Below are 121,896 nucleotides of genomic sequence, written 5' to 3'. Positions count from 1 at the left end.
ACCTACTCTGGGCAAGGTATAGAAGCCACTAAGGAGTCAGTCAAGCCCTCTGCCTCCAAGTATGCAGTGATCACTGTAGAGTCCTGTGCACAAGAGTGAGTTCTAGCCTCAGGTTGAGCATTGGGGGGGGGGGACTCAAATTGCCCCTTGATTTCTGTTAAATGAATGAATGAATGAACAAATGAGATTTTTTATTTTGAAGTTTGTTTTTCTTACTGCCTTCTGGCCCCTACAGCTGACATTTTCAAGAGGAATATGGGGCCAGAAATGGGCAGGGCCTGGAGTAGCAGTCAATGACCTCAGCTCTGCTGTCCTGTGCTGGAACCAGCTGTGGGAGGTCTCTGCTCCTCAGTTTCCTGACACCCAATGGGATGGGGGTTGGAGGAAGATTCATCTCCTCATAGACAAAGGTATGCTGTGACAGGCTGGACGAAAGGTTAAGCCAGCAAGCCTTATGAGCTTTTAACACCCACTGGGAGCAGTGTCCTATGGATCAGTCCTGGGATGAGGCCCTTTAGTGTGGGCCTGAGGGAATGTTGGCTCCCTCAGGGTTCCCTCTCCAGGTGTGTGGGAGTGGCAGTTGAATGGGGCAGTTGAAGAGGAGGCTCCCAGCAGGGGGACGAATGGAACCAAGCCTGAGGTCTGTAGCGGAAGAGGCTGGTAAGAGCCGTGGCTTCTGGCCACTCTCCCTCTTCATCTCCATCCCAGGAACTTGCTCACCCCCTGCCCAGGCAAAGCTCATCTCTGTTGCAATCAGTGCCCCCCAGTTAGTTCTGAGGGGTTTCTGTCACCCATCCTTAGGTCAGGCTGCAGGGGTGACATGTAGGACCTTATCTGGCCCTGTAAGAAGAAGCCTTGGCTTGGGGTTCCCAGAGCTGAAAGAGGCCTGGGACAATTCTAGTTTTGGAGCCTTGTGGTATGTGAAAGAAAACAAAGAGAAACAAGACAGGATTTGAACATCGTGATGCACAGAAGCCTACATTGAAGAGTTAGGTCTTTCAGCCATGTGCATGCGTTCATGCATGTTCTCACAATACTGCTCACAATTAACCAAGAGATTCTTTTGAAAAAGATCTTGAATTCACCTTGCATTACTATGTGGCTCTCATAGGTTTAAAATGAGAGTTCTTATCTTTTTTCAGTCATGGTAGACCATCTCTGTACTCAATGGATGACCTCATTTGGAGACACCGCCTCTAGCTATTATTTTAGGCTCTTTAGGGATGAGAGGTTTTGAGCAGACCTCCCTTGGCCTTTATGTTGCTTGTCTGTGGCCTTCCCTCATCCCCTCCCACTCCCCACAACTCTGACACTGGCTCCTCATCACTCAAGATTAATGTTTTAGGCTGGCTGACCATAGGGTACTGGGGACAGCCAATATGGCTGATCAGTAGAAGTGAAGGGCCAGACTTGAGGAAAGCTATCTACAGCTTCTCCTCTGAACTAGGCAGCTTAGGTCTTGAAGGAAGTTGGGAGAGGGCATATGACACATTGGATACTTTAATTAATAATGGATTTATTGGGCTGGGGTGTAGTTCAGTAGCATAGAAGAAGCCTTGGGTTCAATTGCTAACACCAGAAAATTAGAGGGAGAGAGAGGCATGGAGGAGGGAAAAAGGGAGAGAGAAAGGGAGAGGGAGGGAGAGGGAGAGAGAGAGGGGAGAGGAGGAGAGGGGGGAGAGGGTTTATGGAGAGATGAGGACCGTAGCCTCTTATCTGGAAGGGTTTTCTGGTGAAAAATGGAGCTGCCAAGGGTCAATGGAGTCCTGAGGAAGGACAGCCATTGTAGACGGGAAGCAACATCAGACGTCTGATTTGCATGTGCCCTTGCAAGTGTTCTGAGTTAGAGAGGCAAGATGGAGTGTACAGAGTGCCGGAGTGGGCAGAGAAGATGTTTCTTACAAAGCTTCCCTCTAGACATCTTTTCTCCTCCTGCTTTGAGTGGAGTCAAGAACACAGAAAAACAAATACAGCATGAGGCGAACAACAGATAAGGGTCAGGCAGCCCAGAAGCTCAGGGCCAGGGGCCGGCAGTGGTGTTGCAAGCTGCCGCTCAGGGGAGCAGGGGCGCCTATTCCTTGCAGTGTCTGATTACAGCTATGAGAGCTGTTGAGATTTTTCTGCCAAGCAAGGAATCCTTTAAAGAAAATGTGCTACTCTTAATACATGTTTTCTGTGAACTGGAAAAAAAAATTGAACCATTCAGACCATATAAAATGGACTTCTAAATTGTGTATGTTTGTGCTCTTTATTCTAAGTGGAGCCCTCTCTGCTTCTGCCTGCCCAGTATATTGGAGTTAGGTTAGCAACCTCCACCTGAAAACAGCAAGGGGCTCCAGGGATGGGTCACAGTCTCTTGCCAATCCTTAGGTGCTCAATCATGAATGATGGCTGCAGGGTCCCTGGCCTGGAAAGCTGCCTATCATCATGCCCTCCACCCCCATCAGCTGCTCCTGCTTCCCTGTGACTGCTGGCAAACAGATTCCTCACTCTAGGCAGCTTCCTGCTCCTGGCAAAGGATGGAGCGCCAGACGGAGAGATGTTACCCAAAGCACACTTCCTGATTTAAAGAGTCTCACTCCCCCCACCCTGGGCTGCCAATTTTAGTAAAATAGCGTTCCAGCTGCAGAGCTTCCACACTATCTTATGGCATCTTAGCTCGGCAGTCCCTGTGGAGGAGTGTTCAAGGAAATGGCCTCCCAGTATCGATTTCCTGTGTACGGTCTTCTGTGGTGGGCGTCAGGGAGATTGGTTTTTTGTGCTGGGCACCTTGGGATGTTTGACACCTCAGACAAGCTGCTGACAGGATCCTTCACCAGTTAAGAGGTGATCAAGAAACCAGAAGTCATATGTGAGGCAGGCTGAGTCTTGTCAGGGTAGAGGAGCCAGAAGTTGAGACTGGACAAGGAAGGAATAGAGGCTGGGTGTGAGCCACAGTGATTGCCTTCAAATGGCAGAGGCATGTGTGTGGTCTTTCTGGTCCCTGAGACTCAAGCAAGGTTCACAGGGAAATGGCAGTTGGTTTCACAGAAGGAAAACAACGCATTTCCTCTAGGGTTCTTTCCTCTTAAAATGTTTAACTTTTCATTTTTAGATGATTTCAAATTCACAGAAAGGTGATAAGAATAATGATAAGAAATTTCAGCTATACTCAGAAAAAATAACAAGCTGCTAGGATGCCTTTAATATTCTCTGCATGCATTATTTATTAGCACTGTCTGTGACCTCCGGACCCCTGTGCCCGTGCTCTATGCTAAAACTGCAGGTGTGCGTCTCCATGCTTGGCTTTTACTATTATTATTGACATATTTGAAAGTCTCAGATAATTTGCTATATTTCCTCTGAATACTTATTTCTCAAGAATATGCATTCTTATATAACCAGAATCATCAAAATGGTAAGTATCTTTAATCATTCCACAATCAAAATCAGGACATTCAACTTTAATCTAACGTGACTGACTGCACAACCCACAGCCCACATGCAAACTTCTTCGGTTGTCCCACTCATTTTCTTTAATTTTTTTTTTCCTTTTCAGCATGCCACACAGGACTGTGCATTGCTTTGAGCTGTCCTGTTTTGGTTTCCTCTAAGCAGGAATATTTCCTTGCTTCCTTTTTCTTCTATGATGCTAAGGTTCTCAGGAGCTCAGGCTAATTTTGTAGAGAGCTCCTGTGTGCCTGGGCTTCCCTTTAGATGAGATTATGCGTTTTCTACATAAATACAATGTGAGGGCTTTCTTGAGCGATGGCTGGAGCCTGTGGCCAAGCTGGCTGAAGCATGTTGTCTTGGCCAGGAGGAGATTCTCATGCAAGAGGCTCTTTGCTGTGCTAAGTCTCTTCTTGGTTCTTTCTAGATTCTGTAATACTCCTGAGCTCTTCCATCTTTTCTATCTGATTGCTCTCCTCCCTTTGAGCAGCTCACAGTGAGCAGGGAGTGGACACGGAAAAGGCCCTCAGCCAGGGAGAGGTAGCAGGTCAGGGACCCCAGTGTGACTATCACTCATGCGGTGGCAGTAATGAGGGTGTGGCTGCAGGAGCAAGGCTGTGAATAGCAGCTGAGTCAGGCCCAGGTCTCTGCTTCATTTGGTGGTTGTAGCTGGATCACATTTGGTTGAGGAGACCAAGGTGAGAGACTTGCAGAAAAGCCAGGAGAGGGCTACAGAGATGGGGCTTTGGGTAGAGAAGGCAGTGAAGGGCTTTCTGAGAAGCACCAGGGAAGCCTCATGGGAAAAACTTCCTGTGGCCTTTGCGCAGGGGCCCTGACAGACTGTTAGGTATTTCCTCTCTCTCTCTCTCTCTCTCTCTCTCTCTCTCTCTCTCTCTCTCTCTCTCTCTCTCTCTCTCTCTCTCTCTCTCTCTCTCTCTCAGCTTATCATGTGTGCTATTCACATAGGTTGATATGTGGGCCTAGTTCATTTGCCTTTAGTTTTAAGTGGTAATACACTGTGTTTGGAGTACACAGTTTGTGAAGCCATTTGCTTATCTGTGCATGTTGAAGATATGGCAAACGGCTGCTACAAACATTCTTGGAGGAGTCACTAAAGTATGTTTTCATGAGATTCCATTGTCTGTGGGCTGTTTGCTGGTGTGTGTGCTTTATATTGCATTTTGGTGTTGACACCAGTAAGCATGAGAGACAAAAGATAACAGAAGTGGGAGAGAATTTGAGAGGGGAGTGAAAAGGAGCTTGCAAATTTTAGGCTACTTTATGCACAATTGCTTAAGCAGGGAGACTGCATCGTCTGCCATGTGCATACCTGATTGCTGTCTATGTTGATAAGATGACCTTGAACTTGACCAGATGATGCCAAATTGATTTATAAATTATTGGCACAATTTACTTTCTTACCAGCAGGATTTAAGAATGGCTGTACTCTTTACCTATACCAAGACCTACAACTTTTAGGCTTTATAATATCGCCTATTGAAAGAATCAGAGGTTTTAACATCACTGCGGCTCAGAGACTGAGCATGTTTTCGTGTGTGTTTTAGAGAGAATTTGTTGTTGTTTTGAGGTAGGCTCTCATTATGGAGCACTGACTGACCTCAAACTCACTCCTGACTTGTCCTCTCAGTACTGAGACTGCAGCTGTGTCCCACCACGCCCCTCAGTGTGGGGACTGCAGCTTTGTGACACCACACCCGGCTTCATGTGTTCAGTGAGCTCGTCTGTCTGTTACCCAGCTACATCTTTTGTTTACCTTCCAAATTGAGTATTTATTCATTATTGGTCTATAGAAATCCTTTATAAATTCTATGTGCTAATTCTTTACAGTTAAAGGGTTGTATTTACATCAGCACATTGCTGCTTTTAACATTTCATCAATGATGCCTTCTGATTGACAAGTTCAAGATTTCCATGTGGCGGCCTCAGTCAAGACTTCAGTTAGGCTTTAGATTTGCTTTAAGAAACACTTCCCTCTCCAAAGCCCATTCATCTCTTTCCTTATATGTATGTCTTACCATTGGTGCTTTCCTTTCCCAGCCACTTTGCCTGTGTATTTATTTATCTCAGTGGTACTTTGGATTGACCCTAGGGCGTGGTAGGCAGGTGCCTAACACTGAGCTGTAGCTCCGGTTCTTTGCTGTTGTTACTTTTACTCTGAAGTAGGGTTGTGCTAACCTGACCAAGCAGGACTTAAATCTGTGATCTTTCTACTCCAAGCTTCAGAATAGCTGAGCTTACAGGCATCACCACCACGACCAGCTGTACCTTCATGTTTAAAATGTGTCTCTCATAGGCAGTATATCATGGGATCTTGCTTTTCTACTAACAGTCTCTGTATATCTAATATAATTATTAGTATGCTTTAGTTTAAATCTATTAACTTGCTTTTTTTGTCTTCCATTTAGCTCTTACGGTTGTAGTTTGTTTTTAAAATTTTCCATTCCTTATTGTCTGCTTTTTAGGTGTTTGTGGGGTAGTCTACTATTTAGTGTCGTTCCCCCCACCATGGCTTCTTAGCTTACATCTTACTTTGGTGTCTTTTTCTAGAATTTATGCTGTCCCGTGGTTTATAGCACAATGGTGCTATTGAGTGCTCATTTCTTCTTTCTTCAAAGGGAGCATTTCTGTTTTAGACTTCTCAGATACTTGCTACTATCAATTCCAATGGACACATGTGCACCAAATAGGTAGTATGTACAGGGATGGGGCTAGGTGTTTCACTACGGCTGTTAGCGAGAGAGACATGAAGCCCACAGTCTTTTTTGGTAAAAAGGAAAATTTCTCAGCAAAGCAGAGGTGTAATTTGAGCCTCAGAGTCTGGACAGGAATTGGACAAGTGAAGGAGGGGCCAGATTGCTCCAGGTGTGTGCATAAAGACCCAGCAACAGTAGGAGGGATTGGCACTTTGTTCAGGGGACATTAATACATTTAGCCTGGCTGGAGCAGACTGTGAGATCGTACATATGGAGGGGCAGGGCTCATATTAGCAAAAGGTTTAGCAAATTTGGAAATTTCTATTTTCTGATTGAATTAGGATTCTGGAGCTGTGTCTGTGGTATTCTGGTCATTAATATTCATTAACTGAAAGAAGAGATTTTTGAGCAGATCTACTGCACTTAAAACATGTGCCTCTCCCATCCGATTTCATGTTTCAGTTTCTGCTTGGATTTTTCCTGTTTTAATAAAGCAGTTTTTGTTTTCAGATTTTGTTGTGAGGGGAAAAAAGGTGTATCATTCCAGAGGCATGCCTCTTGTGATACAGGACACGTAAGCCATTTTTCCAGGGTTACCGCCAGAAGAAGAGGAGCAAGCTTCAGTTTCCCCAAGTCTGGACTGCCGCAAACAAGGCTCTGCCATTCTCAGAGTAAGGAAGTCCTTCCCTTTTCCTAGCCTCAGTTTCCTCTTCATGATAGTGAGGAATCTGTACAAGAGTCCATCTGAGGGGCCTCTTCCAGTGTGGGCCATTCCACAGTTTATCAGTCATTAACACCTTGATGAGAAGTGCTTTCCTGTCTTTCTAGCCATGAGAACTTCGAGGGAGAACTCACAGGAAATTGAGCCCTGTGTATATGTAACACTATGGATATGGCCTCTACTTAAGAGGGGCAGAAATCATTTCAACTCAGATTAGCAATAAAAGGACATTTATTTCTTGTACCTGGGAAGAGGGATGTCATGAGAACTCAGGACAAGTACATGGGTAGGCTCCAGAAAAGGACAGGACCTTAAAATAAGAAGAGCCTGCTGTGGGAACTTCACAAATGGTGCAGTTGATCTGTAGGCCAGGCAGACACAGAGTAATTTTTCTCCACTTCAGTTATGGGTTTTTACTGGTGGCATTGGCCACAGAATCAATGGAAACATGGCCTTGTCAAGATGTGGCTGGTCCTGAGGAGTGGCCTTGTTGAAGTTTTCTGCCCACTGGGTGTCTAGGTGAAGGGGACGTGGATGCATAAGCTCCTGGAAGGATCTGGACAAATAAAGGTGTGCATGTATGACAGAATTCACTCACACTGAAAAAGCAAAACCATTTTTCCTGAGACTGCCTCGCTGGGCTGAGACTGCCTTGCTGATGTCTTGACCCTCACTGAAGTCTCACAGGAGGATCTATGGCTTCCAGCCAACTCAAGATCGGTAGAGAAGAAGAATGGGATGAGCTTACTCAAAATGTAGGTGAAGGGGTGTTGGTGGTGTCTGGCCACAGTCCTTCCCAGATGCTGAGACTAATGGGTAAAACCACATCCAAGGGCTCAAAGCAAGTGAAGAGGTCTGGGCACAACAGTGGCTTTTTAACTCTACTCCCAATATCTGCATTTCTCAGTGAGCCTTCTCCATCTTCATCTGCAGAGTGAAACCATCCCAAAGCCAAGAGCCTAGGGCTCCCGGATACCATCAGGATGGTGGGTGAAGGCCCCTACCTCTTCTCAGACCTGGATCGGCGAGGCCAGCGGAGATCCTTTTTCGAGAGATATGATCCCAGCCTGAAAACCATGATCCCAGTGCGACCCTGTGCAAGGTGAGCCAGGAGGAAGACTAAGGTGGGCAGGGCCCCCAGGGATTCCAACCTCTACTTTCCATGTGCCCCTCCATATGTCTGTCCTTCTATTCATCCAGCCAGCCACACAGACACTCATTTATGGATCCCTAACTTCTTGACTCCTCCTCTGATCAGAGAGAGAAAGACAGCTCATGTTACAGGAGCTTTCCTTGTGCTGGGATGGCTCATAAAGTTTATACACTTTTCGTTCAGTTTTTTTCTCCTTCCTTCCTTCCTTCCTTCCTTCCTTCCTTCCTTCCTTCCTTCCTTCCTTCCTTCCTTTCTCCCTCCCTCCTTCTCTCCCTCCCTCCCTCCCTCCCTTCCTCCCTCCCTCCTTTCCTCCCTCTCTTCCTTCCTTTCTCCCTCCCTCCCTCCCTCCCTCCTTTCCTTCCTGTTTTTTTGGACACAGAGTCTTGCTTTGTAGGCTAGGGTAGCCTGGAACTCAAGTTCTTCCTGGCTCAGGCCCCCAAGTGCGAGGATTGCAGATGTGTATGTCATCACATCCAGCTTCTTTATTCTGAACTCTAGAGGGTCTGTCACCATGTTGATGGGAAGACAATTGGAAGAGGTCAAATCACTTACCTGCAGTTCAGCAGCAGCCTTCATTTTTTTCTTTTTAAAAATTTATTTATTAAAAAATTTAAAATTTGGGGCTGGAGAGATGGCTCAGAGGTTAAGAACACTGGCTGTTCTTCTAGAGGTCCTGAGTTCAATTCCCAGCAACCACATGGTGGCTTACAACCATCTACAATGAGATCTGGTGCCCTCTTCTGGCCTGCAGGCTGAACACTCACTGTATACATGATAAATAAATAAAATCTTAGAAAAAATTTAAAATTTTCCTTTTCATCATCACTATTATTATCATTATAATTATTATTATATCCTGACTGCATTTTCCCCTTCCTCTTTTCTTCCCAGTCCCTCACCCCTCACCTTCTCTCTGCCCCTTCCATCCACTCCTCCTCCATTTCTCTTCAGAAAAGGGCAGTCCTCCCATGAAAATCAACCAAACATGGCATATCAAGTTGCAGTGAGACTAGGCACCTCCCCCTGTAGTAAGGCTTGGAAAAGGCGACCCAGTAGGAGGAATAGGGTCTCAAAAGCCATCAGAAGAGTCAGGAAGAGCTCCTGCTCCCACTGTTATGAGTCCCACAAGAAGATCAGGCTACACAACTGTCACGTATATGCAGAGAGCCTAGGTCAGTTCCATGCAGGCTCCCTGGTTGTCAGTTCAGTCTCTGTGAGCCCCCCTGAGCCCAGGTTAAGTTGGTTCTGTGAGTTTTCTTGTGATATCCTTGCCCCCTCTCGCTCCTACAATTCTTCCTCCCCTTCTTCTACAGAATTCCCCAAGCTTCACCTAATGTTTGGCTGTGGGTCTGCATCTGCTTCCATCAGTTGCTGGATGAAGCCTCTCTGATGACAGCTGGGCTAGGCGCCAATCTATGAGTACAGCAGAATATCATTAGGAATCATTTCATTGACTTTTTTTTTTTTTTTTTTGCCAGTTGTGTTTGGCTTTATCCTAGGTCTCTGGGCTATCAAGCCTCTGAATACTGGCTCTCTAGGAAGTGTCAGGGATGGGCCTCCTCTTGTGTCATAGGTCTTAAGCTGGACCAGTCATTGGTTGCCCACTCCCATAATTTCTGCACCACCTTTATCACAGCACATCTTGTAGGCAGGACAAATTGTAGGTGTGGCTGGGTTGGTGTCTTGCCTGGTTACAGGAGATGGCCAGTTCAAGCTCCATATCCCCTATTGCTAGGAGTCTTAGCTAGGGTCACCCTCATAGATTCCTGGAAGTTTCCATTACACTAGGTTTCTAGCTAACCCTCAAGATGCCCCAAATTCCAATCATCCCCCCCTCCATCCCCCCACCACCTGATCCCATCTGTTCCCACTCACGATGTTTATTCTTTTTCCCCTTCCCGGGGAGATTCATGTGCCTCCTCCCACCTTAAGCCTTCCTTGTTACCTAGCCTCTCTGGGTCTGTGGGTTGTAGCATGGTTATCCTTTACTTTACAACTAATATCTACTTATGAGTGACTGCATACCATGTTTGTCTTTCTGGGTCTGGGTTACCTCACTCAGGATGATTTTTTTTTCTAATTCCATCCATTTGCCTGCATTTTTTATGACTTTTTAAACAACTGAGTAATACTCCATTGTATATACCACATTTTCTTTATCCATTCTTCATTTGAGGGACATCCAGGTTGCTGCCAGTTTCTTGCTAGAAATATTTATTTAGAAATAAAGCTGCTATGAACATAGTTGAGCAAGTGTTCTTGTAGTATGATTGAGTAGCCTTTGGGTATATGCCCAGGAGTGGTATAGCTGGTCTTGAGGTAGATTGATTACCATTTTTCTGAGAAACCACCATATTGGTTTCAAAAGTGGCTGTACAAGTTTGCATTCCCACTAGCAATGGAGGAGTGTTCCCTTTACTTCACATCCTCTCCAGCATGAGCTGTCACTTGTGGTTTTGATCTTAGCCATTCTGACACGTGTAAGATAAAATCTCAGAGTTGTTTTAATTTGCATTTCCCTGATGGCTAAGGATGTTGAACATTTCTTTAGGTGCTTCTTGGGCATTTAGGATTCCTCTTTTGAGAATCCTCTGTTCAGATCTGTACCCCACTTTAAAATTGGATTATGTGGGTTTTTTTATGTTTAATTTCTTGAGTTCTTTATATATTTTGTAAATTAGCCCTCTGTCAGATTTGGGGTTGGTGAAGATCTTTTCCCATTCTGTAGGCTGCCATTTTGTCCTATTGATGGTGCCTTTTGCCTTACAGAAGCTTTCCAGTTTCTTGAGGTCTCATTTGTTAATTGTCAGTTTTAGTGCCCAAGCTATTGGTGTTCTGTTCAGAAGTTTTCTGCTGTGTCAATGCTTTCAAGGCTGTTCCCCACTTTCCCTTTTATGAAGTTCAGTGTATCTGGGTTTATATTGAGGTCTTCGATTCATCTGGACTTGAGTTTTGTGTGGGGTGATAAATATGGAGCTATTTGCATTCTTCTACATGTTTACATTCAGTTAGACCATATAATTTTGGCTTCTCTGTGAAAATTCAGTGTCCATAAGTATGTGGATTTACATCTGGGTCTTTGATTCCATTCCATTGATCCTCCTGTCTGCTTTTATTCCAATACCATGTGGTTCTTATTACTATTGCTCTGTAATAGAGCTTGAAGTCAGGGGTGGTGCTACCTCCAGAAATTCTTTTATTGAATAGGATTGTTTTAGTTATCCTGTTTTTTTTGTTGTTGTTGCTTTGTTTTTCCATATGACATTGAGTATTATTCTTTCAAGTCTATAAAAAATTGTGTTGGAATTTTCATGGGGAATCTTGCATTGAATTTGTAGATTGCATTTGGTAAGATGGCCTTTCTTACTATGTTAATCCTACCGATCCATGAGCGTAGGAGATTGTTCCATCTTCTGATATATTCTGCAATTTCTTTCTTCAAAGACTTGAAGTTCTTGTCATGCAGGTTGTTCACTTGGTTGGTTAAAGTCACACCAAGATATTTTATACTATTTAAGGCTATTGTAAAGGGTGTTGATTCTCTGATTTTTTTCTCCACTTATTGTTTGTATATAGGAGGTTACTTCTTTTGTTTGTTTGTTTTTTTGAGTTAATCCTGTATCTAGGCACTCCACTGAAGGTGTTTATAAGCTGCAGGAGTTCCCTGGTAGAGCTTTTGGGGTCGCTTATGTATCCTATCATATCATCTGTGAATAATAATACTTTGACTTCTTCCTTTCCAGTTTGTATCCCCTTGATACAATTTGTATCTCCTTTAGTTGTCTTATTGCTCTAGCTAGCAACTTCAAGTACTATATTGAATAGCTATGGAGAGAGTGGACAGCCTTGTCTTATCCCTAATTTTAGTGAAATTGCTTTGAGTTTATCTTCATTTAATTTGATGTTGGCAATTGGCTTGCCATATTTTGCCTTTATTATGTTTAGGTATGTTCCTTGTATCCCTGCTCTCCCAAAGACTTTTATCATGAAGAGGTGTTGGATTTTGTCACAGGCCTTTTCAGCATCTAATGAGATGATCTTGTGGGGGTTTTTTCTTTCGGTTTGTTTATATGGAAGATTAGAATGACAGATTTTCATATGTTGAACCATCTCCGCATCTCTGGAATGAAGCCTACTTGATAATGGTGGATGATCTTTTTGATGTGTTTTTAGATTTGGTTTGCAAGTATTTTATTGAGTTTTTACATCAATGTTCATGAGTCAAATTGTTATGTAATTCTCTTTCTTTGTTGAGTGTTTGTGTGGTTTGGGTATTAGTGTGACTGTGGCCTCATAGAAAGGATTTGGTAATGTTCCTTCTGTTTCTACTTTGTGAAATAATTTGAGGAGTATTGATTAGCTCTTCTGTGAAAGTCTAGTAGAATTCTGTGCTAAAACCATCTGGCCCTGGGCTTTTTTTTTGTTTGGGAGACTTTTGAAATGTCTTCTATTTTCTTATGGGTTGTAGATCTACTTAAACTGTTTATTTGATCTTGATTTAACTTTGGTAAGTGGTATCTATCAGGAAATTTGTCCATTTCTTTTAGATTTTCCAATTTTGTAGAGTACAGGTCTATAAAGTATGACCTAATGATTCTTTGAATTTCCTCAGTGTCTGTTGCTATGTTTCCCTTTTCATTTCTGATTTTGTTGATTTGGATGTTCTCTCTTTGCCTTTTAGTTTGTTTGGATGAGGGTTTATCTTTCTTGTTGCTTTTCTAGGAGAACCAACCCTTTGTTTCATTGATTCTTTGTATTGTTCTTTTTGTTTCTATTTTGCTGATTTCAGCCCCCAGTTTGATTATTTCCCCGCTGTCTACTCCTCCTGGATCTGTTTGCTTCTTTTTGTCCTAGAGCTTTCAGGTGTGCTATTAAAGTTGCTAGTATGAGATGGCTCCAGTTTCTTTATGAAGGCACTAGTGCTATGAACTTTCCTCTTAGCACTGCTCTCATGTGTCTCATAATTTTGAGTATGTTGTGCACTCATTTTCATTGAATTCTAAGAAGTTTTCATTTTTTTTTCTTATTTCTGCTTTGACCCAGTGGTCATTCAGTAGAGAGTTGTTCAGTTTCCATGTGTTTGTAGGTTTTCTGTTGTTGTTGAAATCCAGATTTAATCCATAGTGGTCTCATAGTATACATGGGGGTATATTATTTCAATTTTCTTTTATCTATTGAGACTTGCTTTATGACTAAGTATGTTGTCAGCTTTGGAGAAGGTTATATGTGGTGCTGAGAAGAAGGTACATTATTTTGTGTTCTTTTGGGTGAAATGTTCCATAGATATCTGTTAGTTCCATTATTTCTCTGTTTAGCTTCTCTCTGGATGACCTGTCCATTGGTGAGAGTGGGGTGTTGAATTCTTCCACTATTAATGTGTGGGGTTTGATGTGTGATTTCAGCTTTAGTAATGTTTCTTTTACAAATGTGGGTGCCCCTGCATTTGGAGCATAGATGTTCAGAACTGAGACATGATCTTGGTAGATATTTTCTTTGATGAGTGTGACATTTCCTTCCCAATTTCTTTTGATTAAATTTGGTTGGAAGTCTATTTTGTTAGATATTAGAATGGCTGTACCAGCTTGCTTCTTGGGTTCATTTGCTTGGAAAATCTTTTTCTAACCCTTTACTCTGAGGTAATACCTATTTTTGATGTTGAGGTGTGTTTCTTGTACACAGAAGAAGGATGGATCCTGTTTTTGTATCCATTCTGTGTCTCTTTATTGGGGAATTGTGTTCATTGATATTGAAATATATTAGTGACCAATGATTGTTAATTCCTATTATTTTGTTGTTGTTGGTAGTATGTGTTTTTCCCTTTGGTTTTGTTTGTGTGTAACTATTTATTTCTTGTGCTTTCTTGAGTATAGTTAACATACTATAGTTGGAGTTTTCCTTCTAGTACCTTCTGTAGGGCTATATTTTTGGCTATCCTGTTTTAATTTGACTTTGTCATAGCATATCCTATTTTCTCCATCTATGGTGATTTAAAGTTTTGCATGGTGTAGTAGTTTAGGCTGGAATCTGTGGCCTCTTAGAGTCTGCAAGACATCTGTCCACACCCTTCTGACTTTTAAAGTCTCCATTGAGAAGTCGGGTGTAATTCTAATAGGTCTGCCATTAAATGTTACTTAGTCTTTTAACATCACAGCTTTTAATATTCTCTCCTTGTTCTGTTTGTTTAGTGTTTTGATTATTTTGTGTCAAGGGGATTTTCTTTTCTGAACCAATCTATTTGGTGTTCTGTAAGCTTCTTGTATCTTTATAGGCATATCCTTCTTTAGGTTAGGAAAATTTTCTTCTATGATTTTGTTGAAAATATTTTTCAGGACTTTGAGCTGGAATTCTTCTCCTTCTATTCCTATTATTCTTAGGTTTGGTCTTTTCATAATATCCCAGATTTCCTGGATATTTTGTGTCAGGGATTTCTTAGATTTAACATTTTTGTTGACCATTGTATATGTATTTCTTTTATCCTATCTTCTACACCTGAGATTCTCCCTTCCATCTCTTGTGTTCTGTTGGTGAGGCTTGCATCTGTAGTTCCTGTTCACTTACCTAAGTTTTACAACTCCTGAATTCCCTCAGTTTGTGTTCTCTTTATTGCTCCTGTTTCCACTTTCAGGTCTTGAACAGTTTTATTCACTTTCTTTACCTGTTAGTGTTTTCCTGTACTTCTTTAAGGGATTTGCTCATTTCCTATTTAGATTGATTTAAGGTCATTTTTTTGTGCTTCAGCTGTGTTGGAGTATCCAGAGCTTGCTGTAGTAGGATGGCTGGGCTCTGGTGGTGCCATATTGCTCTTGGTGTTATTGTGTTCTTACACTCACCTCTAGTCATTTGGGTTTGGGGTTATCATAGGTTTAGGTGCTAATTTCTGAGTTTATCTTTGTTGGATGGATGCTTTTCCCCCTTGCTCTCTGGTCTTCTGGTCCCAATGGCCTGTGGTTCTGGTGACCAGCCAGTCTTTGTGTTCAATAGTGTGTCTCCACTGGGGTCTTGATGGCCTGCGTGACCTCTGGGGTTTTGAGTGCTCACATTGCCTCTAGGGTTGTGGAGTTCTGGAAACTGATGTGGCCGCTGGAGTTCTGGATAGTGGTATGGCCTCTGCAGTTCCAAGTACCTGGGGTTCCTGGGTTTCTTAGTACTAGTGTGGCCTCTGGTAGGTAGGAGTCTTCTGCCATGGTTGTAGGCCAGGATATCTCAGCCTTTATTTTTTTAATTTTTAATTTTTATTTATTTAACATAATTTCTTTATTGATTCTTTGGGAATTTCACATCACGCACCTTAATTCCGCTCACCTCCTGGTCCTCCCATATTCTCCCCTCACCCCTGCAGCATTCCCTCCAAGAAAATTTAAAAAAAAATCAAACCAAACCAAAGCAAAGCAAACAAACAAATAAAAAACAAAACCAGCCTTTTAATTTTTCCTTCCTCTCTAATACCTCTTCATTCATCCTGGTGGCATTAGAAGTGGTGTGTCACACAGTCTACTCTTTTGTCCATTTAGTTTTACTAGCAAATGTTCATTGCAATGAGTCACTGGTCTAGTTTAAGGCCTCTGGTTTCTGGTACACCATCCTCACTAGATCCTCACCCGAACTCCTCTGGGATATCCTGTGGCTTCCTGTGGCTTGGAGATCTTGCCAGTATTGTTCCTCAGGACCAGTCCCTTCACAAGCTCTAGCAGGTCCTAGATGGGGTAGATGTTAGGGTGGGTCAACCCAAGGCCAAGGTCTGGCTGTGGGCCTGGGTGGTGGCCAAGCTGGTCATTCTGGGCCACTGGGGCCATCTTCCTCAAATGAGGGGGTGGAGTCAGCTCCCTTATGCCCATGCCATCAGGTGTCCATCTCCTGTGGTGAGGGATGACATCTCTCCTGAGAGCAGGAGTCAGCTGTCCCGTGAGGGTCAGGGCCAGCTCTCTTGCTGCAGTGTCCAGTGAGAGGCAGGGCAAGCTTTCCCTAGGCCAGCAAAAGGCAGGGCCAGCTCAGCATGGCCCTCTGATTTCATCATAGATGCTTTCTATGGCCCCCTGAGGTGACATGGACCGCAGACATCAATACACAGTTCATCTGCAGCAGGACCCCAGTGGACCCAGACATGGCCCTTGGCAGCAGCTTGGGCCCAGACAACATCCTGGCTCCAGATAGAAGCACTGGCCACTCAGATTGAGATGGCTCTGGCAGTGTAGCCTTGATTTTTAACAAACTACCTCACCATTCATCAGCTGAAAGCATTTTTTTTCAGCTTACAATTATACGGGTAACTCATAAAATAAAGCAACCTGGGCTGACATGGTTTGGGTAGTTCATCTGGTCTTGATCAGGTTTACTCAGGCATATGCTGGGCAAGGTGCCTGTGCTTCTGAGTGTTGACCAACAGGTAGTTGACTGGGACAGTAGAGACAACTGGGCCGTGTAGTCACTCAGCCTCCAGTGGACTTCCAAAAAAATGAGTGGATGTAGTTGGACCTTTTTGTCAGGACCACCAGCTCCCCAGTAATGACATGGAGACTTATTATTTATTATAAATGATAGGCCATAGCTTAGACTTGTTACTATCCAGCTCTTACAACTTAAATTAACCCATATCTTTTAATCTATGTATTGTTTGTGGCTCATGGCTTCACCTGTCCTCCAGCATGCTTGCTTCCTCTGCCTCTCCTGGAGATCCCACTTTTCTTCTCCCCAGCGTCATCTGTGTCTGACTGACTGTCCTGCCTATACCTCCTGCCTAGCTAATGGCCATTTAGCTTTTTATTAAACCAATAAGAAGGTGTCTTGGCAAGACACATCTTCACAGTGTACAAAAAGATTATTCCACAACAGTGGATGCAGATAGGACACCTTTAGACTTATGCTCAGGCCAGCACTCTACTTTTACTGCATTCTGCACACCAAAGTGAGCTGCAGGGCTTCTCAGATTCAGGGTGAGGGAAATAGACTTCACCTTTTACTGACATGACCACACTAAGTGTCAGAGAGTCAGAGAGTAGGTGATTTATAAACTCTAGGATAGTATCTCAGGCAGCCTGACTTCCAAGCACATATACTCAGTAGTTTGGTATATTATTTTATACATCATTAACCACAAAACTAGAAACTGCAGCCTTTTCTGAGTACAGAAGTCCAACTGGCATCTCTTGGGCTTATAGCATGTCTCAAATTTTATTTAGTTTTGACAATCTCTCTCTCCTTTCTCATACACATATACTCCATTTTGGTTATATTCATTCCACATATTTTTCAGTTTTTATGTTGTAAGTACCATATCCTGGCTACCAACATGACATTGCTGATTGTGAAGTTGGAGAGATGTACAGTGGCTCCCCACTCCTGGATATTCCCACCACAAAGATGGTAAAAGAATTCGAGGAACTCCTAAGAGGATATGGACAGTGGTGTAAATGCTCACTTCAACAGTGTGCTTGTTAAAATTGGAACAATCTGTATGGACCCCATGCAGGATGACATGCAAATTAATGCAACATTCTGTAGTATTTTACATATAATCTAATAAATGTATTAAAAATTATAACAAAAAATAGAGGAAATAGGTAGTGCTAAACTTTGGGTATGGTTACCTTTGATTTCAGGACAATATAGTTAAATGTCTGTTACTCAAATTTGAATATTGGCTGTGTTTAATGGCCGACCTGCATATTTCCTGAACATTCACCATCTGCTCTCCTGAGCTGGGGTAAGCTAGACCAAGAACTACCCAAAGGGCTAATGAATGCAAGCTCCAGGGTCCACACATGACTATGATTATCATGGTGGTTACAGATTCAAGCCAGGGTATTAGGGCAGTGAGCCCAGCACCCAGGAACACAAGAATACCATTTGCTCTAGGTTGGCACCCAATCCTGTGGATGATGCTGGCCTGCTGTCCTTTGCCACATTTTCCTGGCTCACACCTGTGATGATTCAAAGTTACAAGCACACGCTGACTGTGGAGAACCTGCCCCCACTATCACCATATGATTCATCTGACATCAACGCCAAGAGGTACCAGGGTCACCAAGGGGAGGGCATTGTGAGCGAGGGATCCCAAGAGTTCTTTTACTTGCTTCTGTGTCCCCTGTGGAAACTGACACCTTTGGGAGCTGCTGACCCTTCTCAGTAACTGTTCACTGAGATGTGGGTTGAAATGCCTGCACTTTCTGGCCTGGTCTCTAGGCAAAGCATGGCTGGGTAGAAAGGACACAGGGGACTTTAGTGTGAGGCCGGGAGCTAGAGGAGCAGCACTGTGGACAGTTCGTTGGGGGACTTGCTTGACTTTGTGCTGTTTAGGCCTCACCTTGGCTGCTGCATGAAGCTCTAGGCATCATTTCTGGCTTTATTTATTTTTTTAAAAAAAATATCATCATTGTATGTCTGCATTGCAAACTGCCTATATTAACATTGTAAAAATTAACATTGTAAAAATGTACCACTGGTCCAAACTAATTGATGTTAGTTGTAGCTTAGCAACATTTAAGCAGTAAAACTATTTCCCACCGTGTTTCCGTTCCCCTACCAGAGGCAGGCACCATTAACGTGTTGGTAAACCTGCTTAGATTTCTTTTCTACTCTCTGTAACCATAACCTGTGCAGCCACTGTTTGCAGAAATGCCTCGTCTGCTTTCCTCTCACAGGCCACCTTTTTCCCTCCGTGAGACAGGCTCTTACTGTGTAGTCTTGGCTGGCCCGGGACTCACTCCATAGACCAGGCTGGCCTAGAACTCAGAGAGGTTCACCTGCCTCTGCCTCCCAAGTGGTGGAATTAAAGGTGTGCGCCACCATACCCAGTCCAGGCTATGCTTTTTATGCTGAAGTTAAAACATAGAACATGGAGCTGGAGAGATGGCTCAGTGGTTAAGAACACCAAGGCCCAAAGTTCAATTCCCAGCACCCACAGCTGTATGGGATCCAATTCCCTCTTTGGGTGTGCAGCTGTATGTGCAAACAAAACACCCATATACATAAAATAAATAAATCTTAAAAGAATAGAACATATTGTGTGGCTGCCACCTTGTTCTTTTCAGTTGAAAATTTATAGACTTGTTCTCATCTGCACAAAGACTCCAACCTCATTCATGCTTCGCTTTTAACATGCTGAGTGTTTTGCCTGAATGTCTGTATGAGCATCATGCACATGCTTGCCACCAGAGGAGGTCAGAGGAGAGTGTCAGATCCCCGGATGTGGAGTTACAGATTGTTGTGAGCTGCCATGTGGGTGCTGAGACTCAAGCCTGCCTGAGTCCTCTGGGAGAGCCACAAGTGCTCTTAACTGCCCCCATCTCTCCAGTCGCAAACTCCATTTTTCCTGATACTTGCATTGAAATGGGTTCTGAGGACCTATAATGTCCTGACCAAGGTCCTCAAAACTGCTACCTTTCTTTGTCCTGGCCACATGGTCCAAAGCTTGACACATCCTGGAATATATACTAAAGGGGCTGAGCACAAGCTGTGGTCTTGAAGTTGCTTCCAGGAGAAGAATTGCCCTGCCCCTTATCCCTGCCCTGAGGAAACCCCAGCTACTGCTAACTTCTCTACAGTCTTGAGAAGATTTCCAGGGAACTTTGAGGGGCTATACCAGTGTCTGTGTGCTGCTAGATTTTCCTTCTAGCTTTCTAGCTAGTGTTTCCCATTAGGGATTTTTTTTTTCAATTGTTTCCTGCCCAACATCAACTGCCCTTTTTTTCTTAGCTGATTTCACTCAGGCCAAGAGATTAAGCACCAAATAAATGATGTGCCCCGCTTCACCCCAGGCCTCTCTTCTAGAATCTGAATTCCATAGGTCCGGCATCAGCAGCACTTGGATGCCTCACATATTTCAATATCTAAAGTGCAAGGTGTTTCGTTTGGGTTTGTATGAGTGAGTATAGGATTTTCTTTTCTTTTTTCTTCTGCCTGTGTATTGCATACGCAGCTTCACCCATGATAAACAAGAGCTGAAAGTTTCATTCTTGACCCTCAGCCCCACCTCTTGATACTCTTTCTCTCCCCCCCTCCATTCTCACGGTTGCTAACACTGGGAAACTGACTTCTACCTTTGGTCCCCATTCTCCTCCCCTCCCACATCTAATCCACCAAAGAGTCCTGTTGTCACCCCTAGCTACCTGTCCTTGAATCCCCCTTTAACTTGCCAGCACTGCACCTCTGGCCTGATGCCCCTCACGTCGAGTATCCACAATCAATCATACTGCTAGCAAATTATTTCACTGCACTGACCTAAAGACCTGCAGTTGTCTTCTTTGCACTTAGAGCATGGCACCACCTAAGCGCCTTCCTGAGGCCTGTGAAGTCTCACGAGAGTCTGCACAGCCTTGCTTTCTAGCATCCTTTGCTTCATGTGCCGTAGACCTGTTGTGCAGGACTCCTTTCAAATCTTTGAAATGGACAATGGTTTTTGCTTCCTTGAAACGAGGTCTTGCTACATAGCCTAGTCTGACTTAAAACTTCAAATTCTCCTACCTCAGCCTCCAAAGTACTTGGATTATAGGCACGTACCATCATACCTTGCTAAAAAGGAAAGACAGCCTTTCCCCCTGCGAGAAGGACTTTTAACTCTCTATTGCTCCTGTGTTCTTACGGTTATATTAGGGATGTTGTAGCTGGAACCTGGGGAAGGAAAGATTTGGGTGGTGCCTAGTGCAGACATTATCAGCAGCTCTGTCTGGGCATCACCTCCTTCCCCACCCCACCTCCACCAGTTACCTGCCCGGAGGAAGAAGAAAGTGAACGAACACTACTTGCCCAAAGGCACCAGTTACCGGGATGAGGCTGTGTCATGCCCCTTTGTAAGAGCTGGCTCACCAAAGCAATTCCAGATGATAGGTGACATGGGCTGCCTGTCCTTTTTCCTTCCCTTTCTTTCACTGCAGATTTCAAATCCTCTGGGATGAAGAAATTAAGAGGGTGGGGCCGGAGCAGGCCTCTCTGGGCCGCGTGGTATGGAAATTCCAGAGGACTCGTGTGCTGATGGATGTTGTAGCCAACATCCTGTGCATCATCATGGCAGCCTTGGGGCCGGTGAGTGGGGCTGGCTCTTCTGAATTGTCTCCTAGGTCCCCAGCTGGGCAAAGCATGTCCTTAGTCACTTTCTCTAAGAGCTGGTGGCTGTAGTGCATTGTCTTTATTTCTGCGCTCCTTGGGGGTGAGTTTTCATAAAGCCAGTCCTTGTCAAGTGCAGCCACCACCACTGAAAGTAATGGAAAATTCTGCCTGTAAAGTCAGTTTGCTGTCATTAGAGGCCTCTGGTGTGGAGCTCCACCCAGCAGCCTTCCCTTCTCTTCACCACACTATTTTACAGACAGTTCTCATTCACCAAATCCTTCAGCATATCACCAGCATTTCCTCCGGACATATCGGGGTTGGCATCTGCTTGTGTCTGGCCCTTTTTGCCACCGAGTTTACCAAAGTCCTCTTCTGGGCCCTTGCCTGGGCCATAAATTACCGCACAGCGATCCGATTGAAGGTGGCCCTCTCCACGCTAGTTTTCGAAAACCTGCTGTCCTTCAAGACGTTGACTCACATCTCTGCGGGTGAGGTAAGCAGGGCTGGAGAGATGGCGCACCTGAAAGACTGGTCCTGTTTCTGTGAGTGTGTGGGCTGTGCTTCCTGGGTGGAGCACCGGCCTCCTTTTCACCTGTTTGTATCCTGCCCATCACATCATCTCACCTCCCCTGCTAAGGGAGGAGGTGGCGACTCAAAACACAAGAGGAATCGAGACAGAGGAGGGCTAACATCTGAGCTGCAGAACTTGGAAAGCTGGCACTGAGGTCGAGGGTGATATTATTCAAGCCCTTTGATTATAGTGAGGACAAGAAAACATTATAGAGCACACTATAGACACTTGGTAAAACTGATGGACAAGCTAAGTATAGTGCATGCCTGTAATTTTAGTACCCAGGAGATGAAGAAGCACTGGGAAATTGAGGCTAGCCTGGGCTATGTAGTGAGAACTTCTTCCCTTCTGGAAAAAAAAATATTTCAATTGTGTAAGATCTCTGGCACCAAAGATAGAATACAGAAACATATGCATCGTCCTGCAGAGTTGACATTTTCTTAAGCCCTTAATCTTTAGTAATAAAATCCTTGCTTCTTATTCAAGAAAAACTCCCTAGTCAAGGAAACCCCACATGGTATTTGGTGAAAGGACTTGTTTCTCTTTCCCAGTCGCTCCTTTGTGTATTCAAATCATCTTATGTCAATTGTGAGTGATTCTGCATGGAAGAAACAAGGGCTGGGGACAGAGCTCAGTTAGCAGACTGCTTGCCTCCCATGTACAGAGCCCTGGGTTCCAGCCCCACCACCACATGAAGCAGGTGTGGTGGTTCATGCCTGCAGTTCCAGCACTTAGAAGGTAGAGGCAGGAGGGTCAGAAACTCAAGGTCATCCTTAGCTACACTGCAAATCTGAGGTTAGCCTGAAATACACAAGACTCTCTTTTCTTTTCTTTTTTTAAAAAAGCAAATAAAGGAATTGATCTCACTTTATCTTAAAGAAGTTTGGAAGAAGGCAATTCAGGGCTTGCGGGAGGGTGGCTTTGGGAGCCTTCCCTTCATCATATTCTTATCATGTGTCTCTCCTAATGACTCAGGATGGTTGTAAGAGATCCAACCACACCAACCTTTTCAGAAAGTCAGTAGGAGGGAGAGAAAAACACAAATAATGTATCATCCTGGAGTTGAGCTTAGTTTTCTTTAAAAAATTCTTCCCCGGGTCTCATTCTGTACTTTGGCTTACATATCACTTTCAACCCCCAGTCACATGGCCACATTCTGCACAAAGGAGACAGAAGGGTCTTCTCCCCCTTCTCTTCTTCCCCCCTCACCTTGTCCTTCATCTCTCTCTCTCTTTCCTTCTTTGATGATTTGGAGACAGGGTCTCACTGTGGAGCCCAAGCTGGCCCGGACTCCAGACCCTCCTGCTGCAGCCTCCCAGATGCTGAGATCACATGCATGGACCACCATGCCCACAGGGTAGTCTTTCTTTCGGCGTGTTGCTGCCTTGAGTAAAGCAGAGCCGTGTTAATAAAGACATAAATAGGACCTCAGCATGCTACTAAAACACAGCATATCTCTTTGCAGCTCCATTTTTTGGGGTCTTCAACTCTAAGAAACTAGCCCTCCAAAGTCATGCCAGAGTGAGACCACACTACTCATTTCATTGGTCCCTTGATGTGACCCAACTCCTGCCAATCAGAAAGCTTCCAGAAGGGTCCCAAGCCTGAACCTATGTGCTTTCTTTCTAGGTGCTCAATATACTATCAAGTGATAGTTATTCCTTGTTTGAGGCTGCCTTATTTTGTCCCTTGCCAGCCACCATCCCCATCCTAATGGTCGTTTGTGCGGTGTATGCCTTTTTCATTCTGGGGTCCACAGCTCTTGTCGGGATATGCGTGTACATTATATTCATCCCCATCCAGGTAAGTCAGGGATGTGCAGTGCAAAATGCTTGACATTTGTCCTTGGCGTGCCCACTTTTGTGGAGTTGAGTGAAGGGCTTCATTTCTGCAGCATGCACCCAAAGGCCGAGCCTCTATGAACACAGGTGTTCCTGGCCCTGTGCCATTCTCTAAGAACTTGAATTCAAGTGCCCTGGGGGAGGAGGGATGCTTGTGGAGTTTGCCAAAGTTCCTATTTTCGTGCCCTGCATCTTGGCACTTCATTCTGTCACCTGACAGATTCCCAGTGGTTTCCTCCAGGCCAAGCCAACTGCCAGAGTGCCAAGGAAGGACTGGACTGAGCCTCCCAGCCAAGTTCCCTTAGAACTTGGTTTGGCGCTATCGTCTCATCCCTGGATTTTTAGGCCAACTGCAATTCAGCAATTCTCCCTGAACACAGTTGCTTTACCTCGATTTCAGATGTTTATGGCCAAACTCAATTCAGCTTTCCGAAGATCAGCAATTTCAGTGACAGACAAGCGAGTTCAGACAATGAATGAGTTTCTGACCTGCATCAAGCTGATTAAAATGTACGCCTGGGAGAAATCTTTTATGAACACCATTCACGGTAAGATGAGCAGCTGCTTTGCAAAGCACTTACATGGGTAGAATGTACTCTTTTAAGGGGTTCCTAAGGTTCTGCAGGGCCAGGCATTGCAGCAGGGGGCAGGGCCTGGGCGCTGAGGGGACCCCCTAAGGTACTCTTGTAGGTCAGAGGATTTTTCAAGGCTTGTAGCAATTTTTAATAGACCCAGACATCTGTTATAATGAACCCAAGGGTGAGCAGCATATGGTTTCATGTTTTCTGGGGCACAGGAAGTCTAGTGCTGGCCAGTTACCCTTACAAAAATAATCACAAACAGATTGAGCAGTAATGTAGCTGTGTCAGGTTATTTCCTTGACTTAGAAGATGTTTATACACACACACACACACACACACACACACACATACACACATACCACACACACACACACCACACTCACACATATACACACATACCACACACACACACACCACACTCACACATACACACATACCACACACACACACCACACTCCACACACATACACCAACCACACACACACACACACACATATACATACACCACACACACATACCACACACACAAACCATACACACAACACACACACATTCACACACATACACACACACCACACACCAACCACCCACATATATACACATACCACACACATACACACACACACCACACACATACACCAACCACACACACACACATATACATACATACACCACACATACACACACACACACACACACACACACACACACACACACACACACACCCCTATCTCTCCTTGCTCCTAGTGGCTTTATTGTCCTTAAATGGCCCACTGACACAATGCCTCTTGAGCCGATATGAGGATGCATTTGTAGATTTCTTTCCCCAGGTGATATTAAGCCTATTTCAGTCAAATCTAAATGTAAATCTTTTTTTTTCCCTCCCAGCATTGCTGTTTTATTTAGGGCAGAGCTGGGGAAATCTATGCCCTTCTCCTCCCTTCCCCTGTCACCTCCTACTCCCAAGTCAGGCCCTAGAACCCTCTGGAAAGGATCGCAAAGGGTAATGATGATCTGCAGAGTTTGTGGCCTTTACCTCAAAGCAGCTTCCCTCCCCACACTCCAAAGATCTGGGGACCTCCAGCACTCTTCTAATGGAAGCGTAGCTCTTCTGGTCCTCAGATGGAAGGCCGAGGGAAGGTACCCAGGATTTTCCCTTCCGTGAAGACCATGGCGGTCTATGGAAGAGACAGTCTCCCTTAAGGGGACAGGGGGAGCCCCTCAGGAGAGTTTAGAAAAGAATGCTGAGTACAGGGGATAGAAGTTATCCTGAGTGACGTCCAGGGTGTCCTCACACAGGGTAGGGGTGTCCACGCCTGCTCCTCCTGCTGCCACACCTCCATCTGCATGTTCAGTAGCTTTGGTTTGAAGCAGATGTGTGGTGATGTATTGTGTCCCCAGTATATTGTGCACCCTAATAAAGTTTATCTGAGGATCGGGGGGGAAAGCTAGTCACTATAGTAATCATAGAAGTCAGGCAATGGTAGGACATGCCTTTAATTCTATCACTCAGAAGGATCTCTGTGAGTTCAAGGTCACACTGGGAACAGAGCCAGGCTTGGTGGTACATACCTTTAATCCCAGCACTAACCATAAGGGCATGGAGGTCTGAGCTGGGCAGGAAGAGGAAGTGCTGTAGCTGGCCAGAGAGCGGAAATGAGATGGCAGAACAGAAAGGCATATAGGCGTGGGCATACAGGAAGTAGGTCTCTCTGGCTGAGGATCTCCAAGTGGTGAGAACACGGCTGGCATCTTTCTGCTTTTCTCATCTCTCAGAATACCTGGCTCTGGGTTTTATTAATAAGACCGTTTAGTAATTCATCTTACACAGATGCCCCACAGGCTTGTTCATCGCAAGTGTCATTCCCTCTCTGACACAGACTCCAAAAATACCCAACTCCAGGCTGCCCTGGATCACTCGAGAAGGGCTGCCAGGCTGTAGCAGACAATTCCCAAAAAGCTTAGGTTCGATGGTCTCTGTGAGGATGTGGGAGGCCCTCTCCTTGCTGTCCTTCGGTGGCTGCAGAGCTTGCACCACTGAACGTCAACCTTAGCTGCGGGGACAGTTACAGAATTGCTGGTGTGGCTTCAGGGGGTGGTGACTCCAGGACCAGAGTCACGGCTACAGTCAGCAATCAGGACCTTCCTTCATACTTAGGCAAGAGCATAAAATTGGGGTGAAGCTGTGTCTGTGTTTCCGGGACTGGTTCTAAAACACCTGCTTCACTCTGTGGCTGGTGCAGGCCTAGACTTCCAGGTCTCAGGAGACGGACAGGAGGATTACAAGGCCTGTAGCAGCTTGGGCCATATAGTGAGACACTGGGTCCCTCAACTAAAAACAACAACAATGACAACAACAACAACAAAAAAAAAACCAAAGATAATGTCATGTAAACAAATAAATCTTGCCCCTAGAAGAGGTAGATCCCCTGGCTGGAACATCAGCAACTCAATAGGCCCTTCTTTGAGGATGCAGAAATATTTCCTTCACACTCTGAACTTAATTCAATTTCATTTCATTTCATTTAATTCTGATTCCATTGGACTTAATTCAATGTAACCCAATTCAGTGTAGCAGAAGTCAGTTAGGTTCGATGACTATAGATCAAATTCCTACTATTCGCAGACCCTGGGAGCCGCCCAAGTGGCTAGGGAAAGGGTTTCCACTGTAAAGGTTCAGGGAAGGCTGTAGTGTAAAGCTCAAAAATAGACGTGTGTTTGTTGGCTCCAGACACACCCAGAGCCCATCTGCTTCTCTCGATTCCACTACCACCCTGGTCCAAGCCAGTCTCCCCTCAGAGGTCATACAGAAGAAGAAGCAGCCCACCTCTCACTCCCAGCAGCCACCCATCTTGCTCCGGAGTAACATCTAAAAGTACCACTCACTGCCTCCTCCCTGCTAGAAGTTCCTCAGTGGTTTCTTATCTCACTTAGATGATTCAAATTTAGATTGTTCTAGTGAAATTCTGATGCGTTCATTTGGCTCAGTAGGTCTGGCGTCTGGTGACCTCGTTTTCCTGTAACCTCTGCTGACTTTGCTCTAGCCATGAAGACCTCTCTTTGTTCCAGAAGCATCATGCCATTCTCCTACATGCTTCAGGTTCCTTGTCTTGTTAGATGCTCCTTTTGTCTTTGTGTTGACCTTGGGTCTCCTCCGATCGCTGACTTCCAGAGGCCACCTGGACCAGCGCTCCAAGTGTGTTCCCATCCTACCAGTGTTCCTTTATCACTTAGCTCTGGTTGTTTCTTTATGATCACCCATTACAATTGGAAATTATCTTATTCAAGTTTTATTATCATTATTGCTTTTCTTTTGCAACAGTGTTTTAGGCTAGCTTGAAACTAGCTGTGAAGCCCATGCTGGCCTCCAAGCCAAGACCCTTTTGCCCTAGCTTCCTAAGTGGTGGAATTACAGGCATTTATTTCTGTTTTTCTTTATTGCCTATCTTCCTCACTGGGAGAGGGCTGCGACCCTTCTTACTCTGTGTCCCCAGCCCCAGGCACAGCGCCTGTCCTACAGTAGACACCAAATTCAACTCCTGAATGATTGACAATTCTGTAAGGTAAATTGAGGAGAGTACCCCAAAGGACCCGAGAGAAGCTAGGGGGTGAAGGCTAAAGGAGAAGTCCCCTGGTAGGAGCAAAGATGTGGACACTGGGTTCTTGAGGTGAAAGGCACGTGGACAGTAGAGCCCTGGATCCAATACTAACACAGAAAACAACTTCCTCCGCTGAGCAGGTCCTGTTGGACACCATACTAGCTTCTCCTTGTCCTCACAGCTGGAAGAACGTGGGACCTAGGGAGGCAAGAGGAATGTGTGGTGGCCACAGTGCCCGTGTGAAAGCGCTTTTGTACAAGAGGCTAGAATTCGGTCAGTTCCTAGCACATCCAAGAGAACGGTGCAGAGTCCTGGGCACCTTGCAGATTGAGGAGGAGGAGACATTCCCCTGAGGCTTTAGATCTGTCCCTGAGTTACCTGGCAGGGGCCCCACTTTGGATGTCTCTAGGCTACCATACATGCCCGTGGCTCTGCAATGTTTACAAATGTTCTTTTCCACTCCCTCCCTGCATCTAAACTCAGGGTGCTAGCATATAAAAATTCATCCATGGAGTCTGAGCAGCTGAAGGCCCAGCCACACGAGGCTCCCTGAGCCCGGATGGACCTTTCCATTCTGTTCTACTCCACACTCTTACTCTGGTCTCACCTGTGTGCACTCCTGTCATGTATAGTCCTTGTCTGACCCTTGTAGGCATCTGGCTTAGGACTCAATCTATGGAGAATCAGGGCTGGGAGGGACATTGGAAACCATCAACTTGCAAGAGTTCTGAGAGCCTAGCGCTACTGGGTTCATGTCCTGGGGTTTCAATATTTTACATTTCACTCTCATTTGGAGGAGAATCAGGCAGAAATAATTCATGTCTTTTCACTATTCTATTGCTATTAACAGACATCACAACCAAGGCAACGGACATCATGACTAAGGAGAGGTGATTTAGTTGGGAGCTTGCTTACAGTTTCAGAGGGTTAGACCATTATCATCATGGCAGGGAGCATGGTGGTAGGTAGGCAGGTATGGTGCTGGAGCAGTAGCTGAGAGTTTACATCTTGATCTGCAGGCAGCGGGGGGGGGGGGATGGACAAGGCTGGGCCTGGCATGGGTTTTTAAAACCTCAAAGCCCACCCCCAGTAACACAGTAAGGCCACATCTACTCCAACAAGGCCACGCCTCCTAATCCTTCTCAAACAGTTCCACTAACTGGAGACTAAGTATTCAAACATATGAGCTTATAGGAGCCATTCTCATTCAAATCTTTCTTTCTTTTTGCTTGTGTGTGTGTGTGTGTGTGTGTGTGTGTGTGTATGTGTGGTTTGCAGTATGTATACATGCTTCTACATGTATGGGTGCATGTATGTTGAGGCCTGAAGCTGATGTTTGGTGGGTATCTTCCTTGATCTCTCTTCACTATATCCATTGAGGCAGGGCCTCTCACTGAGCCTGGAACTTGCTATTCTGGCTAGTCTAGCTAACCAGCTTGCCCCAGAGAGTCCCTGCTGTGTCTTCTGAGTGCCAGGATTACAGTCAGTGGCTTTTCCTGCACAGATTTTATGTGGCTTGTGGGGATCCAAATTCTGGTCCTTATACTTGTGTGGCAAACATTTTTACCTGCTAAGTTTTTTCCCCAGTCTGGGAGCAATACATTTCTTAATGTTAGGATGTGGCATGCAAAATAAGATCACCCCTGATTGCCTTCTCTTTGCAGATATAAGAAAGAGAGAAAAACATTTACTGGAAAGGGCTGGATATGTCCAAAGTGGAAACTCAGCCCTGGCTCCCATTGTGTCTACAATAGCCATTGTATCAACTTTTACCTGCCACATCTTCCTGAACCGCAAGCTCACTGCTCCTGTGGTAAGAGCTATCTTTAGATCAGGTCACTTTTGCACCCTATCCTTGGCAAGCCCCAGGTGAGAAGCCCCTTTCCAACTTCACCATGTATGGCGTTAGAACTCTCAGTTGCCATATACCAAATGATGCCAGGATACTTCAATGGACTAATTAATCAAATGCAAACTTTGTTTTTGGTGCTAGGGTTTGAGCTCAGGGCCTTGTGCATTATAGATAAGCACTGTACTATTGAGTTATACATCAGACTCTGATCTAGTTTGTATATGAGTGCTTGGGCTGACAATGTGCTCAGGAGAACCTGCCTACTATTCTTATCTGTCCATGCAGAGCAGGGGTGGCTGATAAACAGTGGAACACAGCTTTGGGGGGAAAACAACCCAGGAAGCCTAGTGAGTACTCGGCTGTTTTTCCTCCTGTGTTATGTGCTACACACAGGGGCCATTAGCTTGTTCTCTGGTAAGGAGAAATCAAAGGACCCGGGGCTGAGTTTGGAGTTAGAGTTCCTCCGAGTTTGAGAACTGGGTCTATCCTGTTTAAATCTTGACTCTCCTACTCCCCAGTGATGACTTGTGACAGACCACTGACCATACCTGGCCTTGGTTTTGTTATCAGTAAGCAGTCTGGTAGTTGTTCCTGTCAGTGTAGCTGGGAGAAGGGTTGAGTCATCTGGCATAAAGCCTGGGGAATCATGGAATGGGGGGGGGGCTCTTAAATGCTCTACACTACCTGCTCTCATCAGGCCAGGTGGGCGTGGGCTGAAGCCTCTAGGGGAAGTGGGGTGAATGTAAAGCATGTGAGCTTTTGATAAGGGAATAGTGTAGTCAAAGATAAAGAAATGTTGAGCTAGAGGGAAAATGGCTCAGATTTAAATGAAGAAAAGCCCAGCTAAGATAGTAAACTAAGTATTTGCAGGACAAACAGCTGGAGGAAAGTCAGCAGAAGGAAGAGAGACGTGTGTGTGTGTGTGTGTGTGTGTGTGTGTGTGTGTGTGTGTGTGTGTGTGTGTGGTGTGGGGAGATCAAGTATAGCTAAGTTCATGGAGGAAACAGCACTCAATGCAGGGACTTCAGGGGGAGGTCATGATTGGAAGCAGATGATTTTGCTGGGCCATCCTCTCCTAATTCCTTTACTACACATGACATTTTTGTGTGTGAGAGGGGTGGTTTTATTTTCAGGCTCTTTGGACCGTAAGGCTTCAGACCTGGTCATGAACCCAAAGCCAGAATGAGTGGCAAGGGTGTCCTGCCTGAGTAGAACACTGCTCAATTATTGTGACCACTTTTACTGGTCCCAAACAAGTGTGTGTGTGTGTGTGTGTGTGTGTGTGTGTGTGTGTGTGTGAAGTTGGTAGTTTTTGATTTAGAGAGTTAGGACAAGATGTGATGGGGGTATCCATTGTTATCCTCTTAGCAATGTAGAATTAGCTCAAACATGGGACCACAGGGCTTGTTTGGCAGCAGACATCATTTGGGATTTGCTGGAGGAAGTTGTGTTATTAATTTCTTAAATAGGGTAAAAAGAGGCTGATAGTTGAAGTCAGACATATGAGAAGATGGTATTTGAGAGATGAAATCATGCACCCTGGGGAGCCAGCAGAAAGGAGAAAGCTTCACTAAGGTTTTCCAATATTCAGAGATACTGGATAGGGCTCAGAGGAAAAACCCTTATGGTCAGTGATGTTAGAGCTATGTGCTCTGGGGAAAGATGCTGTGGCCCCAGAGGGTCAGATGCCACTGACTGACCTAGAGCAGAAAGTTAGTTAGTCAAACTGCACAGGGCATTGAATGAGCAGTCTTGGTTTGCATAAAGACGTGGTGTGGACAGATATGTATGAAGTTATTCAGTTAGGGCATAGTCTCCCTTCTGGATTGACAGGCAAGAGAATACATTTCCCACCATTTCTGTGAAAATTCCCAAAGCAAAATAGATTACAAAGCCACTGCCCCTGCATTGCCAACCCATGGTTTCTGAGCCATGAAATGAAAAAGTCTTCCTCTGTGAATCCCAATTGTGCCACTGTTTCTTATGTCAGTAAGTATAACGCCCCCTGGATATAGCAGCGTGGAGCCAAAGTGACTTGCAGTCCTAAACCCTCAATCCTCTCTTTCCTTCTTCAGGCATTTAGTGTGATTGCCATGTTTAATGTAATGAAGTTTTCAATTGCAATCTTGCCTTTCTCGGTCAAAGCAGTGGCCGAAGCCAGTGTCTCTCTAAAGAGAATGAAGGTATAACTAACATTGGGTGAGTAGGGAAGAGATCTCATTTCTGGAGGGAGGGTGATGCTTGGAAATGGAGATGCTGCTCAGGTCTAGGGGAGGGCTGGATCAGGCCTGCAGGTGCATGGACATGAAGCTGGAATAGTTAGAGTGACTGGTGAAGGTTTCGAAGAAGGTGTGGTATGGAGGGAAAATGAGACAGAGTCTGTTCACAGAGGCAGTGTTCTTAACCTCCAAAACTCATTCAAGGCAAGATTCCAATTTGCTCCAGCAGTACAAATAGCCTTTGCACTGAGTCTGTCCCTGGTTTGTCCTGTGATGAGTGTGGTGACATGCATCACCTCAGGGTCAACATTTAGTCACTATTTATCCATCAAAGAATCTGAGGCATGTAAGAAATGAAGAGAGAAAAGAGAGAGACAGTCTTTATTCTTCGGAGCTCTTGTTCTGGTACAGGACCAGGTGCTTCAGGAAGCTATGTCCATGGTAAGATGTGAGATGCAAGAATGGCATTTGATGGGTTTGAGGTAAAAACAGAAAAGGGAGAAGGAAATTCTTGCCCACAGAATGGCAGTTCAGTTGTCTTTGAAATCTGGACTCATCTCAAGCACTCCGGGGTCCTGGACCAATTTTCTTGCTTCCAAATAGTCTAGAGCCCTGTAGAGACTCCAGTTACTGTCCTCTCAATGAGGAGAGGCACTCTTGTAAGACGGACTGGCAGACACTCTGTTGCCACTTACAGGTACAAGAATCAACAGTGCTTCATTCACTGTGTATCACTGTACTGGAAAGCCAGGAAAGGTATCCCATCCATCACCTTCATTAAAGTCTCCTCACTTGTCCTCTGAACTCACAGTGACTTATAGACAGTCTTCCTTTTCCAAAGCTGTCCTCCTAAAATCATGATTCCACTCAGTTCCCAGAGAGCTGTTAAATTACTTGCATGCCACCCAGCACTTGCCTGCATGGAATCAGTGAACTCCTGTCTCTTCCAGCACTGCACTTGAGCCCTTATCACTGGCACCTCAGTTTCTCCACCTTTGTTCCACATCCTGTTTCCACCTTGAGCTCTGTGATTCAGCAATCCCAGATGGCTTGTTTCATGTCCTGCCCACCTACCAGACCATGCTTTGCAGCTTCCTTGTCTGCCACGTGGCCTCGACTCACATTTCCTGCTCTCTCCTCTCCCTCTTCTTTGCCCGTGTGGCAGGTGCCCGCACAGACTCAGCTCAGATGCCAAACACATGGACTTCCAGGAAGGGGACTCATGTGTCCTTTCTCTGGCCATTGCAGTGTTGTGTCCTTGTCACACTTCATGGCACCGATCTGTTCATGTCCCCTTTACCTCACAAACAGTTTTTTTCAAGGTCAGGAACTATGCCTTATTTATGTGGTCATTTCTACTTTTTACCCCAGAGGCTGACATGTACCATTTGGTACCTTGCAAATGCTTTGTTGAGCTGAGTGGGGAAGAGGATAAAGAGACTAAACAAATGGACCTTGGTTTCACATGTATCAATGTCATACAGTGAAGCCCATCCCCCATGGACAGAGGCTCACTGTCTTGCAGATGAGGAAGAAATGTTGCTGGATTAGCATTCTCCAATGTGGGTGACCCACATAGGCCTCAGGGTTAAAAGACACCTGTCCCAGATAGTTTGAGTCAGTGGACTATTTCTGTTTCAGCACTCCCGGGGGAATAACTTCTGGTCAGTCCTGGATGTCCTAGGTAGAAATGCCAAGAATATAATTTGAAGTCATTAGAAGACATGTGGGAGGATTCTTGCAAATGGATGACATCTGCCCATTTACTGTTGTCTCTTTAATCTTAGAAAATTCTCATAGCTAAGAGTCCCCCATCCTACATCACCCAACCAGAAGACCCAGACACTATCTTGCTTTTAGCAAATGCCACCCTGACATGGGAACAAGAAATCAACAGAAGTGACCCACCAAAGGCACAAGACCAGAAAAGGCGTATTTCCAAACAACAGAGGTCAGAGCTATACAGTGAGCAAAGCCCATCAGCGCAGGGGGTTGCTGGCCCGGAGTGGCAAAGTGGCAGCCCCAAGTCAGTTCTTCACAACATCAGCTTTGTGGTGAGAAAGGTGGGTATGCCAGTCAGCTTTGTATCACGGTAATGAAGTATCTTAGGCAATGAATCTACGCAGGGCTAAGCTTTGGGAGTCTGGGGAGATGGGTCCTTGGTGAAGTGCTTGCCATGGAAACCTAAGGAGTTGAGTTGAGAGCCCCAGTACCCACATAAAAAGCAGGTACAGCCATGCATGCCTGTAATCCCAGCACTGGGGAGGCAGGGGCATGGGTATCCTTGGGGCTTGTGGGTCCCTACAGCCAAACCTGGGTCAGGGAGAGACTCCATATCAACAAATAAGGTGAAAGGTGATTGAGGAAAACTTCAAATCTGCTCTGGCTTACTTACTGGGGTTGGGGTAAGAGGGAGAGGGGAGGGGGGAGGGAGGGAGAAAGAGAGAGAGAGAGAGAGAGAGAGAGAGAGAGAGAGAGAGAAAGAAAGAGAAAGAGAAAGAGAGGAGAGAGAGTATTTTGAGTTAGTTTGGGAGATTACAGTTCAAGAGTTCAAGATCAGGCTGTGGGCCTCTTGTGAAGGCAGTCCATCATGGCTTAGGGTGGGTAGTGAAATAAATCACGTACATCATGTGCCAGGAGGCATAGAATAAAAATAAGGGGATTCCATGGTCCCCTTTGAGGGCATGACTGCAACAACCTGAACACTCCTTCTAGGGTGTCTGCTCCTAAAAGTCAACACCACCTGGTAACAGTGCTGTCATCTGAACCAGTGCCCCTCCCTGTGAAGGGCAATCAGCACCCAAGCTGCACAGCAGGTGTGAGTTCTGAAGGCATGGTCGCCACCCTGCCTCCTTGTGTTATGTAGCTATGGCTTTCTCAAGCCCCATAAAATTCAGTTTGAGCTGGGGAGGTGGTGGGATGTCTCGAATCAGGTCCTCTGTCTTCCCTGTCCAACGTTATAATAAGGAGCATGGATGTGGCACCATTCTCCTCCGACTTAGAGGAGATGGTTTTCACTGGGGCTGATTGCTTTCCCTGGAACCACTGTGTTTTTGTTTCATTTTGTTTTTGAGATTGAGTCTTACTATGAACTTAGGCTGGTCTCAAACTGGTCATCGTCCTGCCTCAACCTCCCTGTGCTGGATTATAGATGTGGCTCACCACATATGCTGTTCTAGGTACAATGTTGTTTTCTGAAGGTTCTGGAGCTAAAATCCAAAGCCTCTTGTGTGCTTTTCAAGTGCCCAACCCTTAGTCCTTGCCAGTTACAGTTCTGAATGGACAGTTCAATTCAGGAGGCTAGCCTCAAACTGACCAGCGTTAGTAGTGGCTTTAGAATTGTTTGTAATTTCACATTAGACTGTTGAGAGAGAGAACAATAACCCACCTATTCACCTGTCACACAGTTAATGTTTTTAGCTACGTCAAACACTACTCTATTCTGTGACTGAGGCACAAGGCAGCTGAATGACAAGGGCCGGGTCACATGGCCGGCAACGTGGAGGAGACTGCACACTTAGACCATCCAACTCAATCTGTATTCTTTTTTTGTTTGTTTTAAGACAGGATCTCACTATGAGGTATGGGCTATTCAGGAACTTATCTTCTTCCTGCCTCAGCCTCTAGTCTGTATTCTGTCCCCCCTCTCCCTCCCCCAGCCTGTTCTTTTACCCACTGCAAAATACTGCTTTTGTACAAAACACAGTGCAATGTTTTTGTTTGTTTGTTTGTTTGAACCAGCCTAGTGAGGGGGTAGGGCTGAATTCACCAAACCAGCCAGGCACCATAGTCCTTCCTTCCCTCAAGAGCGAGCACTGTAGAACCCTTAGATAAAGCTGTGGATTTGGGGAGCATCTGGCCTCCTCTTGCTCCTCGGATCTGCATCTTGTTGCACTGGGAACATGATGATGGCGCTCTGAAGGTGGTGCTGATTCTGCAGCAGCAGGCTCAGCGTTAATCTTGTGCCTGGTGATGTAATCTCCCATCTCATTGACTGATTTCCCCTATGCAATCGCTGCAGAAGGACAAGCTCGGTAGCTAAAGACTGGCCCCGCTTGCAGCTAACAGAACCATCTGCCACACACTCCCTGGAAATGGTATCTAATGTTTGGTGGGCTCAGTGCCGTGGAGCTCAAGTTTCAGTTGTGTTTTGCTCCAGTGAAACCACTGCTTTCTTGTAGCTGCTCCCTGCCTCTGGGGGCAGCACCCACATTTCTTCAGGCAGCTCAGAAAACTGGTATCATCTAAGGGAGCTGTTTTTCAGTCCTCTAATTGCTTTGCTCCACACTATCTTTGCTATACAGAAATGTCTGGATTTGTGCATCTGTAGTCATCTTTGGGCCTCCAGCTCACAAAAAACGACATGGAGACTTATTATTAATTATGAAAGCTTGACCTTAGCTTAAGCTTGTCCCACTAGCTCTTATATCTTAAGTTGACCCATTTATTTTAATCTACGTTCTGTCGTGTGGCTCGTTACCTCATATCTCCATACTGCCCATGCTGATTCCTCCATGTCTGGCTGGTGACTCCACCTTCGTCTTCCCAGAGTTCTCTGTCTGCCAGGAAGTCCCACCTATACCTATTGCCTAGTTATTGGCCATCCAGTCTTTTTATTACACCAACCACAGCAATACAGCTTCACAATATGCATCAAAGGCATGGGCAGCATTTTGTGAGATAGTTCCAGGCTCTAGCCACTTACAGCTACTTTACCTTGGGCAGATTGCCTCAGCTCCCGAAGAGCCTCTCTTTTTGCCTGTTCACTTCACAAGGTGGTTTGTGAGAACAGAGAAACTACATACAAAATGCTTAGCTCGTGGTAAGCTTCAACTGCTATTAGCAACCGCTGCTCTTTTCCCTTTAACAACCACAGCTAACTTAAGTGTTGCCCTTAGAAGTTCTAAATTCAGGCTGTCTGAGTTTCTCCAAATTTAGCTCCATGATTCTATTAGATGCTGCCCCCCAGGATGAGATCAGGGTATGCTATTCAGAGTCATAGCCTTAGCCTCGAGCCCACGCCTGGTGCAAGGTTCTTAATAACATTTGAGGAATGAGAAATAAATAACGAGACTCCCAGAAGATGCAGGCCTCCTGGGATTCATTCTGAAGAAAAGAATGGGCCTAGGAGGTTCTTACCTGGCCCCACGGAATGACCAGGACTCAGTGGAGGCTTATAGGGAGCCTCTCTGAAGCTGGTCCTTACCAAGTCTCTATAAGTAGCCTCATCATCTTGAAGTGCTACTGTGACTGAAGGGGTCAGCCTCACATACTTGCAGCTTTGACACTGCGGCTTCCCTGGGGCAGTGATTCCATCTGTCCTGATTGTGGTTTATTCCCAGTACCTAGTATGGTGTGTGACATTCCATAAAGATGAGTCAAAGAAGTTATTGATGAGAGGCAGCAAGCCTCCTGCTAGGTATGGCGAAGGTGATGAGCATATCTAATCTAGCCTGGGGTGGAAAAGGAGTCATATTTGGATCCATACTGAATGCATCTCTGTTCTAAAGGGTTGCAGCAGGTCTATTTACAAATGTTCTAGAATGTTCCCCATGCCACCTCTGTTTAAACACAGAAGCAGACAGGCTATCTGCCTCTCTCCCTCTGGGGTTACCCCAGAGGCCTATGTGACCCATGCCTCACCTCTTTCAGGCATCACTCAAGGTCACTTATGGCAAGTGCTGTCCTGGCCCATGTGCCTGGGACCTCTGAGTGTACTTGTCCACCTTCCACCCACAGAGTCCGAGACTGACAGGTAGTGAAGGGATGTTGGAGTATCGTACAAACTGTGTTCACTTTCTCAGCGTTTCCCACCAGCCCAGGGCTTCATTTGTCTTCTGGATGGGCTAACTTAACAGAACGTGGTTTATGGGTGTTGTTCTTTACCTGAATCACCCCGTTCTCTCTGGTGCTACCTGCACCTCCCAAACAAGGTGCTCTCACTCCAGTTCTCACACAGCATGTGTTTCTGGGCCAGCACAAGTGAATCATCAGCTATCTAGTTGATTGTCCCTGTACCTCCATCTCCACCCACTCCTTGCCCTGTCTATGATACGTGTTTGACGATCTCCACATTTCAGTTGTCCTTCTGTCCATCTCCAGCTAAAACACAATCTCTGTAGGGGTCAACACAAGATTCACCCGTTGTGTTCATCTTCTGGGTGGCTAGGGTTTCCCAGGGATCTCGAATGAGCCTCCGTGGTAACCCCGGAGTCAGGGTGACTGCCGGTGCTCAGAACAATGCTTGGTGCATCACAGGTACTCAGCGACAATTTGATGACCGAGTTGACACATGTACAGCTATAAAGTCATTCTGTGGAAATAGTGAAAAAACTTGGAGTTCTAAATTGAGTTGTTATAATAAAAGATTGCTTTTAAAAATGACTTCTGAAATCACTCAGCTCTCTATTTCAAAGACATCCCCTGTCCCCCTGAGCCATATCCCCCTTTACCTGTCATTAGACTCATTTCCTCGGTCTCTGGGCACAGGACAACCCTTGTATCCAGGGCCTGTGTCTCCTAAACTGGCACAAGGCTGTTTTACATCAATGTGTGAACAGGATTTCCAGATTTCCAGAAGCCCTCTGGGTACTCTGCTTGCTGCATGAGGGAGGGCTCTTAATTAAAACTCACATCTCTGCATCCTTCCAAGCTGTGCATAGACTTGGGGGCTGAGGCTGCAACTGCCACCTTGTAGAGGTGACAGTAGCCTCTTGTCCTGCCTGACCTGGTAAGCATAGAGCTCAAGCCCCCCTGACAATGTGGGGGAGTAACTGTCTTATCTCTTTTCTCTGACAGGGGAAGGTCTTAGGAATATGCGGGAATGTTGGAAGTGGGAAGAGTTCCCTTATCTCAGCTCTCCTAGGACAGGTAAGTGTGTGGGGAGAGCTGGAAAGACCACATGACAGGAGAGGGACTGAGGGACTTAAGCAGCCTGGAGACCAGTGGTCAGGTTTGGCTGCGCACGGTTGATGTGAATGTTGTTGATGATTCCCTTGGGTTGATGCATTTGGCAGCTCCATGCCTGGCTAGACAAGATTTTCCCACATCTTTGGGTTTACCTCCCGAGGACAGGAGTTAAACACTGATTGCTTCTTTGCCTTCAGCTCCGTGTTGGTCCAAATAAGTGATGGATCATTAAATCTGTGGCTTCTCCCATGGCTGTCCTGCTTTATAAAATCCGGAAAAGCAGCCTGGTGGAGAATGAAGGAACTGGAGGGACTCATGGCAACTTTTGATGAATTTTTGACTGTTTTCCCAAACCCCAAGTCCTGCCTGGGAGCCTCGAGGAAGGGCGAGTGAATGAATGCTCAGAGGCAGCAATGTGACCCCTGTTGCTCTGAACACTTTGGATAGGAAGAGGGACGTTCGTAGATCTTGACCTGCTTCTGCCCCTTCGAGCTGTGAGACCCTAAGTAGGTGGTAAGGCGACAAACTATAGTCACAGGTGGCCTTCGTGTTGCCGTGTTTTACAAGCTTCACCCTAAACGAATAAGACATGTTTTGAGGAGGTTGGGGAGTTAACTCTTCTTTCTGCCTACTGTTGTCCCTAAAAGGAAGACTGGTTGAGCTGAGGGTGCCTCCTACTGTTGAAAGAATTTGGGGGAACCTCTGAAGGGATAAAGAAACGAGGCTTAGTAGGGCCCCACCAGAATAGGGAGTGAGTCTTATAAGTGCCAATGTGAATGACTTCTTCGGCCTCCCTTGACTTTCTGTAGGGAGAGTGACTGTGACTACCCTTCCTGGAGATGAGGGAGGGCCAGGGTCTGGTAGGCTCTGGCCCATATGTGTGTGTGCTTCTGTGAGGACCCTAGAGTCAGTGGCATGCTGGAAGTCAGCCCCACTCTCCACCTATGAGCATAGCTCTTCCAACAATGTAGGAGATGACCCAGGCTATGCTCAAACTTCCTGCATTGGGAAGTCCATTCGTTCACAGCCAGTTCCTTTTTGCAGTGTGTTGATAGCTATTGGAAGGAAACTTGCCTCCTTTTAATATCTACTCCCTGATTTATCCCTCGGGATCATCTCAGAGAGAAAATAGAGCCCATCTCCTGTGCACCGGTGAGGGAATCAGGTGCTCTCCCATGACCAGGGGAGAGGCAGAGTTTGTCTTCCTGGTATGTTCACCATTTCCCTTTGGACAAAGACACTGACCTCTCTGGACCGCGTCATCTACAAAATGGCCAAGGAGAGCTGCGGCGAGGGTTAGCAAAGGGAGTGTACATGCCAGCCAGAGCTGAGTCCTCAAGACCAATCACAGTGTCAGCTGGCTCAGCACAGCGCCTGGAAGGCACCTACTATTTCTAGAACTGCTCTTGCTAATAATATCATCTCTTTTTCAAGGCTAACTCCAGGCCCCTTCAAGCAGTCCCAAGGTTTTCAAAATAGCACTGCATCATGTGACACTTTCCCTGCTCAGCCACACTGCCACCACCACCACCATCATCCCCAAGTGTCATGCTTTCCCTACAAATCCCCTCTATGGATAGGGTTGGCTATTTATCCCCACTACTGTCTACCATTCTCTATCAGAAGCACACTTAGTAGGGTCAGCTTAAATGCCTATACATACTCAGTGTCACAAACTGGGTCTTACATGTTTGTTAATTGGATTGCTCAATGTTATCAAGGTCCCAAAGTTCCACATGAAACTGGGTTTCCCACTCTTTTTGAAAAAAAAAATAGAAGAGGAAGAAGAAGAGTTCTGGCTCCATAAGGCCTGAATTCTTGCACGGTTACAACTGTGCAACTCTGTCAGAGCTACTTCTTTGAAGTGGGGCATACCAGAGCCTCCACCCCAGGAGCAGAGTCTATGCTCTGCTCCCTGGAACCTGGCTAGGGAGAGTTGGATCCACTCAGTACACCTGGAGAAAGGGCGGGGGGTGGGGGGCTTGTTACTCATCATTAAGGCATCTTGTTGTAGTTGGCCCAGGGTTGAGGTAAGTGCAGCCTGTATCCTCCAATTGGCAGAAGGACTCATTATTTCCTCTTCCCTAAATTTCCTGCCTAGCCTTGCAAGTGTCTCACCTAGAGACCCTTGAGTGCATGGTTGGACTTACCTGTCAACTCCTTTATATCCACGTGACTAATGCTCATACAATAAGAGGGTGGCATTTGGGAGTATGCCTCCTGAAGGTTCTCTGGTTACTGTTGCTCTAGATGCAGTTGCAGAAAGGGGTCGTGGCTGTCAATGGACCTTTGGCTTATGTTTCTCAGCAAGCGTGGATCTTTCATGGAAATGTGAGGGAGAACATACTGTTTGGAGAGAAGTACAATCACCAAAGGTATTATTAACTTGGGTTGTATCTGGCACTGTGGTAGTTGGCCCACCCTGCTTCAGATGCTGAGGCCACTAAGAATGGTTACAAACTGGGTATCTTTAGTGAGTTCTGATGAAACATTCATGGGATCCACCCAGGAGCTGGGTTTTCTTTTCTGACCCAGGAGTTCAGGAGAAGCATGCTCTTCTGCAGACCTGCGACCACATGGCACTTCAAGAAGAGTACTAGTTGTCTCTTCAGTCCCAGGGCAGAGTACCATATGCTCTGAGGTTCTCCATAGCAGGACATATGTTGTCTGACTGGAGAAAAATGAGTCTTGCAATTTTGATTTAGGCTAAGTAACTAAAACTTTGCTTGGGATCATGAGCAGAAGGCATGCAATTAGTCAGTCCTGACATGATTAATTCACATGGGCACTATCAAGGCATATTGTTGTTAGTGTTCTCAAATGGTCTAATGAAATAAAATCAAACTTCTGGTTATAAATCTTTGATATGTGTTGGGTCATTATCTTTAAGCTCTGGGGAGTAATGCCTTCTTAGGTTTACTTGCCTTAGATGAGTCCCATCACAACTTCTTTAGGGAGACACAGGTATTATATATCATTTCACGGATGGGAAACCTGAAGTCCAGAGAGGTGAGCCCACGAAGCTAGAGGTTGGACCTGTGCCCTAGGTTCCAGCATCACTTGCTTCCATCGAAGCTGCCTGACAGCGGGGTCACTCAAAAACATCCTCAAACACCACAGAACCGAAGTAGGAAGAGTTGGGCTTAGGAATCCAGTCATGGCCTGGCCTTCTCTTATTATCTGAGCTCACAAACTCCATACCCTACGGGCTGGCATTGGCCAGCAAGTGTGTTCCCAGCAGGAAGCCTGTAGCTTTCTCCTCTTCCCCTGGTTGTGATGTCCTCAACAGAAGGCTCACATATGACAGGAAGTTCCTATCAGTGGTGGGAGTCCACGGCATGAGCCAAACAGTTCTGCTCAGTGTCTCATGGCCGCACACCCTTCTGCCGATACCTACGTCATCCCTCCCTGGAATGCCTTTTCTTTCCACAGAAGCAGGCTGGAAGGACAGTTACTTAATTTATCCATAAGGAGGTGAAGACAGCAAATATTAACCAAATGCCTGCCGTGTGCAGAGCACCCTAAGGAACAGCTATCTCCTCAGGTGCTTGTATGAGTTACTTTAGCATTGTGTGACAGATGGCCTCACAGAAGCAACTGAATGGAGGAAAGACCTATTTTGGCTCATGGTTCCAGAAAGTTTCAGTCCACCAAGAAAAGGAAGGAACGCTCTGTTTGTGGCGGTGGGGATATATGGCAAAGGTGGTCATCAGTTAATAATGTAGTTACCCACCACCCTTAGAAGACGCTTGCAGCTTGCCAGTGGGACATAAGTTTCCGGCTCAGTGTGGGGTCCAGCAGCTGCTTGGACGGCTCACAAATGAGAATGTCACTAGGAATGCCAGGACTTCACAGAAGTGGCCAGATTCTGAGGCTATGGATCTCTGTGGTGCCTCGGGGACAGTTCTGTTCACCGTGGGTATGCCTGGAGTTGAGATTCAGAGAAAGTGGAAGCAGTGGACTGTCAGCTTCTCCCCTACCACAGGACCTCACACCCCACTAGACTGTGTGGTGCCAGAAGCCCCAAGAGCTGGCATTCTACTGGGGCCTGAGTGGGACTGTGCCCAGGAGGATGAGGTATTTGCCCAGCAGCTAGGCTGTGCAGACCTAGCTAACTCCTCCTAAGTCTGAACTCCAAGGCTCGAGAATGGATGTTACTGAGGAACACAACAGCCCCAGAAAGCCCTGGAAGCCCCAGAGCCAGGGTCCATTTCCACTTTTCCTCTTTCCCGGGAAGTGACATCTTTTGTGCCTGATTTTCTCCAACATGGTAGGCCTGATGGTCGACAGAGTAGCTTTATGGAGCAGGAGGAGTCCATCAGGGATGTCAGGGCTGGCGTCTGTAATGGAGTAGGCTCTGTGCTGCTCCACCACATACACCCCCTCTTCCATTCATCAACAGCTTCAGTCCACATCTTGTTTCCCTTCTCTGACTCAAGGAGCCATGATAGCCGTTGGCACCCCCAGGATTTCATAGACGGTGGTGGCATTTTCCCTGCACAACAGGAACCCTGTAAATGGAGGGATCAACCCTGAGTCAAGGAGAGACCCTAGGGGTTGAGGAGACACTGCCCTTGGGATAAGGCAACTTGCCTGAGAGCCTTGAGTATAGCAGCAGCAAGATCCTTGCCTTGTCCCCTCGACAACAGTGGTTCCTTCAGGAGCAGCCCAGGCCGCAGTGCTGGATGCCGGTCTTACCATTCTGATCTCTATACCCACAGGTATCAGCACACAGTTCATGTCTGTGGTCTCCAGAAGGACTTGAACAGCCTTCCTTATGGAGACCTGACTGAGGTGAGCAGAACTGAGTCCCATTTGCCCAGTTGACCCTGGATCTATATCTACATGTCCCAGAGGCAGAAAGTCCCAAGGAAATACTGGCAAAGTTCAGTTTCTGCCTATCAAGAATTCTTCTTTGGGGTCCCCCAAGGGGAGGTGGACCCGAACCTGCTTGCATTTGACTCATCACAGTTGCTTCCACAGCCCACTTCTAACCTTTCCATCATTTCAGGAAGGGCTCCTGAACAACTGCTTCCTAAACTCAAGGTCCAGCTCTTCCTCAAATCAGTGGTCCAGAGTGCTCCCCAATACATGGGAGTCTCAGGGCTCCTTCTTGCTCCCTGGCTCTGTGCAGCCCAGGAGTGCTGAGTCACCTTCACACCTTGCCCCTAGGCTGCGGGTCCAAAGTGATGGCTTGGCCTTAGGTTTGAGCCTGCTGACTCAGGCGACTAAGAGCCCTTGTGCCACCCTCCTCTCTCCCCCCAGGACATCATAGGACATCATGCCTCTAGGACAAGCTTTCCCACAGTGCCAGCTCAGAGAACCTGCTCTTCTAGTCTCTCAGTCTGCCTGTCAGGAGTGACTGGCCTTTCCGAATGCTCGTGTGGCTCTGGCTTCCCTTTCCAAGCTGTATTTCTGCACCCTTGGCAGCCAGCTAAGGTGTCCAGCCACCTCCTAGCCTTTCAGGATCTAGCCCAGCTCCACTGAGGAAGACTCTGGAGCCCCACAGGTGGCAGCAGTTCTCCACCAAGTGCGGCAATGCATGCTTCTTGGTTAGCACTTGGGGAATATGTCAACTGCTGTTCTTGTGTGTCTAGTGCCCCCTTCTGAAATGTGAGCTCCTGATTCACAGGCCACTTTTCTTTCTCAGCACCCAGCACTCAGCACCCAGCACCCAGTACCCAGCACCCAGCAGCTAGCTCAGTAGCTGGACATCTGAGTACAGTGGGATTCACTCTGGGCACAGGAGGATGGGATTACCAGAAAAAACATAGCCTAGGCTTTTCATCTTGCAAGAAATGCCTACTGAGCATCTAACCCATGCCTCAGATCAGGGGCTGGGCCTTAGAGATTTGATAGTGAGCAGGGCAGGACAGCACGTGTCTTGTCTTCATAGCACACACAGTAGCATACAAGGAAATGAACAGAGAGGTCCCTGGTCCATCTCCCAGGTACTTTCCCTCTTTCCCTATCCATTCTTCTAAAGTTCCCTGCTTAAAAAAAACTCCTGTGTGCTATCAGTCAATGTACAGTGGACTGTGCACCAGGAAGCAGGAGTCATGCAGTAGACACCTCGTTCTCAGAGTCAGAAAGAGCTGTGCCCAGTTGGCACTGTGATTCAGTGAGTGAGGGGGATGGGAGTTCTTCCAATCACCACTGTCTAGTGTGAGAGGTTGGAGATGCTTGTGTGCCGAGATAATCAGCCAGTATGTCTTCTCCCTGAGTCCCTGGGAATTTTTGGAAGCTCCTGGTATACAAGAAGTATAGGGTGGCAGGTGGACTTAATGATGGACTATGCCATTATCCCTGTCTACAGATTGGAGAGCGGGGTGTCAACCTCTCTGGGGGACAGAGGCAGAGGATCAGCCTTGCCCGTGCTGTGTACGCCAACCGTCAACTCTACCTGCTGGACGACCCGCTCTCAGCTGTGGATGCCCATGTGGGGAAGCATGTCTTTGAGGAGTGCATTAAGAAGGCACTCAAGGGAAAGACTGTTGTCCTGGTTACCCACCAGTTGCAGGTGACAGGGACATGGAGGGTTCATGAGGTCTTGGGATGAGTGCAGCGCTTGATGTTCACAGAGACTCCTAATCTGCCTGAACATGCCTTTCCCACCTGAAACTAGCCTTGCCTGGACAGGGCATGGAGAGGGCAGGAAATGGAGGAGATGTTGGTGAGTCCTGCAGCCACCTGGGTTTCCAGCCACCCCTGCCTGCTTTTCTCTGTGTACGAGCTCTGTTGGCCCAGTCTTTGGAGTCAGTGGACCTTTCCTCCACCACAGAGTAGATTCTCCAGGATCAGTTGGCTCTGAGAGCTGGGCCATTGGTGCCAAGGAAATGGGGAGCCAGGTGGAGGCAATGCAGGGCCCACCCTTTCTCCAGTGGGGCCTGAATGGGTCTGAGGTCAAAGGTTCTTTGTCAGGGCATCATAGAAGCTCAGCTTTCTTTCCTCACCCAGAAAGGTGTGGGCTCCTGTGATGAGGGTCCCAAGTGCCCCAGTAAAAGCTCTGGAAACCAGGACTAGGGGCCCAATGATGGGGACGGATGTCAGGGGAAAATGGAGAATTTGCCTGCATGGTCATAGGCCTTGTTGCCTCTGACCTACGTACAGGTTCTGAATATTTGATGGGAATAGAGGACTCCCATCAGATAAGCCAGGGTTCTTCTCTCATGCTGTCTCTCTCTCTACGCTCTCTACGGCAAGTCCCAGAGATCTGCTGTGTGTACAAATGTGCACGTGAGTGTGCATGCTCGTGTGTGAGTGCCCCAATGTTGGACGCATCCCGCAGGCATTGGGAGATGGCTCACAGTGGCCTAGGTGCAGAAGCCCTGTCCTCTTGTCCAGCAGGCCTGGTCTGGGAGCAGGAGGCAGGTCTTATTGCTTTTCAGTGAAGGGGAGGTTGAACTGGTAAAGGTGTGAGGGTTAAGAAGTAAGTAAGGTTGCCGTAGCTAGAGGACCCTGCAGTCAGTATGTTGGGACCTTCTGGCTGAGGCTAGGTGGACCATCCTGAAGAGGGAGGGGCTTTTCAAGGACCCAGAAAACCCAGCTGTCCTGGAGCCTCCCCAGAATAAGCTTTAAGTGCTGCAAGCTGCAAAAATACATGAAGCACTCAAATTTTGCACATGTGGGTGTCTGGTTTCTTCAGCAGGTGTGCTACCACTCTAGTAAACATTGAGTCAGGCTAGTTGGACAAGAACTCCTAGGTCCTCTGCAGGCCAGGGCCAAGGTAGAGGAGAAGGCTGCCTGGGTTCAGTCTAGAAATGATTTCTGGCCTAGCCAGAGTTGTAAGTGTGACTACCATAGTTCTGGCTTGTGAATATTGTCTCTGGCAACAGCCTGCCTTGGGAAGACTGTCTTCCTGAGGAGCCCTGGGTCCTGGAGGATGAGGTTTTTGTCTTGACAGGTGTGAGATGGAGCTGTCCCTCCACGAGCCCTCATGGAGGGTAAATAATAGCCACCTTTGACACTCACTCGCCAGTGGTATGGCCTTAGACAAGCTAGTATTTTGCCAGATTCTCCAGCAACATACCTTGCCAAGGTCATTTTAGTTCCCTTTTTTGCTTGTTGGAGAACAAAGAGGCCACCAGGTGGCACCATAATCTCTGCGCTCTTCATCCCATTCTTTGTGGGGGAGGGGAGGAAGCCTCAAACCGCAGCCCTGGGGCCTTCCAGAACATTTCTTAGCTGCTTTGACCTCAGATGCTTTGGAGTAGCTGGTCAAGACAGTCACTCATTTGTTTGCGTGAGGAAACAAAGCAAGGCCAGCCGTCAGCCGCTGGTAATACTCAGGGCTCAGCTTCCTAAGCGTTTGCTGAACGTGGCTACGCAAAGCTACCTGGTATCACTAGAGTGAGCTGAGGGCTTGCTGGCAGGAGGGACCTTTGCTGGGCTTTTCCAAGTCTGGGCTATGAACCACATACAGGCAGAGAAACCTGTAGATTGTCACAGGTCCTAAGTGCTTCCTTTTCTTATCTGGAAAATCAATGACTTAGCCAAGCTGCTTGTTTTCTTGAGCTGGGGGCTGCAGGAGGTCGAGATATTGATAAGATGTGAGATGAGGTTGTGAAACGTTAGAGGATGATGTATGAAGTGCAAGTTTGTCTCTCGGGAAAGATTCTGTCAGAAGGTGTCTGGCGCTAAGAGCCAGGGGCCTGCTTGGGCTGCCTGGGATAGGGGACACATAGAGCCTAGAACTATCCAAGCTGCTGGATCTGCTCTGGTTGAAGCATTTGGGTACTACCTAACCCATCAGGTGTCTAGCCATCAATGGCAGCCCCTGCTTCCAGGATTCAACTCAAGTGCAGCCGGGTGGGATTTGGCCTTGAATGGAGTGGAAGTTCAAAACGGGGACTCTGGCCCTGGCTTCTTTAGGTGGAACTGTTGCCAGTCTTACAGCAGCTTGCCTGCCTCTAGGAAGGGGCTTTCTGCCCTTTGATGGGTAGATCCAATTGGGAAGAGCTCTTTCTTCCTCCAAAATAAAAGAGAGTCCCTCTTAGCAGAATTCTTTAACCACAGGACTGACATGGACTTGAAGGGTCTCAAAATCAGAAAAGCAGAAGTGCTTTGGATAAAATGGGGTGTGTAATATTGTTCATATAGTTACTGTACTGTTAAAGCTGGTGGGGGTGTGGCCTGTGACCTGGTTTCTAGCCCCTGGGTTCTGTGAGGTGGAGCTCCTGGCAAGGCTGAGATCATATTTCTTATCTTTACCAAACCATGGCCTCTATAATGGTCAATCAGATTTCTTAGTAGGGTCACTTATTCAGAGACAAGAAGCAAAGGAAGGTTCAGTTGCTTCATTGTGGCAGCCGGAGTCCAGCTTTTGTACTCCAGAGACTGGGGACCAGCTCAGTGGTTCTCAACTGGGGGCCCCTGGGGCATTTGGCATTGCTTGCAGACATTTTTGCTTGTCACAGCTAGGGAAAGGCATTCTCCTGGTGGGTAGAGATCAGGAAGACTGTGAAATAACCTGCAGTGCACAGGAGAGCCCCCAAAGACAAGGAACTATGTGCCCTCTAATGCCAATCGTGCCAGGACTGAGAACCCCAGTAACTCATTGCACCTGGGAGAACTGCCTGGGTGTTTGGCATGCAGTCCTTCGGCTCTTACTGAGACAGTGTCATCGTTGTGGGTCCCTGTGCTGTCCCTGCAGTTCCTGGAGTCTTGTGATGAGGTCATTTTGTTGGAAGATGGAGAGATTTGTGAAAAGGGCACCCACAAGGAGTTGATGGAGGAGAGGGGGCGCTATGCAAAGCTGATTCACAACCTCCGGGGATTGCAATTCAAGGTAACTGTGTGCCTGCCTACCCTGCTGAGTGGGATTTAAGAGCCTTGCCTCATGACTTCCGGCCTGGGAGAAGTCTGTCACTGCATTTTCAGAAGTAATTTCATTTTCTCTCCAGGATCCGGAGCACATTTACAATGCAGCCATGGTGGAGACCCTGAAGGAGAGCCCAGCTCAGAGAGACGAGGACGCTGGTACAGTCAGATGCCAGTCCCCTCCCTCACTGCCCCTGGATCCTGAGTGGATACAGACCTTTTCATTTATTCATTATGCAATTTCTCATCCTAGTCTTGGCTTCAGGTGATGAGAAAGATGAAGGAAAAGAACCTGAAATGGAAGAATTTGTAGATACAAAAGGTATTTAGCATCCTTTCCCACAGTTGTGTACCCTGGAGTGCATGCTGGGCATCCGCTTTTGGGAGAGAAGAAGGGGAACACAATGGCTTTTGCTCTGAGAAGTTCCAGCTGTGGTAACTTGTAGTGTGAGCTTGTGTGCTGGGTAATCAGCATCATCGGCTTGATTAGATTGTGAAGCCTCTTGAAGATTAGTAAAGGCCATTCCTGGGTTCTTTCTGAGGACACTCCCAGAGACAGTTGCCTACAAGGAAAAACCTACCCTAAATGATGGCAGCATTTATTTTATATAAATATAAAATACAATATAAAATATAATGTAAATATAAAATACAATCTGTTCAATCCATGTCATGTTACTTGTATGTACATGTTTTCGGAGCTGGCCCTTTGGATATTGGTGTGCTCTTGCCTGGGAAGACAGGCACTCCTTGTTGCTATTCTTTGTATAGAGTTGAGCTTTCCCCTTCCATGACAGCAGGTCTGTTGGTGCCATCCTTGTTCAAGTCATGAAACTGGACACTCTCAAAACCTTAGTTTCTTAGTCTACAAAGCAGGGAAAGAGTAGAATCGACTTCGGAGAGTCTTGCAAAGTTTAAGTGAGAAACTGTCCATGAAGCGATTAGCAAAGTCCTTGGAAGGTAAATGATCTTCAGAACTCAGGCCTAGACTATTTCCGTGTGTCACTTCCGCCTCTTCCCCCCCCCAGAGGTCAAAGCAGCACATGGAAATGATCTAGAGGCCAGACAAAGCCCGAGAGCCCCCTCTTTCCACAGGGAGCCTTGAGCAAAGGTAGTGTGGAGGAAATCAAGGCTGGGTCAAGTTACACATCCATTCAACAAATAGGTTCTGGACATTGAATTGAGGACCAAGTCCTGAAATGGGCTGGAAGAGAGGAAGGCTGTGTTCACAGTTCTTGTATAGCTTGGTAGAGGTCACAGGCAAATGAGTAGCTGTGGCAAACTGGGGTAAAGGTAATGGGGAGCTGACATGGGAGTAGCAGGGAGGCTGTGGGAGGCTCCACAGAGGAGGCAGTCTTTGCGCTGGTCCTTCGGGAATGTGCAGAAGTTTTCTTCCTAGGGGTAGTGGGATGAGAAAATGGGGGAGGGTGGAATTTTGAGGGTGAGGTTATTAGAAAATTCTGGGGGAGAGGAAGTAGAAAAGAGACTGGCTAGGGCCAGCTGTTGAGGCTACCTCCTTTCCTTAGACTGTTAGTATCAATGCCTTGTCCCTAGGGCACAAACTCTGTCTCAGACTGTTTTGGGACAGGGTGGTGGAGTATGATGGGGCTTTGTCCATCGGGCACCTATGAAGTAGAAAAGAGACCATGTATAAAGTCCCCTCACCCCATCCGTCTGTCCTGTTACAGCAGTGCACACAGCCCAGTTGAGCTTGGGTGCTCTAATGGATACAGACTAATTGTACACTCATTGGCTGCTTGAGGTTCAGGTCTGGGAGCTGACACAACCCTGGACTCCCAGGCTAAGCATGTAGTGAACACTGTAGAGTCCTTGAAAGACTCCAAGTCATGTGTCTCATGGGGCTGTAAAGAGGATCAAACATTATAAAATAAGCAAAGGTATATTAGAAATGTGAAAGCATGTAGACAATAGGACAGGTGCCCTCAGCAGTGGAGGGGAGGGTTCAGAGGGGACATGCTGGCCTCACTGTATGCCCACTCTGGCCATGAGGCTCATGGCCTTGTGTTTGTCACCACAGCTCCTGTGCACCAGCTTGTCCAGATTGAATCTCCTCGAGAAGGAATCGTGACCTGGAAAACATATCACACGTATATTAAGGCTTCTGGAGGTTTGGCATAAAACATCAGGTTTCTTGATTTAATTTGCATTTTAAAAATCTGTTTTTAAACTGTTGGGTTCATGTTTTTATGATTCCTTCACCAATTACTCTTTTTATGCTTATTCTAGCGCTTGCTTATCAGTGCTTTTATTTCCCCCCCTAAAACCTGAAGTCTGATAATACAGCCCTTTAAATGGAGTCATTTTTTTATCTCCATTAAAGCTGCCAGGTTCTGTTTTATTGGAGCTGAGTGGGCAGCAGCCAGAAGCCGTCGATGGTTCTTACACACACACACACACACACACACACACACACACACACACTGATTGCTGAGCACAGCTGCAATCAGCTCATCATGCAAGAGACTGACTATCTGCATGAGCAAGTCTCTTCCAAAAAGATGAGGGATTTGGATATTTGTTTAGAGACAGAGTCCATGAGTAGCCCAGGCTGGCCTAAACTTATGATCTACCCAAACAAGCATTCCTTGGCCTGGAACAACAGACTTGTCCCACCGAACTGGACTCTTGACTTGCTCTTAATGAAGACTGACTTGCTTCTATTAAATGGAACATTGAATGGGCATGGTCATACATACCGGTAATCCCAACCCCAGGGGAAGCTGAGGCAGGAGGATCACAATTTTCAAGGTGGCCTCAGTGAAATTGTTTGAGGTTATCTTGGGCTGTATAACAAGAGCCCATCTTAAGCAGACAAGGTTTTTCTAACATGTTGACAGTTTGGTTCTATTTCTAACCAAATGGAACAGATATCCTTATTGGCATGTAGGGGCCCAACATCATGACATCTTGAATCAGCCTAGCACATGGACCCTCCAGATAGGGATTTTTTTTTCTCTGTAGACTTTGGCTTTCCCAAATTCCAAGGGTGAGGCTGAGGGCAGGCAAATCTGCCACTGGCCTCATGTCTGCTCCCGCTTGCTCCTCTGGCAGGGTACCTGGTCTCCTTCCTGGTGCTCTGTCTCTTCTTCCTGATGATGGGCAGCTCTGCCTTCAGCACCTGGTGGCTGGGACTCTGGCTAGACAGGGGCTCCCAGGTGAGTTTCCTTTGACAGTGCTGAGTCTGCAACCTGAACCAAAGGGCTAGTGACACCCGGTGTGTTCCCTTTTGGTGACACTGAGGCCAGTTCCTGGGCTATATAGTTCAAATTCTTGAGATCTTTATCTGTTTTCAAAAGAAGCAAGGCACCTGGAAGTTTCTATGTACAACTTCAGGTTTAAAAGGGTTTGCTGGAAACTGATGGTTCCTGTGTGTGGAGTCACACTTGTCCAGGAAGGGTAGGATCATTGTGGTTTCCTCTGAGGAGGGACAGGGAGGGGCCTGGGAAGATGAACAAAAATTGACATATCCCTGACCCTGAAGAGGAAGTGCGTCCTGTCATAGACACCACCGCTTAGTGTCAGAAGGTTCTCCAGAGCCCTGCTCTCCAAAGGTGCCTTAGCAGGAAGAGGACCTAAAATGGATGCAGCCTTTGTAAGTGTGCCAAGGCCACCAGGACCTTCCATTTTCCCCAAGGTTTCCATCTTGGCCAGGGCCCTTCCTGGACAGGACCAATACATACCTCTCCCTCCAGCTGGCTAGAGTCTTCCCCAGTTGTTGGCCATTGCTTTCAAAGCTTCTCTTGGAGCTCCAGGGAATGCTGTGAGGGTGCCTGCTCCTCTTCTAAGATTACACCTTATGGTACCACCTTGTTGATATGACATCAAAGTAAGGATGCTTGGGTGTGGGGGAGGGGAGAGGCTGATTGACACAGCTTCCTGAGGCTGTTCCCACAAGCATAGGCAGTGAGAAGCCTGTTGTGTGCAGATAAAGCAAGAACTATCTTCAAATATATGTATTCTTCCATGTCCCCACTCATGATGATTCTGTCCATTCCCCAGAGAACCTCAGATGTAGGGTCATGTGGAGCCATGCCCTAGCCTCAGGGATTCTTCAGTAGGCCACTGAACACGCAGCAACAGTGGCATGCCCCTGTGATTAGTCCTGATCCCCGATGCTATGGGTACAACCTACAGCACAGCAGAACCTCCTGTACAAGCTGAGCCTTTCATCAACCAGCCCCCCAGGGATGCTTTTGCCTCAGCAGATGCTCATCCATCAGCCACCTCTGGTTTACATTTCCCCCATTACTGTAATCAGCAGAATGGCATTTAGAAGAGACATGTTTGTTTGCTCCCAAAAGGCATCCTTGACTTTTAACACACAGCCCAGAGAAAAATGAAACTGTCAGTTTCTCAACAACAGATGATGGCCTCTCCAGAAATGCTGGTGAAGTTGTGTCCTCTCGCGGAGAGGGGTAGATCCATAGTTTGTCTGAAAGCCCCATTTTTCTTGCCAAGGACTCCGGAACAGAGCAGCAGCACCCTCACTGTTGACCCTTGGATACAGGCCAGGGGAGAGGATTGAGGAACTGGACCACCCTACATAGAGACCCTTGAATCTCATTAGTCGGTGGCTGCTGCCGGGCAGCTCGGCAGGTGGGAGGGTGGCCCCGACTCTCTGTCCCATCTGGGTTTGTTCAAGGCGAGCCAGGCCAGCTTCTTAGAATCCAGAGGCCCTGTTTGCTTCTGGATCTTCTTGGCCTGGCATCACTGAAGGTCTCCTTGGGTGCAGGTGGCTTCTGTGACAGCTGCCCTACACCTGCTTATCTGCTACATTTTTCCAACCATGAGGTACCCCTTTGTGGAAGAGGCAGGAAAAACTCAGATAACCCCTGAGGGACCTGACTTGATTTTACCCACATGACTCATTCTTGATTCAAATTTAAATTTTATTCTTCTAAAATTTGTTTGTTTCATATATATGCATAGGCACTTGTCCATGTGTGTGTGGAGGCTGACGGTTAACCTTGAGTACCTTCCCTTATCACTTTCTACCTTAATACTTGAGGTTGGGTTTCTCACTGAATCTAGAGCTCCCTGTTTTGTCCAGGGTGGCTAGCCAGTGAACCCCAGTGATTTGCTTGTATTCCCCCAAATCCTGGTACTGGGGTTACGGGCCTGTGCCACCATGCCTTGCTTTTACATGCCAGTTAGGGATCTGAACTCAGGTCCTCACACTTGTGTGGCAATACTTTACTCACTGAGCCGTCTCTCCCATCCCATCTGGCTCATTTTTAGTTTCTTCTCTTTAGAAAGATTATCTGAAATAGCCCCCTTCTTCCAATAGCATAAATTCTCGATACTTCTTTTCTGTTGTGCTGCAGGTCATCTGTGCACCCCAGAGCAATAGGACAGCCTGCAATGGTGACCAGACCCTGCAAGACACCGAACACCACATATACCAGTTGGTATACATAGCAAGCATGGTGTCTGTGCTGACATTTGGCATTATCAAAGGCATTACCTTCACCAAAACTACACTGAAGGCATCCTCCTCGCTCCACAACAGGGTGTTTAACAAGGTAGCGCCACCGTGGGCTGCAGGCCCACCTCATTGCTCTGTCCACAGGGTGAAGCAGGTCCTTCAGTGTGGTAAAGATTGTGCTGAACTCTGGGGACAGAACAGCTCTCCTGAAGTCGGCCGTCTAGTTTGCAATGTGTCTTCTACTTGCTTAAGTACCATATAGGAAGTCTAATTTCAGAGAGCAATAGGGGTACATCATGGAGTCTTGGGCCAGAAGGATGGTGGGGGAAGATGTACATTATGCTTCTAAGAGTTCCAGCTAGTGAGGGCCTGGAGATGGGCTCCCACTTTCCATTGCTGTAGCAGGCAGCAGCAGTTGGTTGTGTGGGTTCTTACCAGAACACACAGGTATGTTTGTGGAGTAGACAGACAAGTAGACTTGACATTTTATTCCTCTGGGGCTCAAAATCCTTCCCTCCTCAGTGAGTATCTGGATCCCTGTCCCAGGAGGCACCTGAGATTTGGAGAGGAAGCCCCAAACATAGGCAGACTCTCTCCTACATTCACTCCTGGTGTGGTCTAAGAATGGGGGCACCACCCTCACTTCCCAAAGATTGGCCGACCGATCCCCCAGCCCGTGCTTCAGAAAAATAGGTCTGGCCCCTGCTCTCACCTTCCTACCCTGCCGGAAGTCCAGGAGCATTCCCCGACTCAGGTCACTCTGCTTTTATCCTCAGATCGTCAGGAGTCCAATGAGCTTTTTTGACACAACCCCCACAGGCCGGCTGATGAACCGTTTTTCTAAAGATATGGACGAGCTGGACGTGAGGCTGCCATTTCATGCGGAGAACTTTCTACAGCAGCTCTTCATGGTGTTGTTTATTCTGGTGATTATGGCTGCTGTGTTTCCTGTTGTCCTTCTGGTTCTGGCTGGCCTGGCTATCATCTTTCTCATTCTTTTACGGTAGGACTATACACAGCCTCCAAGGGGGGATACTCTACCCCACCCTGACACATGCATGGAGTGGGGGCAGGGAGAGAATATGAACAGCTAGGTGCACCAGCTGGGAGGCAGGGGATGCTGAGCACCTACTTACTTTTCTGATGGGAGAATCCTAGATTTGGGGCACTTGTTAAACACCAGATGCTGTGGTGAGTTCCTTGCCTACATGTGGCTTTTAGGCCCAGAGCAGTGCTGGGAGGTGGGTGAGTTATTAGGAGGTTAAGTCCCTGGCCCCAGATCAGGAAACTAGTAAGCATGGTTGCCATCTGTCTGCTGATTCATTCTTAAAACCACTGGGCTCCGCGGGCACCCTCTGCAGTCACTTTGAATTTTGAGTAACAGCTTCCACTGCAGCTAAAGAGTGACGTGTACGGAGAGGTGTGAAAAGGACTGGGGGCAGCTCCTGAGCTTGTACACACTTGTCTGGAGGGGAACTGGAAGCAGCCAGCTTCCAGCTTCCGGGGGACACAGTTACAGTGTTCTGCCGTGGGGGTGGTGGGATCTCTCATCAGTCACTACGGGGAGTATGGAGAGGGAATAAAGCTGTGAGTCAGAAAGGTCTGCACCAGAACTCCAGCTTTGCCATGAAGCTGGTTGGAGAGCCTTGAAATGCTGCAAATCTGTTTCTTCTCATGCAAAGTTCTTAGTCATGAAAGTGCATCCCTTGTCTGTGTCAAAAGAGCGCGTGAGATGAGGTGATTAAATATAGATTAAATATATTAAATATAGAATAAAATGGTAACCAAACTCGAGAGATTTAGAGCTTGGGCAAGGACTGATGAGGACCAGATATGAATGGCAGTAGCGAGGACAAGAGAAGGGTGGGTTTGAGGGGTATTTACAAGGCAGTGTCATCAGGGCTTTACAAGTGGGAGGCTTTGGGGTGTCAGAGAGATTGGTACAACCAAGGACAGTCTGAGGTGGGGGACTGATGTGCTGAGGAAGGTGCTCTGGGAGAAGAAGCAGATGCTATCACAAATGCAATTCGCTTTTGGGTTCGGACTCGTGCATCAAGTCGGAGGCAGTGATAATGGCAGATGAATGAGGGATGTACTGTGGCAGGAGACTGGCATGGGCGCCCGATGGGAGCAGATGTGACCATGAGAATGAAGACTAGTGTTCTGGGATCCAGCAGAGCTGGGCTCTCACTGCAGTACCCTTGGTGTCACTGAGAAAAGTACACATTTCCCAATTCAAGAGTTTATTGCGATGATGAGTAAACAATGTTTTCTGAAAGTCCATCACAAAGGTAAAGCATGTCATGAATGTCCGAACTTGTAGTGGATCCCTTGAGCTTCTGTTCGTTTCTGTTACACTTTGGTTGGCCATTTGTTGCTGTCCATTCTATTGCTGCTGATTGACTAAAGAAAAGCTTACAAGAAATCTGCCCCGCATACCCTCTTCTTTGCTATAAGCACAGGAGAGACCAGAGGGGAGCCTGACCTAATTATCCATAAGTTTACAATGAATTCACCAAGCTCTGAGCTTCCCTTACTCTGCGAGTTAATTTTAGCTTTGAGTCGGGAGTAGGCTTGAGTCCCTTATAGCCGGCAAACTTGGGTGCTCAGGGACATAGTTCTCCCATCATCAGGGCTCTTGGGGCTTCCATTGTAAGGTACAAGACAGTACTCTGAACTCAGTTCCCAAGGAAGACTATCTTGATGTCTGTACAAAAATATCTTTGGAAGGCCACTCATTGGCAACCAGCTCAGATCCCTCTTTCCCTGATTGGTCATCACAAACAGGTTGACTTGTGTTCAGGGGTTGCACTGTGTGAAATCTTTGGGTCTTCAAAGACGAGAGCTGCATACTGTACCACGTGTCATTCTTGCTACAGGAAGCACTCGGATCTGAAGGCAAATGAAGTAATGGTGTAGCCCATGCCTCATACAACCACGCAGGGCATCCTGGAGAGGAGTGGCAGGCTCCTCTCTTCCATTTATGACACTAACTTTGACTTAGCTGTCACAGGGAAGGCACAGTTGGGTTTGCTGTGCTGAGGGAGAGTTCTCTGAGACTAGACTTCGTGACCCTCTTGGACCCTCTTGCTTTTACTACAGCATCTTCCATCGAGGAGTTCAGGAGCTCAAGCAGGTGGAGAACATCAGTCGGTCACCTTGGTTCTCTCACATCACCTCCTCCATACAGGGTCTGGGTGTCATCCATGCCTACAACAAAAAGAATGATTGCATCAGCAAGTGAGTTGATGGCCCCTGCTCCAGGGTCCCCCATCTCTTGCCCCAGCCCAAATGGGAGATCCCAGGCTTCTTTGGCACTGAGAGGGGAAATATTGGGGACAGGTAAAGGGCTAGCAGAATCAGGAGTTCTGCTTTCAGTATTTGAGGCCCCAAAAGAGATATGATTCTGTTGGGGGGGCGGGGAGGGGATAAAGGGGAGAAGAGAGAAGACATGCATGTGCCATGCTGAGGATGAACCCAGGGCCTTGTACAATGCTAGATAAGCACTTCACTATTGAGCTATACCTCAAGTTCTGCATATATACCACTTTGTATATTTTATTTCTTGCTCAAGTATATACAAATAGAGAAAAACAGAAAGTATACAAAAATCACTCCTAGGTCTCAAATCCCAGTCTTGTTCATATTTTCATGTACACACTATATGCATAATCATAAATTGAAAATCCCAAATCGGGCTGGAGAGATGGCTCAGTGGTTATGAGCATTGGCTGCTCTTCTAGAGAATCCGGATTCAATTCTTAGCACATGGCAGCTCACAACTGTTTATAACTCAAGTTCCAGTGGATCTGATTCCCTCACACAGACATGCAGATAAAACACCAATGCACATTTAAAAAAAAAAGAATTCATTTTTAGGGGGCTGGAGAGATGGCTCAGTGGTTAAGAGCACTGACTGCTTGTCGAGGGGAACCTGATTCAGTTCCCAGCACCCACATGGTGGCTCACAACCGCCTGTAATTCCAGTTCCAGAGGACCTGACACCCATGGCAAAATACCAATGTACATAAAATAAAAATAATTAAAAAAAAAGAAAATCCCAAATCTGAAAAGCGCTGAAGTCCCAAACCTTTTAAATACTGTTGCCATGCCAAAAGGGAAAATTTCACACTTGACCTCATGTGACAGGCTGTAGCCAAGACACAGGCACAGTAAAAATATGTGTGAAAGTTACCTGCAGATGCCTGTCCTGGTGACACAGATCTGTGGTCCCAGCTACTAAGGAGGCTGAGGCAGGAGTATCCAGCCTTTGGCTACAAAGTGAGTTCAGAGCCAGCCTGTACATCTTAGCGAGACCTTAGTGAGACTTAGTGTCTCAAAACGTTAAGAAAAAGACCTAGGGTGCAGCTTAGTGGTCAGTGCTGCCTAGCCTGTGCAAGCCCTGCTTGGAGGCCCCAGCACTGCAGGATAAAATAGAGCAAACAAGTGAATGACCTGCCACTTCTGTAGATAAACTCGTTATCTGTTTCCAAGCTTTCTCATTATGCATACGCAAGTATTCCAGGAGTTAAAAAAAAAAAAAAAAAAGAAAGAAAATCCCATTTGAGGCCGGAGAGATGGCTGAAGAGCACTGGCTGCTCTTCCGGAGGCCCCAGTTTTGATTCCGATTCCTAGCACACAGTAGCTCACAACTGTCAGGAACCACAGTTCTAGAGGACATAATGCTGTCTTCTGGCCTCCACAGGCACCACTTATGCACATCGTGCCAGACATACAATCAGGCAAAACACCTATACATACACAATAGCTAAGTAAATTAATTAATTAATTTGATTAAAAAATCCCAAATTGGAAACATTTCTGGTCGTAAGCATTTCAGACAAAGAGATACGCAACTTTTAATATTTCCTCCTATTCTTTTTCTTTTTCAACTCACAAAGTTTTCTTTTTAAAAGTTATTTTGAATATGATTTTCATAGTATTGAATGTTCTTTAACAATAAACACACATTTAAAAATAATATTTTATTAATTCTTTGAGAATTTCATACAATATATTTTTATCATAGTCAACCTCCCCATCCCCAACTCCTCCCATATCCGTGCTCCCCTCCCTACCCACCCAGCTTTGAGTGTCCTTTCTTTTTTTTTATTTTTTTAATCCCATCAAGTTCAGGTCATGTTATTCAGTCAGTTTTGGGACTGAGGCCTGTCTCTGAGTGTAGTCACCATGCCAGAGGTCACCTCATTTACCAAAACTGACTCTCTCTCCCAGTATCTACTAAATAGCTTCTCAGCTAGCGATGGGATTTCCCATCCTTCCTCTCCTCCGTGCTGGGGTTCTGTCTGGCACGGGCTTGTGCAGATCTTGTGCGTGCTGTCACAACCACTGTGAGTTCACACATGTTGTGTCCGGAAGACACTTTCTTTGATGCCGTCCCCCAGCTCTGGCTCACACAGTGTTTCCACACCCTCTTCCACGAAGGTCCCTGAGTCTTGTGAGGAAGCGTGTGGTGAGTATGCCCCACGCGGGGCTCGTGGGGCTGAGCACTCGGAAGTTGACCAGTCGAGGGTCTCTGTGCTAATCGCCACCCACTGCCACGAGAAGCTTCCCTAATGAGAGTTGAGAGAGGCACTGATCTGCGGGTATAGCAAGCTCCTCCTAGACACGATCTTGATATGTAGCCTAGGCCAGTCTGTATTTTGCTATCATGCATCCACCCCCAAAGAGGTTGGGGTTACTGGTGTAAGCCACTGTGCCGAAGTTCATAAAACTAATTTTTAAAGCCTATGTTTGTTTATTTATTTATTTGTGGATAGGCCAGTTTCCTTCTTTTCAAAACTTGAAGACTAGATTAGTTGAGTCATGTAGCTTCTAACATGCTGTAGAAAATATGTAAGACCCAACTTCTGAGTGAGATAGTGGACTAGAAGCCACCGCTGTGTGACCCCATAAAGAAGAAGGATCAGAACAAAATGAGTGTTCTTTTTTACAGCAGGAAAAAGAGAGGAAGAACTCCAGAAATCCATGACAGTAGTGACAGGGTACCCAAAAAGCACAAAGAAAAGGGTGGGTGGCCCACGAGATAGAAACTACCACTGTCAGCTCCTGGGGCCTTCCTAGTGGTGGCAGAGAAAACAAAAGACTCCCCTAAAAGTGTCACTGGGGTTCCAGCCCTCAAAATTTGGCTGCTGAATTAGGGAGGGAGGGCACAGGGAAGGCCAATAAGGGAAGAAAATGAATTATAATGCTGTATATCATCTTCACAGATGCCATGGTAAAAACATACTATTTCTTTGCTAACCTTAAAAAAAAGCAGTTGTTCCAAATGAAAATCTACAAATAAAATTGGAAGGGATATCCAAATCAATAGATAAGCAAATGTTGCCACAGAAAGAGAAGAGATAAGATAAAGGCTGGCACTGTGACTCCACAGGTCATCATTCATTCTTCTGCTGATGAGTCAGGAGATAAGGAAATATGTGAAAGGCCAGGGTGAGACATTCAGAAGTGTCCTAGTAAAGAGAATGAGCTCCCTGAGAGGGGACACAAACAGGCAGATGAGGTCAACGTGGGACTCGGAGAGGACAGTTAGAGGAAAAAACCCAAGAAACTGGCTGAGAAAATCAGCAATATGGGTGAAGAGAAATTCATCAAGCAAACAAAGTCAGAAACCAAACCATCAGTGACTCAAATAAAAACACCATGGAAAGGATTGCCAAGAGATGTGACGAGGCAGGAAGAGCGCAGCAGAGATGGAGGGCAAGGGTGGGGAAATTCTATACTTAAGATCCATAAGGGAAGCAAAAGTGCATGAGCATGACCAGAGCAGCCAAGAACTCTGGGATGCTATCAAAAGACCAAGAGGCAGGCGCTGACATAGAAGAACTAAGGGAATAATCCATTCAATGAAATCATAGTGGAAAACCCACACCCAACATCTAGAAAGAAATAGATATCTAAAGTCAAAATAGGTTCAAAGCTCCAAATCGATATGACCACAGAAGAACTTCTGCATGATTTTGTAGGATGTCAGAAATACAAAGCAAAGAAATAGCATTATAACTTCTAAGAGGAAATCGCAGCTCACCTATAAAAGCCTAAACATAAACACCAGATCTCTTGTCAGCAACCCTGACTGGGAAAGCATGGGATGATGTATTTCAAGCCCCAAAGGCAAACAGCCTCCAACCAACATTTCTATGTCCAGGAAAGCTGTCTTTTAAAATTGATGCTGAAGTCAGGATGTCGGGACAAGCACAAACCAAGGCAGTTCATGACAGATGACAGACAAGCCAACACTGCAGAAGATGCTCAAAAGAATACTGTCTGCAAAGGAAGAGGAAAGCCTGGCATAGCCACAAGAGCACAAGAAAAAAAGAATCAGGGAGGCAGTGGCTCAGGCCTCTAATCCTAGCACTCAGGAGTGTAGGTCAAGAAATAGCCCGTCACTGGTTCATAGGTATAAAAATATACCTAGTGATTACAACCTGTTAAGTAACAGACTATAATAAGAATACTCGAAAATTATTCACACACCTTTGATCCCAGCACTTGGGAGGCAGAGGCAGGCAGATCTCTGAGGCCAGCCTGGTCTACAGAGTGAGCTCCAGGCCAGCCAGAGATGTTACACGAAGAAACCCTGTCTCAACCCCCCTCCCCCCAAATCTTGAGCATGTAGATGAACAAATCCCAATACTAGTTTGTAGAGGAAAAAGAATGCAATAAACAATAATCCAATCAACCAGAAAACAGCCGAAGAAAAACTTACAGGAATTGGTAAACATCTCCTAATAGTATAATCTTCCATGTAAATGGCCTCAACTCATCAATTAAAATATTCAGACTAACTGACTGGGTTAAAAAACATTAGATTCAAATGGGCACAGTGGCACAGGCTGTTATCCTAGTATTTGGAAAGTAGAGGAAGGAGAATCAGAAGTTCAAGGTTGCCCATCTCAAAACAACAAGAAGAAACAAAATCAACCCACTCCCCATAGGAAAAATTAGATTTAGCTATCTGTTGTCACCAAGAAACACAGCTCCTGGGCAAGGACACCCAGAGGCTGAAGGTTAAGGGACGAAAACCAATCTATTAAGGGGACAGAAGCAGGAGAGAAGTTGGCATCGTCATCCTCATGCCTGATAAAGAAGGCTTCAGGAGACAGTGAGAAAAGACAAAACAGGAGCCACATACTAATAAAGTGACATGGTGATTATAAATACGAGCTATGATGGTTAATAGTGACTGTCCAAGGCAGTCCATATTGGCAATCTGATGGAGGCATTTTCCCAATTGAGGTTCCTCTTCCCAGATGACTCTAGCCTGTGTCAAAGTTGACAAAACAAAACAAAACAAAAAAACCAAAAACAAAAGCAGAAACAAAACAAACAAAAAACCCAACCAGGACAGGGGCCTGAGTGTGTGGTTCCTAGGGTTTTTGGACTATTTTATGGCTAGAATGTGGAAGAGTTTGATCTTAACACAATGTGTATTCCTCCTCAGGTCACAATTTAATGACAGCCCATAGCATGGGTGGCAGAGTTTCATCACAATCAGAGTTACAGTTACTTTGCTTTTCCTTCTCAAAGATCTTGGGAACAGAAAGGGAGACAGGGAAGGGGTAGGCCCCATGGAAACTTTTTACTGCCAAACCTCAGCGAGTAGACTCAATCTTAGTGCAAGTACAATGGCAGGATCTCAGTCACACAGACTTGCCTAACTGCAGCATCCTGGGGACTATAGTCCATCCGTGTCCAAAAGGAGAAGTGACAGAGGAGTTTGACAAATGTAGTTGTCTCTACTAATAAGACCCTTTTCACTATTCTTAAAAAGCTAATGTATGCTGGGCAAGGTGGCTCAGTCTGGTAATCACAGTACTTAGGAGGTTGAAGCAGGAGGATGGTAAGTTTGAGACTAGCCTGAGCTATATGGCAATACCCAGTCTCCAAAGAAAAGAGGAAGAGGGAGAGGAAGAGAAGGAGGCAGAGGAGGAAGAGGAGAGGAGGAGGAGGTGCAGGGGTGAAGGAGGAAGATGTACACTTCATTTTCATCCAGTCTAACCTCTTCTCCCGCTGTTGCCTCAGTTTCCCACCGAGGCTCTCAATGTAGCTGTGACTCCATAGCTCGTCTTTGGTCTAGTGAGCAGTTAGTCCTTGTTATTAGTTAGTTTGCTGGGTTTGTTTGTTTGTTTGTTTTGTTTTTTGAGACAGGGTTTCTCTTGAAAAGGCTTTCCTTTTCTTCCCACAATTCCCACCAATTACTCAAAAAAGCCCCTTTCCACTGGGTCGAGAGCCCTTTAGTGTGTCAAGGAATGCAATGTCTCTCCCAGCTCGCCTAAAACTTCAGTCTATGATAGAAATCTTTCCGCCTGGAGGCGTGGTGAAGCAGGCCATGCTCTGAAGTTCCCATGGGGGAGCTAGGGAAGGGGCCAGGAAGGGATGTCCCCAGGTGTCCCCACATCCCACCCAGGCTGTCCTTTCTGATGCTCCTTCCTGCTGACCCAGCTCCCTATGCAGACGCAGTACGGCAGGGTGAAGGCTCCAATCCAACTCAACCACATGCACCTGATGGCTTTTTGCACTCTGCCTGGAAGCACCCCACTGCATTCCTCAGCTGTGAGAGTCTCTTTGCCTCCTGTCACAGAGGCAGCTGGAAGGTCACTTTCGCTCTGTGCCTTCAGCCCTTAACTGCCTGGACTGTCAGGATGCACTCTGCTTGTGTCTGGGGACTGGGTGGGAATGAGTGCCTCCAGGGTGGGCCTTTCTTGGATCTCCTGGCTATGCCATCTTTCTGTCACTCTGCCCTGTGCAAAGCCCTGGGACCCAGTGGACATGCAACAGGGGCACAAGATATCAGTTTCCTGTCCTTGAAGAGAACTCTCCCCTCCCCCACTCCACCAGCCTTTTAAGCAGTGACTTGGTTGGTTGGTTTTGAGATGGAATCTTGCCATGTAGCCCAGGCTGGCCTTGGACTTCTGGCCTTTCTGCCTTAGCCTCCCAAGTGCTGGGATCACAGGAATGTGCCACTATGCCAGACTCAAAGGATGATCTTGATCTTGGTGAGGGGCGGTGGGGGGGGGGCAAACACCCTCCCTTCCTACTCTATCACTACCATTGGCTTACCCCTGTCTTTAAGATCAAAGGAGCTATTTATAGATTTCTCAAGGTCTGCGGATACTGTAAAGCTAGAGTATGAGATTTTCAACCGTTTTGTTCTTAACTGTGGGCTCTAGTTGCTAGCTCTGGGAGAGACAGAGAGGGCCCACTTAGCACTCTTGCTGACTGCCACATGAAACTTCCCAGAAACGTGTGCAAATCAAAGATGCCTGTGGTGGCAGTAGGAACATGGATATATGCTCATTTTTGGAACAGTCACTTTGTAAGAAGGCATTCAAACGTCCTGTCTTGGCTCCATTAGGAGCCCGAATCTCCCATCAGTGCGAACGGACCTGAGCTCCTATTTCCTCTGATTTTTCCACTTCAGGTTTAAGACACTGAACGATGAGAACTCCAGCCACCTCTTGTACTTCAACTGTGCTCTCAGGTGGTTTGCGCTCAGAATGGACGTCCTCATGAACATCGTCACCTTTGTTGTGGCCTTGTTGGTGACCCTGAGTTTTTCCTCAATCAGTGCTTCATCCAAAGGCTTGTCACTGTCCTACATCATCCAGGTAACAGCTGGTGCATGGTGGGACTTGGCCTATGGTGTATGAGAAGGGATACTTTTAGATGGATGGATCAGAAAACTCAAAAAGTGTTAAAAAATGGAGCTTTCCGTGTGCTTCATTGACATCTGGGGCGTTGTGTGGGCTTCAGGCACAGTTGGATCCTGGCTCCTGGTTTTGTACCCTTCTGTGATAGTTGTGCAGTGGGTGACAAATGGTCTCTGAGATCTACAGGAAGAGGAAACAGTGGGGAATATTTCTTCCCTTTACTACTCAACCAAGGCCCAGCCTTCACTCTTACTGGATTGATTTAGGCGTCCAAGAACTAGTTGGTGGTTTGGTGGGAGTGATTGATTTGGGCCGAGGTGTGGAGTCCCATTCCATCTTAACCTATACACCTGCTTCACAGTGGGACGAGGAGAGTCAAGCACAGCCTCTGGCTAATGATTGGGGACAGGCTCTTGGCTGCTTGGTGCTTTTCTCTTTTAATAATACAAGAGGAGAGCACACAGCATTCCCTGTCCCCCAGGCATCATAAATGACTTCCTTCACCGCTCTCAACAACTCTGTTTCTGTAAGTCTTGCTTTACAGATGAGAAAAATGAGATCCAGAGAGATTCACATCTGCCCTGCGTGGACCATGATTTAAGCTAAGGTTGCTTGGTGCCCGAATCTTGTCCCCGGGAATGTGCTTCCTAGGGTCCTGTCTGGAACCTTCTCCACTGAATCTATGCATTTCAGGACAGATTTTCTGAATTTAGACCTTTTAAAACATACTCTGTTCGATAGTGGGTTTGTTTATTTATTTATTTTATTTCTGAGGCAAGCTTGAGAGCTTCCTGCCTCAGGCTCCCAGTGCTGGGATCACAGGCATGCTCTACCACACTCTTCCCTGTCCCACAATGCTCTTGGTCCTTTCAGATGAAAGTCAAATCTCTTCTCAGCTCAGAAAATGTTCTCCCTCCCTTGTTTTAGATTTGTTTATTTTTATGTCATATGTATGGTTGTTTTTCCTGTTTGTGAACCTCATTCATTCCAGTACTTGCAAAGGCCAGAAGGGGGTGTTGGATGCCCAGGATTAGTTACAGATAGTTGTGAGTCAACATGTGGGTGCTGGGAATCGAACCCAAGTCCTCTGGAAGAGCAGCCAGTGCTCTTAACCTCTGAGCCACTTCCGGCCCCAGTGTTTTCCCTTTGCTTCCTCATTTGGACAGTTTTCTCCTGTTTTATTTTCTGGGAATTTTCCTCAGCTTTGTGAGACAGCCATGCTTTTGAATTTTCAGTGTGGCAACCATGTATCCACACATCAAATTTCCACATGCTCTCTTTCTTTCAGGCTTTAAAAGACTCATTTTTAAATGACTGGAGCATGCCTCCTCCCAAGGATATTAATACTAAGCCCCCCTTCCCCTCGTCTTTAATTTATGTCTGTTTTCTCCAGGGTCAGTTTTTCTTCTTGTTTACCCAGCTCCTGCCCTTTCCTGCCCTTGGTTTGTTTATCTATCGCTCTGTTAATCTGTACTTAAGGACAGGAGAATTGTTTGGCTTTTCAGGGTGTGGCCTTGTCACTCCCCTCCTGGGATATTCTCTAACTCTGCAGGTGCTGGGGTGGGATTTTTTTTTTTTTTTAAATACATTTGCTTCCCTTTCTCAAAGCAGCCAAGGCATGGACTGTAGGCACTACACACTAGAACTAACGTGTTTTGTTTTGTTTTTTCCCTAGAGTACCATTCTTAGAGCCCCATGTGTTCCCAGGTTGTCAACTCACTCTCTTTAGGAACGGTTGCCTGTGTGCGTGCACACATACGCACAGGCTCTTGTGCACGAACTTGGGAGAAACGTGTGTACTTGTGGTTGGGGGGAAGAGGAAGAAAGGCATAGGTGGGTCCACCAAGAGCAGCTGCCTCTTTGTGGCCCCCTTCTCACACCGGGAGCCTCTGGGGCTCAGCTCTAAACTTCAGAAGCACCTTTGCCTTCCATTTTAGGAGAGGCTCTCATCTGATGCCCCCTGTGTGACTTTCATGCATTGAGATCTCTCCCATCATCTGGATGTGGAAGGTGTTCTTTCTGAAAACATCTCTGGCATCATTTTAACAGCATATTGGGATGGAAGTTATAGACAGTGTATAAACTGATGACAAGCCCACTCCGTGGTGTGGTTAAGGGGAAGATTTTTTATTGTAAATATGAGAGACGTGAGCTAGAGTAAGTTTAGGGTATGGGCAGAGGTGAGAAGGGCTAGAATGCTAGGATAGTCTTTGAAATGTGCAACAGGTACAGGCCATAATGAGGGAGCCTGGATGGCAGTGTGCGCTTTGGCATGCTGATAGGTACCACAGGTAGTCATATGTCCCTTCTGCCAGAGGTAAGGGAAAGGACTAAACTTTTTGGTAGATGGAAACCAGCTTCACAAGTTCCTGAGGAATGCTGGCTTTAATCTAACTGCCAGAAATCCTCCTATAATCCAGGTTGAGCTTGTTTCTGCATATTTGGACTGCCTTTTGGAATTTGGGGACTTGAGTTTCTTTTCGACCTAACAGAGACATCTCCAGTGCTCTGAGGTGGGAAAATGAATCTTGCTTGGGTAACCCAGTTTTCCCCATTGGTAGTGGATGTCTTCATTGGTGTCTCTTAAAGCATCGAGCAGATGAAAGGTTTGCCTTAATTGGTCTAAGTAAAACAGCTTGCCCCAACTAAGGCCATGCTTTGGGGCATCAGCTTCTTAGGAGACAGTCACCAAACATTCCTGCAGGGCCGGAGAAGAATTTGCATGTACTGAGGTGTGCTAACGCCTGCTCTCTGGATGGCTGTGGGTCCTTCTGACGTTGGTCCTGTCTGAGAACACAGACTCAAAGTGACAGAGCTTCACCTGAGAATGGAAGAAAGTCCCTAGAGAGACGAGAAATCGGTGTGTAACACCACAGGGCAGAGCATGAGTGCCAAGTGACAGTGACGTCATACGGTGCAATGGCGCCCTTGTGCTTACTCGGGTCTGCATTGTGCCCATGTGGGCACTCTGGACCTGGGTGGGCTGCCAGACATTTAGGAGCTGATACTCTTGTGTTTAGCTGAATGTATCTGCGCCCTTCTTGGGAGCAATGTGCACTCGCATTCCGAGCAGCTGTCACAAGGCACGGGCTATGCTGGTTGCTGCAGTTTTGCCGTTGACCATCTGACGACACTCAGCCCACCAGGCCTTAGGTTCTAGCACACAGTCAAACAAGGTTTTGCCCCGAGGGAGGGGATGGGGGTAAAATCACTTAGGTTGAGGCCCAAGAGAAATGGGAAGCCCTGGTGAAAGGATGAACGGGGCTGGTTGGTCGGCGGAAGAGTCACGGGCCACGGCTACCAAAGTTAGAATGGGCTTTATTAGAAAGAAGAGGGGATAGGACAGAGAAGCCAGGCCTGGCGGGGGAGGGAAGCGGGGCCGAGCAGACAGCAGAGAGGAAACAGAAAAGAGAAGGGTGGGGGTCTGCGTCTGACTTTTTAAGGCCGTGATTGTGTGACCAACTTGTGGTATGCAGTCGCCCCCACCCCCGATGATGTAAGACGCTAGACCCGGAAGAGTGAGATCAGGAGCCTAACACCTGGGCCTGTGTGAAGCAGGGGAGGTGGCAAGGGCTGCTAAGAAGAGCTCTCTGAGGTCCTGGAGGGGCCTCCTCATCTATCTTATACCCGCCCCCCATCACCCACCGTTCCCCACCGGTTCTGACTGCACTGTCCCCCTTCTGTGAAAGTCTAGTCACTTACTAGATCTTTCTTAGGTTTCGTGCAAACACGGTGCCATTTCATACTCAAGTCTTGAGCATCTGTAGATTCGGATGTCAGCAGGGGGTGGTGGATTCCATTCCCTTAGACACAAAGGGACAACCATGAGGAGCCCAGTCTCCTTGGCCTGTCACGGTGCACCTGTATAGCCTCTCACAAGTCCCCATCTAGACAGGTCTCAGACGCTTCCGGTGCTAAACTCTCACGCTTCAGTGGCCTTCTGGTCCCTCATGTCTCCTACCCGCCCCCTTACTTTTTGAACTAACAGTTGTAGTCATTCAAGCAGCTACTGCAACAGATCCCCTAGAGCTTGGTGCCTTAAAACAAGAAGAATTTATTCTCTCCTCATGTTGGAGGTCTGGAGTCCACACAGTGTCCTCAGGGCCGCTTTTCTCTGTAGGCTCCAGGGAACTATTACATTTCTGTTGAGCTTCCAGAGGCTGGTGGCATTTCCTGGCTTGGAACAGCCCTCTTTTAACTTCTGCCTCTGTCCCCTTTCCCTTTCTCTTCCAGATCTCCCACTCCCCCCTTTTTTTAATTAGGATGCTTGTTATTGTCTTAGGACCCAACCAGGCATGCAGGGTGTTTAGTCATAGCTGCAAAGGTCCTTCTCCAAATGGGCTAACATTCTTGGATTCTAGAGATTTGGATACAGACATTAGCAGTGGGGGAGAAGGCCTACTCCAACCTGCCCCAGTTACGACACCATTCTTGGAGTTAGATTCTGGGGGGTCCTGGCCTAAAGTGGGTCCCCTTGGCAAACTACCTCCCTCAGCCTGGATCCTGATTTCTTAAATCTGGGGCAGGTGTGTGTAACAGTTCTCTGGTTTCTGCTGGTAGTTTTCAAAGGCTTTTCTGCCCCTGATGGGGGCGTTAAGAAGTGGGAGTGGGATGCAGCGCCCCACCAGGTGGCAGCAAGGAGCCAACCCCGAGCAATTTGGCGGATGAATCTCCTCTCCATGGCAGTTGGGACTGGCTCACAGGAGTGATCAAGGTGGTGGGATGATTCTCACCATCTGGAGTGAGAGAGAAAATGTAAATACCATTTGTTTTTAAATACAAAGGAAGTGTTTAAATGCAAAACATCCCAACAGGAAATGTGGCCTTCTGTGCCTGCCTGGGACTGCAAGCCTCCTTTGCATGTTGCCTGAGCCCAAGTAGGTAGTTTGAAGTGGCAGACTTTACAAAAGTAAAACCGTGGAGACCAAGGGAGGAAGGGGACCCTCAGTAGCTGTCTGCTTCTTTCCAACAGCTCAGTGGACTGCTGCAAGTGTGTGTGCGAACGGGAACAGAGACCCAAGCCAAGTTCACCTCCGCGGAGCTGCTGAGGGAGTACATTTCGGTAAGGAGTGAGTGAACAGTGGAAAACGGGCAGGCTCTGCCCATTGGTCATGGTTTGATTTTTCTTTAAGGATTTTATATAAATTTTAATTGTGTGAGTGAGTGTGTGTGTGTGTGTGTGTGTGAGAGAGAGAGAGAGAGAGAGAGAGAGAGAGAGAGAGAGAGAGAGAGAGAAAGTGCGAGAGCGAGCGTGAGCGAGCATGGTGGCCAGATGTGATTGTGAGCCACCCAGTTGGGTGCTGGGAATCAAACTCTGGTCCTCTGCAAGAACAATACATACTCTTAACCACTGAGCCATCTCTCCAGTCCCTGTTTTTCTCTTTTCCTCTTTTTTTTTCAGTATATTAATGGGATCCTTTTAATAACTGAAGTCTGACTCGTCACCCATCCTGTTAAAACCTGTATCCACAATCCAATCCAAAATTCAGGGCCTCACTTAGTGTCTGAAAATTAATATTTGATTCAAGTTATAAATAGCAAAAGAAGATCAGTTTACCTCTTCTTTGAAAGCTTTTCGGTGCAGTGTAGGAACACAACTGTTCTGAGAAAGGCTGTCTACGTAAACCCAGCAATCACTTTTGTGGACAGTGTTTGGCCCTTTTTACAAGCTTAATTCAACACTCTGAACATTTTAAAATTTGGCACATTCAATTTCCCATTTAAAATGCCTCCATGACCTGCTTTAACACACAGATCTTCCTGGGTGTGTGTGTCTAATTGAGCTTGTGAATGTAGTGGGCTTGGGAGTCTCGGGACAGTTCCATATGTAAGCAGAAAGCTTTTGACTTAAAATCACATTTAAATTATTCAAGTATACATTTTAAGTTAGACTCTCAAGCCCAAATTCTGTAAATACTCCAACTATTTGGAGCATAAAATAAGCAGATTCCTTAAACTAAAAACATTGCTAGTGCAGTATTGGTTCTTTTTAAATATTTTTATTTTTAATTCCAAATCTTATAGGGGTTTAAAATGCCCACTAAGAAGGCAAATGTTGTCTCAGCTAATTGAGGTCACTTATTGACTAGAGATGTGGGCTGGCCAGTCACCTTGATGGGCACCACGGACTCCTCATACCTGGGAGAGCCGTCATAATGTGAGACAAAGGGCTGGTCTCCTAACAGAGCTGGCTTTGTGTTCATTTGATAGTGAGGTTTGGGGTGCATATGAAGACAGTTCAATTTTTTTTTTTTCTGTGAACTCTAAAGACCTTTGAGCATGCCCTTCCTCATTCTCTGTCATCTTCCTATCCCTAGCACCCTGGTGGCTTTTGTAGACACTGAAATTAGATTGAATCTCAAGGTACACTCTGGATTTGTCCCACAGCTTCAAGGTCACATGGCTCAGTGTGAGCTGTCGCACGCTTATCCCCCTAAGTCATCCGCCCTTCCTTCACTAAGCTCCAGCCCTACACGGCCTTTCCTTTTCATTCCTGGAGTTACTGAAGGGTCTTCTGGCTGCCCAGCCTTTGCAGTACCTGTCCTCCGTGTCTGGAAGGTCCTGGACAGAAACTCTGGTAGTTGTCATCCTTTCTGTATTCTGGGTCTCATCTAGTGCCACATCCTCAGAGACGCCTTCTTCAGCCCTCACATCATTTTATTCTGCTTGCTTCCACCTGCCAAACAAGTCACTTTCTGCATTTTACTACAATACTCTTTTTTTATTACCTAATGTACCCCACTGAAATGTGACCTGCTTTTTTTGTGTGTGGAGTATCTCATGTAGCCCATGCTGTCCTGGAACTCTCAATCCCCCTGCATCAGCTTCCTGAATGTTATGACTGCAGGTGTGCAGCACCACACTGGGCTCGAGTACAGGGTTACGGGTCTCACTCACCACCACAGGCGCCAGCATTGGCAGCTGTGGAATGAGTGAGCTAGGCTGGTGGAAACTGCTGGCTAGTTGGTCAATGGCTGTTCTGCTTTTCAGACTTGTGTTCCTGAACACACTCACCCCTTCAAAGTGGGGACCCGTCCCAAAGACTGGCCAAGCCGTGGGGAGATAACTTTCAAGGACTATCGCATGAGATACAGAGACAACACCCCTCTCGTGCTCGATGGGCTGAACTTGAACATCCAAAGTGGGCAGACGGTTGGGATTGTGGGAAGAACAGGTTCTGGTGAGGACAAACTCTGCATTTATTTCTTTGGGGTTGTTTGTTTGAATTTGCACTGGACGTGCTGGTTAAGCCATATTGGAGAGGTGCACACAAGTGCTGGATTCATTGTTATTTTCCCCTCAAATCTCTTTACTGTAAATTAGAGTTTCAGGTTGATTGGGTGTGGAGAGTTGGAAGCAAATACATAGTAGTTTTTGAATTAATTAAATGAGAATAATTCTGGAGAAATGAGGCCCAGAAGATGAGTTATGTGCTTAAAGGCCCCTATAGGGACTGGCAGGTTAATGGTGTTAGGGCAGCTTGGTCCCCCAGAGTGAGTGATGTCTGCCTGCAAAGTCATCCACATGGATCCATTTCATCGCATTAAAAATTCCCTTAATTAAATGCTTGGACATGATGGAAGTGAAAACTGCTGTTGGATTGTTGTCCCTGCTCTTATTGTCCCCAGGAAAATCATCACTGGGCATGGCCCTGTTCCGTCTGGTGGAGCCAGCCTCTGGAACCATCTTCATTGATGAGGTGGATATCTGCACTGTGGGTTTGGAGGACCTCCGAACCAAGCTGACCATGATCCCCCAAGATCCTGTCCTGTTTGTAGGTACAGTAAGGTAGCTGTTTTCAATCATCGTGCATTACTGTTTGGAGATGGTGATATTGGGCCAACGAGTAGCTGAGAAATTGCCGGGCCATGGCTGTTCTTGGCAGTCTTAGCTCAGGGAACTGGCCTGTGCAGGCGCTCAAAAGTCTTGCTGGTGTCTGGATTTTACTAAAGATTTAGAAGGAGCTGAGGAACAGTGTCCTGAGTCTTGCTGGTATTTCAGAAATTATATTATTATAATATATTATCACATTGTTAATATCAACACATTATTTTAGTGATATTAATAGTTTTAATAACATTAGCAATGTTATTATTAGTGATTTTATTATATTTTGAGTGCGCAGATATCACAGTTGGCCCAAACAACCCTATTTTATGCCTGTGTTCTGACATTACATCAGGGTTAGCAATGACCACTCTCAAAAGTGGCCCCGAGTGCGCAGTGGACTAAGTCATTGCCTGGCTTGTGTGTGCAGCGGGCTTTGGCATGTGCATTAGTTCATTCCTGCTACAGAACAGAAACTGATCAAGTACAGGAAGACCAAGGTTGTGACTCCCACAGGGGGACCGAGCATCTCAGCTGGTCCAGGGTGAAATAGGGAGGCTCTATAAAGCTGATCAGACGACTGGTATGATATGCACCTCAAAACACTCGATTCGCATTCCTGGGTGGGAGCAGGAATCTGCAGCCATGCCTCTTGTCGTGGAGGCTGAAAGGGATGCTGGGCCAAGTTTCTTTTCCCTTTTCTTTGCCAAGAACTTGTATAAGATCCACATGCTTTGCTGTGTGTTGATGCAGTGGACCCTGGTGTGGTTGTGCTTGGTCTGCCTCTAGGTGGGGTTTCTCACTCCTGCCTGTCTCCAAGGTCTCTGCTCCGTCACTGAGAGTTGTGGTCCTTGGTCTTGTGGCCTGGGCTGAACAAGCTCCTCTCATCACACCTCTTCTTGTCCCTCAACATGCTATTGGGAAGAGATTGTGTCCTTACCCTTTACAGTTTCCAGAGGCCACCCATGGGCCTTCCTGACGTCACATCTCCTCCTCCTCCTCCTCATCTTCACAGTGCTCACCACTGTTTCGTCCTTGATAATCCAGCTTGCTTTCCTTTGCTTCATCACAGGTTCAACTTGGATCCCTTGGAGAGTCACACTGACGAGATGCTGTGGCATGTGTTGGAGAGAACATTCATGAGAGACACAGTAGGTCTCTGGGGCATGAGTCCGTTCCCAATACCACTGCCCCAGATACCTGGCCCTGGGGCCAGCACTTGGTCAAATGAATTCACAGGAGTGACGTACGTCAGTGAAGTTCAATCCTTACTTGCTCCTGATTATCAAAAACAACCACAGTACTATTTGTTAGCTCTCTGGTTCATTCAGACAACAGAATGAATGAACCGTACGTGTACCGTCATCTCTCTTGGTCCTCTGCATAGCCCTCAGAGGCTGGTACTCTTCTCCTTCATTTTGGAGATTAAATTAAATTAAAGCTCAAAGAAGTAATATGTCCATGCCAGTGAGCAGCAGGATGGAGACTTGAATCCAGGTCCATCTGGGTCCAGAGTGAGGGGAGGGCCGTATTACTTGGCCTGTGGACCCACTAGCTTTATCAGAACAGAATGATGAATGGTGTAGCTTGTTCTGGGGTCACAAGTGTGACTGGTTTGAGTTGTCTATGACATAAGACCTTGTCCTGTTAGGAGCTGCAGTCGCAGCTGAGGCAAGCATCTCCCAAAGCCACTTCAGTTTGTTGTGATGGATAGACAGACTTTGTCTCAGCTTTCTTGGAAACACTCCTGTCCAATCTCTGTTTCACCCAGGAAAATTGCAACCCCGAAACCCACTTCCGTTTGCTTAAATATTCACTAGAAGTAGATGCATGATTTGTCCTTCCTGGTGAGTCACACTGGCTTTACATTATTAACGTCTCCCACACGCTGGCCCTCCTGGTGCCAGCTTGCAGTATTGAAATGATGGCTGTTTCACACCTTCTTTCCCATTGTAAGATAACGCAAGCTGATGAATGCAAGAGGAGGAGCAATCAATAAGACGATACAGGACAATTTTATAGATCATCAGCATAAATGTGTCATTTTCTGTGTTTTATAGATAATGAAACTCCCAGAGAAATTACAGGCAGAAGTCACAGAAAACGGGGAAAACTTCTCAGTGGGAGAACGCCAGCTGCTTTGTATGGCCCGAGCACTTCTCCGTAATTCAAAAGTAAGGAAACAGCATGGAAAATGGATTGGTCAAATTTTGGATATTCCCTGCAGTGCCTCTCAATCCAGGAGGCAGAGGTACACGCTTGTCTTTCAGCAAAGACAGAGCAATGCAGTAATTTAAAAACCGATCACTTTCTCTTAAGACAAAGTTGTGAGGGGTAAAAATTGAAAAATAACAGCCATTTTCAGGAGTGGCACCTTCCTTATCTAGGCTTCCCTTTGGGAGGTCTTGCTTATGCATTCTCTCCACTCTCCTAGGAGGCTTGAGTTTGAAAAGTATGCTCTCAACTTTTTCCCTTTGTCCCAGAATAATTCTGAGACCTCAGACACAGTACCCAGGACACCCAAGCCTTCAGAATGCTCGTTTATAAGATTTGAAAAATTTATATATATCTTTCCTAATGACTTAACCAGTCTTACTGATTCTGAGAAAGAGAATGACAGTTGTCATTGTTATTGTTATTACTTTTAACAAACCCTACTTTCTGGGGACTGAAGAGATGGCTCAGTGGGTTAAGAATGTTTGCTGCTCTTCCAGAGGATCTGGGTTCGATTCTCAGGACTCACATCATGTGGTTCACAACAGCCTGTAACTCCAGTTCCAGGGGATCTGAAACCCTCTTCTGGACTCTGCCAGCACTTGCATGTATGTGTTTATGTACTCACACACAGACACATACACGTCCACATAACAATTAAGGAAGAAAAATAAAAAGAAATCTTACTAGTCGGGTATTAATCAATGTGAATCCACTTCATGTGTTCTTAAGAGGTGTTCACAGAAGGAAAGCGGACCATTTAGTGCCCTTGGTGGCAATATTCACTGTGAAGTAGCTATGCGGCTTCATGCTTTGTGTAAATAATAAGACATGAACTCTTTATATGGGAGGAAGTTAAGTAATTTGGCAAGGTCAAGTATAGTTAGGGGTTGAGGTTAAACTTTCAAATTGTAAAATCCAAACAGTGCTTTGACAGACAGAATGATGCTCTTCTCAACTCGAAATTGATGTCCTTGTCATGTACCCCAAACTTGTATGCTCCCCCATGTGGCAAAAGGGACTTTGTTGTTATGAGGATATTAAAGATCTTGAAATAGGAAGATTATCTTAGATCTGGTGGGTCTAATGTCTGGTGTATTTCCATGTGTCTCTGTAAGAAGTATAAGAAGCAGGCAGGAGCATCAGAGAGCAGATGTGGTGGCAGGAAAGGGCTGAGGAGTGCAGTTGGCCTGCAAACACTGGAAAAGGCAGAAGGAATGCAGCCTCCAGTCTTGATTGCAGGATTCCAGGTTCTGGAAATGTAAGATGTAAATTTGTGTTGCTCCGAGTCTCCAAGTTGATGGTAATTTATTCCAGCAGCTATAGTAAAGGAATACAAGTGCTGTCACCATGCCTACTCTGGCTCATACTGTGTACACACTGTATCCTACAGAAAGTCCTCATCATGTTCCTTCCTGTTGCAATGTATTATGTTTTTTTCCTTCCTATTGGATTGAATAAACTACTTTAAGAAAAGAGAAAATACTGTCTTGTCCCTCTAACAAATCCCTCTCAGGATGATGAGGGGGTGCGGTTGGACTTTATTTCTGGCCTTTTCTGTAGCTTTTCAAGATGGGTGCTTAGTTTATTGTGTTTGCTTTTTCCTCGTCTTTTAGGAAAGAACTGAGGCTATGCATTTTCCTCTTTGTACAGCTTTGGCTTTTACAATGCTTCTTCCTTAACAGATCATTCTCCTTGATGAAGCTACCGCCTCCATGGACTCCAAGACAGACACTCTTGTTCAAAGCACTGTAAAAGATGCCTTCAAAAGCTGCACAGTGTTGACCATCGCCCATCGCCTAAACACGGTTCTCAACTGTGACCTTGTCCTGGTCATGGAAAATGGGAAGGTGCAGGAAGTTCTGGTTGGCGTTACCTCCTCAAAGGCTTCCCCAGTCGGGGCTGTGGTGTGTACATTTTTTTTTTTTTCTGAAAATTTCAGTGCCTCTCTAATTTTCAGGTGATTGAGTTTGACAAGCCTGAAGTCCTTGCTGAGAAGCCTGACTCTGCATTTGCGATGTTACTAGCTGCAGAAGTTCAACTGTGAAGGTCCCATGGTTGATTTGAGAGGAGGCAATGGATGTGTGAGAGCAGAAGCCTGAAGGCAGAGTCATGCAGCCCTGGACACAGCCCCTCCCACCCATGGAGCACAGGGTGAGCGGGGGGCTGAGATGTGTCCCTTGCTCTCTCCAGCCCTTTTGGTCACCTCCTATGGCAGACTTGGGGTTGGTTCTGGATGGTGAAGAGTGCAGACAAAGCTGGTGGGTTGGAAGCTGCCTCTCACCTCTGAAAACCCCAGGGGTCCCTCATGTGTTCCCACCAATACTGCATAATGCCTGAGAATGGGAAAATTCTAACTTCCTGGCAAAAACCAGTCAAAGCAAACAATGGAACAATGCCCAAGACTGGAGTTTATGGAGGATTTCTCACTTCTGTTGCCAGAAAAGGAAAGAGAAAACTTTTCTTTCTGTTTAACTTCATTTCACTTTAATCTCAACTATGTGATAAGCTCACAGATCCACAGCACAAAGACTGATGATAGTGTTTGGCATGAGATTTTTCAAAGAAATCATATTGTATGTTGCAGTTGATCTGTTAAAATAACCAGAAAGCAAAACTCTGGCGTTTCTGAATATATGACATTTTTATATCTTCTTTATTGGTCATTAAAATGCAATAAGAAACTAAATGACCCTGAAATGTTGCCTTGCAGTTGTCTCACTGAAGATGTCTCTGTTTGAACTATTCCTTCCTGTAGACCTTTGCTTCCATCTCCTTTGGCTCAGTAATGAATCTACACAGTTGTTCACCAACCTCAAGTTTTTCTGTGAGGATTATAGAAAAGACATATCAAGTAGCCCCAGTGTGAGTACTGCTAATTAGAATGGCATTTGTCATTCTCTGGGATTGAAGGCCCTCTTTACATTTCTGGTGAGCGTGAAAGGTTCTTGTATTGTTTGAATGAGGTTCCCTGCACTTTCTTCCCAGTCCTAGGCCACACCTTAGATATAACATACAGCAATGTGGCCAAGAAAGCTCCTCCCGAGTCACACTCTACCCTGTTTCTTGCAAACATGGAGAAAGACAGTATCTGGCACTTAGGAACATTCAGAAAACACTTATGGTGGGCCTATTATGTCTGACTTCCAAGTTCACCAGCATGATAGAAGATTAATCTGGGAATTCCCATCACACAAGCTGTGATGGTTCTTACTGGCTGTCAACTTGGCAGGACCTAGAATTATCTAGGAGCTAGACATTGGGGGCATGTCTGTGAGGGGGTTTCTAGATTAGGTTAGCTGAGGTGGGAAGACCTACTCTAAGTGTGGGCGGCAGCATTTCATGGGCTGGGGGCCTGGACCGAATGAAAAGGGGAGCGGTGGCTGAGCACCAGCTTTCATCTCTGCTTCCCGATGGCAGATACTCTCTGACCAGCTGCCTCCCATTCCCGCTCTCACGCCTTCCCCAGCATGATGAGCTACATTCCCTTAAACTGTACGTCGAAATAAATCCTTGATTCTTCAAGTTGCTTGGTCAAGCATTTTGTTCACAGCAAATGAGAAAAGGAACTAATACAGAAAACTAGTACCAAGGGGTGGCACTGCTGTTGTAAGAGGCCTGACCATGTCGTTTGTAGGTTTTTGGAACTAGTGTGTGGGAGGAATGTGGAAGAGTCTGGAGTATGGGGCTAGAGAAACCCTAGAATGCTATAACCAGAGTTTAAAAGGACATCTGGTTGGAGTTTGGAAGACCAGAATGCCAAAAGAAATGAGGAAGGTAGAGGCCCCGCTTATGAAAGTTCAGAGGAGAACTGGACTAGAGGCTGTTCACTGTTTTTGGCAAATCATGTCACTGCATCCTACTTGTGCCCTGAGAACTCAAGTGAAGCTGCATCAGAAAGTAAAGGACTAATCTGTTTAGTGAAAGGAAGTTTTAAGAAAGGATAACATTGGTCTGAATTGAGAGAGCCTGAACTGAAAATGATGTTGAAGGAGTTCCCTACTCAAAAACAACAGTCCAGGGAAGTGTTTCTCTGGGATCAGCACACAGAGGCCTCTGAAACTGAGGCCCAAAGGGGCCAGACTGCATCTTAAGCTGGTAGCAAGACTTGGCAATGTTGTTCACATGGTACCAGTTTTCCATCAATGATGGAAGTCAGGGAAGAAACTCAAGGAGAAACATTGCTTATTCACTTGTTCTCTGTTGCTTTCTTATATAGCCTAGGCCATCTGCCTTGGGAAGGTGCACCCACAGTGAGCTGGACCCTTCCATATCAATCATCAATCAAAATAATCCCTCACAGACATGGCCTCTAGCCAGTCTGACCAAGGCAATTCCATAACTGAGGTTTCCCCTTTCCAGTTGTGTCCAGTTGACAATAAAAACTAACCAGTATAACCACTGTATATTTACTGAAGCTATGTAACTTGCTTTTTTATTTTATAGGAGCTCGAAGCTAAGAGATTGCCTTGAATCTCTGAAGAGTTGGGCTTTGAACATTTAAACAGTGTTGTAATTGTCAAAAATTATGGGGACCTTTGAAGTTGAAATGAATGCATCCTGCATAATGAAATGGTGGTGAGCCTAGAGGGCCCAGGGACCACAGGAGTATCAAATTGACAGGACAGATTTGTGATGGTTAGTATGGAAGGATCTAGAATCATCCAGGAGGCAAACCTCTGGGCACAACAGTGAAGGAGTTTCTAGATTGAGTTAATTAAGATGGGAAGACCCTAAATGTAGGTGGCACCGACCCATGGGTGGGACCCTAGACTCAACACAAAGGTGAGGTGAACTGAGCTCTACTTCAGGGTTTCTCTGCCTCCTGGCTTCTTTAACTCTGCTTTCTCCTCCCATGTGTTCTCCACCATAATGTACCATACCCTTCTTAAGTTACTTCTTGTTGGGTATTTTGGTCACAACAATAAGAAAAGTAACTAATAACACAGCCATCAGCCAGTGTGGCAAAGGCTGTGCTGGTGAGGTTTATCTCCAACCAGACAGTCTGCATCCTGTGACTGGACAGGCTCCAGGCTGGACTAGAGGAGGAGGCAGCACAGCTGGCCTCAGGTGGAGGTCCTAGTCGAGTGTGTCAAAGCCCCTTTTCAGGCATTTCCATTGAATCCTGCCATCAGCAGATGGGGTACCCTCAAAAGGATGTGGCTGAAAAAGACAGAAATGAGGTGATTCCTTTCATGGGCAGCTTTATGGCGATTGTGGACTTTGTGTGAAGGGACACTTATATCATCAAACTCTGGACAAGTTTTTGGTAGATGCCCTGTAACTCCTTTGACATGATAATCTGATTTGGCTATCCCTGGTGGTCGTGGGAATCTGACAGCTATGAGATGTGGGTGAAGGATGCCTCATTTTCTACTAACTTTGAGTCCGACTGACGATCTATTTGTGACTTCAAGGAAGGGTTCTCACAAGGACGAGGGTAGGTTGCTCACTCAGACTTTGTAAGAGATGACTCACCTTCCCTGGCTCCTTCCTGCCCGAGCTCTTCCTGTTGTGCTGGCAGGAGAGAATACTGATATTGATCCCGATGTTTGCTGAGCCTTTGCAGTGTGCCAGCCACCATGATGAGCAGTTTTTCATGAATCACTTCGCCTAATCCTTACCTCACTCTGAGGAATACAAGATGAGGTTTCCTGAGGATAGGGGTTTAGCTACAGGCACACAGGAAGGAAGGGGCAGAGATAGCATTTGAACCCTAGCCGATCCCTCTTCCCCATTCTCCTGGGCCGGCTCATCGGCAGTGACACTTGTCAGTATCACAGAGGGGAGAGAAACTTCTGGAAATGTGGTCGTTGGCATATAGAACATGGGATAAATAGTCTCAGTGAAATCCCTTGACTTCCCCAACTTACTGTCACCAAAATGTCATCCAGGGCTGGACTATGTTGAATGGCCTGTGACCTTCAAAGTAAGGTGTGGCTCACTGAATCCTTACCATGTCTTCGAGGAATATCTACCTTCCATGGTCTGAAGTTATGTTCCTTATATGTTGAAACCCAATCAGAAGTACAATAATATGAAGAGTCTTGGCTTGTAGGGAGATTAGATTATGAGGGCAGAGACCTCATGAGTGGGACTCGTGTCTGTCTGAGAAAGGGCTGACAGTTCGTTCACTACTTTAAGGATGGAGGACACATGAAAGTCAACATCCGTGAAGTAGACAGCCCCATCCGATACTATTTCTCAGTTCCAGAACTATGAGCAATCAGTTTCTGCTGTTGACAAACTACTTGGTCCATGGTGTTTTGTTATAACCGCATAAGCAGCACTAGTATTATACTACTGATGGGGGAACTGAGGAACTGAGACAGGGACCAAGATTACCCTACTATTGGAATTTGAATAACAAGCAGGCCGACCCCAAAACCTGTTTTATTAATTACCTTTCTATGGCTGCTTCAAAATACATGGCAGAAATAGTTTAAGGGAGGAAAGACTTATTTGGGGTCACACGGTGTTGGAGGGTCTATCGTTATGTAGCAGGCACAGTAGAGCATCTTAGTTCACCTCATAGCAGGCTAGGAAGCAGAAAGCAGGAAAGGAAGTGAATAGCTAGGGATACTATATCCCCAAAGACCCAACCTAGTGGCCCACTTTCTGTGTTTTTTTCCCTTGTTTTCTGTGTTCCTAGGGCCTTCCAAAATCATTTCACCATCTGAGAGGACCAAGTTTTAAGCCATGAGCCTATGGGGGACATTACTTAGCCACACTGAGTTATCTGCACCATTAAATTCCATTTAATATTACTGGCAACGTGAGACCTTCAGGTGACAACAGTGTTCAGGGCTGAAAAGCCTATGTATTGGTCAGACTCTGTTATGCTGCAGTAACAAATGACTCCTTACCCCGATGGCTTATTTCTTGTTCCGGTGACAGGCCTATCAAAGGTCAGAGATGGTTGTCCTTTATTCTCTTCACTGTGTGAGTCAGGCTGACAGAGCAGACTCTGCCTGGAATAGTGTCAGTCTTGTGGCAGGGAACAAGTGAGTGTGGTAATCAGAAACAATGTGTGTCACTTTAGCCCATATTTCATGGGCAACAAAAGTCATGTGGCCACTCCTCAGTTCAACAATGTATGGCATATACTCATCTGCAGGAAGGAGCACCATAGGTCACAGAAGCCCAGCTGTCTTTGTAGGAGATTGTACAACCTGCCCTCTTATGTGGAGTGGCGCAAAGTTCCAAACAGTATCACAACCTACCTCAGCCTGTGTTTGGATCTTGGTTCTGTTACTGTGTGACTGCCCTTCTCTGGGCTTCCATTCCCTGAGCTGAAGAACTGGGGCTTTAGATGGGTGGTTATGTCTTTTCAGTCTTGACTTTCAATTTAGGAGAAATGAGGACAATTTCCAGAGCATTAACCAAATTTAGACATTCAGAGGGCTCATCATCCCCCTGCCAATCTATTATTTTCTCAAATGTTAAATGTGTAAAGTTGAACAAAGGTGAGCCAAGTTCTTTGCCTTCTCCTGGCATCTGTTTGGATGCTCATTATGAAATAAGAAGTTCTGTGAAATTTTATTCTCATTTTTCTTGATGTTTCAGCTTTGCAATGCTATGATTCATCTGCCTACTGGGTGATCTTATGCCCAATGTTATGAATTAGAACCTCTTGAATATCCTCAACGATGCCAACAGAGAATGGAGGAAGCCACTTACATTGTCATCATAAATTAGTAACAAATTACTCATGATGTGATTTGTATTCAATTGTATCCTATGTTTGAGAATAGTTAGAATATAACAGGGATGCAGGCTGACGGCCACAGGCCAACTCTAGCCAGTCACATTTTATAGAAATAAAGATTTATTGGAAAGCATCCAAACTTGTTTGTAGGTAGACTCTCTGCAACAGTTTTCACATTCTAATGGCAGAGTATGGTGACTAGACCAAATGTATGACCTCACAGCCAACACATTTACCATTTTGGCTTTTTACAAAGCAAGTTCACTGACTCTTGGTTTGGGCATGTGAGAGGAAAATGTACAGGTTGTTGGGGAAGACCATGGAAGGTTTATCCTCCATTGCCCATTCTGCATGGGGTTTCTGAAGCTGTGGCAGCCATCTTGTGAATCTGGAGCAATAGAGACAGGCCCTTGCTTATGATATTGACGTGCTCATTACCAACCACGCAGTCATCTTGCATCCAGCCCTGTTGAGAGAAGAAACTCTCCACTGTTCAAACCATCCCAGGTTAGACTTTGTGTTACCTGCTGCTCCAAGTATCATAAGCAATGCAAGGGACTCAGGCTGTCCTTCCTGGGGCTACGCTGATGGTGACCGGAGGAAAATGGAACCACAGCCACTACTCTGCACTGAAGTCTGGCTTCCTCTAACTTAGATGTGGCATAAAGGGGCATCAATTTAACATCAATTCACAGCTCACCCCAGATCTTCATTCCACCATTCCCTGCTCTGCCCTCCCACCGCCCTCCCTACTGCCCCTGCTCTGCCCTCCCCACTGCTCCCAGCCAGAGAGACAGCTCAGATTTTCTGTTTCTGTCCAAGTGAACAGTTCTGAAGTTGACCCAGGATCATTGGTAAAACCACGAGCTGTTGTTTGCTAAGAGCTGGAATCACATTGGCCAGTGCGACATGATGTAAAATGAATTGAAAAATGCAAGAGGTCACTTGGGGTCAGATGGATGATCAAATAAATCACTTTTCTTTTGGCTCTGTGCAGAAGGTCACCTCTGGGTGAGGCTAAATGGAGCACTAAGATCTTCAAATAAACGCTGATCTCCACAGAGCGGCCCTGCATGATGTCACTGTGCGCCTGCTCATGGCGCCTGATGAAGAGCTGTGGTGGGAGCAGCAGGAAAGGGCCAAGCCAGGCCAGCTTCTGCTGTTTTAGCACAAGACACGGCCAGGCTGGTCTTGACCCTCCGCTCCATGTGCATCTAGATCTTTCGGCCTCCTTCATCTGGCTAGAAGCACGCCCAGAGAAAGCTAAGCTTAGGCCATAGCAGCATTTTTTTTTTTTAACAGCCTTGTGAAATACATAGAACTCTGAATTGATTGTTAGGTATGCAGCTCAGCAGCACCAAGTTCATTTTGTTGTGCAGCTATCTCCAGGGCTTTTCAATCTTCCCACACCGAAACCCTGCCCCCACTAAATGTCCCCTCAGGCTGTGCTTTGAAGGCTGGCTCCATATTTCATGTTGAAATTTAATCCCATGCTTTCACGGGTGTGGGGGCAGCTTCAGAGGTGATCCAGCCAGGACAGCTCTGCTCTTTGATAGACCAACAGGTTACTGCAAGGTCGCCACCATCAAGGAAACCTCTAAGAGGTGTGCCCCCTCGGTCCTTGACTTCTTGGCCCAATAATGAACTAAATACACGTTCTTTATAAAACCACTCATTTTTTGGTATTTAGTTGTAGCAATAGAAGACAGAGTTACCCACTTGGGTGTTTTGTAATTCTTGTCGCTATGAACTTGAAGTCTAGTTGCTCATGTAAGCAGAGTCATAAAATGTCTACCTGGCTTGTTTCAGTTAGCACAGAGTCTTTAAGATTCACTTGTCTGTGCATGTGTCAGAATTCCCTCTTTTGCTCAGGCTACCCTGGCCAGTGGTCAGCTGTGATTTAGACTTGGATTTCCCTGATGACTAGCAGAAATGCACCCCCCCATGGGTCTATTGGTTTTGCATTTCTTTTAAAGAGAAATTGCATGCAGCATTCTTGAGTGCGCATTCTCATGGTGTCAGTTCGAATAAGGACTTAGAGACTGTAATTATTAGCTGTGGGCAAAGCACCTGGGAGGCCTATCATTAAGTTTTTTAAACAGCTCGTGAGCACCAGGCATGGTGGTACAGGCATGTGATCCTAGCAGCCAGGAAGTTGAGGAAGGGAGACCACAAGATTGGAGCTATTCCACACTATAGAATGATATCTTACCTCAAAAAGGAAAAACAAAAATACCACCACCAAAAACAAACAACAAACAAGCCAACAAACAACACAAACCAACAGCCTCCTAGAGGTATGAATGATTCTTTCTCTTCGCTGGAAGAGATGGTATGCCAGCACCAGATTATCCAGATGTTAGGTGGAGGAAATTGGATTCTTACTCAAGAGATGGTTCTCAAACCTGGAAACTGGGGCTCAGAAAGTCTAAAACAGTCCCAAGTTCATCCAAAGACTGGCAGGGAGAAGGGGGATCCTAACTTCCAGTTTACTGATGTTTCCACGTACTTCTGTCTCTGACTGCTCTCCAGAAGGGGAAAAAAATTAACTATTCTTTCCAGGCAGCTGATCACATTAAATAAATGACTTTTAGGTGTTGCAGTGCATGTAGTACAATGCCTGAGGATGGTTAAAGCTAGATTAGATGGTGAGTTCATTCATTCAATATTTCAAGTGTTCATTATTCATTCACTCATGTAGAATTTTGCTTGATCATTTGCTTTTCTGATCCTGCCTCTTTCCTTCATCTTTAAAAGGAGGGATGAGGCTAGAGATGTAGCTCAGTGGCAGAGTGCTTGCCTAGTAGGCACAAGACCCTGTGTTTTAACCCTAACACTGCTAAACAAATACTCAGAGAGATAAGTGAAGGCTAGAAGACCTGGGTAGAATTCTGGAAAGGAGCAACATCCTTGTAGGGGATGAGGGCTGGAAAAACCTGTTCCTGGTTGAGAGAAGCATTGGAGAAGACCTGGGAGCCTGGTGGGGGAAGACAGCCAGTGGCTGAGAGAGATTGGGGACTTGTGGGGAAAACGCCAGGCAGTCCACTGTCTGCTTCTCCAAACACAGTTGGTAGCTGCCATGACTTAGATACAGCTCATGGCAGGAGGAGAGCTTTTGGGCATCGTTAGTACAGTAGCTTATAAGAGCCCATTAGCAATAAAGAGAGAGAATCTGGCCAAGGAAAAGCCCAGACAATCCCCCTGCAGCAGATTCAGGAAGGTCCAGGCAAGAGAAGCAGGACCAGTCACACATCTCGGGAAAGGATGTGCAGTGACACATCAAGAATTGTGTTTGCCAGTCCTTAATGGTGCATGCCACCCCTGTGGGGCAAGACACACTTTTCTCAGCTCTCGGTAGAAACATAGGACAGCAAATTCCCTCTGGGGCATGCCGCCGTTCAAACTGTTTGCTGCTTTGATTCTGCTGTGACTGAATCAAGGATCATCTGTACAGCAGGATCAATTCAGAAACAACAGGCCGCTCTATGCAGGAGCACATTTGGCTTGGCAACCAAATGGATTATTTGAAGTGGTCATAACGGCACTGCAATCCTCATTAAATTCCTCCGTTTTCTCCCATGGTGGGATTTGAGAGCCAAGTGTCCTCATTCTAAGCAAAGGGAACGTATCTCTGTCTGGGCAGCAGGGCATGGAACAGAAGGCATGGACTCTGTGGTTCCAGCAAATGCTGCTAGTGGCCCTCTGTCCCAGTCCTCCAGGGTTGAGCGCTTCAGTACACTCCTGTTCCTGCTGTGGGGACCTTTAATCCTTCCCAGTGGCCTGCTGGAGCTAGAGTGCCTGTAGCCAAGGGGAGGCAGCTGTCCTAAACACTTCTGTGTTCCTGCAGGCACCTTGGGCAGACTGGCTCAGCGCCCAACTTTGGGGATCATTGTGAAGTGTGCTTTCCACTTCAGACTGCTCTGTGGGTTCAGGCTAGTTAGCCCTGGAGCCTGTTCTCTTTCTAGACTTTTCATCTTTCTCATCCTTGTCCTGAAGTGCCCTGACCCTTCTACATTTTCCCTGGGAATACTTCCTTGATAAACTGTGAGCATTGAAATATCAAGTGTATTTCTGGGAACTCTGACTAGTCATGGGGTCAAAGAAAGAAATCTGAGCTCCAACTCATACCCACCATTTTCAAGTTTCTAGGACCTTGGAGACCACCACTTTCTATCCTCTGGCTTGAAGCTAGGTTGCTGACACTACCAACTTTCTCCAGAGTGGGCCTGGGATCTAAACCAGGCCAATGGGGATGTCACTTCTCTGTGGCATTATGCAAAGTTTGGGCTGGACATATGACCCAAACTGTGCTGTCTTTCAAAAAAAGACCTTAGCTGACACTAAGTGGAGGAGATGAATTATTCATTTTGGATAGTGGGTAAATCAGACTCCTTTAGAAGCTTTAAGATTCCAGATGCCAATTCAGAAGAAAGCACACTGGAGAAAAAGAGAATGAGTTACTGTGTACAGTGGGCCTCCTTCCTCTCTCAAAAGAGTCCCCTTCTTATTGGTAGATGTGTTAGTCAGCTTTCCATCAATACAACAAAATGCCCCCAAGGCAATCAATTAGCAAAGAGAAAATTACTTATAACCTTGGAGTTTTCAGTTCACGATTGGTTGGTTCTGTTGCTTTGGCCTGCAGACACAGCATCAACACATAATGACTGGGCATGTACGATGTAATGGTTTGGGAACAAACAAACAAAAGGTAAACAGAGAGGCATCACAGATCCTCTTTGAATCATCACAGACTCCTCAAGGGCACACCCTCAAAGACCGAAAGACCTTCTTTGGGCCCTACCTCTGAAGGTTGTCCCCTCTCAACACTCTCATTCTAAGAACTAGCCCTTTTACACACTGGCCTCTCGAAGACACAGAGATCCAGACCGTTGGTGCTACTGCTGGTCTGCTCTAGGATGCTAACTCATCATGACCCTCAGAGCTTCTTGGTCCCATGCCCACATACCAAATCCCCTTATTATACAGAGTATGTTATTTTGTACCCTCAATGGGGAGACAGACACTCAATGAATGCCAAGGCCAGCCCACTTGGCCAGGATGGGAGCTAAGTGCCGGTTCAGGTCTAGGCTCCCCCTGATTACCCCTCCTCATCCTCATATATAAATCAGTCCTGGAGGCACTGCTTGGGCTGTTGGAGTGTCCCCGGGGTCTTGCCATTATCAGATACTCATTTAAAAGTCTTATTCATATTCCCTCATGGATTCTCAGAGCAGTGCAGTGAGGGTGTGGAGTTCACTGATTGGTGAGGGTGCTATGTATGCCCACTTCTGGTTGGGTTCAAGATTCATGTCTTCCCTCTCTCATGGGATGAGTTCTGTTATGGTCTGAATATGAAATGTTCCCCACAGGCTCACACAGTGAACACTAGTTCCCTAATAGGTAGCACTATTTTGGGTGATGGTAGGAAGTTCAGGAGGTAGGGCTCAGCTGGATGAAACAGGAAACTCAGAGGATACCCTTGAAAATTGTACCTGGTCGCTAGTCTCATTCTCTCTGCTTCCTGGACACCATGAGGTGACTGACTCTGCTCCTCTGTACCCTTCACATCATGATGCTAACATGGTCCAGATACAACAGAGTTCACCATGATGGATTGAGGCCTCTGAAACAATGAGCTGAAATAAACCTGCCCTTATGTATGCTAGAAATTTTTGTCACTATAACACAAAAGTAACTCACACAATTACCCTTGTAAAAAAGCTGATTGGCCCTTCTGCCATGTGAGGGTATGCAGGCAGTACAATCTATGAGGAAGCATCCTTACCAGACACTAGGCCCGATTTGTCTTGATTTTAAATGTCCAGCCTCTGGGGCCATGATAAATTTGTAGTTTTTATGAATTGTTTATTTTATTGTAGGCCTGGACAGACAAGCATGGAGGCACAGGTAGGCTCAGTAACTTACCTAAGGAGCTCACATTTTTAAAAGACTACGAAATATTTTCAGTGCTACTTCTTTAGTTTCTTCCTATACCACAACAATTTCTGAAATTGGGATTATCATCCCCCATTTAGTGTTTAAAAATGTAAATCATGAAAAGTTAAAATAAATTGCCCATAGCCAAACTTCTCCAAGTCAGAATTCATTCATGAAGTGATAAAAGCTCAGAAGTGCAAGGAATTTTTCAAGTATTTGGCTCCCTCTACATCTTTTAACTAGTTGACGGACAGCTCCTAACAGAAGAGTGACGTTTGGATAAAAGGAAGTTGAGCAGCTTGGGGTCTGGAGTCTTAATCTTCTCAGTCCTCTTATTCTATCTACTATGTTTCTGACCAACGTCTGAGTGATCTCTTTCTTTTCCCTCTCTCTCTTTCCCTCTCCTCCCCACTCCACTCATTCCCAATTCCCTGCCTGAAAATGACTTTCTCCTGAATTCAAAGATACAGAGGATTCATGGTAGCTACGCTCACCTCTGATGAGTTAGACAGATGGCAGCTTGTAACAGTTAATTTTCATTGTTAACTTACCCGGATCCAGAATCACCTAGAAGAACCTCTGTGTGTGTCTCTAAGAGCATTTCCAGAGAGGATCAAGTCAGCAGGGAAGAACCACTCCAAATGTGGGCAGCACCATCCCCTGCGCTGAGGGCTTGTATGGAATAAGAAAAGGGAAAGAGAAAGCCAGCATGTCATCTCTCTCCCTGCTTCCTAGTCTACCATGATGTGAGCCGCTCTGCTTTGCCATGGCCTCCCCATTGCAATGGACCAAATCTTCTGAAACTGTGAGCCAAAATAAACCTTTCCCACCTTGAGCGGTTTCCTTGGGTATTTTGGTTATAATGACAGAAAGTGAACAACTCATGGCTCAAACTGAAATGTCAGAAGGATTTTTAAGTTTCCCTGACATTTTAAGGACTAGAAAGCCAAGGCGGGATGCAAGGGCATGGTCAAGAGATCAGCATCTCCAGGGAACAATAAGGCTCCTACAGAGGAGAGCAAAGCACTCTTGTCTTCCTCTGCCGTTATAGATTGGGAGACTCTGGGAGAGATTTGGGTGGAATATTCCATCTGTCAGACAGACAGACAGCTATAGTGTAAACCTCCCCCCCACCCCCATTGTGAGCAAGCAGAATCAGAGACTGTAGCCAGGGTGAGCTGGTAGGGAAAGGCCAGAGAGAGAAGCTATGTAAGTGAAGCTCAACTCACTGTAGAGAGAGAGGAAGGGAATCAGCAGAAGCTGTGCGAAGCCCCACATCTAAGGCAGGCACTGCTCTCTCTCTCCCTTCTGAAAAGTGAACACGTGGGTGGACAGGCATCTCCCGAGTCAGTCTGTAGCACACATAGAATTAATGAAGGCAATAGCATTGAAATTCATTGCATTAATAGGCCCAAGCAGAAAGCAAGCTAAATTGACTTTCAAAAATGAGTCCCAGCTAAGGGCAGAAAGAAGATGCATGGGATAATAGGTGGGTGGGAAGAGGTGTTAGGGAGAGGTGGGGAGACACTGAGAAATGATTACCCAGAGCTCTTCATTTGAAGCCCTGGGTGACAGCAATCTCAGAGATGAGCTAGCTGATTAAACAGAAACACAGAACGTGGCAGTAATTCAAAGAGTTGGCACCGGAGAGAATACCAGAGAGAACAAAAGAAAATGTGGACAGAAAGTGAATGCAATGCTACATAATCATGTTTTACAGCTCGTCTCTGAAGCCGAGTCCCTGGGGTCAGACATCCTCCGGAGAAACACTTGGGTAGGGAAACACTGCCCAGTCACTGTGGCACCTGTGTTGCTGATGGAGACAGTACTGTACTAGGGGAAGAGAGCCAGGGCCAGCCAGGCTGGCTCTGATACATTTCCATAGAGAAATGAATGGCTCACAAGTGCTTCCTGTACTCCAGGCCTCACAGGAAACTGTGAGTTAGTTCCAGCCAGAGCAATTGAGCCCAAGCCAGACAGCACAGTTTGGTGGCTCTCCTTCGTCACCATTTCATAGACAAGGAAGGGGACTGACATTCCTACATGTAGCAGAGTCCACAGGCCACCAGACACTCTATCGACTTCTCCCTCACCACCCCAGCCCCTCGCTGGAAGGAGAGGGGTTTTTGCAACTCCCTTGCAATTTTTGTTATATGGATTTTTTTTTTTAGAGATTTATTTATTTGTTATGTACACAGAAGAGGGTGCCAGATCTCATTACAGATGGTTGTGAGCCACCATGTGGGTGCTGGGAATTGAACTCAGGACCTCTGAAAGAGCAGTTGGTGCTCTTAACCTCTGAGCCATTTCTCCATCCCACCCTTGCAATTTTTGTAAGGCTTAAGTGAATGACATATCAACGTGGATGATTATGTGGAAGAACCATTCTGAATCCTTCTAGATGACTCTTCTGCTCTGGCCACAGATGACATCTTAAGTGGTGGAATCTCAACCTCCTGAGTTCATGAGTAGGCACATGAAGAGCTCTCTCTTCTCCTTTGTCTTCCTCCTACTGCTGACTGACAAGAGGAGTGAATAAGAAACACATTTCTGACAGGTGAACTCCCCCAGAATTATCTTCAGTGGGTTGAGGCTTGGTCTCAGTAGCGTAGCCCGACATATTCTAGTCAAATATTCTACCTAGCAAGTACCAACCACTGTCCAAGCTGACACCTGAAAAGCAATCAGGACATCAGTTAGCTGTCTCAAGATCTGAATATTGAAATCCAGTAGGTATTTATGGGGAAGCTACTAAATTCCAGGCTTTGCGGTTCACCAGGTCACCGAGATGAACAAGATCCAAGGCTTTCCTGGTCATCTGGGGTGACAGGTTTACAGAAACATAATGATGCTATGTGAGAAGTTTTTATAGAGAAGCCAGAGAGCTTCATGCCAGAAGCTTGAGGGTGATAGGGGTCAAGAAGATCCCCAGAGAAGTAGCATCCTTTGAGTCAGGCTTTGGGCTTTGGAGGCAATTTACTAAGTGAAGAAGGCTTGGGGGACATCCAAGACTGTAGGATTGCAGAGGGTCAGAACATCTGTCCACTCTGTGTGTCTCTCCTGTGCTAACACCTCCCACACACCCTTGAGGTCACCTTAGCGGGCACTCTTCCTGCCTCTCCACCTCTCCTCTAACCACCTCCCCCTCCCTTCATCTCCGCTCTGGTGGCACTTGAGTCCCAGTTCTAGTAGCCTTTTCTCATTATTCCCCGTCTTCCCACTGCATTGAGGCCTTTCCAGAACTGACATTGTCACTGTATTTCTGAGCCCAGCAGTGACACTGTCCTATAATAAGTACTAAAATATATATGAAAAGGTAATGAAAAAGGGTAGAAAACCAACTAAAAGCAACTGAAGATTTCATCCCAGACCTAAAGAATTCTGGGTTCTGCAGCTTCAGTTTCTAAAAATAATGAAGAGGCAAGGAAGGGCTACCCAGGCAGTGCCCAGGGACCTAGCCCATTTGGGAGAACTCAACTGAGCTAGGAGGGGGCTGATCTTTAAAGTACAAAGAGGGACAGCAGTTCACTGTGGTAAGGTCATGGAGGTGCCAAAGGCTATTGACTTTGTTCAATCATCAGTGGGTTGGCTGTTGACCAGAAAATAGCATCTCTCTTTCCTATCATTTCTAATTTATCTAAGAGTCTCCACGGCTTTCTGGAATTTCTGTTAACACATTTCAGCTTCTGGGTGGTAAGTTCTAAATGTCACAGTTTTTATTGATGCTTCCTCAGCCTGAGACCTAAAACCGATCCTGTGTCCAGAAACCAACAGATAATGGATGAGCCCTTGCTGCAGCGAGTAGGGGAGGACCACTGAAGAGTCAGAAGTCAGAAAATACTGGAGCTGAGTTGCCCATAAAGAGTAAGGAAAGACAACCTGAAGCAGGTTGCTGTGGAAGTCCCACGCCCATTTGTACTGGCTGTTGTGTGTGTGTGTGTGTGTGTGTGTGTGTGTGTGTGTGTGTGTGTGTGAAGCTGCTTACAGACCACGAGGCAGGATGTACCTCTGTGTAGCCTTTTAAGCTCTGATCCTCAAAACCCAACCCCAAGGTGAATTGGAAGCAAAGAGAATCCAGCCCAGCATCAAAAGTCACTTCAAGGTCATCATACCTGTACTTGACATATATTTTTCCAGACACAAGGAGCACCAACATAGACCTCAGCTACTCCAGTACATTTCTCTCTTCTTCCACATTCATTTTTCTTAGTTCCTGAAGTGCTGTTAAACAATGCTTTTCTACACTATGAATATGTATTACTTTCATTGGTTAATAAAAAGCTGGCAGGCCAGTAGCTGGGGAGGAAGTTAGGCGGGAAAGCCAAACTGAGGATGAAGGGGGAGAAGGAGGGTAGAGTCAGAAAAGATGTCAACCAGCCACCCAGCAAGCATAAATAGAAATATGGGTTAATTTAAGTGTAAGAGTTAGCTAGTAACAAGCCTGAGCTATCAACCAAGATTTATAAATAATATAAGCCTCAGTGTGGTAATTTGGAAGCAGCTGCTGGGTATTTGGGAACAGGCAGTTGGAAACAGGAAACATCTGATCACACTGAAGCATCTCTGGCTCACCACCCCCACGCCCAGCATTCTAAGCCCTGCCCCCTGACTTAATCCTCTCACCTCCTTTCTTCTCTAGATTTTGAGTTTAAAGGGCTGATCTGCACACAATGCCTCTTTGGAGGGGTGGAGGCCAGCCCAGCCCAGATGCTCAACTCTAGTGAGAAAATCAGAAACATCTGGGAGCATTCTTATTAGAAACATCATACCCCATTACATATTAAACGATGGGACACAAAGGTCCAGGGGAGGCCCAAGCATGTGTATGGTGTGTCCAGACTGAATTCTCTGAAATATCAGAATGGAATATCGGGTTTCCTGAGACAGAAACACTTTCCATTTCTTTCTAGAGGCAAAGACTCCCAGCCTATGTTGAAATTCAGAGAGTGCCATATGCTGCTGGTGACTAGAATCCAAAGGTAGATTTGACCCAGTGTTTTATGGATGACTTCCCCCCTTGCATCCTCAACCAACTTTATTAATTGCCTGTGATTTGACAGCAGAGCACATTTCAAATTTTCCCACTGCAAAATACATCCTATTTTGAAATATTGCAGGCATTACTGTGTCACTTGAATACTTCCCAGGCCTGGAATCAATCCTGCTCTAACCAAATGGTTGAGAAAAGGTCCCCTGCCACCTTCCATTCATCTCAGATGTTGATCTCCCACCATAATCACTCCATTTTAAAGCATCTTTTCCCACAGGCCTCACAGTGTTAGGAGGTTGGTACCACTTCCTCATGGCAGATTCGAAGCAGGAGGGTTAATTCTGTCACAGCAGCTCAAGTTGTGTGTGGAGTGTGAATTCACTAGGAATTAGTATAATTCCCACATCACAATTGAAGTATGAGGACTAGAATTCAAAGCAGAAATCGTAACAGCAAATAAACCTGTTAACTGTGCACGCCAGCTGTGTCTCAACAGACTGAAACTTTGAGAGGAAAGTCCCAACTCTGAATATTTTTAGAGAGCCCAATATTTGCCAGTCAATATCTTTTCACCTTTACATCTTGATCATCTATTCCATTCTTGGCTTCTTCCCTCTAGGAATGCTATGACAGCATCAAACCATGCTGCCTGGCTGAGCCTGGTGTACAAACTTGTAATGTGAGCTGGGGAGGTTGAAGCAGGAGGATAGGTTACCTAGTAAGACCTGGTCTCAAGAAACAATGGGTGGGAGGTGTAGCTCAGTGGTACCACCCTTTCCTAGCATGGCCCTGGGTTCAATCCATAGCTTTGCAAATTAAAAAGAACATCATTCTCAAAGAGTATTCTCTAGGACCTTGGTCCCTCAAGGTAGACTGTGAGAACAGTGTTCTCCAGTTAAATGCACTTGGGAAAGGACTCAGGCTTCCTTAGAGATTTACAGTCCAAACTCACTAAGTTTGACTAATTTGAGTCCCCTGGAACCATTGACTGGGACAGAAGTGCCTGTGTCCTGACAGGTGAGAGGATTATGATAGGAAATGAAAGCAGCCAGGTTGGGCTGCTTATAGAGCAGGGACTCAGTCCTGCTGGGGGAATATGTGCTGTACTACCACCCCACCAAAAGGGCAACTAGAGAGAGCATAGGGTTCCACATCAGTCGCTGTCCTTCTGGTGGAGGAGCTGCTCCCAGGGGATGATGGATATGTAGCTGCTGAGAGTCACACCAAGTTAGGGTGCAGAAGGACACTGACCATGGCCACCAACACCATGAGCTCAGCATTTTAAAAATCTGTTTGATCACAGGACACTTTTTCCTTTTCTAAAGAGTATTAATTCATGCACAGTGTGGTGGTTTGGCTTCCATAGGCTCATATATTAGATATCTGGTCCTTAGTTGGTAGGACTGTTTGGGAAGGATTAGGAGGTGTGGCCTTGTTGGAGGAGGTGTGTCAGTAGGGGTAGATTTTGAGGTTTCAAAAGACTAGTGCCATTCCCAGTGTGTCTCTGCCTCATTGTGTCTCAAGATGTGAGCTCTCAGCTACTACTCCAGTACCATGCCTATCTGCCTGCTGTCCTGCTGCCTGCCATGATAGTCATGAACTCTAACCCTATGAAACTGTAAGATGAACACTTTCTTTTCTACGTATTCTTGGTCATGGTGACTTACAACAATAATAGAAATGTATCACAGTGACAAATATTGAACAAACCTGTTTCAGATCAAAACTTAAAGCTGTTGAATATGTTATAAGAAGAACTGGGGATTTTTTTGACAGGAGAAATGAAAATGAAGCAAGTTCATGAGAGATGGGGTAAAGTCTGAAGTATTGTCAGGCAGGCAAGAAGCCTGAGCCTTGGACTTCAAAGCTAAGGGATTTATTTGGTTGGAAGAATTCTGTAATCATGAGTTGGAGGACAGTGAAGGACTCTATAATGGGTGGGCTGGGGAACAGTAGAGGAGTCTGTAATGGATGAGTTGGGGCAGAGTGGGGAAGTCTAAAATGGGTGGGCTGGGAGATGGTGGAGAAGTCTATACTGGGTAGTCTGGGAGACAGTGGAGAAGTCTGTAATGGGTGGGCTGGGAGTCGGTGGAGAAATATGTAGTGGGTGGACTGGAGGACCTTTCCGTGTGGTGTACAGGCATGTTTGCTGGATTAGGAATTCTCTGAGTGAGTAGGAAGGTGAATCTTGTATGGTTAGAAAGTCTTCAGGTTGGTTCTTCCTCCAAATGTGGATGGCAGGAAGAGGAAGCCACAGCACTCTAGTACCATTTCTAGTGATGGTTGTGTCTCTTGACTCCCCAGTGTAGCAGCTACCATGACTTCATTTCTACTGGAGAGAACAGCTTCTGGACTTTGGATAAAAGGTGGAAGACTGATGGGTACTCGAACTAAATGTTCCATGCATGCACATTCACAGAACTGGGTCCCCCATGGTGTGCATGTTCCCTGGATAAGGGAAACCCTAGTCTTTTCATTGAATGGGCCTGAGGGGATGGGGAGGGAATATAGATTACATATTTAAAAGGCAGTTTGATACTTTCAGCAAAATAATGGTGGTAAATTCCCCCATGGGGACTATGAACTTCCTAGTTCTGGGTGCTTGGTCATATTTACAGGTGTTTCCCCTTGTGGAGTAGGACTTAAATCCAACCAGAAACATTTGGTTACCCCTATAACATTCATGCCACTATAGCACTCATGGTATATCTTGTCAGGCTGGTCACTAGTGCAGCTCAAAGGGTTCACACTGACTTGTCTCCACAATTAGCTTGCATAGCACCTTCCAGTACTATGAAAGCTAGACAATAGGGAGGAAACTCCCTTGTTAGCATCAGTGTGATTTTTGCATGTCCTGTGACCAAAGTATGTGATGTCCTCAGCAGTTGGGTCTTATCATCAAGTCCTCGGGAGCAAATGGCAGTAGCCAGCATTGTATAATGTTTTGGAAGAAACATTATCCCCTGTGTAGAGCAATTCTAACTAAACTCTTATAAATGTCTATTTACTATTTTGTAAGTCAATTAAAAATATAAGTGAAAATAATAAATTAGAATTAGAAGGTAGGGATCCTGCTTGGCTGGATAATGGTATTCCTAGAAGCCATGGATTATTAAACAAAACATCTGTTGCCAGATGTGTGCTATCTTCTTATGAGCTGTTGGCCAGAGAGGCCCCAGAGGTCCATTAAACAACACAGTCTCTTGACATTCTTCTCAGCTGCTCACTGGTGAAAGGACTCCTGCCAGCTTGAGTATGGTGGGAATATGGCTCTGGCAGGCCTTGCCCTTCTCTCCATTTCCTCCACCTTGCTAAAAACTGTTAGGTTACATTCCTAAAGCTAGCCACCAAGGTCAATTCCCTTATTTGGCCACTTCATCCTCTGAGGCTGATTACCAAGGTCCAGCTTTCAAAGTATTGAAGTTCAGCCATCAGAAGCCCCCTTTGGCTTACCTAATTAACATGCCTAATTAAAATTAAAAGCACCTCATCCTAACACAGGGTTTTCCTTTTTACCTTTACGAACTGCCATTTTCCTATGTGCCACATCTGTCTCCTCCCTATTCAGAGGAAATCTTTTGTCCCACTCAGGGACAAATACCCCTGGCCCCTTTCTCTGGTTCCCTTCCCCTTCTCCCTTGTCCTCTATCTCCTGTACTTGTCTCTTATTCCCTGCCCTCTGTCCCTCTGGGGCAAATAAATCTCCTTTGTGCTGAGAACTTGGCTTGGGGATCCTGAGCCAACACTTTTCCTTTCAATCAGAACTAGATGATATGACTCTAATGTTGATACACCACACAGCTTTGTCAAGATGAAACTGAAAGCTTCTTTCAACCTGGCTAGCTTTCATAATGTCGGAAGGTGTATGCAAGCCACCGTGGAAGAAAAGGTATCATCAGTCTTACTCAACTGTGAATCTTATTAACCACAATACCAACCTGCTAGGCAAGATACATCCACTTCTGCAACAGTGGCATGACTGTTATGGGGCAACCAACCACTTTCTGATAGAATTTGAATCCTTCTTTACAGGAAGGAGTTCATGCCTGGTATTGTAAACTCAGTCAAAACTCTATGACTAGGGAGATCATTGGCCCTGGAAGAGAACTTACTACTGTTATTTAGCTAAATCTGCACAGTGTCAAATTACCCTCTAGACATTTATGTTTTTATCAGTAGTCAAACGCTACTTTCACTTTTAATCAGAAAACCTTCTGTTTGTAATGCCCAGTGATGAATGTAGAGACTCTCAGATGCTCGGGGTACTGAGAATAAGGGATGGTTGACAGCTCAGTCCAAAACAGGATATTTATACCAGCTCCTTTAAGGCATAGAGAATATTTAAGAAAAAATGAGTGAAAAGAATGTAAGAGCCAGAAGATAAGGAGAAGGGGGTAAAATGTTGTGTTCTGATCAGTGCAATCATGAACTCACAGCCTCTGTGTACATAGCACTGGCTTATACAAGACCAGACTTAACAACAGCCAATCAGGGATGTGGGAGGGGATGAGGACTTACTTCTTCACGAGGCTCGATTCCTGGTGAATTATTGTCATGAGGCTTAATTCCTGGTGAGTTATTGGCCACTGATAAAATTCTGGGAAGGGGGAATTCTTATCTTCATGTGTAGAACTACTGGGAAAGTCTTCACTTCAACTGTATAACTCACCAGGCCCCATTGGATAGTTCCATACCCACGGTTGTCCAGACAGTCCTGGTTAAGCCAAACAAAGCTACACAAATATGTGAAGGGATCTGTAACAAGGTGGAGATTTGACAGCTGTGGAAGAGAGATAAGGAGGTAAGAATAATCAGAATGTATTATATACAGGTATGAAATTGTCAAAGAACAAATTCAATTAATAAAAACATCTAAAATTTGCCTAAAGGTAACCTGGATGAGAGAGAAAAAAGTTAGTGAGTGTAATAAACAAAAAGTATTTTTTCCTCTACCACCATGTGAAAAATCCCAAAAGAAATCCTTAAACCTATTCAAGCCTTCAGAGTGTTAAGGAGACAACCACTTGTCAGTATCTTATCTCAGAGAGTTGGGCTTTTCTGAGCACAGTTTCTTAGACTGACCATGCTGTCTTGGGCTTTTCCGATAACAAGTTTTTCTTTGTTCAAAAAGTCAGAAAAATGGATTAGCCCCCTGGGAACACGCAGATTTGGTTTCCTTAATCTTCTAATGACTTTTTAAGAATGTGAAGAAAGCAAAACAAAACAAAATCCACACTAATAATATAAGGAACTAGAGCACTTGCCAGGGAAATACAACAAAAACAAATCTAATTGTGAAAAACCAGCAAGGCTTCGCCCCCTGCTCCATCTTGAAAGAATGACCACGGGTGCTGTGCTACAGCTCTGGAACTTTGGGTCTCAGTTTACCCTGTCGTTGGACATTGAACCCTTCCTTCTTCTGAATTCTTTTATTAATTTATTTTTCATAAGCAGATAGTCCTTTAATCAGAACAATGAAGGGCAGCTGCCCCTGAAGGAGTGGAAACTGTGGTCCATGCACAGGGAGGGTGCTTGGGGCCTTATAGGGCAGAAAAGGGAACATGGGGGTGGAAGATTCCATTTTCAGGGAGGGAGGTTGCTCAAGGGAACCCCTGTACAGCAGACGCTCCCTCCTGGACCCCAGATTAGGCACAAGCCACACCCAAACACCTGTTTTCACAGAGAGGTCTTTATTAAATGGGGAAGGAAAGTTAAAGTGACTGCTCTCTGACTCAGGCAGAAAACAGTGCAAATGACCTTGCCGGTGTAATCTTTAAGAGGAGAAGAAGGGAGAGGTCTGTGTTAGAATAGGCTAGGATGCGGTGGTAAAGGAGATGGGGATGAGGGAGAAGGGGAAGGGGACAAAGGAAAGGGGGCAGAGATATTTGTCCCACAGGGACAAAGGACTGCCTCTGGATAGAGGGGACATGGGCAAATGGTGGTTTATAAAGATAAAATGGAAAACCCTGTGTTAGGATGAGGTGTTTAATTTTTATTGAGCAAGTTAATTATATGAGCCGAAGGTAGATTTTGATTGCTATACTTCAATACTTTGATAGCTGGACCTTGATAGTCAGCCTCAGGAGGAGGAAGTGGCCCAATAAGGGCATAGACCTTGGTGGCTAGCTTTAGGAATGTACTCTAACAATTTCTAGCAAGGCAGAGGGAATGGGGAGAAGGGCAAGGTCTGACAGAGCCACATGCTCGAGTGGACTAGTGTCCCTACAGTGGGTATGTTGATTTTCTCATCTGAAGCTTCTGTATTTTAATAACTGCCACAAGCTGTTGTCAGGGAGACATCTTCCCTGTCCAGAGTTTCTCAGCTCACCTGAGGTTTTCAGGTCATTAACCCTTCATGCTAGACCCTGAAGACATATAAAGGGAGAGAGGTGGCCCGGGGAGATGTATGCTCAGATTGGCTCTGGAGGAAACATATGCCCCAGGGAGTCGGGGAAGGGCTAGCTTGTCAGATGCTTATCTTCTCAGATCCATCTATTGTATAGCTGTTCTCCTCCCAGTTGAAATGTTCCCTCCTGGGGGAAGGTAGGAGGGAGGGTCATAAGATTCAGGAAGTAGAAGAAACAGACAAGGCCCAGGGAATAAAGGAAACTGACAAGGCTCAGGAAGGTCCTGAAAGTTACAATATCCAGAAGGACCCTCTCTAAGCAGGGTTATAAGCAGTGACAATTGCCAGGGACAGGAGACTCTCCAACTGACTGATGTCCCTGCTAGGAACTCTGGAGGTTTCAGCTTTTGTGAGTTACACTCATGCTGGGGTGGTCTTTTGGGTGGTGCAACTGCCTCTGAGTCAGCCATGCTTCTGTCAGGAACTTCTCACTAATACTCCTGTAAGTAACCCCAATAAATTCACCGGTTTACTAAGTTAGACGTGGGTGGAGATGTTTCCTTGGTGTGTTGTTGGGGTCCTGTCTAGGGTGAAGATGTTTGTTCATACTTATCTAGGATACATATGACACAACTGCATTGCGTAGTTCACACAGTCTCACGGGAAGCCACACTTCCAATCCTGCCTTGTTCCTCGGGTGAGATGAGAAGAGGAGACAAACTGGTGGATTTCTTCCCATCTCTGCTTCCGTGGTGTCTCTGGAGATGTCCCCTTCGTGTCTTCAGCTTCTATGGAAAGTCCTTCCCTCCATTGTCTCAGGTCCTTCTCAGCAGCCCTTGCAATGTTTCAGCTCCCACTCAGGACTTGGCTACTTCTGCTTGGTATAGCAGCCTCTCCATCTTTCTTCCATCCCTTGGTGATGGGGGCTTCTTGATGCTGCTGATTTCTGTCTCGTCACCATCCTCTGCTGGGCTTCGTGACTCTCGCATTACTTATTTCATCAATTTCCCATATTAAACTGCTTCCCATCGAAAGACCTGGAGGAGTTTTTCTTTTCTGATTATATCCCACTTAACATGATAATGTGCCCTATAAAATGGGGACAAAAAATATCCCTTTCTTTCTCAATGGGCCAATGCAGTGAAAAACCAATTTCCCCAATCAGTGTCAATGTTATTTTAACAAAGAGCCACAGAGGACACTCAATGCCATAGTCCCCACAATTACCCTCTGTCTTGATCTAGAACATTGTAGAATTTTCACTAAAAACAAAGGTCAAAAATTTATCAACAGGGCAATGTTTGTATAGGATTTGAACTTGGGCACATGCCCCTAACTTTGACATTGCTCTGATTCTATGGCCTGTTCTCTTCTTGGTTCTCAAAGTTGGCCAGGCCCCTCAGCTCTGCTCTGTTTTCTTCTGGCTTTAAGTAGAAATTGGGCTAGGCAAGAAGAAAAAAACCTCAGATTTTGCATTTCAAATCTCATTTGGCTTCTAAGATAACTCCCAAGTCAGATCTGCTCTACACTGTTAGGCTGTAACTATGGGGATGCTTCCCTGGATAAAGATGTCCTTTCCAAGCCTCCAAACCTCTTCCTACTGGTGTGAGTATCCTGAGAGCAGTTGCAAGATGCCACACAAGGTGAGGATTAGCCCCACTCACAGAGGCGCATGATTCGTTGAGGGAGAAGGCCAGAACTCATTAGTAAATGTCTTTAAACAACTGGCGACAACCATTGACATAAACTCTCTCTCAAGAATGTTTTAGGACACAAACTAAAAATCTATGTCCCTATCCACTCCCTGGAGCCAAACCTCATTAAGAAAATAACTTAGTTGTATCCAAAAGTTCTCCAAAATGACAAATTAACTAAGCTTTTTATAAACGGTGGCCTTGGGGATGAGGAGGAACTGGGCTATTCCCAGTGAGTCAGCTCCGTTGATGCAGGAAGCCTGATGTCTTGCAAAGAGTCCTATATGGAGTGGCTGGAAAGGCATAGGTCCTCATTAGGAAAGAAAAGAAAAGAATGCAGAGAAAGAACTGTGTTGACCTGATTTCTTACTGGCTAACTCTTTCGTGGATGTGAGAGAAGCCGTACTAGGAATAAATGTTTGCTTCAGGTTTTGTGTGCATGCATATTTGTGTTCATGTGTGTGTATGCAGGTACATATGAATGTGCAGGGGTGGTGTGTGTGTGTGTGTGTGTGTGTGTGTGTGTGTGTGTGTGTTTGTGTGCACACGTGAAGACCAGAGGCTGACATGACACATCACTTGCTCCTCAATCTTCTCCCCTTAATTTGGAGACATCATCTCTCACTGAACCAGGAGCTCACTAATTCAGTCCGGCTGTCCAGCCAGCTCTTGGACTTCTCCTGTCTCTGCCTCGCCAATGCTGGAGTTGCAAGTGTACCACTGTGGCCGGCTTTCACAGGAGCAATGTGAGTTGAGCTCAGGTCTTCACACTTGCACAGCCAGCGTGAAGTTCACGCACTCAGCCAGCTCCCCAGCCCTGCTTCAGCTCCTATCACCATCATCATTGGCATCATTGCCATTATTATCTGCAGCTCCACACAAATGTCTGCCAGGGTAGGCATCTTGTTATGGTAACCAAGTGGAGCGATTAATTATGAACATTGTATCTGCAGTGGGACACAAGTCAGTCAACCAAATATCTACCATTTGCTGGCTCTCTGTGAGGTGCTAACCCACAAATTCCCAACATTCTATACATTAGCATGCTTGAAATGTAGCAGTGTGTGGGCCTCACATCAGATCAATTAATTAGGGTGTCTTAGTTAGGGTTCCTATTGATGTGAAGAGACACCATGACCACGGCAACTCTTATAAAGGAAAACATTTAATTGTGGTGGCTCACTTATAGTTCAAAGGTTCAGTCCATTATCATCATGGTGGGAAGCAAGGCAGCATGCAGGCAGACATGGTGCTGAAGAAGAAACTGAAGGTTCTTACATCTTGACTATAGCAAGAAATCCACAGAGTCTGCTTAAAGGGCAAAGGAATTTATTAAGGGAGAAAAGCTCACTGTACAGAACCGAATTGTCGCAGGTTCTGGAACGCTGTTCTGGCTGTCTGTTTCAGTCTCACATCCAAACCATGAGGGAGCAAAGAGAGGGTGCCTAGGTGCAGCTCAGGTCTTAAGGGTCGCAGAGAGACCACGCCCCAAGGGCGTGTACTTCTATGTCATAGGCAGGTAGAGCAGGTACCTGCTGCATAGGGGCGGCGCTTCAAGGTCATAGACAGAACAGCTATCCACTACATTTGACTCACAGGCAACAGGGAATGACCCAAGACAATGGGTGTGACTTGAGCGTATATGAGACCTCAAAGCCTGGCTCCACAGTGACACACTTCCTCCAACAAGGCCATACCAACAAAGCTACACCTTCTAATAGTGCTACTCCCTTTGGGGGCCACTGTCTTTCAAACCACCACAAGGGCCTAGCACAGAGTAATAGTATTAACAATTAGTATTATTTTTAGTATTATAAAGCATAGAACATATTCAGCAAGTTGGAAGTTAGGTGTGACTTGTGTTTCAGATATATTATGCTTACAAGACACCTTGGATGAAGTGTCTAACAGGAAGCCAATGTGGTGCCTCACACCGGTAATCCTCATACAGGGACCCAAAGGCAATAGGATCACTGTGAGTCTGAAGCTATCCTCAGTGAGTTCCAGGCCAGTCTGGACCATAGAGCAACACTTGTCTGAATAATCAATCAATCAAACAATCAATCAGTAATCAATCAAACAAACAAACAAAAAACATGTAGAGCTAGACAGAGGGGTCAGCGGGTCAAGGCACTTGCCATGGAAACCTGATGACATGACTTCAAATCCTGGATCCCATGGCTGGAGGAAAGAACTGACACCAGAAAGTTGTCCTCTGACCTCCTTACTTATGGCATGTCCACACCTGCACACAGACACACACACACACACACACACACACACACACACACACACACACACACTAATGAATAAAAATTGAAAAAAAAAATCTAGTAGCAATAGGAAACAGGGCCCGGCACAGACTAGGACCCTAAATAAATAAAGACATGGGAATGATCTGCCCCAGAGGAGACAGCAGAAACTTTGGGAGGTGTGTGAGATTTCCAGGATTAGGAGTAAACAAGTTCAAGAGTGGGTTTGGGTTCATTTTGTCTTGTTTTGGGGGGTGATGTATTAGACATAAGTCTGGTTACAAATGGCTGAACATCAATATCAACTACTTAAAAAAGTGGAAAGAAGGCAGGGTATGGTGGTGCGCACACCTTCAGTCCCAGCACTCAGGAATCAGGACAGGCAGACTGCTGTGAGTTTAAGGCTAGCCTGGTCTACATAGTGAACTCCAGGCTAGCCATCACTGCATAGTGAGACCCTATCTCAAAAAGAAAAAAAAAGCAAAGGAAAGTTTATGAACTGAGATAAGCAAAGACAAGCAGGGGAGGTGGCCTCACACATGGTCACAAAACTGAGTCCCACTGTTTAAAAGATGTCATGGATGACAGGAAGCTCCATCCTCCTCTGGTTACATGCTCAGGCATGCACTATGTCCATGGTGGCCCCAAGCTTCATTCTGTCCACTTAGAAATCACAGCAGAAAAAGTACATATCTTTCCAGCTGGCAAGATCTTTCCCTCCCACAATCTGCTTTCTCTATGTACACACACACACACACACACACACACACACACACAGCCATGTCCACTTATTTATGTGCTGTTTTGGGCTTATTTGAGTTACAGCCACAGAGCTATAGTTATAGTGACCATATGGCTTGCACAGACTACAATATTTACTATCTGGGCCTTTACAGGGAAAGTCTTCCGACCTCAGTGCTAGGAGTTAAGTTCCAAAGAGCAGGGCTCTTGTCTATCAGCTTCATGCTATACCCAGGGCCATGGGCCCCTGGGGTGGGAGAAGGAGACATAGAAACCTCAGTTTGAGGAATTCCTAATGGCTTTTCCTCCAAGCAGTGATTTTCTATTTTTCCAAAGTGTAGACCATTTCTTCTCACATGGGGTGTGTCTCTTTACCTGTTACATCACAAAGAGCAGAGGGATTTGGGGTTCCATTAGACCAACAGAAAAAGGGATGAAGGGGGAACCACCAGTTAGGAGACTCTAATCCCAGATAAAAACCCCAGGCACCTAAGAGCTGGTGATCTCTTTAGCCCTGGGGGCTCTTCTGTCCGGAGAAGTCTCAAGTACTTGCCAATAAGCCTGGCTTTCACATTGCTGTTTTCCTGTCTAATTTTTTAACTGACAGACTGAAGAGCCCATGTGCTAGCTGATACCACACCCCTAGTGTCTGGTGAATGGAAGGCATTCACTGAGTGCCTCTGGGATGAGTGAAGGTAGCAGATGTGGGCACTAGTTTGCTATAAAAACTAGATGCCAGAGTGAATCACTGACAGTGTTAACTTGAGAGACTCACAAACAAAGGAAGGACTCCAGAAGGGCACATAACTCAGAAAGGGACAGGTACAGCCAGAGGCCTAAGAGGAGGGTTTTGGATCTGGATGTTGAGGCAACATTACTGAGCTTCCCCAAATAAGGGGGTGAGTTGTGCTGAAGGGTAAGGGGATGGGAACAACTGATATGTGCCCACTTTGTCTTGGGAGAGCCAAATGCCCTGCAATCAGAAGTCCAGTTAGAAGGGATAGTCTTTTCTCACATCCAGATTAGCAAGCAAGGCAAGGGGCAGGCTGTGACTAATGGAGGCTCAGCTTTAAAAAAAAAAAAAAAAGGATGGACTCATTGGGTGCTTTGCCTAGAAGCTAGGTCCTGAGGGTTTATCTAGTTCATTCCAGCATCCATCCTTCAAATGGCTGAGAAGCACCAAGGTCCAAAATCACACATCTCCTCTACTGGCTCGAGGCAGGAACTTGAAGGGAGTACTGAACAGAGTGCATGAAGGACCTCCACTTACTGGCTTGCTCTAGGCTTCCATTCAGCTTCCTTTCGTACACAGTCTGGGCTCACCTGCCTAGGGATGGTACTACCCACAGTGGGCTGGGCTCTCCTACATCACCAGTTAAGACAGTGCTCCACAGACATGCCCATAGACAAGTCTTCCATTAAGAGTCTCTCTCTCTCAGCGGTGGCGCACGCCTTTAATCCCAGCACTCGGGAGGCAGAGTCAGGCGGATCTCTGTGAGTTCGAGGCCAGCCTGGTCTACAGAGGGAGATCCAGGACAGGCACCAAAATAACACAGAGAAACCCTGTCTCAAATGACTGAAAAAAAAAAAAATTCCCTAGCCCTAGGTGACTCTAGGTTTGTGTCAGGTTGACAGTGGGAGCTAACTGACCAATTCCCTGTGAGGGAGTCAGGCTCAGCGTCCATTCAGTGCCGAGAACAGAATCTAGAAGCTCATTTGGCCTGCTGTTTCCAATGAGCTTTTGCATTTAGCATATCTCTAGGAAAATTTCCTTCAGCTGTTATCCAATCGATGATTCTGAGGTTTTAAGTCATTCCCTGGGAAGAAAAAATTCCACTGCTTGGTCAAGGATGCTATCATGTTTGCTTTACTTTGGCAGCTGGCAGCAATTTGTGTGAGCATGCCGAGAATCAGAGGCAGAAAGAAGCCTGGTGTCACACCCTCCTCTCTCTGGCAGCTGATTCTTCTGGGTATCACTCAACTCAGGGCCCAGCTGCAGTTTCCTGCATAGGGGACCGATGGCTTTGAGGCTGCTAGGGTTCTCTTTATTCCTTACCCCTACTCAACATCCCCACCCCAAGGAAAACCTGACATCCCCCCCCCCCCCCATTCACAGAATGCTGGCATGAGCCTATCTGTATGTTTGCCTATGCAAACGCTGACCTCAAACCTTTAAAGTTTCCTGGGGTCCTTTGCTGTCTTGTGTGTTCCAGATTGCTGCCACTAGGGGCTGCTGTGGTCAGGGTATAGAGCCCAAAGCAGAGCTGTTTACAAAGAGGGGAAGAGAGAAGGACAAAGCTAAGATCATTTCATAACTAATTCTGTGATCTAGGATCTGGGTAGTGTACTTGGTCCCCGCCCTCACACCAGTGGCTCCCTTCCTGCACAGTGGCCCTGCCACAGCGGCTCCATCAGAAGGTCTCCTCTGTCTGACCTGCAGGCTTTGTATTGACAGGTACAGGCAACTTGGTGTGGCTGATGCAAGCTGTTCTCAGAGCTTCCTCTCCAAGACTCCGGGAGAAAGAGCTCTTCCTTTGGGGCGACTCTACAAAGGATGCTGAAGGAAAACTGGTTCTTAGTGAAGGACTTTGGGTAACAAGCATGGGAGAGTGAGAAGCCTAGGTGTGGTCTGTGTGTTTCTGAGTCCATAATTCTCCATTAGAAGAAGATTAAGATAGAGGACTTGTTTAACCTACCTGAGCATTTATTTAGCACCTATTGTGTGCAGGATGTTACTCAAGTTCAGCAGTACTCTGTAAGGTCTCTTTGGAAAAGCAGGATTGGACATTTGGGTGGAGGACTGGGGAAGAGTTGAAGGGTTTGAAAGCAGGGCTGAGAAGAGCTAGCACAGCAAGAGAAGCTTGTAAATGGCAGCTATTTAATGTACCAGGAAATAGGAACTGGATGGGGGCAACAGTGGATTAAAGGGTAAAGTGCAATGCTTGCTTTATTTCCTGTGGCTTAAAACATGAAAGTGGAAAATGGATCCCTGCCGAAGTCCGATTTCCCCCGTGTCGCTGAAAGGCCACAGTGGCACTGTTATTATTTTTGTCATTCTTATCTTGGGCAGTGTTTGCTTAGGGAGAGCAATCGACCACGAAGGACATGCATTAGTGCTTATCAAGTTATCCCTTTGCAATCTGAAAAAAAAAAAAAAACCCAGCAAAACAAAACAAAACAAAACAAAAATTACTTTTGCTAGTTGAAAATAGACCCCAAAAGAACAGCATTAACTACAGGGTTGCTGCGCCATAGACTTCAGTAGAGACTTGGGCACTCCTGCAATTTAGCCCTTCAGGGTTCTGCAGCGGGTCTGTAATTTTTGTGAGGCAAAATCCAGGCAGGATTTCTGCCCACACTGTTCGTGGTCCTCCTCCCCTGGGAGCAGGAAACTCTACAGGGAAGAAGAATAGCTTGGAACCAGTCCCTCGGTCCTTGTGTAGTCAGAAAGCCTTTGGCATCTGTCTCAGACCCCCTAGGATGTCAAGACACAGAGGCACTCAGCATCTGTGTTGTGAGGGATGAGCAGTCTGGGAAAGGCTTTCTGTTCTCTGCTGCCCAAGTGTATGGAAGTGTCTCCTTCTCTGCCCTCCAATCCTTTCTATTGGCATAGAGGACATCAAGGGCAAACACATGCAAGGGGCTGGACCACTATTTAGCATATAGGTGATGCTCAGCTAATACAGTGCCCCCTCCCCTCATGCCTATGAACAGATATCCATCCTTGTGAACCGATATCCCCCTATCCAGAGCTCTTGTTCTAGTGGTCTCTGGGGAAGAAGAGCTGCATCCTATCTCAGGGCTGTGGCCCAAGGTTAGGAAAGGATACTGTGGTCAGCTTCTATTAAGCCTGGCAGAAAGGACGGTGTTCTAAAGAGACACTTGTGTCTTCAGCTTGACTATCTGACTGTGGACACTGGAATCTCATACTGGGAGGAGGAAAAAGTGCCAACCAGAGGGGGAACTTGTCTCCCAGAAAGAGATTCCACACAGTTCTAAAAACTTGCCAGAGTGAGACTGAAGGTCTCAGTGGTGGTCAGTGGTGGGTGGGACACTTAGGTGTACACATTCTTGGCTTTCCATTTAAACTTTAATCTCACATCAGGATCCCAGAAGACAGACTAGAGGGGTTCGCTGGAGCTCTGTCCCCCTTCCCAATGTGGCCACATTGAATGAATCTCCTTTTTTCTGCTTTCCATGACTAATTTGGCTCTTCTAATTGGCTCGTGGAGGATGAGTGAGCACACCTGGTTTGGGGCATGAGTTGTGACCCTCAGGATTGACATCTGGCTCTCTTGAGGCCAGAATGCTATTTCCTTGGGTTCTCTAGGAATGCAACCAGCATGAGTGTGAAAGTGGAAAACCTAGGAAATGGGCTGCGTGAAGAATGGGGAGACTTAAGACTGACTCCGCTGAGAATCATGGCGGGGCTCTAAGTGTTAATGGATTCTGTGTGAGTTATGTATTTTCTGCTTGAAAGCATCTGACAGATTTTAAATGCATCGAACGGAGCAAGTTTGTGGTGGAGTGCGCAAACACACACACACACACACACACACACACACACACACACACACACTCACTCACTCACTGAGGGCTTCTGTAGGATCCCAGTGGCCAGGGATGCTTCTCTTCTGGCATGAAATCAGACGCATACTTCCTCTCTCAGCACAGAGTTCTCCGGATTTACATAAATATAAAGATGAATGTGTAGGTCTGGAAATCACACCCTGCCAGATTTCTCAGTTTTGTCTTTTTTTGTGTGTGTGCGCAGAAGGCTCGGCACTCAAAACCTTAGATAGAAGTGGCCCAAAGTGACTACTGGCTCCAGCCTCTCCAAAGATTTTCACATCAACCTTTGCCTTACCCAAGAAGTGCCCATGAACAGTAAGTACCACCGGGAGGCCACGGACAGCACCACTGTCAGATCTCATGCTGTGGCTTGAAAGTCTTGTCCCCCAGAGTGCAAGTGGCAAACCTAGTCCCCAATATAGCAGCATTGGAAGATAGGCCCAGTGTGGCGTGGTCAGCCTACAGGGGCCTCATCCTCATGGATGGATTGATGCTGATCATGAAAGAGCTTAAGGCTGTCATTTGACTTTGTTCTCTTGCCCACATGATGCCTTCCGCCACTTTACGGCGTATCTAGAGGACCTCACCAGATGTAGCCCCTCAGCCTTGGATCTCCTCCAGAACTGTAAGAAATGCATTTACTTATTTATATTTCTATCTTAATTTATAGATTACACAGTCTGTGATATTTTGTTACAGCAACCCAAAATGGATTAAAGCCTCATATCAGTTGGAATCTGCCTGTTACTCAGATCTCCATACAATCAAAACTGTCTGAGTGTAGTAGCACAGGCCTATAACCCCAGTGCTCAAGAGTCTGAGGCAGGGGGATTGGGAAATTTGCAGGGCAGTCTTGACCATACAGCAAACCTTGTCTCAATAAGATGAAATAAATTTCAAATAAATTGGGAGTCATTGCCTTTGTTCTTACAGTCGCTCCCCCAAAAAGCCAGCCCGAGACTCGACAGCATCATAGCAGATCGTGAGCTTTGGAAGCAGTGTGCTGTGGGGCTCTACATGGGCCCTGACCTCTATGTACAATGATTAATGTGGTGTGAATGAACAAATATTTATGGTGTGCCCACTCTACATGTGAGCGAAGATGCAGTTCTGTGCCCCTTGCCACCTTCTCCAGGCTGCCACGGGTGCGGACAGCTCTCAACATGCCGTGACTTCCCTGCATCTTGTCTTCAGCTGACCCAAGTCGTCAGAGCAATGCTTGGTGTTGACTCACGCAGCACATGTTTCTTGGACATTTCCTAAAAGCAGGTGCCTAGCAAGAGTGTCTATTTCTAAACCAATCTCACTAGCAGTGGAGGGGAAGTTCACATCCGTGGTTCGGATGTGACAGTCCAGCAGTCTCCTGTGCAAGCTCGACTCTGGACTGGCGAGCCTGTGTCGTGGCAGTGGGCAGTTTCTTCCATTTCCTGGGTGTCTTCAGCATGAAACGAGGCCATTGGCACACATTAGTAAGAGTCCTCAGATTCCACAGGAAGAAGAGACACCGCCACCTCCCCCCTCTGGCCCTCCCACCTCAATGTCAGCCATGGTTGTTAGCTCCCTGGCAGAGTTCACCCCGGCAGCAACCAGAGCTGATGCTGCTCTGTTTTGCTCCCCCGGCTGTAACCCTATCCACAGTGTCTGTCTTTCTCTGCTCTGTTTTTGCAAGGGAATTCTTAAGAGGAGAGAAAGAGTGAGGTAAATAAACCCTTTCCTTTCTCTCGTCTGTAATCCTTTCACACCACCGTCCACACCAGGCGACTGTTTTCCTTTCCTCTTATAACAAGTGAGGAAACACAGAGAGAAAAAAAACAAACCCCGCAGCCCAGGAAGGTAGCCCTGCGTCACCCCAGGGTGAGTCAGACTCGCAGCAGAATGTAAGCAGGAGGAAGTGAGCTGGAGGTGTGATTTACAGAGGCCAAACACCAGACCTGGTCCCAGGAGTGCTCTGCCAGAAGACAAGCAGTCCAGGGATGGATGCCTGTGCCCACACAGAGGTCAGCTGCAGTCTTAATGCCCAGACATTTCCCAGACTAGCTCTTTTAAGCATCACTTTGCCACAAATAATAAGCAGGATGCCAAACACGTGCTTGGTGAGTGGATGATTTACGGAGGAAGATGGCGCTGTGGATGAGCTTTGTGATGGAGAGGTTATCTGGAGCTTCCTTTTCCCTCTTGTGCCTTTTCTTCCCTGTAGGCAACCACAGTTGAATGCAGCCTTTAGACCAGGACCCCTTGGGATGGGAACTCTCCTGCTTCATCACTATCCCAGCCTGGTCTTTCTGCTTTAACAGAATACCACAAACTGGGTAATTTATACAGAATCGGCCTGTGTTTCTCACAGTTCTGGCAGCTGGTAAACCCAAGACAATAGCACTAACGAGTTAGGTGACTGGTAAGGGTTCACTCTCTGTTTTCAAGATGGTATCTTTCTGTGTGTGCTCTTCAAAGGGGATAGAAGCCGTGCCCTCACACAGCAGAAGGGAGGAAGGGTCAGGCAACTTTCCATTCATGAGGATGGTGCCCTCCCAGCCTGATTATCTCCCAAAGGCCCATCTCTTAATGCCAGCACCTGGAATTTTAGAGGGAATGTGTGAGCTGTAGCAGCCACAAGGCCACCCGGAGGTCCAGGCCTTTTCTCGGTGATTTAGTCGTGAGTGTTGAGTAACTGGGAACCGGGATCTGCTCACCTGTAGCTGCATGGCCCTGGGTAAGTAAGAGGCTAGCTGCTTTACACGGGTTGTAACTCCTTCTGAGTCTGCATCAGTCAGGGCTCCCACTGCATGCCGCAGGAATCACCTTTGGCCTCTACACAAATGGAGGTGTCTGAGCAAGGTGGAAGAGCAGGGAGCCGTTCTGCCCCTCCAGTGTGCCACTGTCACCTCTGCCATTGCCACAGTGGATGGCTGCCCACCTTTTGCACCTTTGCCTGAAGTACTTTGTCAGCGTTCAAAGTCTGGAAGCAAAGTCCCCGTTCCAGGTTGCCTGGTGCCTTCTCTATAGCAAATGGTGGCCATGGGACATTACTTTGCAGTAAGATTACCCGAGTGGAGAGGGTCAGGAGGCAGCTCCCGAACAGGAGGTTCCCAATAACTTAAGAGGATGGATGCCCACCCTCTACATGACCTCAGCTTCCACCTTGCAAAAAACAACCAAGAGAAAAACAGACGTCTGAGCCTTCCTGGTTTGTCTGTATCCTTCGTCTTTTCTGGTATTGTCTTTTGAATACGCCAGAGGCGGCATCTCATAGAAGATGCTGCACGAGCACCCGCCAGCAACCTGCCATCTCCAAGCTAGGTGTCTTCTGTGAAGTGGGGCTGGTTCTGCCAACCCCTCAGGGTGGCTGTGAGGAGTGAGTGAGGGATGGTGGGAGGGGTCCTGGAGAGCAGAGCACAGTTGTTCTGTGATTGACAGAGAGCAAGCTGCTCTGAATGGGCTGGGTGTGCCTCAGCAGCTGCCCATCCTTTCCTCCTCGCTCACTATCCCTTCCCGCAAACTCTGTCTTTGGTTTGTTTATTCAGTTGGTTTTACCTGCTTTGTTCCCCGAGGGTCTGGCTTCAGGTAGCAGGGTTTCATCCCGAGTATCCTGTCAGGCCAGTGTTTGCTCTATCCTGGCCTCTGATCTGCAGCTGATCCGAGAGCTGGAACAGATGTGGGGCCAACCCTCTGTAGGGCAGGCTTTCTACAGCACTCAGTAAGAACCAAAGAAACTTTCCTTTCTATGGAGGCCCTTCCTTCTTGTCCTTCCCCCACTTGCCCCTTCCCCTCCCCCTCTCCCTTTCCTTCTCATCACTCTCCTTCCTCTTCCCATCCCTCTCCTTTTCCACGATTCTCCCCTGCAGTGTGGACCATTACTGTCCAACAGGTTAGGGATGATGCTACATGATGTCAGCATCTCTGCTCTCTGCTTTCAGAGTCTGGCTGTGACACACCTCCCCACACTGTGGTCCTCCAAAAAGATGTCACTCAGCTATAGCTGCAGTAACAAGATTCTAGATGAAGAAATATCACATCAAAACAATACTCCCAAGTTCCCTTAAAGAGAAGACCCAGCCCCAAAGCACTACAGATTAAGGGAGAATTCAAAATAAGAGCAGGCAGAGCAGTTGTGAGGAAGGCTAAGTTACGTGCTCTCATAGACTCACTTAGATAAAAACAAGGACTAGGCAGGTGTGGTGGCACACCTTTAATCCTGGCAAAGGGCTGGTGGGTCTCTTTGAGTTCAAGGCCAGGCTCATCTATACAGTGACTTCTAGACTAGTCAGTACTACATAGTGAGACTCTGTCTCCAAAACAAAGCAAAGCAAAACAAAACAAAACAAAACAAAACAAAAAACAAAACAAGACTAAATAAATTGGAAATTATATTACAGAATAGACTGCAAATGTCATAAAATTTGAAATTTTAAAAAGAACTAACAAAAATAAGGAGAGATGTAGGGCCAATTTTTTTATAGTCCTTAGGGTAAAGTGTATAAGTATTATGTAAAATTGTTATAGAGGGCTGAATGGAACTTCAGAATTTTTTAAAATGTATTTATTTTACATCCCAGCTGCAGTTTCCCCTCCCTCCTCTCTTCCCAGTCTCCCCCACTGCCTCTGTACCCCTCCCCCCTTTTCCAACCCACTACTGTTTCTGTTTAAGAAAGGGCAGGTCTCCCATGAGTATCAAAACATGGCATATCAAGTTGCAGTAAGACTAAGCACCTCCCCACGTATTGAGTAAGGCTGGGCACGGTGACCCAGTGTGAGGAGTAGGGTTGCAAAAGCCATCAGAAGACCCCTGTTCCAGCTGTTAGGAGTCCCACAAGAGGACCAAGCTACACAACTGTAACATATATGCAGAGTGCCTAGGCCAGTCCCACGCAGGCTTCCTGGTTGTCGATTCAGTCTCTGTGAGCCTGTATGAGCACAGGTTAGTTGATTGTGTGAGCCTTCCTGTGGTGTCCTTGACCCCTCTGGCTCCTACAATCCTTTCTCCTCCTCTTGCTATTCCCCAAACTCTGCCTAATGTTTGGCTGTGGGTCTGCATCTATTTCCATCAGTTAGTTGCTGGATGAAGCCTCTCTGATGACAATTGGGTTAGGCACCAATCTGGTCACAGGAGATGGTAAGTTCAGGCTACGTATCTGCTCTTGCTAGGAATCTTAGTTGGGGTCTTCCTTGTAGATTCCTGGGAGATTCCCTTGCACCAGGTTTTTACCTGACTCCAAAATGCTTCCCCTTTCCAGTAGTCTCTTTCAGTATTCTCCTCCTCCATTTTTGTTCGCTCTTGTTCTCATCCCCACCCACCCCCAGTCCACTCACAAACTCTCTTCTATTTCCCCTTCCCAGGGTGTACTCCCGTGAACCCTCCTTATTACCTAGTCTCTCTGTGTCTGTGGATTGTAGCATAGTTATCCTTTATTTTACAAATAATATCCACTTATGAATGAGTACATACCGTATTTGTCTTTCTGGATCTGGGTTACTTCACTCAGGATGATTTTTTTTTCTAGTTTTAGCCATTTGCCTTCAAATTTTCTGGGGTCCTTGTTTTTAACAGCTAAATAATACTCCACTGTGTAAATGTACTACATTTTCTTTATCCATTCCTCAGCTGAGGGACATCTAGGTTGTTTCCAGGTTCTGGCCAATATAAATAAAGCTTCTATGAACATAGTTGAGCAAGTATCTTTGTGGTATGATTGAACATCTTTTGGGTATATGTCCAATAGCCATATAGCTTGGGTCTTGGAGTAGGTTGACTTCTAGTTTTCTGAGAAACAGCCATGTTAATTTCCAAAGTGGCTGTACAAGTCTGCACTCCCACTAGCAATGGAGGAGTGTTCCTCTTGTTCCACATCCTCTCCAGCATGAGCTGTCACTTGTGTTTTTGATCTTAGCCATTCTGACAGGTGTAAGATGGAATCTCAGAATTATTTTAATTTGCATTTCCCTGATGGCTAAGGATGTTGAACATTTCCTTAAGTGTTACTAGGTCATTTGACATTCTTCTGTTGAGAATCCTCTATTTAGATCTGTACCCCATTTTTTATTTGGGTTATTTGGTTTGTTGATATCTAGTTTCTTGAGTTCTTTATATATTTTGGAAATCAACCCTATGTTGGATGTGGGTTGGTGAAGATCTTTTCCTATTCTGTAGACTGCCATTTTGTTCTACTGATGGTATCCTTTGCCCTACAGAAACTTTTCAATTTCATGAAGACCCATTTATTAATTGTTGATCTTAGTGCCTGTGTTATTGGTGTTCTGTTCAGGAAGTTGTTTCCTGTGCCAATGCATTCGAGATTATTTTCCACTTTCTCTTCTATCTGGTTCAGTGTATCTGAATTTATGTTGAGGTCTTTGATCCACTTGGACTTGAGTTTTGTGCAGGATGATAGATATGGATTGATTTGCATTCTTCTACATGCTGACGTTCAGTTAGATCAGCACCATTTGTGGAAGATGCTTTCTATTTTCCATTGTATGATTTTAGCTTCTTTGTCAAAAGTCATGTGTTTATAAGTATGTAGATTTACGTCTGGGTCTTCAATTCAATTCCATGGATCCACCTGTCAGTTTTTATGACAATGTCATGTGATTTTTATTACTATAGCTCTGTAGTATAGCTTGAAATGAGGGATAATGATACCTTCAGAGATTCTTTTATTATACAGACCTGTTTTAGCTATCCTGGATTTTTTGTTTTTCCATATGAAATTGAGCATTCTTTCAAGATCTGGAAAGAATTGTGCTGAAATTTTGATGGAGATTGCATTGAATCTATAGGTTGCTTTTGGTAAGATGGTCATTTTCACTATGTTGATCCTACTGATCCATGAGCATGGGCGATCTTTCAATCTTCTGATATCTTCTTCAATTTCTTTCTTCAAAGACTTACAGTTCTTGTCATGCAGGTCTTTCACTTGCTTGGTTAGAATTACACCAAGATATATTATATTATTTGAGGCTATTGTAAAGGGTGTTGATTATCTGATTTCTTTTTCAGCCTGTTGGTCATTTGTATGCAGGAGGGCTACTGATTTTTTTGAGTTAATTTTGTATCCAGCCACTTGACTAAAGGTGTTTATCAGCTGTGGGAGTTCCCTGGTAGAGTTTTTGGGTCGCTTATGTGTACTATCATATCATCTGCAAATAGTGATACTTTGACTTTTTCCTTTCCAATTTGTATCCCCTTGATTTTCTTTAATTGTCTTATTGTTCTATCTAGAATTTCAAGTACTATATTGAATAGATATGAAGAGAGTGGACAGCCTTGTCTTGTTCCTGATTTTAGTGGAATTGTTTTGAGTTTCTCTCCATTTAATTTGATGTTGGCAATCAGTTTGCTGTATATTGCCTTTATTGTGTTTAGGTTTGTTCCTTGTATCCCTGATCTTTCCAAGGCTTTTATCATGAAGGGGTGATGGATTTAGTCAAAGCCTTTTCAGCATCTAATGAGATGATCATGTGGCTTTTTTTTTTTCAGTTTGTTTATATGGCATATTACATTGACAGATTTTCATATGTTGAACCATCCTGCATCTCTGGGATGAAGCTTACTTGGTCATGGTGGATGATCTTTTTGATGTATTCTTGGATTTAGTTTGGCAGTATTTTATCGAGTATTTTTGCATCAATGTTCATGAGTTAAACTTGTCTGTAATTCTCTTTCTTTGTTGTATTTTTGTGTGGTTTGGGTATCAAGGTGACTGTGGCCTCATACAAAAAATTTGGCAATGTTCCTTCTGTTTCTATGTTGTGGAATAATTTATTAGCTCTTCTTTGAAAGTCTGTTAGAATTCTGTGTTTTTTGTTTTGTTTTGTTTTTGTTTTTGTTTTTGTTTTTGTTTTGGTTTTGGTTGGGAGACTTAATGTTTACTTCTATTTCCTTAGAGGTTATAGGTCTATTTAAATTGTTTATCTGGTCTTCATTTAACTTAGGTAAGTGGTATCTATCAAGAAATTTGTCCATTTCTTTTAGATTTTCCAATTTTGTAGAGTACAGGTTTTTGAAGTATGACCTAGTGATTCTCTGTATTTGTTGGAGTCTGATATTATGTCCCCCTTTTCATTTCTGATTTTGTTTATTTGGACATTCTCTCTTTACCTTTTACTTAGTTGGGATAAGAGTTTATCTATTTTGTTGATTTTCTCGAAGAACCAAACAGAGAAATAACAGAACTAATAGATGTCATGACTCAAATGGACCTAGCAGATATCTACAGAACATTTCACCCAACACCGAAGTCCTCTTCTGAAGTTGTAGACCAGGATATGGAGCCCAGGGGAGGGGTGCAGACTGGGGTCCCTAGATCTAGTCTGGCCTCTGGGGTCCCTAGGACCAGCCTGGCCTCCAGTATAGCTGGTGGTGCTGCAGTCCCTAGGTCCAGCCTGTGCTACAGTCAAGCTGAAGTCTTCTTCTGAAGTTGTAGACTTGGGGTCCCTAGATCTGGCCTGGCCTCTGGTAAAGTGGAAGTCCTCTTCCAAAGTTGCAGACCAGAATATTGAGCCCAGGTAGGGAGTTGAGAGTATGGAGGTGTATTCAGTCTGGGGTTGTTGGGAAAGCTTTAAAGGAGTTTTGTGGGTGGTGCGCAGTGTCTTACCTGAAGTTCCTAGATCCTGCCTGGCTCCTGGTAAAGCTGAAGATGTCTTCCAAAGTAGCAGGCTGGGGTATGGGCCCCAGGGATTGTTGGACAGGCTTAAAAGTCCTGTGATAGGAGTGGGTGATAGGAGATATTTTCCCTGGTGTCCCTAGCACCACTCTGGCCTCTGGTACAGCTGCCAGGACTGTGGGCACTAGTATGGAGCCCAGGGGAGGTGGTATAGTCAGAATTTTTTTATTGAAAAAAATGTTTCAGACAATATATTTTGATCATGTTTCCCCCTAATTCTCCCAGATCTTCCCTACCTCCATACCTACACTACATCATATTTCTCTCTCTTTCAAACAAACAAAAAAAACCAAAAGCTCATGCCAAAAACCCATCAAATAAGAAACACACACACACACACACACACACACACACACACACACACACACACACACAAATTGCAATCCTAATTAGTCTTATTAAATAAAAACCCAGAGTCAGATATTAAGGTGAAAGCTGAAAGATCAGAGAAGCAGAGCAGTCGTCAGTGACTTCTTACCTCTCCAGATTCTCAGACCCCATCTGGCTTGAACCTCTGCAGGCCTTGTGTATGCTGCTGGGGTCTCTGTGAGTTCATGTGTGCATCAATCCTGATGTGTCTGGAAGACACTGTTTCTTTGGAGTTATCCACCATGTCTGGCCCCAGCAATCTTTCTGTCTCCTCTTCCACATAACTCCCTGAGCCCTGAGGGGGAGGGCTTGGATGAAGACATATGTTGTAGAATATTGTTTTAAGGTGTGTTACTTTTGTTTAAGTCTGTGAAGCTGTTACTGTGCCTGTCTAAAACACCTGATGGTCTAATAAAGAACTGAACGACCAATAGCAAGGCAGGAGAAAGGATAGACATGGCTGACAGGCAGAGAGAATATATAGAAGGACAAGTCTGGGAGGAAGGAAGAAGAAGAAGAGCCAGAGAAGGAGGAAGACTTCAGGGGTCAGCCACCCAGCTACACAGCAAGCCAGGGAGTAAGAGTAAGATTTACATAAGTAAGAGAATGGGAAAAGCCCAGAGGTAAAAGTTAGACAGGATAATTTAAAGTTAAGGAAAGCTGGCAAGAAACAAGCCAAGCTAAGCCTGGGAATTCATAATCAAGAATAAGCCTCTGTGTGTGATTTATTTGGGAGCTGGGTGGTGGGCCTCCCAAAAGAGCACAAAACAACAACAGACATCCTATTTAGAACTGAGTGCCCCAGTCTCTCACTCTCTGCATATTTTCCATTTGTGGATATCTGTGTTAGTTCCCTTCTACTACAAGAAGAAGCTTCTCTGATGAGGGCTGAGTGAGACACTCACCTATATGTATAGCAGTATGTCATTAAGAGTCATCTTATTGCTATGTTCTTTCAGCAGAAAAATAGTGGTAGGTTTTCCCCCAGGTCCATGAGATAGCTAGTCTATGATACTTTAGCAATGTCAGGTATGAAGTGGGCTTTAAATCCGATCAGAAAATGGTGGATTAATCCTATAACATTTTTGTTGCTATTCCACCAGTATATCTTGCAGGTGGGTCACTATTGTAGGTCTCAGGGTTTGTAGCTGAGAGATGTTAATGATTGCCTTTCTCCCCCAGTAGTATGCAGAGTAACTTCCAGTATCATGAATGCCAATCAATGGAGTGCTTCTAGTTAGGCACCAACTCAATTTCTCAGTGTTAGGTAATATATGTAAGTGTTGTCTTCAGCAATAGGACCTTACAATTGTGTTGTGGAGAGTAATAGCCTATGGTATTTGGGGATTTTCATGGGGTCTCTTTGGCCAACAATTCAATGAGACATAACTTATTTCTGGAACTGGTAGTTTTAGTTGGTGGCATAAGATAACTAATTGGCTTTATCTCCCTAATATTGGATGACTCCATTTAGATTCCTTTCATATATATATGTGTGTGTGTGTGTGTGTGTGTGTGTGTGTATGGTTTTAGGAAGCTTATTCAGTAGCAGGTTTCCACATGGGCTCTCAAGTGGCCTTTAGTTAGCTATCCCTCCCCATATTCCATCCTTTACCGGTCTCTGCCATCCCCCTTCATATTTAATTCTCCTACTCCAGTCTCTCCTTTGCCTCTCTATAACAATATATTTTATTTCTCTTTCCTTGGAAGATCCTCTCCTCCCTTCTAGTCCCGTACTAGGTACCTAACCTCTGTGATTAAACAAATTGTAGCATGCATAATGAAGGCTTAAAAGCCAACAACCACATATAAGAGAAAACATACAATATTTACCTTTTTGGGTCTGAGTTATCTCACTCAAGGTGTTTTTTCCTAGCTCTATCCATTTATCTGCAAATTTTATAATTTCATTTTTTAATAGCTGAATACTATTCTATTATATAAATTACCACATTTCCATTATCTGTTTATCGTTTGGGGGTATCTAGAATGTTTCCAATTTCTGGCTACTATGAATAGAACAGCAATGAACATGTTTGAGCATGTCCCAGAGTGCCATAGCTGGATCTTGAGGTAGGTCTATTCCCAGCTTCCTAAGGAACTGCCACACTGATTTCCATAGTAAAAAAATTTGGGTGTAAAAGTTTGCCCTCCCACCATCAATGGATGAGTGTTTCCCTTTACCCATATCTTTGTCAGCAGGTGCTGTTATTTGTTTTATTGATGTTGACCATTTTGACTGGGGTAAGATGAAATTTCAAAACAGTTTTATTTGTATTTCTCTGGTGGCCAAGGATGTTGAACATTTCTTTCAGTATTTTTTAGCTATTTGTGCTTCATCTTTTGAGAACTCTCTGCTTAGTTCTGTGTCCCCATTTTAAACTGGGTTATTTGTTTTCTTGATGTTCAGTTTTTTTAGTTCTTTATATATTTTAGATATTAACCCTCTACCAAATGTGTAGTTCCTAAAACCTTTTTCTTATTCTGTAGCCTGCCATTTTGCCTGAATGATGGTGTCCTTTGCCGTATAGAAGCTTTTCATGAGATCTCATTTATTAGCTGTTGGTCTTAGTGCCTTGAACTATTCATTTCCTGTTCAGAAAGTCCTTTCCTATGCCGATGAGCTCAAGCCTATTCCTTGTTTTCTTTTCTGTCAGATCCAGGGTACCTGCTGTATGTTGAAACCCTTGATGCATTTGGAGTTGAGTTTTGTACAGGGTGAAAAGTGTGGATCTATTTGCATTCTTCTACATGCAACATCCAGTTTGATCATCACCATTTGTTGAAGATGCTATCTTTTCTCCAGTGTGTATTTCTGACTTCTTTGTCAAAAATCAGTTGTCTATAGGTGTATGGACTTATGTCTGGCTCTTCAATTCAATTCCCTTGATCAACATGTCTGTTTTTATGCCAGTACCATGCTGTTTTTATTACTGTAGCTCTGTAATACAACTTGAAATTGGGGATGGTGATATTGCCAGTAGTTCTTTTATTATTCACACACACACACACACACACACACACACACACACACACACTCTCACACACGTATCCTGGATTGTTTGTGTTTCTATATGAGGTTGAGAATTATTTTTTCAATTTCTGTGAAGAATTGTGTTGGAATCTGATGGGAATTGCATTGAATCTGCAGACTGCTTTTGGTAGGATGATCATTTTCACAGTATTAATCCTACTGATCTATGGCCATGGAAGATTGTTCAATCTTCTGATATCTTCAGTTTCTTTCTTCAATGTCTTAAGGTTTTTATTAGACAAGTCTTTCATTTGCTTGGTTAGGTTTACCCTCAAGATTTTTTTTATGCTATTGTGAAAGGTACTGTTTCTCTGATTCCTTTCTCAGTCTGTCATTTGTATATAGGAAGGCTACTGATTTGTGTATTAATTTTGTTTTATATCCTGCTACTTTACTGAAAGTGTTTATCAGCTATAGAAATTTCTTGGCAGAGTTCTTAAGGTTTTTTTTTTTTGTATAAAATCATATCATCTGTAAATGAAGACACTTTGACTTCCTCACTTCCTGTTTGTACCCTTTGGTTTCCTTCAGTTGTCTTATTGTTCTAGCTAAGCTTGAAGTACTATATCAAATAGGTATGGAAAGAGTGGACAACTTTGTCTTATTCCTGATTTTAGTGGAAATGCTTTGAGTTTCTCTCTGTTTAGGCTGATGTTGGCTGTGGGTTTGCTATAAATTGCCTTTATTATGTTGCAGTATGTCCCTTGTATCTCTAATCTCTCCAGTGCTGTGGGATGTTCTCTATGCTGTGAATATGTGTTGCTCTGATTGGTTGATAAATAAAATGCTGATTGGCCAGTAGCCAGGCAGAAAGTACAGATAAGGAGAATTCTGGGAAGAGGAAGGCTGAGAGAGGAGACTCAAGCCTGCCATCCAGGAAGCAGCATGTAATGGCACCCAGGTAAAGCCATGGAAAATGTGGTGACATACAGATTAACAAAAATGGGCTGAGTTTAAGTATAAGAGCTAGTCAGCAGTAAG

General features: G+C 45.7%; 1 protein-coding gene across 2 annotated transcripts; it reads left to right on the top strand.

Moving 5' to 3' along the window:
* Window positions 1-569: 569 nt before the first annotated feature.
* Abcc12 (ATP binding cassette subfamily C member 12) lies at window positions 570-77,312 on the top strand. 2 transcript variants are annotated; one of them, XM_059264501.1, is made up of 30 exons: window positions 570-660; window positions 7,798-7,966; window positions 17,870-18,025; window positions 20,887-21,034; window positions 21,315-21,551; window positions 23,259-23,432; window positions 23,871-24,018; window positions 29,315-29,463; window positions 31,578-31,685; window positions 33,509-33,784; window positions 38,520-38,591; window positions 40,881-41,005; window positions 43,352-43,424; window positions 44,947-45,150; window positions 48,283-48,417; window positions 48,533-48,608; window positions 48,703-48,771; window positions 50,488-50,577; window positions 51,522-51,625; window positions 53,795-53,992; window positions 54,672-54,898; window positions 56,998-57,135; window positions 64,343-64,529; window positions 69,544-69,633; window positions 71,562-71,751; window positions 72,200-72,359; window positions 73,471-73,549; window positions 74,459-74,572; window positions 76,298-76,462; window positions 76,573-77,312. In XM_059264501.1, exons 2-30 carry the CDS (start codon window positions 7,848-7,850, stop codon window positions 76,657-76,659), a joined length of 4,098 nt encoding a protein of 1,365 aa, XP_059120484.1. In that variant the 5' UTR covers window positions 570-660; window positions 7,798-7,847; the 3' UTR covers window positions 76,660-77,312. The 2 variants fall into 2 exon arrangements, with proteins under 2 accessions (XP_059120484.1, XP_059120485.1); XM_059264502.1 differs by lacking the exons at window positions 76,298-76,462; window positions 76,573-77,312 and having other exon boundaries at window positions 72,200-72,349.
* The last annotated feature ends 44,584 nt before the right edge of the window (window positions 77,313-121,896 follow it).

The sequence above is a fragment of the Peromyscus eremicus genome, chromosome 5 (genome assembly GCF_949786415.1).
Source record: "Peromyscus eremicus chromosome 5, PerEre_H2_v1, whole genome shotgun sequence".
NCBI lineage: Eukaryota > Metazoa > Chordata > Mammalia > Rodentia > Cricetidae > Peromyscus > Peromyscus eremicus.
Note: the sequence above shows the minus strand (reverse complement) of the source record. Positions and strands in the feature narration are given on the sequence as shown.

Coding starts and splice junctions, on each gene's coding strand:
- Abcc12 (XM_059264501.1), top strand. CDS start 7,848: ATGGTGGGTGAAGGCCCCTACCTCTTCTCAGACCTGGATCGGCGAGGC. Junction 72,360..73,470: donor CTGTTTGTAGGTACAGTAAG/GTAGCTGTTTTC, acceptor GCTTCATCACAG/GTTCAACTTGGATCCCTTGG. Junction 74,573..76,297: donor CACTTCTCCGTAATTCAAAA/GTAAGGAAACAG, acceptor CTTCCTTAACAG/ATCATTCTCCTTGATGAAGC.